The sequence below is a fragment of the Colius striatus genome, chromosome 7, assembly GCF_028858725.1.
Source record: "Colius striatus isolate bColStr4 chromosome 7, bColStr4.1.hap1, whole genome shotgun sequence".
NCBI lineage: Eukaryota > Metazoa > Chordata > Aves > Coliiformes > Coliidae > Colius > Colius striatus.
In genome coordinates, this window is record NC_084765.1 from 28392561 (window position 1) to 28511252 (window position 118692).

The 118692-nt window shown below is 38.5% G+C and overlaps 5 protein-coding genes across 10 annotated transcripts; 2 read left to right on the forward strand and 3 right to left on the reverse strand.

The window, feature by feature from the left end:
- Positions 1–478: 478 nt before the first annotated feature.
- On the reverse strand, positions 479–40702 carry CIB2 (calcium and integrin binding family member 2). The gene is made up of 6 exons (XM_010196290.2): positions 40622–40702; positions 31648–31682; positions 17331–17442; positions 7462–7609; positions 7170–7365; positions 479–568 (listed from the first exon to the last, which is right to left on the reverse strand). The coding sequence occupies exons 1-6, from the start codon at positions 40670–40672 to the stop codon at positions 547–549; spliced, it is 564 nt and encodes a 187-aa protein (XP_010194592.1). The 5' UTR covers positions 40673–40702; the 3' UTR covers positions 479–546.
- An 8165-nt stretch (positions 40703–48867) lies between these two features.
- IDH3A (isocitrate dehydrogenase (NAD(+)) 3 catalytic subunit alpha) lies at positions 48868–61522 on the forward strand. Of its 2 annotated transcripts, none has more exons than XM_061999416.1 (11): positions 48868–48974; positions 51170–51208; positions 53031–53114; positions 53374–53488; positions 54036–54223; positions 54463–54596; positions 55255–55357; positions 55436–55500; positions 57287–57371; positions 57853–58005; positions 59909–61522. In XM_061999416.1, exons 1-11 carry the CDS (start codon positions 48948–48950, stop codon positions 59990–59992), a joined length of 1077 nt encoding a protein of 358 aa, XP_061855400.1. In that variant the 5' UTR covers positions 48868–48947; the 3' UTR covers positions 59993–61522. The 2 variants fall into 2 exon arrangements, with proteins under 2 accessions (XP_061855400.1, XP_061855398.1); XM_061999414.1 differs by having other exon boundaries at positions 48869–48974; positions 51170–51232.
- A 953-nt stretch (positions 61523–62475) lies between these two features.
- Positions 62476–97808, reverse strand: ACSBG1 (acyl-CoA synthetase bubblegum family member 1). Its single transcript, XM_061999559.1, has 14 exons — positions 97729–97808; positions 89120–89199; positions 79286–79503; positions 78511–78599; positions 77561–77681; positions 75131–75211; positions 72281–72430; positions 69931–70107; positions 69230–69411; positions 67983–68216; positions 67191–67408; positions 64538–64677; positions 63293–63539; positions 62476–62636 (listed from the first exon to the last, which is right to left on the reverse strand). The coding sequence occupies exons 1-14, from the start codon at positions 97806–97808 to the stop codon at positions 62560–62562; spliced, it is 2094 nt and encodes a 697-aa protein (XP_061855543.1). The 3' UTR covers positions 62476–62559.
- A 5359-nt stretch (positions 97809–103167) lies between these two features.
- Positions 103168–108598, forward strand: DNAJA4 (DnaJ heat shock protein family (Hsp40) member A4). 4 transcript variants are annotated; one of them, XM_062000115.1, is made up of 8 exons: positions 103168–103273; positions 103412–103552; positions 104816–104996; positions 105909–106013; positions 106752–106979; positions 107060–107290; positions 107812–107912; positions 107994–108598. In XM_062000115.1, exons 2-8 carry the CDS (start codon positions 103421–103423, stop codon positions 108210–108212), a joined length of 1197 nt encoding a protein of 398 aa, XP_061856099.1. In that variant the 5' UTR covers positions 103168–103273; positions 103412–103420; the 3' UTR covers positions 108213–108598. The 4 variants fall into 4 exon arrangements, with proteins under 4 accessions (XP_061856099.1, XP_061856100.1, XP_061856101.1 ...); XM_062000116.1 differs by having other exon boundaries at positions 103171–103273; positions 103415–103552; XM_062000117.1 differs by lacking the exons at positions 103168–103273; positions 104816–104996 and having other exon boundaries at positions 103464–103552.
- An 809-nt stretch (positions 108599–109407) lies between these two features.
- SKIC8 (SKI8 subunit of superkiller complex) lies at positions 109408–118421 on the reverse strand. 2 transcript variants are annotated; one of them, XM_062000120.1, is made up of 11 exons: positions 118246–118421; positions 117998–118041; positions 117883–117910; positions 117441–117546; positions 114897–115069; positions 114051–114199; positions 113327–113420; positions 112524–112617; positions 111773–111865; positions 111059–111137; positions 109408–109649 (listed from the first exon to the last, which is right to left on the reverse strand). In XM_062000120.1, exons 2-11 carry the CDS (start codon positions 118007–118009, stop codon positions 109560–109562), a joined length of 918 nt encoding a protein of 305 aa, XP_061856104.1. In that variant the 5' UTR covers positions 118010–118041; positions 118246–118421; the 3' UTR covers positions 109408–109559. The 2 variants fall into 2 exon arrangements, with proteins under 2 accessions (XP_061856104.1, XP_061856105.1); XM_062000121.1 differs by lacking the exons at positions 117441–117546; positions 117883–117910; positions 117998–118041; positions 118246–118421 and adding an exon at positions 115170–115537.
- Between the last annotated feature and the right edge of the window lie 271 nt (positions 118422–118692).

A 118692-nucleotide genomic window follows, 5' to 3' on the forward strand; every position in this document is an offset into this window, starting at 1 on the left:
ATGTGGTTGTCTTCAACACTGGGAGCTTGATCTTGACTGCAGTTCTTTCACCTAAGATGATTTCCATACAAGATCCCAGCTGTACAACACAGTGATAGAGGCATCTCATTATTTAAGGCCCACGCTCTCTTTCAAACATTCTTGGCTAAGTCACCAAAGCTACCATTTCTGTCACTCTTCTCTTTTTGTTGGGTTTTTTTTTTGCACTTTTAAGAGCAGTATTAAATATCAATGAATATAAAAACTATGTGGAAATACTTTTACTAATATTCTGGTTCTGCCTGCTTAAAAACAGAAGAAAAGGAGAAAAAAAAGAGAGAAAAAAAGAAAAACCACAACCTAATAAAAACCATCTCTGCCAGAATGCTTGGCCAGCAGTGAAGATCACATGACGTTTCTGTTTCTTTGTTGATCAGAATTATTTCAGTACTTTCTGCTGAATTCTAAGGAGCCATAATTAGAAGACAAAAGCCCCCAAAGTGCCTGAGATACAGAAAGGCTGGACTGGCAAGTCATTTCTGATAACACTGGCTCACAGAAGCATCTTCATATTCTTATGTGGAAAGTACTGCAAAGGAAAAACAAAAAAAGATTAAGAGATATAAACACATTTGTTATTAAGGAAAATGTTGTGCATAAAGTACCAAAGGGAAGGTGCTGTGTAATGAATCTGAATCTCTTCTCTCATGCTCTAAGGAAAATTTAAATATCCTGGGAGAAATTTCCATCTTCTGAAAATGTTAACTGAAAGGGCCCAGCTCAGCACTAGATTACATCAAGTGCAAGCTGATGTATTTTTTGGATATACAGCAGGGATAGATGTTTCCCAATGGTACTTTCATTGTGGAACAGCACTTGGGCTTCTAGACAAGTAAAATTAGGCAGATACATTTGTTGTTTCTCTTGTTAGGAACAAGAAATCCTGATTGTTATCTTCTTTCTGTTTCCACTACGATACAGGTCAGCAGCATGCCCTATTACTGCCATCAGATTTCAGAACTCCTGAGCATCTTAGCAGGACAGTAGAAGACAATTTAAAGAAGGGATGCTGAAAGATCATTTTCTCCAGGTAGTAATCTCTGGTCAATGTTACACCAGTATAAAGGTATACGTTTCTTTCTCCACTGACTGAAATAAGAAGAGATTCTTACATATTTTTTTGTATGCAAATACTAAAGTTTTGATGCCCAAACCAAAAGACAACTGGAGTACTTGAGAGGCTGAAGAATTCTGATGTTCAGTTTTCAGATTTTTTTTTTTTTACAAAAAAATTGCTCTAACTTAATCACAGCTATTTTATTTGAATCAGGAATTCACAGAATGAAGCTCTATGGTTTGACTTCAGAGAATATAAAATTTTATATTCACAGTGGTCCCTAGGAACTTGGTATCTAAGAATTTATTCAATCTGGGTTACACTGAAAGATATGACGTATAGCAGTCTTGCATATTAGCCTAAGTATTGTTAAAGAAAGTGTACAGCAACACAAAGAGCTTATTAGAACTAAGGTTTTAGGGAAAAAATTGTTATAAACATCTTGTTCATCTCAAGAAATGTCTAGAGCTCCCTATTAATCCAAACTCTTCAAAATCTAAGTCTCAGAGAGGCAACATCCTGGAATTAAAAAATCCACAATATTAGAAGTGAAACATTTTAGTCACGACTCCTTAAAAAAAGAATTCCATCCAAATCCATTTCACTGGAAATCTATTTATTGGAAAAAAACTGTATTTCTATCAGAGTGTCCTTTTGGCCACGGGAAATAAAGCTTTTTACTAAAAAGCAGCTGAAATATCCTGTGAAAAACACTGACAAAAAATATTCCCTTCTACTGTTTTCTTGCTAGGCATATCTCCTGGCCATTTGTCACTAGGTCTGACTTTAGTCCTTAAGAGAATTTCTGTTACTTCAGCTTGAGGTAGGAGTGGAGTCAAGACATTGACTGTCATATGGCTCACAAAGGTTTCAAAACCACTGCATTTCCAATGCATCTTTTTGTTTAATCTGTTGTTTTTCTGTCTAGTTCTGGCAGGTCTCAAGTGTTACTAATGTGATATTCTTCTCAGTCTCTATTTCAAACTGTTAAACCACGTTTTACCCTTAGGCATTCAAATCAGCATAAACTTCCAGGATGATTTATAAAACAATTTTCTGTGGAAAATGTAACCAGTCTTGTAGAACAGAACACTTAGCTAGTGCCAATTCAGACTTCTAATGCTTCCATTAAACTACAAGTAGTTTCTTAATGATAGCAATTTTGAGTGAAATAAACCCAGTGGGATCAAATTTTTCTGAACTAGCAGCTGTCATAATCATTTACAGCTTACTCAAGCATCTGGGATAACAGCCAAAAACGCATGTACCTTCTTCACTAGTCAGAGATTAGAAGTGTTTTCTTATCATCTGAAAAAAATTCCTCAACCACAGCAGTGCAAGTCAAGCAACAGACTTGACTGCATCTTCATTTGCTTAACAGCAGTACAAAGGTTGCAAAGGCTGTCCATGGGAGATTAAACCTACACAGGGTCAGTGAGTAAAGGTTTGAGAAATGAGTGATGAGATGAGGAAAATAACTCAACATACAGTGGATGAAATTTAGCTCATACCAGGTCAAAGCCTGGATCCTGGTGCCAAAATAAATGCCTGCTGTGTGCATTAAGTATGCATGACATTATGACAGCTTAAAATGAAATGAGCATATTGAGCTGTGTGAAAAAGCTAATTCAAAAACAGAGTGCATATTGTTATAGGAATATGGCCTTCAAAGACTTTCCACAAAAAAATGGTAAAGGAGGTATACCTCCTCAGTAATTTCATATCTCATTTTAATGATGATGAGATTTTACAGTTGGATGACAAAGTTCTCAATATTTGTCAGAAATCTGGTAAGTACTGGTCTCATGTAACAGAGGGGAGAGAACAAAATGGTCTATGCCTTAGCAGAGATCACCTGTTCAAGCAGTGGCATAGTCAGGGATAAAACCTAACTGCCTTGCATCCTATATTTCCTACTCCTACAACATGAATATGTGGCTTTTGGTGAGGAGAAAAGGCCAAGAACAGAATAAAACATAATTCACTGCAAATAAAAATAATCTGGGGTCTGGTAAGTTAGTCAACATTTTCAAAAGGATCACATACCAAGTGTCAGCATGGTATCCTGAGATCACATATTTACAAATGTCAATTGCCCATAACTTCACAGCAAGGTGTCTGAAACCTGCAGTTACCCAGCATCTCCAATTGCTCACTGGCACTCATGTTCAAAAGTGGCTATTGCTTTTGTTCCTAGGAGTTTAATTTTCACAGCTGATGAGCAGTTGAAAGTATAAATCAATAGGCACTTAGGCTTCCTTGAATTTAAAGCCTGGAATGCATTCAACTGGGAAAAAAAAAGTGGAGATACGCAAAAGCAAATGACATTACCACTGTCTCTGAACACTGATGAGTTGGTATTTCTTCCATACACCTGATGAAGATTTCAAATTTTATTTAGATGAAAATGTGTTTTCATATCTTTTTACAATATTAAGAATATAGTTCAGGCATAAGTTTACCACTGGCATATAGAGTTCTTGATCCACTATTACGACGCTTGCTGTGCTTTGCTGAAACTACACAGCCCCGTCTCCAGTTTGGCTGCACATAGCCTGTGTTTACCACTGAAGAGGACCATGACAGTTGAAGACACAGAAGAGAGGAAAATGAGAGGCAGGAAGTGAGCTGGAGAGAAACTCCAAAACATAAAAGAAAGCATCACTTCATTAAATGAATAGGTAATGTGTCCGAGACCATTATGGTACAGTTCAACTCTATGAATAGGAATTGGGTTTTTTGTGGTGAGAGATCAGCTACAGGAATTGCACTCTTATCCCATGCCACATGTCCTGTCACATGCTACCGTGCTATTGGCTACTATCAGACAGCACTGGTTTAGTTACAGTTCTCAGACAGACCTTGGTATACTTATTGTGGCATTAAAATTCATTGAATCCTATTACAAAAGTAAAATCACTGTCTCCCTTTAGAATGCAACACTTAAACAGTAATTTAAAAATGAGATTAAGTGGCTCAAATCAGGAAGGTCAGTATAAAAAATGCCAGTCTATGATGCAGTGCCTACAGCAAAAGCAATACCAAGGATGTCCTCAAAAATAAAATACCTTTACAGGCAAAGTGAACAGTAAACCACAAAAAGGGAGATGTATCAAGTCTTCCATACAGGTTGGCTTGAAAAAAAGTGGTCTCCTGATCCTGTCATCTTCTTTTCCTACAGCTGTTAACTGGCTGAAACAGAAACAAAATCAGAGGAACTACACATTCACTTGCTTCTGAGACTTTTTCCATTTATACCCTCATTTTGCAGTACATCTTCAAAGGCCAAAACAAATGTTACTGAGTTAACAGTCAGAAGCTCTAAACCAGTGTTTCAGATAGAAGGTGGAAGGAAACCCTTCTTTAGGCCATGTCACATCAGGAGCTCTTAAATCTGAGAACTTCACAGCTGACTCCCGTAACTCAGCTAATTTCCTAGATCTGAAAGGACGGGGAAGTTACCATTTCCTTTGAAGCCAGGGATGGAAAAAAATCTGCCTTAAATATACACATCACCACAGAACCACAGAATCATATAATGGTAGGGTTGGAAGGAACTTTTAGAGATCATCTAGTCCAACCCCCCTGCAGAAGCAGGTTCACCTAGATCAAGTCACATAGGAACATGTCCAGGTGGGTCTTGAAGACCTCCAAGGAAGGAGACTCCACAACTCTCTCTGGGCAGCCTGTGCCAGGGCTCCCTCACCTGAATAGTGAAATAGTATTTTCTTATATTTAAGTGGAACTTTTTGTGTTCCAGCTTCATCCCATTACCCCTTGTCCTGTTGCTAGCTACTATAGAAAAAAGGGATGTTCCAACCTCCTGACACCCACCCTTTAGATATTTGTAAATGTTAATGTTTCCTCTTTTCTAGACTAAACAGCCCCAGTTCCCGCAGCCTTTCCTCGTATGAAAGATGTTCCAGTCCCCTGATCATCTTCGTGGCCCTGTGCTGGACTCTCTCCAGAAGTTCTCTGTCCCCTTTGAGCTGAATAAGCTCTGTACTTTTCACTTCATCCCTCTTTCTAGACATCTTAATGCCCTGTAGAGTATCCATCACTCAGGTCTTTCCACCCACTTCCTAAAATATCACAAACTTGTAAAAGAAAATTAATTATGACAGTCATCCCAATGTCTACAGTGGCAAATACTCCTCTCTGCTACTTTCTCAGGAAATGACTAGATTGCACAGTAGCCTCAGCTTGGAATTCTCAGTCAGCAGTTTATGAGCCTCTACAACAACTTCTGCTGAGTCTTCAGATTTGCCTTCATTTCTTCACATTTGATCTTTGTTCTTTACCAGATTTGTATGTACAGTACAGCTTTTTGATTGATTAAATGAAACTCTACCTCACCTCAGCAGCTACTATACAAATTACAGTATAAAGAAAACATTTTCTTGGTTGGAAATATATGTAAATAAAATATTGGAATAATTACTCATCTGAGCCTCACCATAATGATGATATGTATCTTGTTCTGAAAGAGTTTCCTTTGCTATACTTGCTTACTCAAGGAAGGCTTGATGTGTCTCTAACATACAAAAGACATTCACATCCTCATGCTTTATTGTAGAATCATTTTGTTATAACATCTTTCCCCAGAAATTTCATTTATGAAAGAAATAAATTGTTCCGAGTTCTGCAGTACACGTAAAAGTTCTTAAACACCACTAGAATTAAAATTATCAGTCCAAATTTTGATCTTTCTCACTTCTATCCTGACATTTAGTCTTCTTTCCTAGGAAAATACAGTTTATTCAATCAGTCTTCCTCCGGCACAATTCAGCAACATGTGACTGAAAGGCGATTATGTCTCTATCAATTTTCTGCAAATAGACATCTGTGTAAAGAGTCTCTTATGTGTTCCACTTCACAGAAAGATGCAAAATAATCCTGCACTTTTCCAGACATTAGAAAATCTACAGAGATGAACCAGACTTTGTGACTTAACTGCGGCAAAAATTGAAACTAAACTCCTTCTCAAATATCAGACAACTAATTAGGAGACACAAGTCTGCAGAAACTAGAGTTTACTAATTCCAACATTCCCAAAACAACTCACAATCATACTGTATATCTACTTGCAATCCAGATAATGGATGGATTATTTATCTTCCCAGACGTTAGAACTTGTGTGTTACTATTAATTGTCAACAGATTGAACACTAACACTGCCAACTTAACAATGTGCACAAACAGACTTTATGAAAAAGATTTCAGATTAACAAGATTATTACCCAGATCACAGAAATCTGGGGAGAAATTAGGCCTAGGTTTTGGCTTCAGCCTACTCTGCCAGTGAACATAAGATTCAAATATGAACTTCTCCCAGTCTGCAAAATAAAATCTTATTTTTCTGGCTGGTTCACCGTAATTTATCACAGAAGATTTATGCTAATTCTTAAGTAACAGTTTTAACTAAGTTTTGGTAGACTGTTTTACTAATATGTGAAAATAAAAAGTCATTGTCCTTTTCAAAAGGTCTCTTTAAATACAAAAGGTGCAACAAAAACTGTCTCAAGATAGCTGGGCTTTATCAACAGATTACTAGGAAGAAACTCAGCAACAAAAAATCAAATTCCCTGATTAATAGTGTATCGAAGAAAGACTGCAGTAAGTGATAATTTTAACTGATTTTCTGCTATCACCATGAACTGTGCCATTGTAACGATCTCTAGCTCTCACCTTCACAGCACAAAAGATCAATGGATTTTCAAGTATATTTGCAACATATATATCTATTTACACACGTTCCTATTCAGACAGCATGGATCCTTGCTATAGGCTTCAGAACAAGAAGAGCTTATAATAGATCAAAATATTTTCCCGAAGAAGCCACACAAACAAATGGGAAGGGAAAAAGAAGAGAAAATGAAAATGATTGAGCTCCTAGTGTTCAAATAAGGAGAGAACTGGAATATGCCCTAGAAAATTAAACTGAGAAGACATTCCTTGGTCAGCTCTCTGATAAAGTACTTATGCCTGACATTTCTTGTGTTACACTACACAGTGATAGTCTAAAAAAATGCCTGAAAATATGCAAGAGACTATCTTTTTCTTAAAACAATACCTGAGAAAGTCCGGTGCTTTGGAAATCATGTTTTCAAAATCTGCAAATCCTAGTTTCCCATCACCATCCATGTCAGCTTCTTCAATCACTTTCTCACAAACTAGAGTGATTTCTTCTGCTGTCAGCTCTTCTCGTGTCAGCTTATTGAGGGTTTTTTCCAAGTCTGATTTACAAATGAAGTTATCTGTGTTAAAATCTAAACAATAAGAGACCCAAAGAAAAGATCACCAACAACTGTCACACTCATTTACTTCAAATAGAACAGGCATACAAAAGCATCCCAACACAGTACCATAGATCTTAAAGGCATAGATCGCTTTAAGCTCTCTGGGAGCCATTTCACTGAGCACAGAGAACATATCCACAAAATCATTGAAGCTGAGGCTCCCCTCTCCATCTTCTGAGAAAGACTCCACAATCCTTTCCTTGAAGGGATTCTCCTGTGAAAAATGGATAGATATATTTTTTTAGTATTTGAAAGATCAAAAAAGCTGCAGACTCTGTTAATGAGTATTTCATTCCATGGTCGGCTCTTTGAAGAGAACTTTTTTCTTCCAAATTGCATCTAAGAATTTATATTTCCATGCTTTAGCAGAAAGTTTCAGCAGAGCATGCTGCTGCATAGTACTACTTCTCCCCTAGACTCTCTGAGATCCGTTATTATTCATTCTCTCTAAACTGGTGCTCATCTGGTTTCTCTTGTGTGGAACACACACTTTGTAAGTGTTAGGGTAAAGGTACTAAGAGTGTGAAGACTATTTACACATAAGAAGTTTCTGACAGGATCAGGAAGGTTACAGCTCCTACATTAAGAAGCTTGCAACAAGGTGGGTGCAGGAGGAGAAGGGAAAAATGAGACCAGGGTGGAACACCAACAAAACAGTCTTTATGCATCCTGTTGGCACCTGACTGAAGGCCAGAGGAAGAAATATTATTTATAAAACTGATTTTAAAAGTAAATATATGCATTCCGCACCTGACTGATGTGGAACCATCAATCAACCATCAACCAAACCATGTCTGTTCATTAAAGACGTAGTGTCATATCAAAGTAGAATCTTGTACATAAGTCTTTCATTTTCACTCTGACACACATCAATGCCCTATGTCTGGCTGAACTGAATTCCACAGTTTTAAATGACTTTTCATCTCTAGCAGAGACAATACTAAGATTCTTTTCTAGCACCCTACCAACCCAGCTGGTGTCAAGACTACTCTGAATAACACAATATTCTAAAACCACACAAGAAAGCATAAGAAAAGATGGTTTACTGAAGTCAAATCAAATATTTTTCTAATAAAAAAACATATAAAATCCAAGATGAATTTGTAGCTATTTCTATAAAACTGGAAAAATCAATTAAATTCAGTTGAATATTAAAAAACCCACACAAATATCATTTGGGCTTTGAGCAGCAGCTCATCAAAGCTATTCTATAGATTTTATCTGAAGCCAAGACACAGATTAATTTATTGATCTCTTAAAATTGTAAACTGCTTTGATGGTGACATGTTCATTATTTTTAATGTGCATGCAGCACCTAATTTGTCTTTAAAAGAAGTAGTATTTCAAAAGCTCAGAGCTCAATCCTCTATTCATTGAATTTCTTTTCTATAAGTTTAATAGCTAACAGCTATTCATACACCATCCAATTATTTTAAATAAAATTTCATACACCAGTTCTGAAACATAGAATCATAGAATCTCATATAGAATCATAGAATCATAGAATGGTAGGGGTTGGAAGGGACATTTAGAGATCTAGTCAAAAACCCTGCAGAAGCAGGTTCACCTAGATCAAGTCGCATAGGAACATGTCCATGCAGGTCTTGAAGATGTCCAAGGAAGAAGACTCCACACCCTCCCTGGGCAGCCTGTGCCAGGGCTCCCTCACTCTCACAGTGAAATAGTTTTTTCTTATATTTAAATGGAACTTTTTGTGTACCAGCTTCATCCCATTACGCCTTGTCCTGTTGCTAGATATAATAGAAAAAAAGGATGTCTCAACCTCCTCATACCCACCCTTTGGGTATTTGTAAGTATTAATAAGATCCCCCCTTGGTCTCCTCTTCTCCAGACTAAACAGCCCCAGTTCCCGCAGCCTTTCCTTGTATGAAAGATGTTCCAGTCCCCTGATAATCTTTGTGGCCCTGCACTGGACTCTCTCCAGAAGTTCTCTGTCCCTCTTGAGCTGAGGAGCCCAGAACTGGACACAGGACTCCAGATGAGGCCTCACCAGGGCAGAGTAGAGGGGGAGAACCTCCCTTGACTTGCTGGCCACACTCTTCTTGATGCACCCCAGGATGCCAAAGAAATGTCAGTGAGCATTCCAGCTGAAACCTTGAGATACTTTTTCAAAGAAGCAATAGTAGCCACTCACATCCTCAGAAACCATACTTGACTCTATCAGGAGGTTTCTATTTAACGATAACAAAGCACTTGAGATAAATTAACTATCTAATGAGATGTCTCTGGGTCTTGCAATTTACACTTTAGGACTGCTTCCACGGTAGAAGCTAGTTGGGAGTCTGCCAAAAAGCAAATATCCGTCTAACAACAAACCATACAAGTGTGCATGTCCATCTTCTGAGGAGGGATAAGAAACAGACATTGGAAGCATAATTCCCTGAGACAATCAAGATTCAAAATTCACCACTAAATGCCAAGATCTCTCCAGTCTTTCTGGCTGACAGCCAGAAACAAGGCTGTTGTAATGGATAAGTGAGGACCACAAAGCCATGGGCTCAAATGACAGCCCATTTAAGTAGTCAATACTAAATTCCAATTCTCCTCCAGGATTCGATGACTGAAGTCATTCCACAATAGGGAGCATGCCTATAGGTTTCAAAGTGTTATAAATTAATGAGCTCACTTTGCTCTGAGATGAATATGTAAGGCTGAGGTCACCATTCAAATGAAGACAAAACCAGACCAAATAAAAATAAAAAATAAATTAAATACAATTGGAGGGATTTCAGAACTCCTGAAAATAAAAGACAACAGTCTCAAAAAAGCAGTCAGGTCACATGTCTCTAAAGTCTCAGAATGAAAAATGACACCCTAGAATTAGCCAGATGGCTGAAAGTCATTGTAAAAGGATACATAATGATCACTCACATCATGTGCATGATGTATAGAGGAAGTCTAGCAGATGTGCATCTGTGGGTACTACTAAAGGTGAAGTATCTGACTTGAGTGCTTGGAAATATGCCTGTTTGTGGTATGAATACACATACAGACAGTTGGAAAACAATTGTTTCAAATTGTCAGTTTGTTATTACACCAAATAAAGATTCATTTGATCTGAAATGTATGAAAAAGAGAAACTTTATTCCTAAAAGTGCATTTAAAAATTGGTGTGTCTGTTAAATGTTAGAGAATGACAAATATCAGAGTGGACAAGGTAACATGATTAGAAATAAAAAAGACCATTTTTCAAAATGCTATATGCCTTCCTTTGGAACAAAATTCCTCAGACCTAAGTGTGATGGTAATAGTTGTAGAATGATATCTCAGAGAAAGCATTGAGTAACAAACAGAGTTCACAGATGCAAATTATCTTTATCAGCAGTGAATACGAAGCCAAGAAATTTCTGCAATAGAAATGCTTGACATGATCTCTGACTGAATAAGCATATTGTAATTGCATAATACAAATTATATATTTGGCATGTCAGAAATCTTGAAAACACACATGAATTAACAATTAATTAAGTAGACTCAAGCATACTTCTTAAGTGACTCTTTGCCAAATAGTTCTGTAAAACCTAAATGAAAAATAAAATCTTTCCTCTTATTGATTTCTTTCTTCAACTTTCTCATATTGTGTGTCTTCAGGCAGTATATCTGTGGCTTACACAATGGAAAGTATCAGTTTACCTTCACAGATACTTTTCACATCCTTTCTGTAATTTCATTACCACTCCTCTAAAGAGCACAGATTAGGGTTCCATCATATTTAAGGGAAGAGCCATGGGGGAGGGGAGTAAAGGGGAAAATTATACTGTTTCTTCTTAGATCATTTTCCCTTAAGTACTAATTGTTTAAGAAAGAATCCTTTTTACAGCTGGAAACTTACACTTGTCTTGTTAAAAAGCTTTTTCTGTCCTCTCAATAAAAATGGGAAAGATGACAGAAACAACAAAGAACTTTTGCAGCTAAAACTTTGCAGATTGATACTGCTACAGTGGCTTGAGATAATCCTTCCCACTGTGCCATCCATCTTTCTAACAATCTCTTTTTCTACTCAGATTATTGGTTTCTATACATGTGATGAGGCATCTGTCCATACATACAGACCTAGAACACCATAAAATAAAACCATTACATTTCTAAGAAACTATTATAGGATGTGTTTCTGAGACTACAGCTAAACCTTATGTCAGTTGTTATTTTTACCTTGTCTTTCTAGGTTCCATCACAAGCTCTAGGAAAGTACTGTGTTGTCCTTTTGCCCTGTACATTTTGCAACTTGATTAATTAATTTAAAGCTATTTTCACAGGCTGACTGCAGTTTAGAAATAAGAGGCTGCAAGTAAAGTTCTAAGATTGCTCAACATTACTAAGCTGGAGATGTTGCCAGTCATTACAAAATGGTCCCTGCTGACATCAGGAAAGGTATTTAAATGTACAAAGCAGTCCCAGAATCCCTTTCAATCCTTTAATTAGGACTTGTTCAGAACTGATCAGAAGCAAATCTTTCTGAAATTTCAGGAGTTATTTCTAAAAAAGATATAAATTAATTCTTATCAGACAAAAATTAATATAAAAATGGCTGAACTGTTCATTACCAGACCTCCATAGGAAATGCTGGTGCTTTGGAAGGCAAGCGTAAGTGCAACAGCAAATCATCCCTGGAGCAGATAAAAGTTCATTTCCTTGTGTCTTTTTCCCCTTTTCTTCTTCCTCAAAATGAATAATTTTTGCTTTCATGTGTAGTTGGTTATATTCATGTCATCAAGCTTCTCTGCTGTGCCTACAGGGTACTAATTAAGAAAACCTTGCACAAATCAAGGCTAAGATACAGCTATATTGATATGTTTGCATCCTAAAGAAAACCATAATGTCATTCTATGGTTCTGTCAGAGCACAGAAATGTAAGACAGTTCAGCAAGGAGCCTGCCTCTTTACTGAAGGTTGCACAACAGTCACAATAGCCAAATAAGCAAAGATTCTGGTTGCATATAGAATGGCTTACATATTAAAGAATATTACAGTATATCATGGGAGTATAAGGCATTGTAACAACAACAACAAATTTGCTAACTATAGCAGGAAACTGTACATAATACTGGTAAAGACTGTCAAGCAGGTACAGATTTGGAGTTTAATGGAGAGAAAATAGCCCTCATTTGTAAGGCATGCAGCTGAAAGACACAGCAGAAAAGAGGCTTTAAGGAAGAAGAGTGGTCTGAAAGGGGTAAAACATCCCATCATAACTAGAAACAATAGGATGCAGAGACAAGGAAGCTGGGATGAGCTGTAGGCAAAGAGGACTTAAAAAAAACTAAAGCAAATTTTGAGGCAAGTCACATGTATTCATGTTTAAACTTATCAAAAACAGAGTGATAATAATGGTTTTGAAATGTGTGATTGATTCACTGTTCCCTATGTGTCCTTTCTTCCTCCTGACTGATTCCTGTGCCTGCTGATCATTCAGTTTCAGTAGTATGTGAATTTATGAACTACCTTACCACTGTAGCTAAGGACAGGCCCTGTGAAAATCAATGAAGTTACTATGTGAGTCAAAGAAAGAATGCAATAGACTGTAAAATGAATGAAACAAAAACAGTTCCTCTCTAGGAAGTGCTTTTATGACCAACTCCAGACAGAATAATTGCTCTATAGTAAAATAACCAGAGAGAGGTCACATACCAATTTGAAGATTCTGACAATTAAGGACATGTGTCACAAGGATGGCCATTCACTCACTTCTACAGATCATACGTGATCTCTGTTACCAGGTTACATTCCCACATCTAGCTCTGTAGGATGTGAATGCACAATAGAATCACAGAATGGTAGGGGTTGGAAGGGACCTTTAGAGATCATCAGTCCAACCCCCCTGGAGAAGCAGGTCCCCCTAGACCAGGAACATGTCCAGGCAGGTCCTGAAGACCTCCAAGGAAGTAGACTATTTTAACTATTAATAAGATCCCCCCTTGGTCTCCTCTTCTCTAGACTAAACAGCCCCAGTTCCCGCAGCCTTTCCTCATAAGGAAGATGCTCCAGTCCCCTGATCATCTTTGTGGCCCTGTGCTGGACTCTCTCCAGAAGTTCCCTGTCCCTCTTGAGCTGGGGAGCCCAGAACTGGACACAGGACTCCAGATGAGGCCTCACCAGGACAGAGTAGAGGGGGAGCAGAACCTCCCTCCACCTGCTGGCCACACTCTTCTTGATGCATCCCAGGATGCCATTGGCTTTCTTGGCCATGAGGGCACATCACCAGCTCAGTGTCTAGATAGCTCTTCACCAGGACTCCCAGGTCTCTCTCTGCAGAGATGTTCTCCAGCAGGTCAATCCCCAGCCTGTACTGCTGCATGGGGTTGTTCCTTCCCAGATGCAGGACTCTGCACTTGTCCTTGTTGAACCTAACAAGGTTCCTCTCTACCCAACTCTCAAGTCAGTCAAGATCCCACTGAATGGCAGCACAGCCTTCTGGGGAATCAGCCAGTCCTCCCAGTTTGTCATCAACCAACTTGCTGAGGGTACACTTTGTCCCCTCATCCAGGTTGTTGATGAAGACGTTGAACAAGACTGGCCCGTGAACCAATCCCTGTGGAACTCCACTGACCACAGGCCTCCAACTCGATTCTAGGCTCTGTCATTCAGCCAGTTCTCAATCCACCTCATCATTCACTCATCCAAGCCACATTGCCTGAGCTTTCTGTTCAGTTTTGTTCTGAAATAAAATCACTTGTGCTTTCTACATGGTCTCATACTGAACAGTTCATATAATTTTGTAATAGTAATATTAATTGCTGCAAATCTCACAGGTGACCCTATGCCTTAAAGTAAATTTATAACACTGCTGCTTGTTTAACCAAGATTGTCAAAATTAGCAGAGACTGCAATGAAACAGATGGAGTAAACTATCTCTTAACTTCACTGTAACGGTAGACCTAATCAAATTAAAGTATCTGTCCCTTCTTTATTTATTTATTTCTTGTCCTGACTTTCAACTTTTAAGAACCATGAGCTAGTGAATAATTCATTACCAATTAAAGTGAGTGACCATCAGCATTTTTTTTCTTTGAAACACAACAATTCTGGCTCAAAACATAAACATTTGAGGTAAAGACTTTTCTTTATAGTAGCAGAATCTAATTTAGAAAAGTGCAGTATTGATTCTATCCATTTGTCAGAATCTGTAGCAGTACTGAGCTCTACATTGCCAGTAACTAGAAATGTAATGTGTATATGAAAAAAACCAGGTGCATTGAAATTATCACTAATTTTATTAGAATTCAATAGACATTTAGTTCATTTCTTTCTATTTTAAGATTTAAATGTTGGCTTTGTCTTCACCTTGATGAAAATTTATTGAAGGAAATAACGATTTATTTAGCGGTCTGGTCAAGTTGCAAAGGTTAAAGGTATTTTTTTCTTAGTCTATGAGCTGGAGTTACTACCCAGATTGCTTAGAAAATGAACTCTAGGGTGAAGACTCTCTCCCCTTCCCCCCTATCTGCACAGGAAATTGCAAAATGCTCCATGACCAAGATTGACCCCAGTTTATAACTGAGATCCTAGGTAGCATTTTAGTATCATTTACTATCAATGTTTTGGAAGAGTTATGGAGGAAGATCTAGTCTCCTCTAAATGATATGTTACTGGAAACAAGCTCACTAGCTGTTGAAAGCACTTTCTCTATGAACTGCTAGAACTCCTGAAATAAAATGAGTGGTTTGACAGTAGCAATATTTCTAAGGTTCTTCCACAGCCTTATGAGACTTAGGAGAGAATGAGTATAAAATTTGACTCTGAATTTTGTCCTGCTATTTTCCTAAATTCAAGTTCCCTTACCCTGGAGGCATCTTCTAAAGCAGGGTCAGAAAACCTCATAGATTTGATGCAGTAAAAGAAAGCAGAAGAACTCTATTAGGAAGTCTGTTATAATTACAACTTAAGTTTGCTAAGGTAGTGAGATGTGCTCCTGTATCTCAAAAACTAATCATGATCCAGTACAAAATTTCTGGTTTACATGTCAGGTTAAGTACTGGGCTGTCTTGTAAATACAGTAGTGTTCTATCGCTAAAGTTTTGATAGCATGAGTTGTTCCATGAGCTGTTCAATCCTGCATCACTGAAGCCAAAAGAATGTGTATCATTACCATTTCTCACTTTCTTTTTCAAAATTATCCTTTATTCATCACAAACACTTCTGAATCACACAGCTCAGAGTTTCATATTCACTATCAAGATACTAGAGATTTCAACACCAACTTAAGGAATACTGGTAGTCTACATCAGAAGTACTGGTAAAAGTACCTAAGAAAGCAGTGATGAATGAGTTACAGATATGTCAGAGAGATATGAAACCACTTACAGCAATGGATGAATTAATCAAAATCCCTTCAGGATGATATCTTTTAACACAAAGATAAGAAATCAGTGCTTATGCATAAGCAAAACCAGCAGATGGCCAAAACCAATCAGAATACTTCCAGATGTTTGCATATATTTAGATTTGTGAAGTCCATGTTATTTCATCCTGATAGCTACTAAAAAACCTGATTATTTCATATTCATGTAGGTAAGAGTGTTAATAATTTTTGCAGTATTGCATTGCATACAACAGTAATTTCAATTTTTATATACAGCTTTCCACCCAACATGACAGAACTTCAGTAAGTCAGGCAAATATCCCTATTTCAAGGTGAAGAATCCTCTTCCTTTTTCTTCCATTTTTTCCTTTTTCCTTTCCTTTTTCCATTTTTCCTTTCTTTCTTTCTTCTTCCATTTGAAGCTGCTAAGCTTCAAATGACTGGCTCCAGGTAACTGCTAAGAGCTGGTCCTTTGATTAAATCATCTCAGAAAAATCTCACTGGGACACTACAAACACATCCAACAGACTCAGGGATTGCTTTTAAGAGGGTAAAAAAAAAAATATGGGAACTGTCATAATTATCAGTCCATCCAGTCCACCAGCCTAACTAATTGGAACCAGTAGCAGATAAGGCAGGAATTTAAACAGAGAGATATACGCAGTGATCCTTCCTGTACTATATTCTGGGATTAGTGCAGTTTCAAGGACCTTCTGAGTTAGATTTTATATCCAGATCATAAAAATTAATAACAATCTGTGGAATTCTGCTCTGTAAAAGCACTTAATTTCTGAAGACTAATGCTGTCTTTGCCATGTCTTCATCTTGTGGTAAGGAGTTCCTTGATATTTTCACATTATGACAGCTGTCTGTAATTTCATGCAATAATTCCTTGTCCTTGTGAACAGTAGTACCTAATTGTTCTCTATTCACTTGTTGTTATAACTCATTTCATCCCATGATCTTGTAGGTAAGACAAAGACCAACGAGAGTGTTTCAATTCCCAGCTTTCAGCTCCACTGCATAATTTGACACTATACTTCAGAATACAGCCTAAGGGCCTAATTAGGTCTGTTTGTGCTAGCAGCTTCTCCCAGGCTACTGATTTTGATGCCTAATTATGTCTTAAATCTAATTTCAAATATTCCAGTCTGAAATTTCTGTTGCTATCTCCTAATTAGGCTAAATTTGACATAACTAAAACAAATTAAAAGAAAAAAAAAAAGAACGGAAAGTGTTACTTTTGATCAGCAATGTTCTGCAAACCTCTGGCAAATTTCCAATCAACACACTGAGACAGTAACTACTGATTTCTAACCAGGTCCTCACACAGAGATCCCACTGGGATTGAGTTATAGAAAGTGGAAAGACAGCTAGATTTCATTTTATTTCCTACTCATTTCTGGTAACATCTCTTCCAACTATCTGCAAGACTGATATCCACCTAAATATTTTCCAGTTTCTGAGGCTGGTTTTGCCCTTGAACAGTAACTGGAAGGGGGAAGACTTCAGTATGCCACATTCCTTCAGGATATCAAACTCACTTGGCAAAACCTCTGGCAGGTGAGCTATATAACTTAAGAAGATATAGTTTGTAAGCAGTCAGAAGTGATACCTTTAGCTCAGGCATGTTTATTATAAGCTGCATAGGTAGTTTAACATCTGGATCCTTTGTATAGTCCATGGGCACAACGTTTGGTGCCATTTCATGGTATCGGCCGTGCAACCTGTAAATAAGCAGAAAAAAACAGCCAATAACCAATTTTAAATAACTAATTCCATTCATACAGTAATCAGACACAAATTTGTCTTGCAGCTCTAGTTATTATTTTTAGTGCACAAGTCTGAGCCCACCAAATTCCCTTCTTTTTTTAAAAAAAGAGGGCTTTGATGAGGTATCCAGCAGAACTGCTATAAACACAAACGCATCACTTGAGGTGCGTAACGAAGCAGTGTTTCACACTACCTGTATGTAACCTTCAAGCGCCATATAGGTACAAGCACAGAAGAATTAGGCCCAGACCAGTGTACAATCCAGGGATCACAGTTCAGTGTAGATTATTGGTTTATCTGCACTATGGATGGAAAAAAACCTAACTGCTCAAAGAATTTAAAAGCCAAATAACATGCAACTATGATGTGACAGACAGCAGTATCCTTGGGAGACCTTACTTCTGAATCAAAAAAGCCCTTTTCCTATCTGTACCTCATTAACACAGCAGATTTAGTCTTACAATATTAGCACTGGCTATCACCAGAACACAGACACTTTGACTTCATTCCATCCCACAGACTTTTGTTTCATTCTTGGCACAGCTTATTCATCAAACCAGTATATTTTAAAGGTGATAAACAGGTGCTTTTTCCTGACAGATGCAAGTCAAACATTCTTAAACCTAGTTTCACTCTCCAAAGCTTGCTTAGTGTGTTAACAGTATTATGTTATAGTTCTAAGTGAGCTGAGAAAGGAGTGAAACAATTGATGTTTCTAAAGGTTTGAAAGCTGAACACCAGTAAATTATAAAAAGTCTAAGTCTCATGCAAAACCTGGGCAAAATCTGCACAAATGACTCTATGACATTAGACATTACATGCCATCATTAATTGAATTAACAAGTGTTAATCCCATCCTTTATTTGTTGTCTTCAAATACTCTGGCAAAAAAGTGAAAAGGATAGCCCAAAGGCCAACAGAAAACAGCCATATGTGAAGGAAACAGCAAATTAAGCAGGACGTAAATTTTAAAGCTATGGTAGCACATTTATTCTCACCAAGATGCTCACTCAAACTAGGAATAGAAATATTTCAAGTAAAATAGATGGTATCAGATACAGACTCACCAGAGGATTTCAAATTGTCTGGTGAGTAAAACATTACCTGTCTTGAAGTAATTCATATATTGGCGAGATTAATTCAAAGTTTACTGATTCTAGTGATGTCTATTTCTAGCAGACAAGTATCTAGAATCCAACACTGTCAAATAACAGCACAAAAAGTTTGGAGAGGGAACATCTGTATCTTAGTGCTCAAAAATATTCAGAGATCAATACATTTAGCATGAATGTATGACCTGACAGTCCTCTGTGAAACACCGTATGTATAAAAGAGATTAGCAAGGAAGGTTAAGTAGCGTTGCCGCTACTGGCAACATCACCAGGCCGCCCACACGGATCACTCAGCCCACCCCCGCTGAGGGGACAAGATCACTACATACACAGTATGGATGATGCTTTATTCCAACCAATTGTTTACACCATGTGCTTTTATCTGCTAACACAAACACCTCCTTTCACTCCACCCAGTGCCCACCTCTTCTGTACTCTCCACCTCTCGCATTACAACCCGAAATCTTCCGGACGCCTACAACAAAGTAGTTTCTGTTCACAGAAAACTTTGAAAATTACTGGTACTATAAAATGTAATTTTTGTTATAGGTGAAAGCTTTGTCTTCTATCAAATTCATAAACTGCTTAGGACAGAAAGGGTTCATCTTGCCACATCTTAGGTACACAGAATATTCTGGTCTCTCAATAGGTCACAAGTATTATTTATATGTATTAAAAAGCTATATTTATTATTTGCTGACTCATTTTCATTTTAAAAAAAGAGTCAAGCTTGTTCACTATGTGTGCTAACAATTTCAAATAAAGTTTAACAGGTTTTAAACAGCAGAACACAAACCAGTAATACAGGAAGTAAGGCCTCACCAACTTTCCATCTTTCCAGCTTTAGCTTCAACATCCTCTGTCAGTCCCACAAGCAACTGAGATATTTCAGACTAATGTGGATAATGAATTTTAAAAACTAGGAAAAATAATCTACAGGCATATCTCTTTTCTCAACATCTCTTCGGTAATGATTATGATGTGTCACTGTGACACCTTAAATGGAACACAGAAACATGTTTTTTGTCTGCTTCTTAGGAAACTAGTTTTTACACTGTGCAGCAATACGTTGTGCCATACAGGAAATTAAATAGCCACTGATCTAAGCATATTTCAGCTGTTTACCATACCTCACTCTGATATTTCATAAATACTGTGTAATTCAAGATGCAATTGCCATTTCCCACTCCAGCAACTGATTTGTGTTGTAAACAGCAGCTACTAAGATGACTCTAAATACAACAGGAAAAACAGTTTGAAAGCACTTAAAGGAAAGCAAACCTTTCAAATCAAATATCCATCTAAGGATTTTTGTATTTTATTTTAAAAAGCTAAAATGGTGTTCCAGCCTTCATGGAAATAAAGCAATCATGGGAACAGCTTAACCACTGTGGGCAACATTTCAAAACAGTGGCTGGCAAGGCCTGCATATTTTAACTGTCAAGATTTTCTTGTCTCTGCTCTTCTCCTCCAACAGAACTATGAATACAGGCACAGAGCTGGGCATCTTAGAGGAGTTCTCCATGTCTTTCAGAAGACAAGGGAGCAACTGGAATAAAATGACCTGTGTTTCATAGTCTACTAGGCTTGTTACGTCAGTGTAAAATGCAAGGCAACGTTCAATAAAAAGCTCCTAACAAATCTCTTTGCTGAAAAAAACGACAAAAAAGGAAAAATAGTTGAGTCAGTTTCTAATGGGAACAAGCATACAACAGAAGATGAAAACCTGTGTGGAAAAGTATTTGATACTGAAAGACAAGCTTATCACAAGAATAAACATCTGTTAATAGTAACAAAACAAACAGCCACAACAGTGTCAATTTAAAGTTAGTTTAGCACTAGGAATAACAGAGTGCTACAATAGAGATGGAATACTAATATGACAAATAAGAAGTACTTATTATGGGTACATAAACAAACATTTCATTGTCATCACTGTGACTCACAGTGATCTGGTACTCAGTACTGTTTTGATAGAAATACTAAAGCTTCTTATAATGCTCACTAAATCAAGAAACTTTAAACAGTATCTACAGAATAATCAACATTATTCTAACAAAAGAAATAATGCATAAGGCACATGACGTTGCAATGCTGCATCCCAGATGCCATTTGCTGTGAAGCAACAATCTTATTTCACTGATGGAGGCTTAGAAGGAGAGAGATCAAAGAGGGCATGGCCACAGCTCACTGACATTCCATCTCTTAGGACAAAGGTTTACTCTCTTTAGAACGTGCAATTTCAGTGCGAAGTAAATCCATCGTTTCTTGCTGACAGAATTCACCATCTCATCCACAAAAATGAAAACAACCCAGTAATACTTAAGTTAATTTAAACTCTCCAGTACCTGATAGAAGGACTTGATTTTTCAAATGGAGAGTACTGTATTGCTAATTCCAGGGCACTTAGCTGAGGAGTTAGGTTTTTTATTAGATCATAGAACTGCCTTTCTTGTCCCACAGATATCAACTAAGTTGTTATCTTCTAGTATAAGGCCAACTCCTGTGTAGACAATGCACTTACAGTCTGTCCACCTGATGGCACCAGTAAGCAAAATTACCCCAGACTAATGCATTCTCTCAGGTTGTGCTTTTCCTACCACTTTAGGCATCGAGTTTCTGCAATCCCTTCAAGAAAAAATCAAACTACCCTAGCTCATTTTTGCCTCCATACAATGTAAATACACTAATTTCAGACGTGGCTGTGTAGGTTAACAGTTAGACTCAATGATCTTAAAGGTCTTCTCCAAGCTCCAAATGATTCTATGAAAACATTCAACACATCTCTCAGAAGGGATTAGGTTTTGCTAAAAACATTGCCAAACGACACACTCCTTTAGTTTGCTGCCACAAATTTTAATTCCTCTTTCCTTTCTGCAAGGAGTTACAGACAGAAGGATTGAGTTGAACAACACATCTGCTGACAGAACTCAATTTTCAGACTCAGGAAACAAAATGCACACTCAGGTATGGGAGGTGGGGAAAAAAAATCAAAGCAAGAAAACAATTGCCCCTACCAAACATCCTTACTGTAAGACATATGTCCCTATCTATACATGTTAGTTTGTACAGTTTCAACACCTGTGTTTTACTCAGAAACATCCACAACGCAGACAATATTTACAGAAATCTGTTGAAATAGTATGTTCCCGGTCCATCCAGCTAAAGTCTTTCCTTTATTTCTGAAGACAAGCAGAAAGGAGTTACCAGGTGCTAGTAAACAGACAGCCCAGCATATTGCCTTAAACTCAATAGGACACTCTTAGAGTTGGAAGGCAGAGGCTGAATACAGAAATGTGCAAGTAATTAACAGCTGATTTGAAAACACCTCTGATATCCTGTTCTCCTCCCACTAACTCTTCCATTAATTCACTAAATCACTCAAAGATCTGTAGGAACAAGAGCTTTCCACCTGAGAGGATTTCACACTAAAGCAACCAAACGAGTCTGTAGGAAGTGGCTGTGATCCAAGTCCTGCAAACTAAATTACATCAATAAAATAGTCTTTCACATGGTTTTGTCTGCAAGGATCCTGCAACTCTATTTGTGATAGCCTTAATGCATGGCATGGTTAGGTAATATCACAATGAAAAAGGCCATAAGACCTCTCTAGCTTAGATTCCAAAACCAACATTAACTATGTTGCACAAGCTCCATTACTCTTTAAAATAAAAAAAACCCACCCAACTGAAAAACAAAAAAATAGTAATATATTTTTCCACTGAAAAGTTTATGCTGAAAAGTTCTCAGGGACACCATGCACAATTTCATGCCAAATTGGATTGCTACTCTCTCAAATTCCAGATTTTCTAGAATACAGGCTGAAAAAAATAAGAGCTCCCTCAGTCTTTCCCAGGATTCTGAGAAAGCTACATTTCATTATGAAACAGTCCTTTTTGCATGAGTTCTAGCAACACCTGTGACCTAGAGAGGAAAGGCTTTTTGTCCCACCCATCTACTCACCTCCCCTCCCTAAGCATTAACAATTATGAAACTGCAGTAAGGTTTAGGGAACTGATGTGTTTGAAAACACAGGAGTTTTCAGTCAGCTCTTTAAGGTAACTGATGCAGATGCAACAGCAGTACTGCCTGTGCAAGTAAATGACGGTATACTTTTACTATTGAATTAATCAATCAATCAAGGGCAGAAAAAGCTTCTCCACTTGAGAGTACATGGTAAAAAGGTGGGTCAGAGTCCATCTCCACTTCTCAAGGATGTAGCAACCCTGAGTCAACAAGGGTAACAATCTGTGGGTATTTGCTGGACAAGGCTTTACTAGGACTGAGCTTAAGAGAAAGTAAAATTTTGCCCAAGGTCATCAGTGGGAGTGTTACAACAAAAAGCAGTTCTTCCTTGGCTTGATATACATAAATCACCACTATTAAATGTAGTGACAACACATTACAGCTGGCTGAGCTGCCTTTGTAATAAGAACTCTACACTAAGAGAGTGTTGAAAACAAAAGACAAAAGCTTGTAATGGCTCATTGGTTAGAAGTAAGTAGAGGCTTTAAAGTGGCCTTTAGAACCTAATAAACATCTCATTGTGCTGGTTTTGGCTGGGATGGAGTTAATGTTCTTCACAGTATCCAGTGTGGGTCTGTGGTTTGGATTTGTGCTGGAAACACAGGGATGTTTTAGTTAACATAGAGCAGTGCTTACAGAGTCAAGGCCTTTTCTGCTCCTCACCCCACCAGCGAGTGGGCTGCAGGTGTACAGAAGGCTGGAAGGGAACACAGGTGGCCAGCTGACCCAAACTGACCCAAGGGATATCCCAGACCATGGGACATCATGCTCAGCATATAAAGCTAGAGGAGAACAAAGTGGAGGCCGTTAATAGTTACAGTGTTTGTATTCCCAAGTCACCGTTCTGGGTGACGGAGCTGCTGTCCTGGGACGGCTGAGCACCTGCCTGCCCAGGGGAAGAGGGGAATGAATCCCTTGGTTTGCTTTGCCTGTGCACATGGCTTTTGCTTTCCCTGTTCAACTGTCCTTATCTCAACTCATAAGTTACTCTTCCAATTCTCTCCCCCATCTCACTGGGTCTAGTAGGTGTGAGGGGGCAGAGTGGCAGGGGAGAAGTGAGGTGCTTAGTTGCCGGCTGGGGTTAAACCATGACACTCATTAACTCTGGTCCTGTCTTCATTCACTTGATTTACGTTGTAAACAGAAAACTTTTTTATTCAGTAATATATATGCTGTTTATTCCTACACATCAGAAATGCATTCAAAGATATTAACATTACAGTCAAGACTATCCCAAAGAGTAAATTCTAGGTTGATCAACATATTCACAGAAAATCAAGTAAAACAGCTCAACTTGAACAATGAAGCAAAACAGTGAGTGCTGATACACAGTCACAACTTGACCAGAGGCTGACCCTACAGAATGGAATAAACAATGTCAACAGCAGGTTCAGGGAAGTGCTCTCTGTTGCACTTTCAGATATGCACCACAATCAAAGATACAGGCTCTTGTCCAGATACCAGAGTGGAACAGAAGAGCCAGAGAAGGACTTCTTGCAATATGCAAAGAAAAATTCACCTTTCCAGAGATCAGTAGGGCAAGTCTATCCATAGCCCTGGAAACAGACTCATCTGAGCAATGAGCCCTTCTGAGTCCCTGGAGATGCAGATGGCTGGAAGCAAAAGAAGTAACAACATTCAACGTGGGATTACACAGACTTGCAGGAAAGAATGCATCACGTTGATGCAAAGACACTGATGGGAACTGACTCACATCTAATGCTACATAGGTTTTAGCCCCCTGCCAATGCAAACTGTTGAGGTGCACATACTCTCATCTCATAGTGATATTATTGCAGATGCACAAACCTGTGATTGAAGAGCTCTGGAACAAGCCCAGACACACCTATATCCATAAGACTGCCATATACCAAGAAAAAGTTGCCATAGTTCAAAGAGAAGGGTGTTCTTTAGCCTGGGACTAAGAAACTCTGGAACTGATAAGGAAAGAACTTTCAGGGTCTCAGATTTATGTCACTGAGTTACAAATTCCTTTTGCAACAAGTTAAATGTTAAACACGGTAACTGTGGCATAAATCTCTGTGCTGCAGCAACTTCTTAGTGAATTACTGCCTCAAGAGTGGCAAAAGTTTAAACAGCCTATTAGAGAAAGGGGTCTACCATATGAAGCTGAAACCAAAGTGATGGGAAACTTGATGCCTCATCTGAAGGCTCAGCTATCAGATAGAAACTGGAGACACGACTCACTAAATTGACACACTTTGACAAAAGGTTAAAAAAACAAAGAATAGTGAGAAATACAGCCAGGAAGAGCTGAATGGTGAAATAATTTTGTTGTATTTCTGTTACTTATATGCTTTGTCTCTTCTATGGTTTTCAGTTGAAATTATTTTCATTATAGCAACAAAATAAAATAACTGGACACAACCCCCCCCAGATTTGTAAAAAGGCAGCATAAGATGAAAAGTTGGACAGATGAGCCTTTTCCCAGCTTTCAGTTAACATGTCATGTGTTCTTTCACCTCTGTAACACAAAATGAAGCAGTACAAATTAATTCAAGACAATATGAAATTAATATCCTCCTAAGTAATCTGGAGTAAAATTTAAAAATTCTACACAATAAATGTTTTTGGCAGACAGTTTAAATCATGAACTTATTCTAAAAGACCTAGCCAAGAAGGCTTTGCCTTTCATTCAATACACGCAGCTGCTATTCACGAACTATGTGATGTTTAGTCAATATAGATAAAAGCAGTTCATAGTATTTTTTTTCTTTCTTGAAGTAGCACTAACAAACCTGCAAACAGGCCTCTTCTCCACTGGTGATCCAAAGAATCACAGAATGAGTGAGCTTGCAAAAGACCTCCAGAGATCATTTTGTCTAATCCCCTGCCAAGAAGAGGCACCTAGAGGAGGTTACCCAGAAGCACATCCAGACTACTTTTAAACATTGCCAAGAGTGGAGACTCCACAGCCTCTCTGGGCAGCCTGTTCCAGTACTCCAGCACTCTCAGAAAAAAAACAAAACAAAACCCAAAACAACACAAACAAACAAACAAAAGAAGTGCTTTATTTCAGAGAACTTTGTGTGTTTCAGCTTGTCCTTTCACTGAGCTCTGTCTTCATAAACACCCTCAGATCTCAGTTCTCTCAGCCTTTGCTCGTATATGAGAGTCTCAAGTTCCTTAACCATCTTTACTGCCCATTTGCCAGACTCTGTCCAGTAGCCATGTCTTTTATGCTGGGGATCCCAGAACTAGATACGCTGCACCAGTACTCCAGATACAATATGCATCAGGGAAAGATTTTGTCTTCACCTGAGCCTAGCAAAACAAATGCAGGCTGACAAAAACATAATATGGTATAAGGAGATTAAAAAATGTCTAGAAGCCTGTTTTTCATTTGTAAAGAATAACAGAAACATTATTAGCAACACGAATAGAAACAGTAACAAGATCCATAGCAGCTTTGGGACTTATATTGTTCCTGTATGTGGTTTCTTGCACATTCGGGAAATTTCCAGAACACAGAGTTCTCCAAAACTTTATTCTCTTGGCAGGCACATTTTTTTCCCAAAGCTGACAATATGGGAATTTCCCATTTCTGCATACAAATCCCAAACTTTTTGAAAGTCGAGATGTTAGAAAAACAGGAGTTGTGTTCTAACCCCTCCCTTCAGCTGCATAGCAACCTGATCCACAAGGAGATGCCACTGAAGCAGTTTGCTGCTTTTGCTCCCTTATAAGGAAGGCTTTCCAGTCTCTCGGAGGAAAGCACTGCTTATCTCCCTAAGGTAACTCTCAGGCAGGTTTTGGACTTGAAATGCAGCATATAGCTGGTCTGCCTAGAAGGGGTCCTCTGCACCTGACCTTTCACCCACTGAAAACATTCTAAGAAACAGGCAGAGAGGAGAATGCAAAGGAATTAGGAATTTTTGTATATGAAAGGTTCAAAAATTTGACAACTATCCAGATGGTGCCCAGCTTGGTAATTTAATGCCATAGTCTCCCAGCAGTTACCTAGCTAGGTTGTCAGTCTCAAGCTATACAACAGACTTTGTGCTTTTTGGCTAGGACAGACATCCAGGAACATCTATCTGTGCTTGAATGCCTGGGTATTTGCCAAATTGTACTAGTCTACAAGGGGAAACAGAAACAGATGGTCTAGCTGACAGATCAGCATTATAACTGGAATAAAAGCTTGTCTGCTATAAAATCAGGTTTACACAACTGAATAAGAGAAATGCTGCCTTATAAGAGACAACTTAACTGTTTGTTCTCACAATCACACGAGAGGCACATTGTACAAATAGATTCATTGCTATGAATATAGTTTTTTCCAACCTTTCTTCATATGTCATTTCTTCCTCTTCCTTTCTTTTGGACATTTTCCCATACAACAAATCTTTTTTTGAATAATAATGCCCAAAACTGGACAGTCTATTCCTACTGAGGTCCAACAATGCTGACTGGAATGGAATTCTCTCATTTTATATACAATGTAGAAGTTAATGCATCCTAGAACTATGTTTCTCATTTTTGCAAGAGCATCAACAGGTTTTGATTATGCTCCATTTGATTAGATCAACTAACCTTCTGCCCATATTGTTACACTGCATTCTGTACTTGCAAATTTTTCTCAGTTCTTAGTACCTGACTGTGAAAATCTTGTTGTTCATTTTTCATCTCTTATTTCTACAATATATTGTACATGGTCTAGAGAAGAGGAGACTGAGACGGAGCATGATCACCCTCTACAACTACCTGAAGAGGAGTTGTAGGGAGGTGGGGGTCAATCTCTTCCCTCCAGTAACAAATGACAAAACACTAGGAAATGGATTTAAGTTGTGTCAGGTGGGTTTAGATTGGACATTAAGAACTTTTTCATTGAGAGGATTATGAGGCATCGAAATGGGCAGCCCAGGGAGGTGGTGGAGTCACCATCCACAGAGATGTTCAGAAGATGCACAGATGAAGTCCTGAAGGATGTGGTCTAGTTTAGTGTTAGGTTAGTGGTTAGGCTTGATGATCCCAAAGGTCTTTTCCAACTGTAACAATTCTATGATTCTATGAAAAAGTTAATTCAATCTTTACAGTATCTGTAACTCTCTTCACCTCAAGGTTTCTTGTAATTCTTACAATTTTTCTGTGTTCAACAGTATCTTAGCCAAAAGCTTAGCACACTTATAGAGATAGTAAAAGACTACACATACAGTAATATATAAAAGTGTTCACCACAATAAAGATACATTGCATCTGTTTCTTCTCTCTTATCCACAAGAGCAGCCACTCAAAGGAAGATATTTGCTTTTAACAAATATGCAACGGCTTCCTCAGAGCATGTATTATGTCCTAGGCACTTAAAAACTGATTATCTACCAGAGTGTTCTGGCATCCTCTTGTACAACAAAGTTGTGTCCTGAAGTTATACACATTAATTCAACTTCAACATTCTCCTTAAGAAAAGTGGGGTGTATTTTCAAAGCCCTAACACACCTACCATTAAAATCAGCAACAGCTCTAAAAATTTGTCAGCTACACTTTAAGTGTTCCAGATAACATTTTCTGTTAGTGATAACCAACACATCTACATTACTCAACATTCTTTAATATGTTCTCACCCTGGGCCCACATGTAAAGCTTCTTAGTTGTGTTAATCAGTTCTCAAAATTATACTATCTTTATTAAAGACTTAAGAGTGTATTTAGTGATAAACAGCTATCAAAAACTGATAATGATCTGTGGCTTCTATTTTTCTCTTTTACCAGGCAGGCTTGCCTCTGCAGTAGTCTGTCTTTCTCTCTCCTTGATCCATTTTCAGTATTCTATGTCCCTTCTTCACATAAAATTCATAAATTGTACTATTTCCTGATAATTTGCACTTTATACACACCCAGATTACCCATCAAGAATTCTCAATCCCTTTGACTGCAGCCTGCTTTTATGTTGACTGAAGTTCACGCTGGTACCAAAGTCTTGCACACTAAAACTAAGCACCTTACTGGTACTGAAATGGCAAGTCTTGCTCATCTCACCTTTCCTTGTTTTCAGTTGCAGTTGCTTGGTCCAGCTCTTGTGCCAGCTTTAGTACTCATCTGATCCCTCAGAGAGCTGATTCAGTCCATTTCACCTAATTGCAATCTTGAGCTCGTTGACATCAGTTTAAATTGGAGCTGTCATATTCATGCCCTCATCCCCACCCACAAAACTGTGCCCCTTCCCTCGGGTCCTCACTAACATTCATGCAAATGAATGATGAGCCAAGCAGACTGACTGCCTTCTGTCAAAGAACTATTCACTTCATTTTTGGTAAAGCTACTCCTTGCTGAGTTTTTTCACTGAACTTGAGAGCTTCACAAGCAATTCAGTTGAGCCTAAACAGAAATGGACCTGCACTTCCTCCATATCACATGAGAGCATTCTGCAGCACATGAAGAAATGCACAACAGTACATACTTCCCTCTTACTGATATAGTATGTTCCCAACTCAGTTAAATGGTAATTGACCAGGGGATAACAGCATGCTTTTTTCTCTTCTCAGGAAATCGATTACTTCCTTACAACTTCACTTGTGAAACACAAACTGTCTTATTAGGCTTTCACAGTACTCGGGCTGAGGTCCATTAAATGTTTCTTATTGGAAGTTGCTACACTTCTATTACAGAACAAGTTATAACCATTTGGGGAGTTATCATTGGCATCATTCATGCCCTTTTATGTTAACAAAGAGAGAAAAGAAAACCAAGATAAAACTCTTAATTTACATATCTATGCTTTGAAGAGAAACAGCACTTCATAAAAATCTATCAGGCTTTTTTAAACTTAAATATTAGGTCACATCCAATGCTTCACTGTCCTTTAATTGTTCTATTTACATGACCAGGTCTAACAGGTGACAATAACACCAGAGATAGCATAAACCTAAACAAATATTCAGAACAGCTTTTGTAAAATGTACAAGCTACAACTAAGATCACTTACAGCATACTGTATGTAAAACTAGTTCAATGTAAAACTAGTTGCAATCTAAACAAACATGACAAAGGAAATATTAACCTCATACTTGGAAGGCACAAAAATACTAAGCGTAGGTAAACACAGACAAATTACAGTGTCAATTTGTCAAATGCACTCAATTGCTTACATAAACCACTGACAAAGCAGGAAAGTAAACAGGAGTTTCTAATTCTCCAGTGTCCATTCCACCCATAGTCCCCACGTCAAACTTACTTAGAGAAGCATCCACTTGTTTTTCAAAAGCAGGAGAATCTTTTCCACAATTCAATGCTGCTTCATTTATCATCATGTCCTATGACTGACAGTGACCTCCTCTACACCACACTTGCCATGTAATTGAAAAGATGTGACAAATCATCTGTCTGGAAACGTAGTTTCAAATGATAGTTTGGAAAGAGATACAGGTAGTGTTCTGTCCAGCACTGTGGAATTTGTAGCACTGCACAATCTGCCTCAATCAAAGGAGAAATCAAGATCCATACTCAGATATTCCTTTATGCTGCCAACAGTCCTGCAGGTCAAAGGAGTATTCTTACTTACTGAATCAACTGTGATCTGTTTTTAGCATTGCCAAAGGTCTTGTGTGCAATAAAGTCTTGGCATATAGCATATACCAGAATTGAACCCCAGAACACTGGTATACACAAAAATATTTGCAAACACATATCTCTCAATTGTTATTTTTAGAATGTTCTGAAACAGTCTTCAGTGTCCTCATTTCCAACCTCAGGTACGTTTTCTCTCAGTCTCATATGTCAAGAAAAGCTGAAGAATGCATGTGAAAATTTTGACAATTCCATACAGAAATACCAGTTCATTTCAGCCAGGTTTATCTCCCTTGTCAAAGCTGCCCATGACAAATTCATTTTCTGCAAATACTTTTTTAATCCACTGCAACCCAAAAGGAAAACAGAACTTGTCGATACTTTATTTCATAGACAGATTTCACAACACTGTAAAATCCTGTTTGCCTACCATACAATGGTATTTTATTATTTCATTACTGGCCTGGTTTATAGATGCTTTCTTACAGCTAACCATTATACACCATTCCTCAAGGTTCACAGCTGAGGAAAGCTATGCTAAAGAAGTTACATCTGTGCTATGGCAATACAATTTTGTGAAGCCTTGACTTGCTTTGAGGATACCAATATCTCTGTTGAAGCCAGCCTGTATCTCACTCAAAGTCACGCCATTAGCTTTTCCTTTGATAGTTATCAAACATCAGTCTTACTGATGTTTAACAGCAAGAGAGCAAGGGCAAAGAACATGTCTCAGAGACATGTTCTCAAAGCAGTGAGTCATGTTTATGAAAACAAAGGTTTCTTATGTCTGCAAAGCTATTCAAATTTGAGAATCCTGTAGCATTATGAGCTTCTAGGTCTAAATACGTATCACATATTTATTCCCACTCCATAATAGGGCAAAAATCCTCAGAAAAAAAACCACCAGGTATATTGACAGGACAAGATCTATGTCATACTTTTATGGATTCTTAATCAGAATGGTTAGAAGACCAAGAATCCATGACAAGATTCAGGATGAGAAGTCAGCATATACATAGATAGAGATTACTTAAGTTTGGCTCAGTCCATCAATACTGAAAATATCGAAGTCCTTTCCATGACAAACTGCGATCTTAATCTTTATTACTTTCTGTAAGGAAAGTTTGTACAGAAACAAACATTTTCAGCACTCTACTGTGTAAGTTCCACCAATTTTCCCCACACTTAAGTCCATACCAAAACCTGTACTGACTGAAGGATGTGCCCTCACTTAGTGTACCTGAGCAGAAAAGCAGCATCTTTCACAGAAGGCGACTGACTCTCATTAATTCAATTGCTTATCCCTAGAAAAGTCTATGATGTTGACATTAGTTAACTGCTATTTCCTTATACGTATTTATAGAAGTGTATCTTAATTTTAATCACTCCTTCATTCATGCAGAATAACTGGCTTTATTTGGTTTCCCCTCAAGTCATTAAAAGAATTTAGTCCTTTCCATATGAATCACTAAGGAAAAATTTAATACAACTAACTTACCGAAGAATTTCTTTCCGAGTGAAGAACGTGCAATCCTGTTAAAAAAACAAAATGTGTTACTGTACTACAGAAATATTGAAAACAATTGCAAAGAATTGTCTTTCAACCTTCAGGAAGAAAACTCAGGTCTGGCAGAAAAACATTCAAGATGCAATTTGTGTACCATCTATTTTTGGCTCAGAAAGCAATATGCACTATAAAATAACTAAAAAATATCCTAAGACAGGGCTGTCAGTAAAAAAACCCAAACACATTAATGTGAAACTTCAGGAGTAAAATCATTTGCTGAAATACTTCTTGTGTAGAATGACCAGAGCAGAAGCAAAGTTATAGCAAAAAAGTAAGGCCAAAAACACTCGATAACTGAATCTAGAAAGCTATAAATAGATGATCACAACTACCTTATAACTTGGAGTATTCCTCTATTATAGACAACTGATTTAATAATAAAATACATGTACTTACTTTTTACTTATTACTCACTTTTTGCTAGCAATTACTTTGCACTACGGTCATTTTGGCAAAGGCTGCCAATTCCTGTACATTAAGAACATGGATAAAAGGACAGTTCCTGCTTCAAACAGCAGGCAAACTATTCAGCTTTCCCTGTGGTATCACAGAATTTGAAGTAACTTACTAGAGCACAAAGTAGATCTCACTGAACTTTAAAGAGCTTACAAGCATTTGCTTGCATTCTGAACATCTCTGCGATGTGACTGCATTTATATGGGTTTTATTCGTTCTTTATGAACAACCGCTCTTTGCTAGAAGAATTGACACACCTCATCAAAGAATCGTAATATAAGCCATGAAGTAGTTGGTGTCTCATGTATTTCTACATCAGTCACAAAACAGGTTGTCTTTTCAGATGCTGTGAGAAACAATAATGATCAGTCCCATCCTATTAACAGCAATATCCCTTAATCCCCACTATCTTTTCTAATATATAGTTAGGGCAAAATCTGTCCTGCATGCAAAAATCACAAACAATGGTGGCAATCAAATATCAGACGATCAGTTTAGAACATCACTTAGGTCAAATTCAGAGAATATGCATCTTCTTGTCTTAAGAGTTAGTGGCTGATGAGGGCACATATAGGAGTAACAACAATCAAACCACAAAATTCTTCCTGATTATCCACCATTCAGGTCCAGATGTGGCAAGGTATTTGCCTAAAAATTCAGCTCTTAGTAGTTTTCTTCCTTTAATGTAAATGTATTTAAAATACATCCTATTTTTAAATTAGTGACAAGGTAACATCTGTCTTGCTAAGTCACAAGAGCACATACAACTACCAGGACTCTCCCAGTCCCACTCTTTAGTCAACCAGTGAAAAAGCATTTTTTTCCTAAGTTGAGACTCATTCTGGCTAAATGCCTGTTTCTTCCAAGGAGGGGAAAAGCAAATGATCACTGCTAGCTGAAGCAGTCAAACAGCTTGTCTCGGGTATCCAGGTACGCTATCAGTCCTGCATGGTATCAATTATTGAGTTTGTTTGCTCTCCTCCATATAAAGTGGTAGGAGAAGCTGCTCTTCTTTTAGTGTATTGTGTACCAGAATAGGAAGCACCTTGTGAGCTGCTGACACTGATGTCACATTGTCTGGAACTGCACAAAATGAAATAGGAGTCAACTGGTTAACTCTTCATTAATTCCAGCACATGCATCACTTAACGGTCAAACTGTCACCTAAGGATGCTTCCATCTCTCAAATAATTGTGATGCACTCAGCAGCAATCATCCTGTAATTACATAGGCTTGAGTAAATAGCAGACACTGTTACTTAACTAGAAAGATGACAGGGAACTGATATGCAAATGGAGATAACAGATGAAAAAGAAGAGATATCCTTTATCTTGTAGAAATCATGCAAAAATACCATTGAAAGAAATATTAAGAAGTCAGATCATAAACCTTTTTCACTGAAGGTCTGCACAGCAGGGTTTTTATTTTAACATCTGAGTCACCTCACAACTTTGACAAACACTACTGTATGCCTTTTTTTAAAATAAACCAACCTAATAAAATGTATAAAACACTGATATTTAAAACCTTTATAACAAAAGGCAAGTATCAGCCTTACCATTGTTACTGACTGCAGTATTCCAGTTATGCCTGCCCATTACATGGAACTGCATCAGGGATAAGGAGTATTAACAAAAACAAATCTCAACTTACAGTGGTTTCACAGAGCACTTGTAGAGATCTTCAAGCTACTCAGGGTCAGAGTACCACAAATTAATTGTGACTTTGCCTATATTTCTGACCCACAACAAGATCATACACACCACTTAAGAAATGCTTTACCATTAAGTCACCTAATGGCAAACGCATAAGCCATGGTCTCAAACTACCTCTGAAAAGGAAGTCCAGCCATCTCTTTTGCTTCTCAGCTTCTTTTTTCTACCTCTTTCTTCCTTTATGTGGACTTCACAATGATGAGCAGTATAACTGCAGCAAAGAACCCTGAGAGACGAAACTATTCTGTTTGGAAGCTAACATAGCAAAAATGGTTTCTTTTCCAACTTGGATCATTTCCTGTTCATGGCTTAGAATATAGTATCAGCAGTGCTAAAACAACTAAAACAAGCGTCTCTGGATGGTAGGAAAGAGGTGGAGGATTGCCTTTTTTTTTTTTTTTTTGAAAGCACAGGCCAAAGTTGGATTGAAGTCACAATGGAACAACAGTCTCAATAACATAATTACATTTTACAGTTGCTGGAACTCCTGAAATTTAATTTCAATTTAACTAAAGACCAAAGAAACACGGAGGTGAATCATCCAATTTTCTTCTGGCTACTTCATTCATACAAAAATACAGAGTGATAGACAATAAATAGCACGCTCGAGTTAAACTAAATCCCTCATAAGGAAAGGTGAAGCAGGTCCTGGAAAGCATTTGTCATTTATGCATATGATTATGTTGATCATCTTTCAAGCCAGAGATACCATGAAACATCTGCTATTATATGGACTGCATTTGAGCTTATTATGAACTTAAAAAGCAATTTGTTTAACCTGTCTAGACACTAAAGCCACTGGGAGCTCTGCTAGAAAAGCACAAACTAAATATTAAACAAATAAATGACACTGGAGTTTTTATAATCCTTATCAGTTCAAGACCTCTGGCAAGAATTTACCCTGAAATATGTTTTATTTCTAATGCTACGAAGTGGCCTGAAAACCTGTTAAAACTTGGAACTTTTGGGTTATTTAGCATAGAGCCTTTGCACTGAAAAGGTACTTACTCCAGCACCTGAGAAAATACATGAGCCATTTCTAAGATTAACTGTCTCACTTAGTCTGTTCTTGTGCCCTTAATAATGAAGTTAATTACATAACATAAAGATCATGACCGGTTTTTTGGAGGTGAGCTATCACTTAAATCCACAATTATCTACTTAACTTCCTCACGTATAGCAAAGTGAATATAATAAAGACAGAAGTTCCCTGTTATTTCAGTGAGATCACTAGCTTGTATAATGGGAATTAGTTCTCAAATCTGGCATTTAGGTAACTTAAGAGGTTCTTAAGATATCTCGCTGAGAAAAGAGTCAGATAGCTGATGTACTTAGATTCTATGGGTGGCTTTACTCTTGAAAGGTAGTGTGACTTTCTGCAAGTCACTCAACATTACTTGTAAAGTAGGGTCAATGCAAGCTCCTAGAGACATTCTGCTGGATATTTAGTTCTATGGGGATTTGAATAAAAAATAGAAACAGATATAATTGTGATAAGAATGATGATATTGAAGTGTACATACAGAGTATAACAATAAGCATGGCTCCCAAACCAGACCACAGATAATTTGTTCTATGGGATACAGTGCCAATATCAGAGCTGCTTATGAATAGCAGCAGAGTCCATTGAATGAAAGGTTATCACTTACCAGTTTTAGAAGCATCATTGTGCATAAAGCAGATATTAAATAAAACTAATTTCACATAGATAAGCAAAACACTTTGCTACAGAAAAGAACAGCAACAATGAAAGAACAGCAATGCTCAAGCATGTAAAGCTACTGTGAAACAATATTTCTTAAACCTGTTAAATGCATATTTTACCTCTAAAACAATACATATGAAATTACGTATATAAAAGGCAGAATTACATGATAGCAGGCTTATTCTGATCTCACAACAGCTCAAATTGAAAATTTGAAAGATAAAGAAATAATATAAAAGTCTTAGCAAGACAAAATACCCCCAAATTAGAAAAACACAGTCTCAAATAGAAGCCAGCAAGCCATAGATAAAGTAAGTCAACAACTAACAAGAACTTTGACAGTATCCTCAAATCAAGATAGATTATAGTCATATAGCTGAGCAAGGTGTGGATATATTTTCATCACTGTAAAAATATAAAAGAGTTACTGGAAGTCTATGAGACCAGCAGCAGTCTAAGTCACATAGCTGTGCCGGTACTTCAGTGAATTCAGATTTAAACATTAAAAATATGCTGTCGGAGTTAATAGCTGCATTAACAGCAGCATTAGTATATGGACTTATCTTTAAAAATGTTGGTTGCCTCAGAACATCAGAGATCTTTTCACATAGTCTTTATTTGCAACAATATATGTATTTTAGAACAACTAAAACAGTTGCAGGAGAAAAAAATCTGCAGCTACAAGAACCAGTTTATATAATTATATTGCAACATGAGTGTAAAAATGGTTACACATTAGTAAGGACTGAGGGAGAAAAACTCAACAAATCTAATTTTGTTCAGTCTATATATGCACAAATGGTAATTTTGAAACCAGAATCTGACTAAAGGATAATTTCAGAAAGATCTCATTCCAGTATGCTACCTAAATTTGCACATTAGTGGCAATACTTTTTACAGAAGATCCTAGAGAACCTGAGAAAAATATACCTTTTGTATTTTGGAATGGGTTCATTTTCATCAGCAATTCTGATTAAGCACAGCTTTTTAAATCAAAAGATAGTTTCATGACCTAGTTTCACCTTACAAATGATATTTCTTGACAGATCGTAACGTAACTTGTTTCATCTGGTTTTGCATAACTCATGAAACACAGTTGAACACCACTGAGTAGAATTTTAATGAAAGGAAAAAAGTTAGCTCTAAGAAGAAAATTCTTATGTAAAAGCACCAAGTCATCATCTCATATTACTATCTCTTATTGTAATATTACCTAGAAGATGGCCAGAATAAACATCAGTTTATTTTGAGGTTGCACTAAATAATGTCAATAATCCCGTTAATGAACTATTACAAAAAGAAATGGCTTGCAATAAACCCAGTCATATCCAATATAAATTATTTATGCTAAATATTCTCTAGCTTCTGTCTACTAAGAAAAAAAAAAATCAAAATCATATAAAATTCAGACCAGAAAAGGCAGTAGGGTTGACTGAACAGTATAGTAGTTTGCACATACTCCAAAGACAGCTTCTGTGCATTTCCTACTCAATATAACTGTTTATCAGTGAGAAATGCAGTGTGCTGATCCTTACTTATGGCTCTGATGACACTATATTGTACACTTGTATTTTCTATTGCTTCAAGCATCTTAATACAGCATAATTGAAAAAACCTCCAAAATTACCATTCATTTTCTTTACATGTTATGAGACTTGACCTCCAAAATCTACACACAATTTGTAAAAGATTAAAATTAAAAATATTAATTGACTGCAATGAAATACTTCTTTCTTGCTAAATCTTGGTTAGATGTTGCATTTTATGTAAAAAAAAAACTACAAACAAAAAAAAACCCCACAAAACCCCACATATAGTCAAGTATTCTAAGGGACTAAGAAGTAAGAAAGTGAATTCTACTGAGGATTTCTGCAAGTCTAACTTCTGAAACGAGGTGAATCTTAGTGAAGAAAGCAATGCTTGCAGAAGCCTTGACTTCCAAAACATTTCATTAAGCTTAAGAAAATTTCAGGAGCTGCCGACTAGAACACTATCTTAATAACAGGTGATATGACAACATGGGTGTTAGAAAATTTGCAGCTTTTCAGACTTTCTTTAATTTGCATCTACCTATTTCAAATTCAGAACAGCCATGAGAGATTTAATGCTATCAAGTCCAATTATCTAATTATACATATTTTAAATAGTTTCAACTGGCCACTCATCACTAGTCTTAATGAAGAATAGTTAAAACACTTGTCTATTAAAAACATTGAGGTCTCTCAATACTGAGTACTCTTCAATATGACAGAAAAAACCCCCAAACCTGCATTTTTAAAAGTTTAGATAAATCAAATAAGGTTATTTTATTTCATTAATATCATATTAATGATATGGGATTTATGTCCACTAGTTCTTCAAGCAGCTTTTGTGATTTTTCTGCAGCTTAATTTTTACTCCCGAAAACCAAAGTCACTTCAACATGGTTTTACCAGACTTTAAGCACATGGACTTCTCACTTTTTCATATTATTGTGTCTCCTGTGGAACAAGTGCTTAAATTGTAAGGCATTAAAACCCCCAAAATTCCACTGCTAAAGTAGTATTTAAATGCTATAAGCTCAGAGCAATTTGTGCTAAAGACAAAAGCAGTGGAACTTAAAACCACATAATGCAATAGCCAGAAATATAATCAAATAAAAAAATTAGAAGTCTAACCATGAGGGGAGTGAAGTTTTGAGCAGTCTTACATTAAGAACTGTGGGTAAGTAGAAAAAAAAAAAAAAGATTTTATGAAAAAAGATTAAGGTTCCTCTTTTGTTTCTGCCATACCAATGCCATGGACACTGTAACCCTGGGTATTATTGTAAAGAGCACGCTACCAACTCAAAGACACGCAAGAAGTTGTCTTGTTCACATTCAGGAAGAAAATTAATTAATGAACCATTGTAAAAGCAATTTACATATAGATGCCTGGCTGCATACTCAGTTACAAATGTGCAAAACAGACTGTTGCAAAGTGCACCCTGGTACACAGTGTTCAGAAGACCTGGCAATTCAACTGCCAGTTCAAGAAATTAAAAATCTGCATTTTAAAAGTTAAGAGAGCCATTACCTCATTCTGCCTTTTTCCGTTCTGGAGGAATTACACAAATAAGAAAAAGGCAGATAAGATAGGAAACTCCAAGTCAAACAGCTCAGACTGCATTACAGCAACTGGATACTCTCCCAGAATGCAGTGGAGAGGTAAGAGCTCTATTTGGACGGCTACAGCAGTAAGCCCAGGATTTTCATGCCTAAAAGATACAAGAGGTATGCAACTAATGGATCTGAGGGAAACCACCATCAAAAGACAGACTTCACCTGATTGTTCACAGCCATGAAGCTAATATTCCTGACACATTCTGGAGATTATTACTCTGAAACTTGTTAATTTACTGTACCAACCATATAAAACAGGTGCTACTACTACTAGAAAAACATCTAGCACTATACCAATGAACTACATACAAGTCCACTTGTAACAGAGAAATCCCTTAGGCTGACTCAGTGTACTGGGCCTAAGTACTGCCAGGCTCTGAGATCAATTACCCAGCATTATGAAAGGCAGGGGCTGCAAAAGCCATTAAAGCAAGGCAATTTCTGGATGACGAGCAGTGAATTAGGGATGACATTTCAGCTCTTGCATTTGCCAGTTTATGTCAAGAAGATAACATTAATTACATTTGGATTTTGTTTTGTTTCATTGCAGTTGGGCTCTGTTCTGTGTTCACTTTTATTGGTAGTAAGAACGCAGACATTGCTGTTTTACAGATCTTTAATTTCCCTCTTGCCTATCCAGCAGGGATGTAAAAAAACCTTTTTTGGCTCTTAGGCTAAGTCTAGGACAACTAACTTAGACTAATACATTACAGTGACAGACTACTTGTGAGAGTCAGATGTGTGATAAAGTGCAAGTTACAGAAGCTCAATTTTCACATTTTCTACAACAACAAGAAAAAGGCTAGGAATTTAGGAAGAGCATTTACTTTATTATGCCTTACTTTCAACACAGGACAACATGTTGAAGCATTTTAGCATATATCCCTAGCCTGGCTCTCTGGGGCTAAATATCTGCACCTGTGAAAAGTCCATGTTAGTCGTAATTGCAAAGAAAAATGCTATTTAAAAAAAAATCACAGATAAAAAAAACCCCACAAAAAACAAAAGAAAAAGGTTCGCTATGTGCACTGCATCTGTCCCTTTGCTTTCACAAAATAAACTACATGTTCATTTCCTATGCTGCTAATTCTATGTTTGTTACTTTGTGTAAGGGAACAGAGTAATGCAGACAGCCCTGCCTGCATCTCATAATGGGCAGTCAGATGCCTCCTTCCTCTGCACATTCCATATACTGCCTCACTGTGTTTTCCAAAGCTTTTTCAAGATAGCAGATAGCTTCCTGCAAGACATTTCAGTCACTTGCAGAGTGATGAAACATCACTGAAAAGTGGAATTTTATTTTTATCCTATTAAAAACTCAGCTGTATCCATGTGAAGTAAACAAAGAAGTACCAATAAACTATCCCTGGACATTAAGTGCATATTTCTATCAAGGTATGAAACTGTCATCCAGGAGTGGATGCAAGCATAATGAAACCTATTCTGGAATTACATTAAGCATATTTCTTATCCTTAGGAGAACTGAAAACAGACAAGTCCTTCCCCCCACCCCCTTTTCAGTGACTGAAAACGTGGTCACTGCTACACTTCCTTCTTTACAAAACACTCAATAGAAAGATTCTACAAAAAAATCCCCATCGTCAGGCTAGTCAGAGTCTTAACCCCTGCATCCTAGTCCACATCCTGAGGATTTCACTCCTTCCCCTGCATATAGAAAAGGGAATTAAATACAGTATATTTAACAACCTAGTCTTAGAATACAACTACAATTGCTGGAAGGAATAGAATACATGCATGCAGGCTACACGTGAAATTTTGATTTATATTTGGAAAAATACTCCCCAACCAACCAAACAAACAAAAAAATACCCCACAAACATATGAAGATTACTCTTTTCCTTCTCCTAATGCAAACTAAGATTTCTTACCTGGTAGGCATCTAGCTGTTCATCTGTAAATATCGTTTGCTTATTACCCATCTTAAATGAGGAATTCTTCCCTTATACAAATGCATCCCATTAGATGTAGCTGGATTCTTCTGTATTGTAGGCATTTAGAGCACGTACACTGCGTGAATGTGTTGAAAGAATCCTAAAGCCTGCATTGAACTGGTTTTGACTGTACCCGTCCAGTGAGGAAGGACGCAGTATTAGGAAATCTTTGCAAAGGCTGGACTCGAGGGTGCCGGAAAGGAAAGCGTTAAAATCACAGGCAGGTATGGCCCCAAACCAGTGATGCCGTTCTCCCACTTTTTTGTATGCTTTTTAAGAGGCTTATAGAGTAAAACCCCAGTAGCTAGTACCAGAAAAAAAAATCAGCTGTCTACTGGCTCGCTTTCTTGCTCACTCCGCGACCTCAGGGCTCTCCTGCTCGGCACCTTCATGCTTTACAGCAGCTCTGCGTCAGCCGGCTGCGCTCGGTAGCGCGGTTGTGTTAGACACACCCCCAGAGCCAATCCAGCTGAGCACAGTCGACGTTTCTGCAGCTGATCTCCCCACCGATAAGAGTGCCTCCTGGTTTGTGCTTGGTTCTCACCGGCACCATGCGGCCAACGCTAAATCCGGCTGCACGGAGGCGCAGCGGGTCCAGAGCGACCCCACGACGGCGGTGGGTGCCGCAGCAGCTCCACGGTAAACGCTTGTGCCCGCCTTGTGGCTATAACCAGCCCTGGCTATCAAGGATGTCAGTTCACTACCGGAGGTGTCAAACTTCCAGGTATACCAGTGAACGCAAGTATTCTTTCTCACATTAAATACATATATATAAAATAATCTGGAAGATGAAAGTAGTTTAAATAGACTCCTTAATTAGTAGTTTAAAATTACTCCTTCGCCTCAAGCAAGCGGAACAAAAAAAGTAGAGCTTGAAGCAACTGTAAACAAGTACCAGCAGGGGGCTCACGGGTTGGTTTATAAAGTAACACAACTCCCAACTCTGTATTTCGGGGAAAATTAAAAGAAAAGAAATAAAAGCATCTAAGAGATGCAGGCAGATAAAATGAACAGACCCAAACAGAAGTATATTATCTAACATTTGCAGAAGGATAAGCTCTTGTAACAGTTACAGGAAGTGACGAAGGATGGGAAGAGGGAGGAAAGACCTGGTACAATAGGTCTCTTTGGACTGCTCACTTCCATTTGTGCACACAGGAGCTGAAGTTGGTTTACAAACAGTTAATAAAAGTCCTGCCTTCGTTACCCACAGCTCTGCCAATGGTCATTATTACCTCAGCAAGAGGGCACGTTTAATAAAAATACCTGGAGAATTATCTTCTGCTTTTCCCCTACAGCTTCTAATGATCCTAACTTGATAACAGTATTGGATAATAGGAGTTCATTTTACCTTGGCATATAACAACATTTAACAATAATACTGAAAGTAAATGTACTGCACATGTTGTAAAAATATATGAATAAGTGTGCTGGATATGTAGTAAAAACCTTCTATGAAGTGCTGAATCACAGGCTGTTCTAAGAAACAACTTATTTAGACAACATTTAGAAATGCAGATTTCAGTAACTGGAAACCAGCACTTCACTGAATTACAAAACCACATGGTATCACCATACATACAAAATTAATGGCTTGGGATGAGAAGGTACTCAACAAGGCTCATTAGCAATAACCGAACATTGGAATTTAAACAAAGAAATAAATTTTGGTATTGATTCTAGCAATCGAATATATTGCAGCACGGTTTCAAAATAAGAAGTGACAGTAATAAGGACAAGACCAACTCTGAATGACCTACCATTACATTGTAAGGAGCGCAGAAAGAACCTATTCAAGTATCAGACAGGTGAATCAACTGTTATATGGACAATCTGACCTCTGTTTTTCTAGCCACTAGTGTTCCTCAAAGTACAGTGGCATTGCATTCTCTTTAAGTTCCAAAAGATTCTAAGTCAGAAAGTAAAGAAAAAACCCAAATCTACTAACCATAGATTTTCTGTTTATTAAAAGTGTTCTTTTAATAAAACAACAATCCATAAGGGGCCCTTGAGATCAAGAACTTGCACAGAACATTAAAGTTACTACACATCCTCAACCCTAAATGAGTTTCACTATGGCCCTCAGTTGTGATCATAGAATCATAGAATGGTAGGGTTGGAAGGGACATTTAGAGATCATCTAGTCCAACCCCCCTGCAGAAGCAGGGTCACCTAGATCAGGTCACAGAGGAACATGTCCAGGTGAGTCCTGAAGACCTCCAAGGAAGGAGACTCCACAACCACTCTGGCAGCCTGTGCCAGGGCTCCCTCACCTGAACAGTGAAATAGTTTTCTCTTATATTTAAGTGGAACTTTTTGTGTTCCAGCTTCATCCCATTACCCCTTGTCCTGTTGCTAGCTACTATAGAAAAAAGGGATGTTCCAACCTCCTGACACCCACCCTTTAGAGATTTATAAATGTTAATAAGATCTCCCCTCAATCTCCTCTTCTCCAGACTAAACAGCCCCAGTTCCCACAGCCTTTCCTCATACAAAAGATGTTCCATTCCCCTGATCATCTTGGTGGCCCTGTGCTGAATGAGCCCAGAACTGGACACAGGACTCCAGATGAGGCCTCATCAGGGCAGAGTAGAGGGGGAGAAGAACCTCCCTTGACCTGCTGGCCACACTGTTCTTGATGCATCCCAGGATGCCATTGGCCTTCTAGGCCATGAGGGCACATTGCTGACTCATATTTGGTTTATTATCAATATAATTAAGCCACAGCTAGTAGTTGGTCTCTCAGGGTGGACCAATTGTTAGTTAAATGTTTTGCATGAAATAGCGCTCTGTTGACAGCCCCCTAATTCAGACTGCCTGTCTATGCAAATCAGACCAAATATAACTGGCCAAGTTATCTTTGATACCATTATATAGCAGTAAACTGACAGAAGTGGTGGACTGGGCTCCGTATCATTTAATCTTGATACTTAATAATATTCTCACATTTCATTTCTACATTTTTTACCTATGTTTATATTCCTGACTGTCTGGTCCCACTGTATTCTTGATGATACACATATCAGCTAGTCTCTATCCTCAGAATCAAAATAACAATAAAAAGCAAAAGGGCTAAATGGTAAATACCAACTTGTAGTGGCAAAATAGGGCAGAGGTAGAGATCCTGAGGTTCACAGATGTATTCCTGTTGATTCATTTGGGCCTAGCTTTCCACTCTGCCCCTTCCATTCTTGTCTTGCATATTAGCAATGCTGCAGGTTTATTCCCATGTAGAGAAATTATACAAGGAAACCGATACAGCTTAAAGAGTTGATCCCTTTAAAAGACTTAGAAGTTCTTACTTTAAAAAGAAAGACTCAGCTTGCTAAGGAAATAACACCCACTGAGTATATGGACAGAGAAATGAACTCTTTCTTCAATTCTTCTTTCCATACTCTGAAGGGTATTTTTTTATTATTAGATTAAAAAAACCCCGTTAAAATTTGAAGTATTCAAATATGATTGTTGAGGTTCCACTATACTAGCCAGCTGTTCTCCAGCATGCTATAGTGGTATCTCTATTTCACTGCATAATTATCATGCTATACTAACTAGGTAAAATTTTAAGATGGTATAATGCACAAACTCTTTCACTCCTGTTCGTATGTATCAAAGATCAGATCATTTTCCAGTTTGTTCTTTTTCACTTCCTTTATCTGTTTGTTTTTACCAAAGATTAGTTTATTTGCCAGTTGGGTGCTAAGCAATACTCATTCCCAGCGTAAGTTCAACAAATCAATACTTTCCTATGTGCACAGCAAGCACTGACCTCAGTGATATCAGTACCAGCCTTTCACTACACTTGACTGTGTTTAAATTTCTCTAAACTGTTTGCCAAAGCAAATGATTTTAAGCTATTTAGCAACACATATTATGTACCTTGCTGTCAGTTGCACATAAAAGTTTACTGAGGATAACACAGTATATATTCAGTAGTCTTGCCATTACACTGTCCATTATGCCAGAGAACATAGTTAAGTAGCTCCTGGTCATCTGCTTTAAAAGTTTAATCCATGGAGCTTAAATCATACTATCAATGATGTACACCAGATCTAATATTTTATAGCAAGATAGCTGTCAGCTGCAATAGTTTAACATCCACCAAAGGCAGCAATCTGTCTCCAGCTGTAGAAACTTGTTTCCCCCATCACAGATCAGAGTGGGACAAATCATACTAGCACTCCTGATTCCTTTCATTGCAAAGCCTCCTGCTCTGAACTGTTGCTAGCCATGGCTGCCACATCAGGTGATTTATTGGTAAAGGTGTAAGTTTAATAACATCCAACAGACAGATCATACTACCTTAAATTTCCTCTGTAAATTATGCAGTGAGAAGTTGACTTTGGTCTAAGTAGGAAAGCACAATAAGTGCTTTTTTTGAGGAATAACCTCAAAGGAAGATCAAGCTTCTATGACCAGAGATCACTTGACCTGTTACTGAGATGATCCATGTAGTTTTAACAATCAAGTTGCACATCTCAACTTCACTGCTTGAGCTGGTTCGCTACATCTTTTAACGGGGGAAAAAAACCCCTACAAGAGTTCATGCCCATTACACCAAATAGTCCAAAAAAAACTGTATCCCACACAGATGTTTCATTGTAGATTAGGTCTTCTTAAAGATTCACTCTGTTAGCAAAAAGAACATTTTTTAATCTAAAAGGGCTGCCTGTACATTTATTCTCTTGCTACTTCCTGCAAGTTATTAGGGCCTCATTCTACTGCAAAGGTAACAACAATCACTGCTTTCAACAATTAAAAGGGAAAAGCTCTATCCTCCTCTAACGCTGTGGAAATTCCCCAAGTCTTTGGGGCTTGTTTTATTTCATTGAACACTATTCACAATACTCTTTGTTCACAAGTAAATAAGGTCCAATGATGTTCACCTACAACAGGTGCTGTGGAACTGAAGTAATATAAATGCCTCTGAGTCTCTTAAATAAAGATGCTACAGAGCTACAAAACATTAACATCGTAACATGCCTCACTATCAGAACTTGCCTCTTAATTGTTATTGCAAACCGTAAATAAAAATGAACTGTAAGTACACAGTTACAAAAGAGTAACCATAAAGTAAGTGAAAACAACCATTTGATTGAAAAATTTCTTTTTCAACACATGACCACGGGAAGATGCTTAGAGCCCACTGAATTTCTTTCTGGAAATGCTAACTAAGAGAATGCTTTATGGGACTAAGCCCATGTACAGAACATGTAAAGATGCAAAACTCACAGCACTCAAACCAATGAAAGATGCTGATTATATGATGAGTGGAAGCTTTTTGTAGAGAAATTTTCACAGAATGGTAAGAGTTGTAAGGGACCTTTATAGATGATCTCATGCAACCCCCCTGCTAAAGTAGGTCCACCTAGATCAGGTCACAAAGGAACACATCCAGGCAGGTTTTGAAAACCTCCAGAGGAGATTTTAATGCTATTTTTAATGTAATTGAAAAGAAAACCTCATGCCACATTTGTTGAGTTTATGATCTTACCTATCTAGCCTAATAAAGTACACTATCTTAGAAAAAGGAGGCTTCTGACTGCATTTTATTCAGCCTAATTTATCCATAATCAAGTAAAAATGACTTAAAAAAAAGATACTTTACACAGAACAATGCTTTGTTTCTGAAACAAAGAAAAAATAAAAGTAATGGTTTCCCTAAGCAGACTAAATTTCACGTAATTTCCTTATTGAGTCCCAAGACTATGATCAGCAGGGGAAAAAAGATATTGCTATCTCTATATAGGTGTCTTGTTTCTGGGCAAAATAACTACTGTCAAAAAAACCTAATGGTTTTCTTACTGTGTTGTTTAGCCCTTCTCAGAACTAATACAAGCCTGCCATTGTTAGTGGCTTATTGTAGTATTATTATGGCAGTGTAAGACATAGATGAGAAACCTGTTGCAATAGCTGTTGGAAATGTATGTAAAAAATAGTTTCTCCTGTTTCTCCCCTCCCCTCAATTTACAAGCAAAGTGTAAACCCAGAAAGTATATGCAGATAGACAAAAGAAAACAATGTGAATATTTAGTGTAGTAGGTAATCAACATTTATGGAGTCCTTTGGTAAGCACCAAGGCTAAAGAAACAACACATACAAAGAAAGGAGAATAGATGTATACATCTCATAAGAAGCAGTACAGTAAAAACATTACAAATTCAGATAGTCTATCCTAGAAAAGAGAGATAGGAGCAACTTTCAATTTACAAAAGGGGAGGAAAAGTTCACACTTATTGTGCACTTTTGCAGAATAAGTGCAAAGTATGGTCAAACTTTGAGCCAAAAAAATATTTCACAAAAGAATTTAAAACAGATGGCTGCAAGACCTATTTGGATTTTTAAGACTAAAATGAAAAGACAGCAGCAGTTACCAGAAGAAAATCATTATCAAGAGAATTCTTCATATTTGCCATTACAGACAACATCTCAGAGGTTATTCTCAATTCAAAGCATTATCAAAAATAAAATAGAGCATGCACACAGTTGCCTGTTTCAACAGAGGAAAAATTGTCAGTAAGCTCTGGTGGCCTCTTATGGAAAAAGAAGTGATCAGCAGAAAATAAGGCCTACTAATGCTATACATTGCAAAACGTCAATAGTGGGAATTTCTATTCACACTTTCAAGACAAAAGCAAACTGAACACAGTCTTAGTCCTTAGCTTTCAAGCACATATAGCACAGAAGTAAGCAAATGGAAAGGCTACAAGTAACCTGATAACCCTTACCACCAAAAACTAACACTGAATTATACTGAAACAGAACTAAAATCTTTATGTTGCCCAAAAAGTGTAAAAAACCAAAGTAGTTCTGGTTTTCTTCTAAATTGTATTTTGAGTTTAAACTTTCAGGATACATTAAGACTCGTATTTCATCTCGCTCTTTGCAAATACTGAGTTTCAAATTCATATTGATTTTGTGTTAAAGCTGAGAGTCTAATTTATTCCTACAATTGTTTGAGTTGACAACAAAACAGTTGACATAAATTGACTGAACAAAATTGCAAGCACTAGCAACACTGTTACAACAAAGCCTATCCTAGCATGAGAGCCTCTGCACCACTGTCTTGTCTAAGCAGATCATACAGCAGGTGGAAGTATTATCACTACTCCCCAGGCAGGAAAAACTTCTTCCAATCAGATGAAATCATTATTTTTAAGAGGTTGAGCTCTAGCTGCCTTTGTTTTAGTTTTGTGCTTTACTCTCAACAACATCCCAAGCTACCTCGCATCCCTTAAGCACAGAGAATAATTATTTCTTAACTGCTTTAGGTGGGTCAAGACAGCTGTCTCAATACTTATTTATCATTATAAAGGCAGACTCCCTTGTTGTATGTGCTCAGCGACATGCCACAGCTTAGGGCCTGCCATAGCAGACTCCTGTTATCTGACACAAAGGATCATAAATATATTTTTTAAATGAGACTAGTACCTCAAAAAATAAGGCAAACACAAATTATGAAGTGCCCTTAGAACAATAGCTTTGGGTTTTGACAATTAATAGTGCATGCTTTTTTCTCTGCTGCAACAAATACTTGACACTCTTATTTGGCAACAATTATGTTTTTCCCTGTAAACTACTCAACTCTAGAAACTAAGAGCTCATAAAGTATGAAATGGTTCGAAAGAGAAGGCCGCTTGCAATGCTGTTTTTCTTTGCCCCTACACAGATGCCATACCGGTACCTCCTCCACCACCACCCCCGTGGCTCCCTGCGGCTCTCCACCGGACTCCGTCCTCCGGCGGTACCGGGCGTAATCAGCCTAGCACCTCAGGCACCGCCAAGAGCGATGGGCTCTCCGGCGGCACCTCCGCCGCGCGGGCCGTAGCTGGGCCGGTAACGCGCTGCTGCCGGGCGCTGCCCGCCGCTCCTCAGCGGGGCACGGGCACACGACCCTCAGGAGACCGCCGGCTACAGCGGACTGGAGGAAGACAACGGGTCCTGCTCCCCGCCGCACAGGGCCAGGGCGGCGCCGCTGGGGCGCCGCCGGAGAGGGGCATCCCCGCTACCGGGACACGATGAGGAGGGAAGCTCAACCCGCCCGTGCCGCCGAGAGCTCGGCCGAGTCACAACGGGCGGAAGCCACGGGACGACAACGCCAGCGGCGGCAGCCCCCTCCCCTGCGGTGCCGCAGCCGCTGTCTCGCTGGGGCGGGGCCTCGCGGCCGCGGGGCGGGGCGTGCTGCGCTCCGCGCGCCGGTTCCGGTCTCGAGGCGGCTGCGGGTGTGCTGTGGCCTCAGCGCGCCGTGGTGGTCGGGAGCGTCATGGCTGCTGCCGCGTGGATGCCTGCGGTAAGCGAGCGGAGACAAGCCCCTTCCCCGCGCAGCGCTGGGGCGGGCGGCTGCCCGGGGCGCGCCGGTGACCTTGGCCTTGGCGGCGGCTCGGTGGTGCCTCAGACGGTGCTGCCGCGTGAGGCCGCCCGCCCGCCCTCCCGCAAGGTCGCGTTGCCGCTGGGCCCTGGCAGCGCTGCCGCGGGGCAAAGGGCCGCAGGGCTGGCAGCTGGTGGCCCTGCGATGGCGAGTTCCTTCCCTCTCTCCCTCCCCGGGCCGGGCCGTCTTTCTTCCCCGGGGCAGCGGCGGGAAGCGTCTGTGGCGGGCCGGTACTCTGCTGCTGCCCGGGGACCAAGCCAGGCCATCTCGGCGCGGCCCCGCGGCGGCCTGTCGGGGATGTCACGCCGTAGAGGTCACCGCATGGGCAGGACGGCCCCGCAGTCGGGCCGCAGGGGAGATCAGTCGGGATGCGTCCGGGGCTGCCCGCTGCTGGCAGCTCCCCCTGTGCGCTGCCTACCGGCAGCGGCGGCTAAAAGCACTGCTGCAAAATAGCCACCGATACCTGTCGTTACGGAGCCGTCCTGGGTTTTGTCCAGTTGCTTTCTAGCCCACTACCGATCCTTGTAGATTTACAGGATCTAAACGCAGCCGTTATTCCCGGGGCTGTTGTGGAGATACTGCTACCTTTTGCTTTTAGTAAATTAAATTCTGCATCATTAGTAAATGGAGGCTAATTCACTGGTGAAGCACTGCTTCACACGTCTGCTAATATGGAAGAACTGTCAAGAGTTAGTCACGACTCAGACTAGATTAATTTTGTTTAGCTTTATTTCCTGTTAGTGTTACAGGTAACAAAGCCAGGTCCGTGATTTCTGTCAGTACAGGCCATTCCATTCCCAGGGCTGCTCTGTGATGTGAATCCTGACTATATGCAGGAACTGTACCACAAGGGCACTTAAGTTATGTAGTCAATGGCACGTTTTCATTGATTTGCCCCAGCTACTGGCTCAAATGTATGGCTTGCTATAGTAAACATTGCTTGCCTGTTACAATGACCTTGTACATCTCACGTTGGTTTACAGGTACAAATAAATTCTAGCTGAAATTACTTCTCCCATAGCATTCATTACAACATGAGAACTGTATTTTTTGTAGTGCTTTCTATTACTGCCATCATAGTTTGCTCCTGTTATCATACAACTACATTTAGGCATATGCATCATCCAAGATAAGAGATAATGAATACAAATTGGATAGGTAAGGAATACAGATTGTCAAATGCATTCCTGTCAAGCCTGGTAGCTGCAGACAGACTACGTATGTGAGTGGGGTAGAACTGGTGTCTGTTTACACTTAGAAATCTTCTGGGGTTTAAGTCACAGGGGCATGAAAAATGCTAGAGAAGAAGGTAAGACTGGGAGGCTGAGGTTTTCCTGCAGTTAAGTACTGACAGTAATACCTTTGGGGATCTTGTCCATGGTGCTCAACCAGGCAAGAGCTCAAGATGAGATATCATCCTAGTTTTGAAGCTTAATGCTGGTTCAGAATACTGAGATGTTAGAAAGCATAATTCTTTGACTGTGTTGTATAGACTCGTTGCTATGGTGAATCTTGCCTTTAATGTACATTTCAATTATGCTTTCAAAAAACTGTCAGGCATGCAGAAGGCAACAGTACAAAACTACAGATGCAAAAGGTGGAAGAATAAAATTCACCACAGTTTGTATAGAAGAAGCAATATCAATGCAAAGTAGTCTTGTAAACATTACCTAAAGTGTGTAAAGATACTGTCCACTCAACTGATAGTGAAATTGTTTGATTTAAATTTCCATGAATCCAAATTTTTAGCATATCTTCTATTCAGAGTTACTGCAACCTCATTTCAACAATGTAGTATGTAAGGAGTCAAGTTACTGTGCAGTAACTTCCTTCACCCTCAGGCAAGATAGGAGAGTGTAGCATGCTGCAAAACACAGCTGTCCCAAGTTTATCTTGTGCTAAGAATACCCACATGAGGTGTAGGTGCACAGAACGTTGGACAACAGCAATTTGTCAAAGTGTTAGTTACTCTTGTTTCATTTGGATTTTTATATGAGTTTGAGGTAAGAAATATAAAGCACTATAATTTCAAAATGCAGATTTGCTTCAGTGTTGTTAACTTTTAAAAATAACACTTGTGTAGTGAAGTAGCATCATTTTGTTTTATATTCCTGCAGGTTTCTCGACTGCTAGGTGCTTTCAAAAACCAAAAACAGGTGACCAGAAGTTTTGGTAATGCTGTGAGTATAATAGTACCATTTTTTCTTTATGAAGTTTCTCAAGAAAGGGGTTCCGAAATTTACTTTTATAAGATTGCTGTTATAGTCCCAGAAATAAGGCCTAAGTGAACATATGCTTTTAATGCTGTACTGGCCTTGTATTGGTTAATTAACGTCTTTGGCAATTGCATACTAAAGCATAAGCGGTAATACAAAAGGCTTGAGCAAAAGATATGTGTCATGAAAACTTTTCACAAAATATGGATATAAGCCAGTCTTCTGAAAGTTACTTTGAAATGGGCAAATGTTGAGCAAAGTAGAAAAATTGTTGAGAAGCTTCTCATTTTATTTATTTTGCAGACTTTCTCCAAGCATTAGGTTTACTTTACTGCTGCTTTTAGAGTACCATGCATCTAAAGTTCTGCCTTTTCAAGGCCCTTTATTTCAGATTGTGTATTTCCTTGTAGATGTTTTACCTTCTTTATGCATATGTGTTTGACATGCCCACAAGCCTTTTTTTTTCTTAAAGTGAAGAGGGCCTTGAAAACTGCTCAGGCAGAAGCAGGGCTCAGCACCTCTGCATGCAGCCTTATGCAAGATAATTAAGAGGAACTGTCGCTTTTCATTTAAGTTTTGCATAACAGCAGGTAGAAGAGCTAGAAAAGAGACTAAAGGGTTGCTCATATCTTATACAGTATAAAAAGATTTAGAAGGTGAGGCATCTCCAGTTCTCTAGGCTACATTACTGTTTCAGGTGAAAATATTCTCTGGCTCAGGTGGAGTTCTGCTGTGCTGTGAAGCAACAAGCGAAGATAGCACAAAATTAACATTATTTATTAACATTAGTCTATGATTCTGTGTGGTGGATGTGGCAGAGCTGGGTTAATAGTTGGACTCAATAATTTTGAAGGTCTTTCCCAACCTAAATGATTCTATGATTCTAATCTGGAGGCATCTCATCAGTTATGTACTTGCTCAACCAGAACTATTCTTCTGTCTGAAGCTGTGCTGCTTTTGTTGTGGCAGTAAATTTCTTTGGCTCCTATTAGCTAAAAAATAGGTCAATATATATATATTGAAATTTGGACTATTTTGTATGGAGAAGGATGGAAACCTTTCTTGTGAGTTGATTCCAATTGAGGTTTTGCAAATAATGCTGTATCTGAGCTGCCTTTCTTGTAGGCATTGGCAGTAATGAGCTCTTACAAAACTGTTGGAAATCTTTATATAAAACAAAAAGAGATGGGGCATGTAATGATTAATGCACAATTTATTTAATCTCTTTGATGATGGTAAGAGAAACAAGACTGGGAATGTTATAGAAGAAAAATAACTTGGTGTTGTTTAAAATGGGTCTGAGATTTTTAGGAAGTCACTTGAGAAGTTTAGATATGCATTAAGGGGATTTTTTAAGATGAATGTAGTTTTTCATAAATGTACTGTTTTCTAGCATGTGCCAGTATTATGCAGCATGTTAACATTGTTAACATTGTTAACATTGCTGTGCTAACAGCCGTGCCTAGGTAATACTGTCTCCTATCCAAATTTCAAGAAGAAAGCATGCTGAGATCATTCATTTCAAGGACTACTGAGCAGGAACCAGCCTTTCAGGTTATACCTCTGTTTTGAAATAGGAATACATATAGATAATAAGCAGATTTTTAAACAATTCTCTGAAAAATATTTGCACACTGCCTTTGAAAGCAACCTGGCTTTCTTTTCTTTTCTAGTAGTTCCTTGGTTTCTACAACACATGAAAATGTTTTCTCTGCAGAAAAAAAGCATTCATTTCTTACACTGCTGACATTTCTTTACCTAGGTACAAACAGTAACTTTAATCCCAGGAGATGGCATAGGACCCGAAATTTCAGCCGCTGTCATGAAGATCTTTGATGCTGCAAAAGTAAGTCATCTGTGTCTTTCCGTAAGCACTGTAAGCTTAACTACCACAAGTATAACTTGGCATTTTCACTTACTTCATCACATTTCTTAAAAATTGTTTATTTGTGAGTTCAAACATTTAATGCTTACTCTACTTCACTAGAAAAAGAATGTTCAGGAAGGCCTGGACAAAATTCCTTAAGCATATTTTTGTAAAAGGGAAGTTGAAACTTGAAGCAAAAGTCATGGCATTTAAGTTAACATAGAGTAAATGTGTTTAGGCTCCTATTCAGTGGGAAGAAAGGAATGTTACAGCTATCCAAGGACCAGGAGGGAAGTGGATGATACCTCCAGATGCCAAAGAATCCATGGATAAAAACAAAATGGGATTAAAAGGTACTTTAAGGGTTAATGAAAACATATGAATACATTTTTTTTTAATTGGGAATCTGACTTCAAAGCCAAAGTCCTTCATCTGTAAAACAATAAAATGGTTAATGATAGGGGACAGCCTATCAAGTAGTCTTCTGTAATCTTAAAACAATTTATCATTTCAAAGTTATAAGTTTCACAGATCTAGGAAACAGGTTCAAGGCAAGTATTGCTACATACTAACCTTAAGACTCTCACAGGATGCATTTCCTAAAGCAAGTGATATACAGTAGTATGCAATAACTATATTTCTAATGAATGTTATCTATTTTAATGCTGTTTTCAGCGAAAAAACTTTTATAAAAGCTCCTGTTCCATGTAAGGGTCGCAATTTCGCCTTTAAGCAGCTGATTAATATCACTCAACACAGAAAATTCCTGAGGTGTTTCAGCATAAGGGTTAAACAAGGACTTGGAGATCCTCTCTAAGATTACCATTTTACCTAGACTTTTAACTCTAAAATTCATGGGAGGCTTATCTTCTCATTCATTCCTGTATTTATTTTTTTTAGGGCCTTTAAAGACCCCGATTGCTGCAGGGCACCCATCAATGAACCTGCTTCTGCGTAAAACCTTTGACCTTTATGCAAATGTACGTCCCTGTGTCTCAATTGAAGGGTACAAAACCCCATATACAGACGTGAACATTGTCACAATTCGAGAGAACACGGAAGGCGAATACAGTGGAATTGAGCATGTGGTATGTTGCTGGAAGCGAGGTGTTTCTGACCAGTTTTCTGTGTTTCATGAATGACTTGCCTGTCTCAGTGGCCCAGTACTAAGACTTTGGGTGGTATTTTATAAGTTTGCTACCCATAGAAAAGTTATTTTATCGTGAAGTGCATTGTTGAGACTGCCTCACTCAGAATTCTTCTACTTTCTTCCAAACAGTCACACTAGTGACTTGAAAAATGAGCTTACACTTTTACTGTCTTTCAGATTGTTGAAGGTGTTGTGCAAAGTATCAAGCTGATCACAGAAGAAGCTAGCAAGCGTATTGCAGAATTTGCTTTTGAGTATGCCAGAAATAATCAGAGAAGCCATGTTACTGCTGTGCACAAGGCAAATATTATGTATGCTGACACTTCTTTTTGAGAAGACTAACAAGTAGTAATGTGTATTTTAATTATAAGTATTTTTTTTTATCCTCCTCAAATGGGTAACTTCTGTTGATGCTACTGGGAGTAAGTAAAATGGGAAGTAAGTCAAGCAAAGAAAGGCCTCCTAAGTAAAATGAGCAATGCTGACCCAATATTAGTAGTCCTGTAATAATTACATCCTGTTTTTTCAGTAAGTTTACTGTAATCCTGTGATTTTCCTTGCAAAGCTGTTATTAGGAAAAGTAATTTAAAGACCGAGGATGAAAATGGCTGGTGTCTTTTACAGTTTCCAAGCCACTTCATTCTGAACTGAGTCATAACATGTGATATTATGTGACACTATCTTTACAAACTCAGTAAGTCTTTCATAAACTAATCCAAGTAATTCCAAGAATTAATATATGCCTGTTAAACTACTGATACACAAGTATTTTAGGAGGAAATTTAAAAGGCATAACTTTCCTAATACATTTTAAATCAATTTTATATTTAACATAAGGAATAATTAATCACAAATTAAATTTCTGCACTCTGTATATTTTATTTAATCCTTTGTTGCATCCAGTTTTCTTTCCCTTCAGTATTGTTTGCTTACAATAACTGCAATATTCTTTTGCTTATTTAATTGCAGGAGAATGTCTGATGGACTTTTCTTGAGAAAATGCAGGGAGGCAGCAGAAAACTGTAAAGATATTAAATTTAATGAAATGTATCTGGATACTGTGTGTCTGAATGTGAGTATTCACATATTTTAATTGTTGTTATTTTTTTAGTTTCAATTCTTAACCTTAATGAAATACACTTCTTTCTAGATGGTTCAAGATCCATCACAATTTGATGTGCTTGTTATGCCAAACTTGTACGGTGACATCCTCAGGTATGGATATTTTCATTTTAACTCACTCAACATGTAAAATACTGTTACTTTCCAGACAGTTATTCAGATTATATGCTAGCCAGGTGGCTGATGATTTCATGCATTCAGAGTTTAAAACTTTATAAATCAGATTTTAAAGAGGAAGAAAGGATGGTATTCTTACACTTAAAGTAACATATTGTTTGGAGAGCCTATGTGATGACCATGTGCTACTTATTAAAAAATAAATCTGCTTATGGAGGCAAAGAGTATTGTTCAGTAGGGCAGAAGTTTCTCCAAGTGTGTAATAAAGAACACCTGCTTAGATATGGGGGGAAAACTTTCTAATCTTAAGCACTAAAATAGATTGTACAAGGTGAGTGCAGGGACCATGATGTTTACAGCAAGCTAGCCATACAGTTACATGATTCTGCATAGTTACTGAAGAATTAAATGTGCAGCCTCTTAATATCCTACCAATTCTTGTTTTATGTAGTGTTTTTTTCCTTATCTTCAAATTAAGTTTCTTATTTGAACAACATGAATATTAGAGGTATGTCATGAGGGCAAAATCCATCAGCACACATTTTCCATTCTGTAAAACGTTCAGGTAGAGTGTGAATGTAATTAAATACTGCATGCAAAATTAAGTATCTTGATCTGAACTTTTCAGTAAAAACTGAGAAAACAGCCTGAATCAAAATTTGTTTACAAGTTCAATGACAATTTACATCTTAGAATGCATCTCCTGGTTTTGTACAGGTAATAAATGTAAAGGTAACACGTACAAGATGAAACAGTTGCGAGTTTCTCTTAAAATTGCACTCTCTCTGTGACAAGGCTGTTTGCTAGATTTTAAGAAAAATCAAAACTCCAACTAATGGTTCTTGCTCTAAGAATTGGTAGAGGAGTCCACAGGGCCCTCACAGCAGTTGTTATGTTGTGAACTAGAAGAGGTCAAATCAGATGAGTCCCATCATCCATACTATTTTAATTCATTGTCACTTATTTTCAAATTCTGATAGAAATTCTGTAAAGAACTTCATAGTTCTAAAAAGTTACAATAAATCTGAGTCTGTTTTTGAAGAAGGGCGCTTTTTTCACCGGGGAGAGTCTTACCTGTAGTGCTTTTTTAAAGCGTGAACACAATGCCAGACAGGTTTCTTGGGACTGAATAGCTATAGAAGGAAGTATCTTATCTTGAAGCATTAAATACCTACAGTGATAAATGTAGGCTGTATCCATTTTTTTTCCCTGAGGATACTTGGTTTATTTCAGCTTAAACTAATCTAAATTTAAAAAATACTGTTCTGCAAGGTCATCCAAACTTTTCTGCATGTTAGTTCTGGGTTAGCTCAGTTGTAGGCAATAAAACAGTGCATTAAAATATCAGTTTTAAGGGCCTTATTTGTCAGTATGTTCAGCTTTGAGGGTACAGTATGATGACTGTTGGCACAGTTGATTTGTCCTTCCCCGTGTTAATTTTGGAGGAAACCAAATGCAAATTGCTTATGTCTGATGATCTGCTAATGTCAGCCTTGTGACTTCTTCCACATTTTTTTGAAGGACTTTACGTATGAAAAATAGTTCTGTGGCCTCTTCAGCGGAAATAAGACTTCTGGTTAGTTACAAGGAACTGTACTTTACAATTTTTGCTAGTATTATACTTGGACAGTGTGGGTATCAAAACTAAGTTGTCATTGCAATAAAATGAGAAACAATATTTAATGCTTTGCAGGGAGGCAACTGTATATGAAAGAACTTGTGGGATTTTCCGATAGGTTTAATTATCTGGTTTGTTTTTCAGTGACTTATGTGCTGGACTGATCGGTGGTCTTGGAGTAACACCTAGTGGAAATATTGGTGCTAATGGAGTTGCAATTTTTGAATCGGTAAGGCTTCCTGTGCAAGACAGAGTAGGAATAACTACTTTGTCTCAACTTGAGAATCTAAAACTCTTCCATGACATACCATGTGGCTTACGGTTAACTAAGTTATCGTCAAACTATTTATTACTCTGAAGATGCTGAAGCTTTACCCAGAGAGAGTAGTTAAAGTATGTATTATGCGTAACATTTTCCATGTCCTTTTACTGACAATTTGTTTTCTCTCTTTTTCATAAAATAAATACCCTTAGTTGAGGGCCACAATTAAGAGATAATAGGTGACCTAGTTACTCCTTTCTAATGCCTTTAAACTGAATTGTTCTGGTCTTTTCTATCTCCACTAACTGTATCACAGTGGAGAAAGTCCTATTTTAACGTGCTTACGCATGAGGACTATGTTTCAAGTTGCCTGCATACACCTGAATTGCCTAGGACATTTTAATCAGCATGTTGATATCATAACAGAAGGATTCACTTTTATTTCTAGGTTCACGGAACAGCACCAGACATTGCAGGAAAAGACTTGGCAAATCCAACTGCCCTTCTTCTGAGTGCTGTAATGATGTTGCGTCACATGGGACTACACAAACATGCTACAAAAATTGAGACAGCTTGCTTTGATACAATTAAAGATGGAAAGGTAATATGAGGCTATGCAAATAAATCCAGTGAATTAAAATAATATTCTATCACAGCAGAAGTTAACTTAGAACATTAACACCAGAAGAGCAGATTATGTGGTGTGCTGGCTTGACACAAGTAGTGCCACTGTCCTCTGATAATTATCTTTGGTGGTGTTAAATCTGCCTAGCTCAGCAATAAGGATGGGGTGTAGCATTCCTTAGCTCTAAATAACGCTTGTTTTACGTTTCCACAGCTTTGTTAACTCTAAAAGCTAGGACTTGATGTCTGGTTTTCATTAAGGGGATTAGAAGTTTAAGTAACTAGTGGTATGTACTGATGAAGTTTAAAATGCATACAAAGCATATGTATTTAAATCTGGATACTGAAGTGAAAGACACTAATTTGTCTTTCACAGGCTTAATCATCCACTTTGTTTATGGTGTTTCAGTCTTGACTATAATACTAAGGTTCCAAATTTTTAGGTCATTTATCTTCAGTTTTTCTCCTAATTGCTTTCACTTCTATTTAGACTACAAAAGAAGAGGCTTTATCTTATTTTCCTTTGGCAGTAAATGTCTCCAGATTTGGGACTCAAATGGGATATTCTAGGGAGGGGCTCATGCTCCAAAACCTGACTTGAATTTGTGCTCTTAATGTATTGGATGACTCACCTACTTTGATTTCCAGCTTTTAAAAACATAGTTGGAAAGATCCTCAAGGTTGCAGTTAAAGAGGTTTATCAGCCATGCTGGTTCAGTTATATTGGGCAGGAGCATAAGAAGCTGCTTTGTAATTAAAAGTAACAAGCATGCTTAAACAAAAAACCTGTCATCATTTCATAAGTGGTCTGTTTGCAGCTATCTTATTATGTGTAGAAGCCAGTTAAAAAAAAATATCTAAACTTACAAGTGAATACAGAGGTGCTCCTCTAAGGTTCCCATTTACTGCTCTGGAAATTAAATCCTCCATCTGCCAGGTCAGTATTCTACGGAAGATAACATAGTGCAAGTTTTGTGACATGGCTACTTGTTTACTAGTTACTTAAAATGTTATAATTACATGCTCACAATGGACAGAATCCTTTGGAAAAAAGCATAATGCAGTTAAAATGACGAGACCCTAAAATAATAACCTCCATTGCTTCTCATGCTTGTTCTTTCTCCTTTTCTTCCTTCCCTCTATCTCTGTGTGTTAAGTGTGTTAATTATCTCTTAGACTGCTTTCACGTGTCTAGTTTGGATGAGCAATGTTGCACACTTGTGTTTTTTATTTCCCTATCTCCATGCTGCCAGACAGGAATTGTAATTGATGAAAAAGTTTTAACTCATCATTTTTCAATTTTTTAACTAAACTAAGCAAACCTAAAGAATTGTTTAACATAGAGCATGAAGAACTATGTGTGCTTTTTCTGTGTGGGTCTCCTTTAAAAAAGCAAACAAAATAAACAAACAAAAAACCCACAACCAAAAAAACCCAAAACAAAACTCAAAAACCTTACTGAGTTACTCTCATCTGGTTGCTTTCATACTGAGTCTTCATATATAATTTTTTCTTCCAAAGGACAAAATTTATATTGAAAGCTTAAATATGTATCAAGTGATTACACTATTAAGTGGCCAAGGGACTTTGGAGAGCCTTGGCCAAAGGCACTTTCTTCCCATAATTAAGGCAAAATCATATTGAAATCTGGTAACGTAATACTTGAGGTTCATACTCAAGTTTTCTCTGCTTGCTTCAACCTGCATAGTCCTTATTGATGAAGTCTGCATGGGAAGAAGAAAAAGTCAAACTTGATGTATTCCTTCTCACTCCTACTTAGTATCCAGAACACAACATAAAAGAACAACATCTAGAACTGTTCTGAGACAAGACTAGTCCCATAAAACATTTTAGTAACCTTATTTTTTTCTTTCTTTCAGGTCTTGACAAAAGACTTGGGAGGCAGCGCCAAGTGTTCAGAATTCACAGAGGAGATCTGCCGCAGAGTACGGGACACAGACTAAACTTTTCTCCTCCTCCTAATAATAACTCCAAAAGGACACATCACAAAATACATTACATGTAACCTGATATCCATATGCATATAGTTTGCTTGTCTCTTAAGAGAGCAAACTTTTTAGTTAAGGCCTCTCCATTAATAAATTTAGTCCAGATGGCTACAAATGATGCTTGTGCCTGCTTTCAGTGGACTTTTCTAAGTGCTTTGTCTTATTTATTCCTTTTTTCTATCTGGTGAACATTTTTATGTAAGCAAATTCTTTTATTGCCATTGTAACTGTCTATCATTTTCCATTTCAACTGAAGGTTTTACTTTCCACAAATTAAAAATACACAAATAAGTCAGTACAGAATTAGTGAAATGTAAAAGCACCTTAATGGTTAAAACCTACTTTATTGATCTTACTGAAATTTAAAAGATAGGTTTTCAGCTTAACAGCACAAGATGACCTTCATAAACAGAAACGGGTATAAAATAACTTAAAATAGCAATTTCATGCTAAAAGCAGTGAAAAAACTACTTCAGATAATGTGTTGATTCATGAAATACAGCTTTGCCCTTCAAAAGTGTGAATAAAGAAATACAAAATTCTAGAGATGTAATCTATTTTTCAAAAGCTCACAACAATTTACCAGCAAGGAGTGAGAATTAATGTTGAAATGAAATTATTTTTCAAATCTATATACCAACCTAATCCTTACAAGTCTTATTCTCTGAAACACACTCTACAACGGAGTTCTAATGAGCGTAAATGGTACAAAATTACTTCTCCCATATATCGTGAGGGGAAAGTATTAACTTCGCAAATCTATACAAAATATTTCATGACTTCTGCTAGAATGCTTTTTGTGTTGTACTTCTATGCATAGTCTGTTCAGTGTGTTTACTGTATTGACTAGTAATTTTATTCTAGAAATTCTGAATGTAAGGGACTAGTCCTAAAGGGATTAAGACATTGTAGGTTTGGCTCTGGTGCCTATGTTCCAGAAATACATTTCATCCCTATTCAAGGGGATCTGAGACAATTTTTTTCCCTGCTTACTAAGCTTAATGGGCAGAAAAGCAACCCTTTTCTCTCCCTTTTTCCTCATATACAAGCTTTTCTGATCTGCGTGTTTTAAGGTGTGCTTCCATTAGTACACCATACAAGAAAATATGTATTTTATGACTATAGCACAGATTTATCCCTACTGCCAGAATCAGGCTTCTTAAAGCTTAATTCTATTAATAGATATTACTCCACTTAGTTAATTTCTATTAAGACTCTTTAAGCTGGTTGTTTCAGAAATTAAATTGATTTTGAGTAACAACCTCAGTAAGTAAGCATCCCAGCTTGCTTTGTACAGTCTTAACAACACGGTGGAGGAGGGACAATGAGCTTTATTCCTTGTGCATTCTGCTTTTGGTGACAGGAAACATTTCTTCTGGTGTTTTACAAACTGCTGCTTTCTTGTTTCCTTTAGATTAATATTGTTAAAGAAGTTCTGAATTACCATTGCGCACAAAATGGGGAAAAATAAACTTTTCCAAGTTCTGTTGCTTGTTTTGTTTTTATAATCCTAGCTTGCTATCTTGTCTTATGTGTTGAGCTGATTATTGGTACTTGCAACAAACTTTAAGTCTTTCATGGAAATAATATCCTATTCTGCATTTTTAAATCAAGAACAGTGGCTGTAGCCTGCCTGCTTGTGTTAGCTCTGCCAAAGATCACTTACTAACAGTAACTTAGTCAAGTATGTCCCTCACATAGTAGGGTTTAATTTTTATATAGAGAAGAAGAAACCCAGCTCACATTTGTCAAAATTTAGTTGCTTCTAAATGTCTACTTTAAAAATAATTTAAAAAAAAAAATTAAGTTTGTGTTCTAAATAGCTCTTTAATGGGAGAGCTTCCTCTATTTACTACTTTATGTCTTTCAGTCTTAGGGAGCTATTCTCCAAACTTTTTTGATTATTTGTTTTTAGGAGAAATAGTAACTCTTATTTCAACATGAATTTAAGAAATTATGAGCTGCTGTTTGCACAAAAGTCCAAATTCTAGTGACTGTAAAAATGGAAGAGGAATGGCTTTAGGTTCTGAAATGTGTCAGTGAACAAAAAGAAACTCTTCAATAGGAGGGGAAACCCCAGCCCTTTTAGTTTCTTTTAAAATAATTAACACTGAAGTGGTACAACGATTTCGCTAAATTACTCATCTACCAAAAGATATCAGAAGCTACAGGCAACATCCTGTGGAACAAAAAAACCCAAAAGGAAGATCACGGCATTAAAAAAATGGTTCTATTTCAGTCTAGAGCAATTAACAAGTTAGAGTCACTTTATACTACACCAGGGGATGTTTTTAATCATTTAGGTCATAAAGTAAAAACGATGTTAGAAAATGGATACACTGTGTACATGCTGCTGTAAAAAGAGGACAAACAATCAGGTGAGTATCAGAAACAACTAAACACTGTGGTCTTCTAGTGGTTCAGATCAATAGACTACAAAACCAAAACAAGCATAAAACTTTGTTACTGCTTTTCATTAGGAAATTCTTTAGCTCACAGATCTTTCTTAATGCTTGGATTTCTTATTCTTCATAGAAGGAGTTTATTTCATGTCTGTATTTCTCAAGCACAGCAAGACGTTTTAACTTCATTGTCGGACCTTAAAAGAGAAGGTTAGTCACAATAGCAGAAATGGAAACAAAAACTCCTACTCAGTTTGAGCTTTGGTTTGTAAAATTTTCTATTGAAGAGCCTGTTGGGAAGAATATCTCCCACTCTTCAGTGTAGATACCTGTTAAAAGTGAGAAGCAAGCATGGTATCTAAGTTTGCCTCCACATAAACTTGAAAGGGAGTTACAAATATGAGGGTGATGACTGACCACTACTACTCTCATTAAAAATAATTTAAAGCATGATGTTTCTGAAAGCTTTTCAACAATTCCGAGTTTAATGTGCTTAGGGTTCTGCTTTCAGGCTTTCACTATCTTCTCCTTTTCAATGATAAATTTTCAGTATTATTTCTGGAAGTTATTAATACTATAATGCACAAGGAATTAACCCAAATTGATTGTTTAATTGCCCCAAGTAATCTGAAATGTAACTGTAGAGCTGTACTTGTAAACGAGCACAGATTGATAAATAAGTACACAGCAAAACCTCTCAGGTTTTGCATTGTTTAACACATTCTGGATAACCATTTTTTTCTTTCCCTCTAGTGGATGTACTCAACATTTGGCATACAAAGCTATTTGAATACTTTTCAATCATCAGCCTCTTTACTGTGTGTATACCTCAGTAATAATCAGTAAATCTTACCTAGTTCTCCCCCAGAAATGGAAAAATCTCTTGGCAAGACTATCCATTTTTTAATACAATGAACCCTATTAGTAGCATTCATGTTGACTTTGTTGATTCCCTCTTGAACGGCTTCATAGATAGCTGGGTCTCCTGTAGCTACAATCTCTGATACTTTAGTGGCTTTACTACCAGCCTTCTGGCAGAAGTCTATAGCTTGCTCAGTGAGAATGTCAGTAGGATCAGATGTATCTGGGTCCAGCACACTCTAAAATATCAAATAAACTGAATCATCAAATGTTCACTTTTAGAAGCTAGTAAAGGTTTCTCTGATCAGGTACCCCTGAACTAGTAGGAATCAAGAAGGCTCAGTGTCAACACCCAAACATTCTATAAGCCCTAAAAAGCAGAAACACCTACAGATAATAGTGCTTTTTTTTGCACTTGGCTACCAAATGTAAATATTTTTGATATCCAGATGACATGAACAGATTTAAAACATACCAATGAATTAGGCAATAAAGCTCATCTATAGACCTTTAATTTCTACCATATTTTCCAAATTACTCTGTTGTCACAGGGGAACATTTAATGAATTGTTAAATTGAATTACTGTAGTATAATGTAAACAGCTTGAGACAGAAGCAATCCTTGACATTGGACTAATTAAATTACTATTTCTGTTGTACCTGTAGATAAGGGAGTATCAGTAGAGGTTAACAACTTGGGAAGACTGGTTGTTCACTATGTGTATAAATGCAACAGAAAGTGCAAATGTTTTAGAAGTCACTTCTTAATTGAAGAGTATACCACAGCAAAGGTATTACTATGTTCTACGGTCATCCTTGTGTTATATGAAAAGAATCAAGTGTGGAGAAATGTTACTGTTGGAAAGTCTCTGATAGAAAGTGGTTTTGGCCATAACAGAAACATCTGTTGGCTTTGCTTGTCTGTAAGAATAAAAACTATTATTGTGCTCCATTCTCATTTTTTCAGTATTTCTTAATTACAAATTTGCATGTAAATTAAAAATAGGTCTTATTGTATGTACAGAAGAAACAGCAGTAAACAGGAAGATGGTTAGCTAGATCATCTAGCCATAAGAAGCCAAACTCATCAGGATTTGGTTGGTAGTTACAATACTCCTTTTTTCCATTAACATCCTCCTATCTCATTTTTGACTCTTCATAAAAAGAGTTCAACATTCTCCTTTTGTTAGGTTGCAGGTGTATAATTTCATTGAAATCAAAATTAGAACTGGTTTACCTTTAGGGTCAGTAACACTGACAAAAACTTCTTCTTATCTCCAATCACCATAGCATTACTAACAATTGGGAGTTCTTTTTTAACAGCATCTTCAATTGGAATTGGAGGCACATTTTCACCTCCAGCTGTAATAATCAAATCTAGGCCAAAAAGAAAAACTATTAGTTGAATTCAAATGAGTTCCAAAGATCAGGTTAATATCTGGGTCAACCCACTTTTCTTGTTCTGACATAAAGAATACTAGAGATTTTTTCAAAGATGGTATTTTCAAAGAGAACAAAACCTATTAATTATCTTCAAAATAATAGGCTACTATTTTTCAAAGAGGTGCTCAAGTTCTCAGTTCTCCCTCCATACAATGTATTTGCTCCAGATAATTTTTCCATCATCTTGTAACAGGCTAGTTTTTCTCAAGGCACTGTTGCATAGTCTGGAATTTTCCTGTGAGCAATCATCACTTCCAAATTAGCATAAGATTCATTCTGCATTTTACTGTTGCAGTCTCACCAAAAAGCAGGTTCATTATTATCGTGATTAAAACTAATTCTTAAAGCCACCAAGAGGGGTCAGACAAAAGTAAGTTACTACTGCAGGAGGGCTCCATTGAAAGTAACATAGCAACAAGAGAGAGAGGAGTGTGAGGGAGAAGTCAAGAGAGGAAGTTTGCAGTGGAAGTTGCGGTTCCTGCCCTACTTCTGACAGAACCGGAATGCAATGACAGACTGAAATCTTTGTAATTTTAAGGTCTGTAAACAATGGCAGTGATATCTAGTGCTAAAGGAATGTGCATTTTTATTTTGTTGCATTCATTCTGAAGTATAACACACACATTCATTGGAATTATTACCATTTTGAGTTATTATCTATGTAAATTTCATCTCTTGGCTTTTGTTACACTGGTGACTTCTCCTATCCTCAAATAATAGTCTTTGCAGGATTTCTGAACTTGCTTCAACAAACAATGCAGAGAAATGGCATACCAGTCCTTTGTGTGATAAAGCAGCTGATGGTATTAAAGAACGGGTTGGTATCTGTTCCCTGTCAGCAATAAACTTGAAGAATTTAGATGCAATGAAGGGAATATAGCACCCTCTCAGCATTACCGGTTTGGGCCCTACCACCTCTACCATTCTATGAGAACTATGACGAGAAATAACTTCCAGTCTATACTCATCTTTCCAGTATGGAATAGGCATTGATTTCATAAGTATAAAAGTTATTTCTTTCCCAAGTCAACACACTGCACACATTTGAGGAAACACAAGTAGTGTTTATAGAACAAGAGACTTCTGTCAAACCACAAATACCAAAGTTGTGTATCCAAACTTGTCTAGGTTGGGGTTTTTTTCCCCCCTATCATTCCATTTTTATTTTGCCTTAGTCCTCTCTTTGTCTCACCTCTCTGGCACTAAGTGTTTTCTTGCCTGAGCTATCAGCTTTTTACCATCTGATCCAGACAACTGTAGTAATTGTAACATTTCTTCCACATCTCTGCAAATACTTCCCTTATATGGACTTCTCTAGCTACATCTCTGCGCCTTGCAGCTAATGAGTCCTAGGATTTGTAAGACCCACAGAACCAAAGGAAGAAGTCCTGTTTCAATCACTAGAAGAAAAGCTTCTTCTACTAGATTGTACCTTATCTGAACTTTGATTTAAGACCTTAACAAAACTGGACAGACAGTTATTTTATCCCAGATGTTCCATCTATCATCAAATTTAGAGTAATTGGTATTAGTACAGTAATCAAGGAAGATGTGTGAACCACAAATGTTTTGACAGAATGAGGCTAGAGGTTGCTAAGTGTTATACTAAAAGAAAATGAATCAGACAAGAAATCAAGTTAACATTTGGTGCAGTTATTGACGGTATCTACTTAAGTCCTGAATCCTAACAGGACACAACATCATCCTACGACAAATTAACTCATCCTTAGTGATGAATCATAAGTTCTAAGATGATAGTTACTCAATTTTTAAATCTTCTTCAGTTACATTTTGACTGTGACCAATCTCACTGTGTGAATGTGTATCATGAAAAAAAAGCTTCCAAATAGGCAACTGACCAGTCTTAATTCTCATGAGACTTCAAGATACGTACTGTAATAATACCTAGGTTTATTCCTTTAGCTTTAACTTTCCTTTCTGCTCACATGATTTCATACTAGTCTCTGCAAACACATCACCTAAGGCATCAGAAGAATCTAGCTCTGACATACAGCAACAACCTGTATATAACAGAGAGCTGTCTCTCTTTACTCTTTGACTATTCTAGTGTGCAATTAAGACAATTTAGCAAGATTTAGAGGGAGACTGGACAGCTTAATGGATTATTAGAACTGAAGAAAACACATTAAAGCTGCATTATTATTTTATATTATTAATTGTATTTAATACTGAATAAAGGTCTAGGAGATAAAAAGCCTTGCTGTAGAAACTGAACCATCTCAACCTATTACAGACTAGAGGGAAACCATTCCTGAACAGGGCACACGATGGTTTCCTCATACAAAAATTTATTTTACCTTCCTATTATGTCAATGCTGCTGGCATTAGAGAAAAACACTTAATTAGATGGACTGGACTACACCTGATGTGTAACTGAACAGTGATGAACAGTTACCATAAACATGGAGCAAGATTTTGCTCATTACCTTTAATCCTTCCAGTGACGTACAGAAAACCATCCTTGTCTAGTTTTCCCAAATCTCCAGAATGCAGCCAGCCATCCTCATCAAAGGCTTCTTTTGTTTTGTCTTCCATATTTAAATAACCCATGAAAACAGTCCTTCCCCAGAAACAGATTTCTCCATTGCCTTCTATATCTTCATCCACTAATTTCACTCTGCAGCCAGGTACTGGTTTACCACAGCTACCAGAGAAGAGAAGAAAAACCCATAAGGAGCATAAAAATATTACACATAATACAGATACAATGTCTAACATGTCAAATCCCTGACCTAACAAAATATCTGTAATGGTAAATAACACCCTGCTGTAATTATTTGAAAAGTATTGGATGTTAATACACTAGGGCAGATGTTAGAGTATCTAACCACTTCTTGCCTGTCTATTGTGCCCTATGCTTCCTTGGTTTTTTCTCCTCTGTATCTTCAGTCATATGACCACTTTTGTATTTGAGGTTTTGAATTTAAAAGTTATTCTACCCTGAGCCAAGGTTACGATATATGTCAGATTTAGGAATTCTGTTTTGAATATAATGCTGTAGGTCACTTTCAGTGCCCTTGATGTGGCATGTTGTGGAGGCAATGCGTTCAGCTTCTGACCTGGAAGTTATTTTGCCTCTCAAAGTCACAGTAGAGTGGCCATGCATTGAGAGAATATTAAAAAAGCAATAAGATATTTGCTGAACTTAGTAAATACTCCTTTCCTAGACATAACAAAACATACTGTATTTAAAAAATAATAATAAGATATAAAATTACCTGTGCTGCCTATGAATGTATGGCCCAGAAAGGCAATGCGGGCCTGTTGTCTCACTCATCCCATAGGCCTCATAGAGGGTGATGTTCAGACCCAAGAAGAAATACAGTGTTTCTGTATTGAGAGGAGCAGCGCCGCAAAAGTGCTTCTGACAGGAAGAGAAACCCAGTGCATTGCGTATTCTTGCAAGCACTAAGTAGTCTGCTAACCTTGTCCAAAACTGTTTTAAATCACTGCTGAGTACGAAACATGTAAGAGAAGAAGACAAGGAGTCAGAGCAACCTACGAAAATTTTGTGTAGAGATATCTTTGCCATTTGGTTTTGGGTGTTTCAGAAATTACTTTAGTAAGAACAGACTATGTATTTGCCCTTTTTTTCATTTATTCAGTGTCTTTCATTACTAGCAGAATCCAGCTCTGAGGTGTCTCAGTACTGAAAATACACAAAGAATCTATAAAAATGTATTTTATAAAACAAAGCTCTTGTATTCTTGTTTTGTATCTGTTGAGAATCTATACTGCTAAAATCTGACATGTGCAGGACCTATCTGAGAAAGAGAATCATCAGACAAACAAAGCAGTATCATTTAACAATCTTTTAGAGCATCGGTTTCTGTAAGCAGTTTCATACTTCATTTTGTGTCATGCTTCAAAGAACTTTGAAACAAGAAGGAATTGTGAAGCTAATATTTGAATTTATACAACATTCTTTATGTGGGCAATCTTATGGATCAAAACACCAAATTTATTTGGAACAGAGATAATGTACTTAGAGCTCAGAGAATTTGTGAGGGGTGTCTCTGAGTTTCTGTGTGGAGATGAGATGTTCTTACTCACATGGTGCTTAGCCCAAACAGTCATGAGCCAGTCTGTCTGGGCCGTCCCCCAAAATTCCCCCCCACTTTCATAAACCTCCTCCAAATTGATGCTGTCTCCTCACATCAGTAATTGTCATCATTTCTGCATCAGAAAATTCCCAGCTGAAAACCAACCTGCTCAACATAAGATAGAGAGTTGTGGGTCATGTTAGTGGGAATATGTTCCCAGGGAGGATGGAGAGACGCAATAACCTGTGGTGAAGATCAGCATACTGTAATGGATAACGGCACTGTCCATCCTGCATTATGTTTGCTGTGTTGCCAGGCCAGGTTTTACCTATCTAAATTTAGTCTCACTGATGCTTTATAGTTGTTGAAAGGCAGACAGATACTTCCAGGGTGACAAAAATCTCCCTCATTATAATACATACCTGCTTGAGCAGTTCAGGTTTCTCTCTAAGCTAAGTGACATAGCCCATGACAGCACCTTCTTCTTAATAAATCCTGACTGAGCAGAAGCATCCTTTAATTTCTCCATTATTTTCTCCCATACTCGGGGAACTCCCATGTGAGACGTTGGCTGCACTTCTTTTAGTGTGTTGATCAAACTCCCCTGTTAAAATCATTAAGTCATTTCAAAATATTGCAAAAGGTTAATAGCAGTGACAAAGAGGTGTGGTGATGCAGCCTGCATCATGCAATACTAACGTGTTGAACATCATCACTAAACACGTAGGACATAAAGAAGGACTGATGAACCTACTGAGTCAGATACTGGCACTATCATGTGTCAGCTCTGACACATTGGAGGAGGTGTGTATACAAGAAACAATATGCATGGGTTGTTTAGTTCCTTTTGTCTCCTTTTCTTCAAAAAATTGCTTTTACTTCTTTTGCTTTAGATGCATACTCATCTGCCTTTAAAGAACCTTATGGGTCTAGATTCTGTATTTTAACTGGAGTCCAGAGCACCGGATCACAAGTCTAATGGATTTTATTTTTCCTTAATTCTTACAATAATGGACTCTCAATCTTTATCCTCTGCACCTCGTCAAAGATCTTATTCTCTCCTTGAGATGTTTTCTAAGAAGAAGTGGTGCAAGCTTAATTACGTGCAGTACAAGACAGATACCTTCAGAGCATCTGGTTCAGCAAAGTAAACTTGCTCTCCCCATTTGATTCCAGTCCACAGGTCATATATCTGCGCAGCTATGTGGCTGAGTGGGAGATAACTGACTATAGACTCCTGTTGGACCTCTGCAGGCTGCATATCTCCTGCTCTGCTGCAATGTGCTGATGTCCAAGTTATCTGTTTAAATAATAATAAAACACATTAGGTATGGTAAAAGGGTTTTTTTTCTGTTTTCCTTTTAACACAAACAATCCTCATGCTATGCTAAAGTAACTATGAAGAATCTGTGCTCACAGAAATTGCTGAAGACATTGCAATCTTTGACAATATATCAGCCTCTCAAATCCCTGGGGGAAACTCAGTTAAAACCAAGATGAACTTAGCAGCAACACAGACTTGGAGATAAGTAAATGCAGTCTCTCTGCTGACTGACTGGGCTATGAATGCTATCAACTCCCCATGCCCTAGCAACACACTGAGCAGGGCAACCATGGGCTGGATGGATAAGAAGTAAGTTGACCTGCCCTTTCTCCTGCAACTCTCCTACTGTGCACACTTTCTATTAAGCTGGCACTTGTCACCAGTGCTGTCTTTCTGTTTACCTGAAAAAGCACAACAAATACTCATCAATCAGTAAGCTCAAAAGACAATTTACTATCAGCAACAAGCTCATTGTCAACACACACACAAACGCACATACACCACCATCACCTCCAAAAAAAAAATCCAGAAAGAAACAGCTCTTTCTCAGAGGAGCCTGTAATTTAAAATGAGTAGGGCGGGACATAGAAATTAGATTACTCAAGGTGGCAGGGAAGAATAAATCACATGCAATACCTGTTATAATGCTATGTTCTTGCCAACTCCTTTTCTTTGTAATAAATTAGATGTTATGAGTGTATGTTTGGTCTATAGGAAATACAGATTCTCAAGAGAGTTTTTCAAAGGAGCAGCTTGCTGTCAGGCCAGGCCAGGCCACTCCAAGTTTAGATGGCAGCACCAGACAAGTGACTACAGGAGACTTTCACAGTAGGCAAAATGGGACGTCTTTGAGATGTGGCTATATTGATTGCTTATACTCGTTACACTCCAAGCCTCACAGCATACAGGTACACTCACAGCAAATCTGTATGGGGGAATATATGACTGACTCAGCACTGGTTTTGAACATGGACAGTGGCAAACATCCTTTGACTAAAGAAGGCAGCAGCACAGCTACAGGCAGGGCATGTTTGCTACTGTTCGTCAACACAAAAATAGCCTGTTTATGATCAGCAGCCAGGAATAGTTTGGCAGCTAACATGGAAATGACACCAGACTCCTTTGAGATGAAAGAGTATAGACGTCAGATCAGTCTTTTTGTCTACCAGGTCCACTGTGTTCTGCTTCCAGATACTAATGCACTAATTCCCTACATTTGGGTAATTGCTCCTCACAGTGTGCATGACTGCAAGCTTCTGCTTTAAGAGAAGAGATCACAATTTAGACTGGCCATTTCACAAACTTTCTGTGTTCTGAAAAGCTCCCTACCACTTTTTACTCCCCCTCAGCCACCTTATCAAAAAAGCTTCAAACAAACAAAACCCAAAAAAACCCAAAACCCCCAAAACACTTCAGATCTTTGTTAGCAGAGTTCTGTGGAAAATCTCTTTTGCAAATGATTGTTTATCACTGGAAAATTTTCTGTTTGCAGCAATGCAGGTGGGGCTATTCTAAGTATCAGCACTAGGCACTAGAGCTATATTATCCTCCAATGATAGATGTAGAAACCCAAGTCTAGGAATACAATAATCTCACAGTAAGAAAAAAACAAAGCCACTCATCCACTTTCATTTTTAATAAAGAAATTTGCAAAAGCAGTCTATTGAGCTGTTTTCACAGAGTTAGAAGGGACCTCTAAAGATCATCTAGTCCAACCCCCTTGCTAAAGCAGGTCCACTTAGTTCAGGTTATGATAGTGTCTGGCTGATGTATATGATTTATTTGGTTTCAAGATTTTTTTTAATATAATTTGAGAGACTTTATGGCAATCTGTGAATTACATTTATGAACATAAGATTTATGTGCATAAATTTATACGCACAACATTGCACAAGAAAGCCAGTGAATTAAAAATTTGCATTCATAACAAACTGTTCAGTCTTGTGAAATACTAGTTTGAGTGGAGTTTCATTCTTGACCTTATTTTACCAAAAACAGCTGATTGCATTTTGAATATTGCTCTGCAGTACTTTGTCCATCCTGGAAAAGCAAAGGTATTCCAAGGCTCTATCAGTCGTTTCAAAACAAAGGAATAAAAATCCTCATATTTGGTTATTTTTATGCTAAAGGAAAAGCCTAAAGTACATACATTGTCATGACTCAGCATGGCTCCTTTGGGTTTCCCAGTTGTTCCAGATGTGTATATAAGTACACAGCACTCATTTGGCTTTTGAGAGTTAATAATGTCATCCAAAGTAGCATCCGATATGTCATCTCCCAACTCCAGAAACTCTTCCATCTGGAACATGTAACAGAAAACACATGACATGAAATGGCTTCTCACAAGTGGGAAAGATGTAGTACCTGATGAGTCTCAAAAAACGGCAGAAACCCTTTGCTCTGAAAATGTTTGCAAGGCAAGTGTCTCCAGGTCTTACCTATACATGAAATACAAGGCTAGCTTAGAACTTTATGTGCTAATTGCAAATAGACTACCTAAAATTGTGCTGCCATGAGTTTTTTCAGTGTCTAAGAAGGGAATTGTAATACTATTCCTCCTCTGTGACAGACACTATGGACAAGTAACAGAGACTAAAAATCTGTTACTATCTCACAGTGTTAGGATGACATTGACTCTTATTTAAAGGAATCTGGATGTATGCTTTTAAAATTAGAGCACACTTGTGATGCTCCATCTATAATTCCTTGTCCTTTATATAAATACAAATATAAAGCACTTGGATGAAACCTTCTTTGCAAAAGCGCCATTATCTAGATGCATGAATGTTTGCCCAAATTATCTGCTATTTTATAACAAACAGAGCATATGATGCTGGTCACAACTTACATGGAAATTTGGCTCAATCTAGAAGGAGGCAAACCTTTTATAATGCCAGACTTCTGTGCCACACAAATTGGCCCAGAAGAATGCTGAACCTGATCCCTCATATGACAGTGGCTGCACCCAGATACTTCTGTTGCATGCACCCAACATGCTGCTAAGCACACTGTTGATTTCAGTGCTATTCAAAAACTGTGCTGTAGTAAGATTTTTTTTAAGTCAGTAACCGAACTGTCAGTTTCCCATTGGAATTAGATGATTGATATTGTACTACAGAACTGTGTTGCTCAAATGCAAGATGCAGCACCTCAATTCTTTAATGATTTCTTGAAGATCTATCTAGGACCACACAGTAAAGGGGATAATGCAAGGGACAGCAAACTTAGAAAATGAGAGTTTGTGCTTCAGGTAGAGTTGTTTCCTTGACAAGGTGCTACTAAGGTTACAAGAGTTAGCCTCTGTGGAAAATAGATTTGGATAGCAAGGCTGTCCTCAAAATTATTGATCAGTTTTACATTTTCTTCCAAAAAACATCTCTGAACAGAGAGGTAGTACAATGCACAGCTCTGTCACATTCTATACCATCCTACAGAATGTGACTGCATCAATTTCACTAGCTCCTGGAAAATCTGGATGTGTTAAGGATATAATTGTTTCTATGACACTTAGCACTTTTTCCTTTCTTTTCCTGACCTTACTGCCTTCTCAGACTAGACTGTGTTAATCACTGTGAATTTGTTGCCTAGGTTTTGTTTACTGAACAGTACCTGCAACAGACAGTGTTCCCATTCCACAATCTGAAAGGTACAGTCACACACACTACTGACTGTGTCTGCCTTCTGGAAACATCCACGGATCAGTGACCTAGGGCTCTGCTCTTACTGCAGCAATTGCTAATTGCTGCCAACTTGCAACTCAAATCTCTTTTTTCAAATGCCATGCTGTTCCTGTGGTTTACTTTACATCAAAATAAACAATAATCTCTGCCTTCGTCGATTTTTCTTTTAGATGACAAACTGTCAGACACTCTTACAGCTACACTTCTCCATGGAGAAAATGTGTCCAACATGACATCTAAACAGGGATGTTCTCAGATATATCAGGCATTTAGGTTTCAGCAACTGAATGTTGTTCTAGGATCAGCTGCTAGCACTTATTCTTTTTATTAATATAAATGGAGAGACTGTCTCTCTATTTTTTTAATTGTACTGAGATTCAAGGCATACTCTATACCAGCACATACAGTTTTGTGACAGTAACTGTTTATTATTAAGTTATATGCCATTCAACATAGCAAAAGAATACAATTAAAACAAGTGCAAAAGGCTTTTCTTGTGTCTCTAGTAACAACACAGATTATCAAGAGCAAATATTGTAGAATATTTCTACACTGATCACTCTTCATTAATACCTTTTTTCCCTCCAGTTGAATTTTTCAGCCTAAAATCTGATAATCTGTAGTCCACCTAAAATGCTGATTTTCACATTCTTATTGCTTAACAATTTTCAATAATATTTTCAAAATTTACTTGAATAAACATTTACAAAAAACTGTTCTGCTTCATGTCCTCATATTTCTTAAATTAAGAGCTGACTCGTACCACTCAGAAATTTCTGATCCTGGCTTTGTCCTTTTTTCTGCTTTATTTTTACCACATGATACAAAGATTCTACATATTGTAAGAAAATGTGCTCTGCAGTGACTGTGTATTTCAGAGTTATTTCTCTTCACTTGTTGCCTATCACCAGAAATATTTGTTGCAAACTATCACCTGTAAAAGCCCATCCATTTTCACATTCTTGGAACAAGTATAACTAATCAGAAATAATTTTTCAGTAGAACCAGTGGACAACTTTTATTTTTAATGGTTTGAGAGTACAAATGCCCACCTGAAGCTATAGGCATTTTCTTAATCCAGTCAAGTAAAAAGCCAGGAAGACACAAGACAGACAGTAAAGTGAGGTAAATGTAAATGTTGAGTATCAAACATGAAGTTACAGGTAAATTAAAGAGAAAAAGCTGATGAAGCTTTTGAATGTGCTTGCTGGGACACAGCAATGAGTTCTAAACAGTAGACATTCCACAGATTAAACACCATAGAAGTTAATCAAATAAATAATACCCTATGAATTATAACTGTTCTAGTATTCACATACCATATACAAATTTGGATGTCTCTCAGGAATGGAGTCCTTGTATAGCACAACAGCTTTCAAGTGTGGCAAGTGATTCCAGATCTGTTGGATTTTTAAAAACATATTTATTTGTATCTTGTGTGGTTTGGGTTTTCTTTCACTAACATACTACAGAAATTGTTGGCTTGACAGTATGCAGAGAGCACTCATTACACCAAACTTTGTGGGACTCAGTGTGTCACAGATGCATTTGAGTGAAACATGCCTTGAACTGACTTGATCAATCTGCACCAATACAAAAGCAGTGGCTTAAGACTAATCATTATATACATATTAGGAGGATAAAAAATTGACATGTTATGTTATTATTTTAGTCTCAGGTTCCAGGAAAAAAAAAAATTCAAAAAACCCTCATTTGGATAAAGCAGTGTGGGGCAGAGCTGCCTTTTTTTATTTTTTCTAGATAGAAATATGCATGAGTTCTTCAGTTTATATTCTTCTCTCCACATCCATGACAGTATAGCCTGGTGTTTATAGTAACACTGCAAAAAGACTTGCCTGTTTGTTTTTCCAGAGTACTTTAAAAAAATCTGTATTCCTCCAAATCATATCTAAAACAAAACTACAAGATACAAAGTAATTCATGTACGACTTACATTAAATATATTTGAAAAAATCCACAAATATTTTCTCTCTGGCAGATATAGGTTTTTGGCAGAAAACTCCATCACAGAAGGTCCCTCTGCTCAGCAAACACTGCAATTTGGTGCAAGTTTGACACAGCAGCCACTGGCCTCCCTCAACACCTTACTGACAGCCAAGCCCTTCCCAGGCAGCTGTCCTATGCTACACTCCCAAGTGATGGAACAGGGATCTTTCTGTCAAGTTGGTCTTTCAATGTGCACCCTTCCAGAAATCCACTACAAGCTGCCAAAGAGTTTTGTCTAAATCATGACCATTCACTTCAAGAGCCTCCTCTTGACTCACTGAAGTCTACCTCATGTCAACTATCATACTATCAAAGTGTAGTAAACTGTCATGATTTAGCAAGGAGCAGCTTTTGCTTGGTAACAGGGGGAGGGGGTTGCAGTGAAGACCTGGTGAAGAGTTTTTAGACTGTCCTCGGCTCCTGGGTTCAGACCCACCTCCAGCCCAGCTGGGCCAATCTGGCGCCTCTGCAATCACTATTTAGGAATGGGAATTTGAAGTGCTGGCAGGAGGTGTGAGAGTGATACAAGATGGAGGCGACCACACGGATCCCACAGTCAGAGCAGGAGGAAGGAAGGAGGAGCATCAGACCAGAGGCACCTCTGCAACCCATGGTGAGAACGCAGCTGTACCCCTGCAACCCATGCAGGGCCATGGCAGGACTGAGAGCCACCAGCAGCTCCGAGTGAGGTACCCGGACAGGTGAGGGACTGTGTGAGGAGGCGGCCATGGCGCAGGCCGTGCTGGAGAGCCTGCGGGCCCCAGAGCAGCCCCACACGAGAGGCACAGAGGAGCTGCAGCCTTTGGGATAAATGCATGTTGTAGCAGCCCGTGCAGGGCTGCCGTGTGTGTGAGGTACACCACGGCCTTGCAGGGAGGACTGGTGCGGAGCCACCTGCCCTGAGGAAGGACAAATGGCAGAAGCTATCAGGAATAGACTGACTGAAACCCCCACTCCCTGCCCCCTGGGCTGTTCAGCGGGGGAGGAGGTAAAAACACCAGGATCAGGACTTTGAGCCTGGGAAGAGGGGAGGAGTGGGGAGAAGGTGGTCTTAAAGGGCTGGTCCGACTCTTCATTATTGTACTACTCTGTGTTGTTTTGTTTTGGTTATGTTTTGGGGTTTTGTGGTTATGCTTTAGTTGGTATTGCATTAAATTATTTTCTGTTTTCTTCCCCAAGCCAAGTAGCCTGGTCTGTTTTGTCCTGGACCTTAAGCAGCGATTAAGCTCTCCCTGCCCTTTGGCAATCCTCAGGTCTTTGGTACTTGAGGCTAACCGTGGTCTTTTGTTCCCTGATGGGCCTAAACCAGGACAAGTAAGCTTATTTTGGAAAGCAGAAATTAGAAACATTAACATCCTTAATATTTAGATGGCAGGCCTTTCCAAACTTACATCATCCTAATCTCTTCCATTCAAGTGGTCTATCCTTCTCCAAACAGAATCACGTGGTGACATTATAAACATGGAATCAAATTGTGGGATTTTTTTCCAGGTAAGTTTGCAGTGAACTAGCCAGTGAACTCTGTGGTGGAGAGAATCAGAATTGCTTAGATGTGAACCACAGATACCAGAAGACAGGGCTGCAAGCTACCCATGAGCTCAAACATCAGATAGCAGATTTCCAAATAAGAACACTCCCATCACAGTTTCCAGGATGCAAATGGTAAATATGGTATTCAGGACCAATACAGGATCAAGAAAGGGGAAAATTGTCTTTTAAGTAACGATTCAGCCACTTTGTACCTGCATTATCTTGTCAAGTTGTTTCTGGTTTTCCACAACCATGACATTGGTTCTGCTGTCATGAGCAATGTAGTGGCAGGCCTCCGGAGAACTGGTTGTATATATTCCCGTGACAATCCCTCTGTATAAAAAATACATGTATATATTTACATACATACTCCCTCAGATACCTGCACCTAGTATCAAAAAGAGAAAATAATCAACAAAGATTAAACAAAAGTTGAAAGAGTATGAAGATGTGGAAGTAAACAGCAGCACTGCTGTCATCAGTATCTCTGATATATGCACACTGCAACAACTCTATTCAAGAGAAGATGCTGTAGGCTAAGATTCAGCATATTTACCCATTTGAGTCTTCATAAGAGTTAGTTCAGGGAGTGGTAAAAAAAACCACTGATATCCTCTTTCTGGTCAAGCTGCACACAGATACCAATTTGAATTTCATTGGCACAGAAACAGCCTAAGAGGTAAATACAAATTCACAGAATCATAGAATGGTAGGGACCTCTAAAGATCACCTAGTCCAACCCCCCTGCTCTAGTAGGTCCACCTAGATCAGGCCACACAGGATTCTATAAACAGCTATGAGGACAGAAGGAATCAGGCTGGTTAGTATTTATCTGTGACTTCATCTATTTGGCTGTATCTTCCTGCAGATGTCTCAGAGTGTCATCTGTTTCCCACACCTTCCATTGCTAAGATACTGTACAATAGTTTCTGTGTGACTGTCACAGTTATGCCCATAGCTAAGAAGACAAATTCATAAGTGTCTGGACTATTTCACATATTCTGAAAGCTATGAGACTCCAGTAGACTGTTGAACATGCTAATCAGCTGCAGCACAACTTCCAAGATACAACATCAAATACTAATTTGATATATTTCCAGATCTAGCAAAACAGAAATCCCCAAATCCTTCCCCAAATCAAATTCTTTTTAAAAAATCTTACCCAGCAAAAACAGCTCCAACAGCTGAGATGAACCATTCTGGAGAATTAAATCCAAGGATTGCCACACTGTGGAATCGTTCCAGACCAAGCTTAAAAATAATAAGTATAAAGTTATATAATATAGGTACACTGGAGAGAAACACAAATCATGAAACATACACACAAATCATGGAAAGTTCTTGTTTATTATTTTAGTATTAACAGGATATGTCCACACATGTGTGTCTGCTGATATTCAGAGCAAACCCATTATTTATCAGCAATTCACGTAATATAAAGTGTCCCCTACCTTCTCTTGTCTGGGTGAGCTCTGCTGTCCAGAAAGGACCAAAATCCAGAATTTTTCAATATGCACAAGAGTATAATGAGTACTAACCTTACCCTATGTTTAGAATGTTTTAAAATTTGTCTTCATCTTACCAAATCCACATCAGTGTTGTTTTAACTTATTTTCCTTTTTTTAACCTTAAGGTCTTATGCTGCACTTTGTACCCACGTCCCCGTAAAACAATGTAGAACAGCAGCTCTTCACTTGCAGTCAAGTTCCCTTGACAGCAGTTATGTCTTCGACCAAAACCAATTGTCACAATTTTTATCTTAATAAAAAACATGACTGTTGATCTTCAATTAACGGGAAAAGCCTTTTACTTTGTGCATCTGGTGTTGCTGTTTTATTTGGTTTGAGGCATGAGGGTTGGGGTTTGTTTAGTTGATTTTTGTTTCTTTTTAAGGAGACAAAGCAAAAAAAGGAATTGGTTTTGTTTCCTGTACCTACCTTCAAGAAGCTCTTGGCTGCTTTCCTGGAGAGACGATAATATTCTGAAAAAGTTATTTTCTCCCATTTTCCATTCTTCTTGCTGGCCAAAGCATTAAGGGTTCCATATTTTTCTAGGCTCTCCTTGAACATTTCATGAACTGTTATGGGAGTCTGTGGACATGAGTTATCTATTCTCAGCCTGACTCTTCCATCAGCAAAAGAAGTCCACAGAGACTCTGGAAAGTAAAGCATAACGATCAACGTATTCTAGCATTGAAAAATACCATGTAACCATGTACCAAAAGACAAGAGGATTGAATACACACTGCACGACAAAGTGCAACTCTGACCCTTCTCATCTTTTGAGAGAAGGGCTTTCCAATTTTATAACTATCAAACATGCCATGTAGAAAGAGGAATCTTGATTTCTGACATTTTGCCCTGCATCTTGAATAACAATGGCACCATACAGACTTATGCTGGTCTTCTGTGAGTTACAGGCTGTTTGCCCATTCTCAGCCCTAACAACCCACTATCCTTTGACCTAATAAAGTAGCTGGTCAATCAGAAGGCTACCAGCTACAGAGACCTGAAACTCTGTCCCTGTTCAGCATACCAGCTCCTTTTGCTTATTACAGCTCTTTCCTCCCTCCTTCCCCTCCAGCTATTCTCCTTTACCCTACCTCTGTTCCCCACTGCTTCTCACATTTTTTTTTTCCCCTTGGTCATCTGCCCTGTGTTCTAGGATGTGTATTCACTGCACTCATTCCTGTCTTCCCCTATTTCAAAGTCATTGTTCACCTTGCCCTCCTCACCCTGTCTCTTACCATTCACTTTTTTCGCCCCCTGTATTTTTCCTCCCATTCCTTGACAGAACACAAACACAGAGCACCAACTAATGTCACTTGGCTCTCACCACTGGTGCCAAGGACATAGGCAGTCCCTGGCATTCACAAGAAATGACTTTTTCAAAGATTCTACTTGGCTTTTGCAAACCCAGCAAGAAGCAGGCTGAGTATAAATACACTCCTTAGAAAATCTAGGAGTTAGTAAGTTGGCAAAATTTAGTTGAATTCTCACAAAGAGGACAGAAAACTCACTCATGACTCCTCTATTAGACAGTTAGTTCCCAAACTTCTGATCAGAATATTACAAGAACATTTTAGGAACAGTATTTTGTTCCTTAGATTTACTTCCTAAGAAATATTTTTAGCATAAAGATTAAAAAAAAAGAAAATTCTACAGAGAGCTGGTAGAAAATTTCAGACTAAAGAGCTTGCCAGAACTATAAGTAACAGAAAACATAACTTTTTGAAGTTTCTGAGTTAATAAGCACAATTGCCTTTTACAACATGTGTGGAAAGCAAAAGCTGTGAAGCAGGCTCAGCTAGTATCTGTACTGTTTCCTGTATCTCAGTGGCTGGAAAAAAAAATAGAGAAAAAAAAAAGTTCTGTAGCTTCACATCCCTCTCAAATGCTATTCTACTTTCTTCACAGAAGGCCTGGAAACTACCTCTCTGGAGGTGGTTGATCATAGCTGGATGCACATGAGCACTTTAAAACACACTTGCAGCCTCTCACAAGTGAGGCTTGCAATCTGCACAGATAACCAGAGGCACAGTAAGGTATTGTAAGCTCACAAATGTACATAAAACCAACAAAAATTAACTTTTTCTTGCTTCAAAAGAAGTTCCATTACTTACTCATCAATAATCAGCTGATTATTGTATTATTAATACAACTATTAAACTGAAAAATAATGAAACCAGTCTAGTCTGCCATCAGTCTTCTGTGAAACTATTTCTGAAGATTTCACTGCCACATACTAGCATGTACAAAGCATTTTGAAACAAAATTTTGCTCAAAATAACAAATTTGCCTCTGCACTCTCTCCCAGGTAAGGAGAGAAAACCCTGATGGAGAAAGTGAACTGAGCAGTCAAAGCTGTGATGTGTTTCAATTCAGAATTAATGCTCCTGACAATATCTCTGTCCTGCATTTCTTCTCTTGACAAACAAAGTAATAATGACTGCAATAAATATAAATAAAACTGCTTCATCTCCATGTGCCTTCATTCTTATCATGTGAATTGCATATATTGATTTCCAAAATATAGGTGCAGAGCTTTGTCAGTAGAGGAAGGACATCATAAATCCAGACAGTTTAGAAGACATGCAGCTATGTAGGATTTTAAGTAATAGATAGACTTTATCAAAGTGTAAATAGTGGCATCCAACAAAGACTTTATGAGTAGTGAAGGTATGGCAGATGTTTCAGCACTAAACTCCAAACCTGGTGTGAAAATGACGATAGTCAGACAGAGGCATAGTCAGGATGAGTCTGTCAGGGACAGAAGCTAGTGTTAGTCCAAGTGCATCTTTTCTGCAGTGACACACCAAAGCCCAAAGTAGGAACTCGATCATGTTTTGGCTTCTAAACCAACAAAGGTGGGAGTAATTACAGGTGTGGTTGGGCACAGCTGGGCAATGGCTCTGTTGAAAAAAAAACATCTTACCATACAGAACTAAAACACAACATTCTAATCCATGTTTAATAAAAAATGCTCTTGAACAAAGAGCATGTCTCTTCAAAGGAACTGAAAATACTAGCAACATTCCTACAATAACATTCCCAAAGTTGTGTAATTGCCACCTTTTCACTGTAGATGAACAACACAGGACAGAATTGTTTTCACTGAGTAAAAAAAAAAAAAAAAAACACCTCATTGCAATATCTGTGCACAGGAAAACAAAAGCCAAACAAACTTCAGAACTAGGACTCCTTTTGGCCTTCCTTATGTATTTTTTTCTGGTGCCAAAAAGGCATCATTGACTCACATTGAAGATGATCAGAATGACTTTCAGAAACTCAGTGAATCACCTTAAGAATACATAACATATATTTCAATGGACTATAAACTGAACACTCATTCAGTGTCTGTTTTTGCATGTATTTGCAGGTAGAACTTATGATTGAGACTTAAGAGCTGTTTTTAGATTTAGGCCAAGTAACTGTAAAGATCTAACTATTCTGTCTCATTGAATTTCTAAAAGCAGCAAAACTTGAACAATCCATTCTCCTGTTAGTCTGCAGAGGGATTTTGAGCAGAGGGCTCATTCTTTTAAGAAAAAAGCCTGGGAAAGAATGCCCAGCTAAACAGTGAATGAAGCTATTATAACCTTTGGGAAAAGTAAAATCAGTGCTCGCCTCGCTAGCATCTGAAAAGTTAAAACTGTAACGGCCAGGCTGGAAATGAACTCAGTACCACCTGAAATCAAATGGAAATCAGAATAAAGATCCTTGAAATATACTATTAGAGTTGGTACATTCTATTATTGTAGGTTTACAAAGAGCTTAAAAAATAAACCAGCAGTCCAGCTCTAAGTACTTAATGTTCCCTATATGTAAGCAAAAAGGAATACTTGTTCTTTTACTCTCTGAGTAACTTCTGCTATGTGCATTATACTTGTACCTAAAATGCTCTTTCATTCACTAATATGTGACCTTGACACACGTCCTTCAAATGAATTCACAGGGGTCAGAGATGGTGTGAAAATGGTTAGCTCCTAAAGAAGACTATTTTCTCAGACTGAACAAAAACCAGCAGAGACTTCATTCAGATAGGTAGCTTTGACTAACGCTCCTTAAGCCTCTTCAAGTGGTGTTTTCCCCATGTGTGTCTCCTCTAAGGCCAATTCCACAATCAGACTAACTTTTCCATGATTCGCTGTCTTCATTGTGGAAGGAAGAGATGGCTCAAAATCATCTCATACATATAGTGAATAAAAGGATAACTGTAGTGCACCTTGTCTTATTAATTGCTCTAAGGACAGCTGACCTAAATATTTTGGATTTTAGGTGTGCAGTTTTCCTGTTAAAGTGTAAATTTTCAACAAGAAATTTGACAGGAGAAAAAAAGTCATTAAAACCTTTGGTTACTACTTACAAAATTTCAAAAGCTTTCAACTGATCTTTTACAATATAATCCTAGGCTTGTGAACCATTTACACGTGAAAACTAATTTGTAAATATTAAATATTTGTATTCAAATATTTTCTACCAGGCCTGAAATAATACACAACATAAATACATCACAATTTTTGCATTTTTGGCAGTCAATTGTTAATCCTTTTCACTATGTATGACTGAGAAGTTGTGACATGGTACAGCCTGTCTCTCCCAGCACAGATACTAAAAATTATTTTGAATCTACAAGCAAATACCAAGTCCATGTCTTTTTTTGCATGAATAATCAGTCTAGCTGAAAGTGCTGGACCTCTGGGATGTATAAAGGAGACTCTGTACTAAAAAAAAAAAAAAAATGAAAGAAAAAAAATAAAAGAAAGGAAAAGGAATACCCTAATCCTACAGATTAAAGTTAATATAGGAGCGAAACGTCCTCTCTATTTACCACCTGACTTAAAAGTACTCTGGTGACCAGCAAAATAGATTTGGGAACTTAAATGAATTCTGATGTTTATGAAAGTGCAACTCAGAGCCATATAAATGCAAAACAACCAAGGTCACTTTTCAGACACGTAAACAAGACAGGCTGATTGTGGAATGGTCCTGCTTTGTGACCTGACTAACTCCAAGAGATATTCATGCACCCTGAGAAGGAGGAACTCAAAGAGTAGTTTAACTTCTAATGAAACTGATTTAGATTTAACACATAAACCAGTATCTTGATTATATGCCAGTTCCTGCAAAACATCACTCTGCTGATGAGGGAAGGTACTCAGCTCTTTGCTGGAGGCGTTTCATCAGAGATTCCACAGCTGTGATGCCATCACATTCTGCTGACAACACAAACAGATCATTCCTCCTCTTGCCCATCATTTTTTTGTTTTCTTCAAGATGTTTGTGATCTCTGAAAGCTTAACTTCTTTTTAGTAAAAACTGGAGCTCAATACACATAAGTTGCAGCCTGAAAGCTTAGCATCTGTGTTGAACTTCCCTTTGTGCCAATGCACAGACTAAACAGAAGCACAGAACTTCTGAATCTGAAGTGAACCTGAATGTTATGAGCCTCAATATATACACAGCAATTCTTGAAAAAAATACAATACAGAAACCAGCTTACTGTTGCCACAGCTGGGGGAGAAAGGTCTTCTGCTATAGTATCAATTTTCCAAAATAAACATGTAACTCTTAAAAAAGACAGAATAAAGAGTGGAAATCTTTTCAAGTTAACCAAAACACGGACAAAAATTTCAGCTCATGGTAACTTGTATCTCTTCCATTGGAGGAAAAGGGAACATTTATGAATTGCAATAAAATATACTGCTCTTCACATGAGTAAACTATTACCAATAGTGATCAGAGAAACAAGATATCCTCCAAAGAATGCCTCTCCAAACTGACATGGAAGGAGTAATAAGCTTAATAACAACACTGACGCTTCTAAAACTGATTACAACACACCAAAATGGAAGCGTGTGGCGGGTGTAATCAGGAGGAAACATCACTACAGAAACATTGTCCAGGCATGCAGGAATGGAAAGTCAAAACTCAGTTGGAATTGAAACTGGTGAGTGACGTGAAAAGCCACGAGTAGGGCTTCTACAGGTACACTGGCAGCCACAATAACCAAGGATATCACGTGCAACTTACTGACACAGGACACGGAAAGGGCTCATGTACTCAGTGCTTACTTCATCTTGGTCTCTATCAGCAAGGACAGGCTTTCAGGATTTCTGTGCCTAGTGGCAGGTGAGAAGTTTCACCTACAACAGCAGTGGAAGATCAAAGCAGGGGCCACTTACATAAACTGGACATATAGAAAAATGCCAGTAGGCTCAGAGAGGATGCTTCAGAGTGTACAATGGGAGACCAGGCCACAGTCTTGACAAGGCTACTCTCCACTATCCTTTAAAAAGCTTGACAATCTGGTAAGGCTCCCATGACAGGAAAAAGGCAAACATCACATCTCTCTTCAAAGAGAAGAAGTAAGAGGATTTAAATAACTAAAAGTCAATCAGACTCACCTCAGTCCATGGAAAGGCTATAGAACAAACTCTCCTAGAAACCATTTTGAGCCACAAAATGGTGACTGAAACCAGCCAGAATGGACAGACTTGATTTGGACTTGGTAAATCCAACCCAACTGCCTTCCATAATGACATGATTGGCTCCAAGACGGAGAGCAGTGGCATGTTGCATATCTTCAACGAGACCCTTAGCAAGGTCTCCCTCAGCATGCTTGGAATGCTGAGTTGAAGTAGAAGTTGGACAGAAAATTACCAGGACAATTAGACTTCAATAACAGTGGTCAACATCTCTAAGTCTAGCTAGCAGTGGCATTCTTCAGGTATTACTCCTTAGAATGATACTGTTCAATGATTGCATTATTGTCTTGGATAACAGAATGCACCCTCACCAGCTTCAAAGACGACACCAAACTTGGCGAACTGGCCAATATGCCAAAAGGCAGGGCTGTCAGTCAGACGGACCTCAGCAAACTGGAAGAACGGTCCAACATAAACCTCAAAGCTCAAGAGTGTGTGTAAATTTTGTGCTTGGAATAGGATAACCCCATGCAACAGCACAGACTGGATGCCAGCTGGCTCAGCAGAAAAACTCCTGTGGCTCGTCAGGGACAAGCTTAAGGTGAGTCAGTAGTGAAGATAAAGGCTAACTAGATCCCGGGTTCCATTAGCAAGACTGTAGCCAGTACATCAAGGAAAGTGACTATTTCCCCCTGCTCAGTACTCATGAGGGTGCACCTGAAGCAGTGTACAGCTTTGAAAGCACCAGTGCAAGAGAGAGGTCCTGATGAATTGAAATAAGCCCAGAAGAGGGACACTCAGCTGGTCAGGGGCCTGAAGTTTATCATGTATGAGAAGCCCCTAAAGGAGCCATGTCTCTTCAGTTTGGAGAAGATAAAGAATGAATCTAACTGAAGTCTGTTACAGATTGAAGGGGAGTGCTAGAAAGAAGACAGATTCTTCTCAGAGGCACAGCAGAAGAACAAGAGGCAATGGACATGAGCTGCAGCAAGGAAAATTCTTGCTGGTTAAAGAAAAATAATTTCACAATGCAGGTGACTCAGCCGAAGAACAGGGACTGAGAGGCTGTGGAATCTCCATCCTTGGAGGTTTTCAAAACTCAGCTGAACAAAGCCATAAGCTCTCCTATGAGACGAAAGCTAGACTAGCTGCCCTGCACAGGTCTTTGACCACTGTGGTCCAAGTGTAAATCATTTTTCAATTCCATCAGTACAAAACCAGCATGAATGGGTTCTCTTTTAACTTTACATTGGTTTTAAGACAATATAATACTTGTTGTCAACAGTAAAATTACTCTGGATTTACATATGCATTAGAAAACCCAAAATCTGTCCTGGTTCCACGGGAATGAGCTTCTATACACTGGTGGAAAATAATGAGGAAAAGAATCTGGAACAATTTGTCGCCCTTATTAGACAAACTTATTCCTGAGGTTGCGGAAAACCAATTAATAAACAAGACAGAGAGTTCTGCACAAGTAGATTTTTTGGCAGAAATTTTTTACGTTCAGTCCTTACTTTACCACTCAGTATCTGCATAGTTATGTGAAGTTTCTCATTTAAATGGGTAACAAGTAGTGCCACAGATTCTCAAAGTCAAATAAAAGACAAAGGCTAACTTAAATTGTAAGCTCCTGATTCATCAAGTTCAAGACACATCAAAACACAAATAAAGCAACTGCTTAATTAAAATGGATGGGGTGTGACCTGTGTTTGCAGGAAAATTATGATGGAACAGCTTCTACCCTCAGTTGCTCACCTCGCCTTTCTTCCAGAGGCTCTGGTCACCTCTACAGGAGTGGCTGAATAGCACATGCATTCCTTTCTGAACACTGTGGTTTGCAGCAGCCCAGCATATTACTCTAAACTGCAGCCAGCAGCAATCTCTGGGACAGAAGCGGGGTAGATAGCTGACAGCAGTAACCAGTGTCTCAGACAAATTGTTAGAAAATTACCCTCACAAGCACACAAATCCAAAGCATAGCCCTGTACCAACTACTGGGAAGAAAATTAAACTCCGTCCCAGAAGAAACCAGGACATGGTTCAAGTCTTAGGAGAAACCTACTGTGTATCAAATAATTGCGTGTGCAAAAATAAATATAAACAAATATTTTTACTATTTATTTTATTAAATGTTTTAAGTATCTATAAAATAGATGTAATATCTAAACATATATATAATGTTATCTATATATTTATAGATATATCTATGTATGAAATCTGCATGTGAGACTGATACATAGATCTGTTATTTCCTCAAAATCCACTTGTCGTCATGTCTCCAATTGTCTCATAGAACAAACATTCTCAGTTTATATCAGGAAATTTAGACGCCAGTAGCAGCCTCACCAAGGACACAGGGAGCTCGCTCAGGGTGGTAAACCTTCCAAAGAACTTTGGAATGTTCTACTAAGAAACCTCTTTTAAGCCACATGGTAGCACAACTAGCTTAATTTACCACTACAATTGGTTTAGGATTACAGTAGTATCCACATGCTATGATTTATCATAGAAATAACCTGTCCTGGTTTAGCCAGGAGCAGCTTTTGGCTTGGTAACAGGGGGAGCGGGTTGCAGTGAAGACCCTCCCCCGGCTCCTGGGTTCAGACCCACCTCCGGCCCGGCTGGGCCAATCTGGCGCCTCTGCGATCACTATTTAGGAGACGGGAATTTGAAATGCGAGTCGGGAGGTGGAGAGTGATACAAGATGGAGGTCACCACGCGGACCCTTCAGCCAGAGAAGGAGGAAGGAACGAGAAGCAGTAGACCGGAGACCCTTCTGCAAGCCGTGGCGAGAATACAAGCTGTGCCCCTGAAACCTATGGAGATTCGTGGCAAGACTGAGAGCCACCAAGAGCTCCGTGTGGGTGAGCCCGGACGGGCGGGGGACTGTGTGGGGAGATGGCCATGGCCCAGGCCGTGCTGGAGAGCCTGTGTGCCGCAGAGCAGCCCCACACGAGAGGCAGAGAGGAGCTGCAGCCTTTGGAATAAGTGGGCATCGGAGCAGCCCGTGCAAGTCTGCCATGCTTGTGAGTTACCCCACGGACTTCCAGGGAGGACTGGTGTGGAGTTCACCCGCCCTGAGGAGGGACAAACGGCAGAAGCTCTCGGAAACCGACTGACTGAACCCCCCACTGCCTGCCCCCCCGAACCGTTCAGGGGGGGGCAAGGTAAAAACACCGGGATCAGGGCTCTGAACCCGGGAAGAGGGGAGGGGTGGCAAGAAGGTGTTCTTAAAAAGGCTGGTTGGACTCTTCATTGATGTATTACTCTGGGTTGTTTCATTTTGGTTATGTTTTGGTTGATTTTGCATTAAATTATTTTCTGTTTTCTTCCCCAAAACCGAGTAGCCTGGTCTGTTTTGTCCTGAACCTTAAGCGGCAATTAAGCCCTCCCTGCCCTCGAGCAATCCTCAGCCTCTTCGGTACTCGAGGCTAATCGTGGCCTTTGTTCCCTGATGGGCCTAAACCACGACATAACCAAAGTATAGATTTTCCTTCACAGCCTCCAATTACTACACAAGATGCTAAAACCCCATTAGTTGACAGCTGGTAAGCAGACAAAGGTAAGAACTGGTATGATTTTCCACAGGATCAAGCTATTTTTCACTTTTAACTCGTAATCATCTCAAATAGATACAAACTGGGAAAAACTAGAACATTCATGCCAGTTTACAGAAAACTCCTGAAAATTTTTCAGTTTATGCTCTTCAGTTTAACTTTAGTTCTGGCTGTCTCTCCTTACCCCAGCCTTGAAAAATTATCAGTTATAACTTGCTAGAAAAGACACAAATTACAGGAAAAAATTATAAAAAGTTTCCAACTGCCACCTTTTCCACGCTTACCTGTTGGCTCTATGACTTCTTGTGTGTTTGCCAAATGAGGCAGCAAATCTCTGCAGACAGTCTGGGCATCTGTAAAAGTTCTAAAAGAAAATACACCTGTTAAAAAAATTATCCAGGAGCAGCAGAAGGATCCACTATAAACCAAGAGAAAAAACCCCACAGCTTGCAAGCACTTAGGAGAAAAGAGAAAGCTCAGAGGAACAAAGAACATTTTGCCTCTTTCTGCAAACTCCACTATAATCATTTTATACAGGGAAATGCTTTCACTGTAAGGATGACATTCTGATTTTATACAGTGGACTTCTCATTTCAACATCATGGAATATACCAGATGGAGACATTGATTTTGCAAGTACAAAGAATGAATTATGAATCTTTACCTTGATCATACTGCCACAGTACTAATATCACAATACCTTGTCAATTGTTACTGTTGATACATATTGAAGCTGTGAGGTTAGGGGTTTTGGCTGTTTTGGGGTTTTTTTTAAGGCTAAGAAAAGGAGATGTAGCTCCTAGCAATACTAAAGTTTATCACCATCTTCACCAAAACAACAAATTACCATTATCACAGAGACAAAAATCAACCTTTTTTGGTTTAAATTAACGAGACAAAGTTTAAAGTACAGATAATGCAAACTCAAAACCAGAAAGTTTTTAAGGTAACAGACTGCAAAGGATTATATGAGCAAAACACTTTAAACAATAATGAAGCGTTTAGAAATTACTGATTGCATAAAGCAACGCACTGCAGATTATTCATGAATAGCAGCATCAGGATTTTCTCATTTAGCTGACTTTATTTAATAGAACAAGAGGTGGGAATCAGCAGTCTTCAGAGACCAAGAACAAGTTAGAATTACCAGGTACAACAAAAGAGTTGTGAGTGAAGCTCAGAAAGTCCTGGCCCTCCACAGTGTAGTAAATTAGCTCAAAAAGTAGAAAAAGAAAGTCCAAACAGTACCCTTTCCAACTTTCAAATAAATAACATGCAACTTCAGAAGCAGTTTTTCACACAGCAGTGTTATCAGACAGTAGGACAAAACACTATGTCAGACATTATTTCCTATCTCATATTAGTAACTATATTTTGAAGAAAACTTACATGCAAGACACCTCTAGAATTTATTATAGTTATTGACAATGAAATAATACTTTAAGAAAGCATTAACCAAGCTGGATCCCCTTTTAAAAGTATTTAGCAGATTTTGTTATTCTTCATCCATCTGAAGTGTCAGAGTTCATTTCTTCCCTTGTTACTTTTTACTATCATGCTGCAGGCACAGGTCACAAAAGCAGGTGAAGGAAAATGAGGAGTCATCACTAATCTTGCCTGAAAACATATTTCCTCTCTTGTTAATGGCATAGTGGGACAAAACATGAAAGGACTTGTCTGATAAGCAGAGCTTGTCTCTGAAAATATCAGTGGCTTGGTGAAGGCTGATGTTGATGAGGAACCGAGTAACTTAAAAATAGAGGAAGATTATACTGCACTTTGAAAGGTAAGCCTGTATTTGATATATGGGAAAATAGTGACCTCATCGAGTGGGATTGCAAGGACAGAATGATGGACTAGGAAGACATATTTGGAAATAAAACATCTGAAATAATTTTAAAATAAGAGTTTGCCTCCATCTCAAAACATGGAATTCTTTCAATTTTTCTATTTTAAAGAAAACTTACATTTGATGTTTAGAGATCTAGCACAATCTTTTCCTTTAAGTATCTCTGAAATACTAAATTATCAGAAGAAATTATCAGAAGAGCTTTCTGTGAGGCTACTCAAAATTTTTAATAATCATCATTAATGACTTTCCCCACATGAAAATCTCTTTAGTTTGCTTTATTCTTATTTCATTGTTACAGGATACTGGTTCAGTTTACATTACTCTCCCTTACATCAACAATTTACATGCATATTCAGAACCATCCCTTCTGAGTGAAAGAATATGTTTTAATAGAACCATTCCTTCTAAGTAAAAAAAAAAACCATTTATAATATTGTTACTTTTAGTTTTGTTAGGTATTCCTTTAAAAATTAAGTAGAAATCCAAGAATTCTTATGTTATTTGGAATTGTTCAAGTAAGACTGAATAGAGCAGTATTTGGTGGGACTATTTCGTCAAGAATATACTAAGGATACTGCAGCAAGGAGAAAATGCATTGCAGAATTACAGTTTGGTGGTGAGATACTCCCATCAAACCCAAAATGCCTTGGAAATCTGGACTTCAACTGCTAAATTTGTTAAGGCTGAGGTTCTGAATAAATAACGTTATTAGTACAGGGTCGGCATATTCCAAAATCTAACTACCAGTTTAAAAGTGTATTTTCTATATCCGATTTTTGTGTTAAAAGTTTATTATTTCAAAGGTAACATAAAAGCCTTCTACAAAACACACCCAGAGGATTTAACAATAGAGGTCACTTTAGCAAGCCAACTGAGTTCATGTTACACAACGTTGATCAACTAGAACTAAACAAAGCATAGTTCTGTATAACTTCATTAGCAGGAGTGATTTCTGAATGACAGTACTTCCTGATGTAATTTGGGATTTAACTTCAAGGTACCATTCTATCAAACATGACCTCATCTGCTGCCTGAATTCAATGCACACACGCACACAGCTTCACCCGAGATGGAGGCATGGCACGCTCAGGCTAGCAGGCTTATGCAGAGGTTTGGGGCAAATCCAAACATAGCACAACTCACTCACAGCTCCTGCCACTACTCTGTGCCAGTTACATGTTCTGTCATAGTGAAGCTGCTCTCATACATCAGGCTAGTCTAAAAAGCAAGAATGTGAGTATTCTCCATATTGGATTAACAAAGTGATAATTTTCTTTCCTTCTTTGTTTCCAAGACTCTAAGAGGTCTAGCAAGACTTATCTCTGCAAACCAGTTGAAGCAATGCAAGGGTGACTGACATTATAGTGGTAAATTAAAGACTGATGTAACTGACAGTACTTATTGCTGGTGATAATTCACCAGAAGCAAAGCATCCAATCTGAATTTTCTGGAAAGCAAAACAGTACCATTTCGTATTGTAACTACAGAAACTAAATGTAACAGTGAGATCAGGTTTATCATTATAAAATGCCAGTGCTCTTTGGCTGAACCATTAGCAGAACTGGTTCTTCTGTTACCACAATAACACCAAGTGTTGGATTAACGGCACTACTTACTGTGATACTAATTTCCATCATTCTTTAGTTTCAAAGGCCTTCAGAATTGGCCTTTTCCATCCACAGGCTCTCTGTTTCTATATTTCTGCTTACATCTCATATTCCAAATACAGTCAGGTATTTGCTGTCCTCTAAATTCTCTCCTCATAGTAAAATCTTGTGAAAATAGTAAGAACAGAACTGAAAAGAATCTATAAAGTCAGTCTTTTACTATTATAATGAGAAAATTATTTCTATGGAAAATGTTTTACAGAATTTCTCACTTGAATAAGCCTCAAAATATGCCGGTTGTCTTGTATAATTAGGTTCTAACCTTCTCTCTCAAGTTAAAAAACTATGAGCTTTATGTTGTAGGGCTCAATATATTTTGGCCTTAATTCTGCAAAGTAATTTCTAAGATCACAAATTCCATCTAGAGAATATGAAGACATTTAGGGGGAAGCTGTTCATTAAACAGACTATGTATAGTACTAAATAAAAGAGATCTCATATTCTTTTTGTATTACTATTCCTTATCCTATTGTTCAACTCTAGTATCTTTGTCAATGTTAATTTTTTACCAATTTGGCTCTCTACAGGAGTTACCAGAATTTTTAAAAATAAACCAGCTTTCTATACATTGGAAAAATAAACAGTTGATCCAATAACTACATACATAAATGTTAATACATTATTCAGTACAAGGCATTCCTTTAGACTTCAGAATATTTACTCATAATCATTTACATACATATAGCAAGTCAAAGTACTGAAAGCCTAGAAATCACATCACCAACTGCTCACAGAAAAGACTTGCAATTAAAGCAGTCAGTAGTTCAGGCTACACACTCATACAGTCCACTATCTTATCTTCCAAATCTATGATGTCTGGATTCACAAGGAAGCTACACGCCCTTGTCTCTTTCCTGGTATTTCTAACATGGAGGCTTCTCCCATGACACAGCTTTTCCAGGATAATGTTGTACCATATGTATGGGCTCACCATATAGTGAAAATATTTTTATTAATTAATTTTATTCTGATTTAATGTATGGGAAATGTACAGTGTTGAAGATACTGCATTCATAATCTATAGTATCAGATAAATTGAGATCAATGTGGTTAATAGGTGCAAAGCTACGTCTTCCGTCAACCTGCTACTATGGCTCCGCTCTGCTTTATTGCATGATTTTTGTTTTGTTCCGTCAAAATCAACTATAATAAGCCAATAATGAAGGAATGCTTAGTTCCAATGTCTGGTGACTTACATGCTTTTTCTGAAAAGCAATCCATCTATCCCCTCCTGGGAACACCTTCATATCACTGCTTCCAAACTCAACAGCTCTCAGGAACACTGACTTGATTTTTGCTCACACAGCTCCTTCAACTGCTTTGATGCTCCTCTGAGCATATAATTTGCAAGCCCACCAGGCTACTTTCAAGTGGCAGTAAGCACATTATTACCTATTCCTTATGACAGTCTCCACCTTATTAATTAAACTCCTTTCTCTCCTCGCCCAGAGAAATACTTTGCAGGTGTTTATCTTAGCGAGCATGGTGTGTAAAACCCAGTTTGCACAGGTACTTTTTTCTCAAACATGTTTATGGAACTGGCTTTCCTAACTATGACACATGAACCTTATCTAATACACAAAAAAATATGCTGAACTGGAAAATATGTATTTTTTACAAGACAGAACTTCATAAATTTTAGTTTAAGCTTTCAGTGCTTGCTTCTCCTGAGGATGACTTTGTGAATTTAATCTCTACAGCTTGGTTGTTTGATATTTAAGTAATCATTAAAAAGTAGATTAAATCCTTCTTCCAATTGGTGTGCATCTTTTGCTGCTTCATTCTTTGTGCAAGCATCCGAAATATTTACCTCTGCTGTAACAACAGGATTTTTTTTTCCTCCACAAAGTTTTTGTTAGACCTTCCCCATGAGAACCCAGCTATATACATTCTATCAGCTTCAGCCTACATTAGAGCTGCTTTTGGTAGTGTGTTTTGGGTCTACATCTGCATATTCCAAACCACTTTTCATTGGGTGTCAGGCATTTTCAACAGCTCATTGAAGCATTTGAATTCAGGATGAAATCATTAAGTAATCATCTGACAATTCTTCTGGCAGTAAAAAGCATTGGCTTAAATTACCTATGGGTACCTCAGAAAACTTTAATGGTTCTGGCACTTTGCCTAGAAACTTCTGAAACTAAATACTTTCATATGGATTCCATTCATGAGTAATCTTTTCCTGAATTCTCATCCTGCAAGTGCTGCATCCAATATTTTAAAACAAAGCTCTGGGGAGAGGTTGCAGGAAGGAGTGCAAAAGAATAAATTTAGATTTATGGATCTAGAAAAAAGACAATAAAGTCACCCTGACTCACATCAACATAGCAACCAGCTACATAGATATCTGTGACCAGTACGTGAATAGCTAGTTAGCAAATACTGCATCTCCAGACTTTAAGGAGCTGTGAATTGTTACCAAGACATTTTGAAGATGTTTTCTTATTTTCTACAGCGAATGAAAAACACAGTAAGGACTCATAAAATGAGCTCTTTAAATGCTAATTTTGTATTACATGTAAAATTCTTTCTATATTAACAAGTAAAGAGTCACAAGAGGTCCTCATGGTCCTTTACAGGGATGTTGCTGTCTATTATGACTGGTCATCTTATTTACTAATTGCTCATCTATTCAAATTAGGGCAATACAATGCATTTCTTATTTGTTCAATTTAAATTTTCCCTTTGTCCTCAAATAACAGGTTAGATTTAGGTTTTAATTAGTTTCTATGCTCTCATGAGACTTAAAAAGGGGGCCACAAATCAGCCCAGATACATCTTCTCTTGCAAAAAGGGTCAGCTGATTCGACAATCAGTTTGTTTTTCATAGTGCATGAGAAACCAATCTCTCTCAAATTATTCATGTAAATTTCTTCCACACAAAAGTACATTTAAAAGCAACATAAATACTTAATAAAAAACAAAGTACTAAAGAGTAAGTTAACATGCTAGTATAGTGAGCACATACCTTCTAGTAAAATCTATCTCTCCACTTGAAAACAAAAACCAAAACCCCCTGAAGTGTATTTTTCTTTTGTTAAGACTAAACATTCTTAAAAATCAGGTCATTTATTTTGGTGAGCATATTAGTTTTACAGAAAGCTTAGAACTATTGTGAGAATGGGGAGCAATGAGAAACGTATCCAGCCTTTTTCTATTCACTCCCCCTCCCTCAGGCTCTATGCAGCAGTTGGGAGTGTACTACAACCCTTCACTGACCTTGGTACAGATTTTCTGGCTTTGTTCTTCCCTGCACAGCAAAAATCCAGACCTGAAGCTGAAATCTTCCAGTAGCTGCCTCTGTATGGCTATTTACAGAGAGTGCAGCACAGTTAGGTCACACAGTACTCATTATTTCATCTCTTCTTCATTTTTTAGGTCACACTGATTCAATTTCAGACCCATAAAACTTTTTTTCCCCCCTGTAATTTTATTTTCTTTGTCTAGTCCTTTCTACCTGGGACCCTACTTGCAGCATACAAAAATGGATGCTACCTAACTTCAAACCACACCAGGCAAACAACACCGTGGCAACATGCATTAACTTTTTCAAAAAACTATGAAAGAGGTATTTATACCAAGGACTTTGAATGCATCAAAAGTATTTGCAGTTCTACTCTCTATATACTGTCACTAGAAATTCAGAAACAAACCAAATGCTAAGTATCCTTCTAATATAGGAAACGAATTTCCTACTTGCAGTGGGCACAAACCACTATCTATTTTTTAATTCTTTTAGGATTTTTTTTCTTTTTAAATAAAGAAAACATATTTGGGGTTTTTTTTCCCCTTAACCATGTCACAAATAGAAGCATGCAAGGACTAAAATAGAGGCATTATTACTAATTTAGCAAAATCCTAATCTTTATGAGTCAGTGTGTATGCATACCTGTACTGATCACATGTCAAAACCTGGTATATGATCTTTGGACGGATAAAACAAAACAAATGACATTTCTAGTATTAACTGCATTAGAACCCCAGAAGCATCAACAAAACATTCAAAAGCTTTCAAATGTTTCTTAATCTTCTTTTCTAAAACCACTGTCTACAGTTTGCACCTAATGGTGCTTATCCAGGATTACAAAGCCCAGAACAGAACAAACCATTATAATAAAAATGATCCTCACCAATCATTTACCTGAGAGAGTCAAGCAAATCTTCCAAGTGACATACAAATCACATACAAGTTTTTACCTAAACAAGTGTTAAGTTAGATTTAACTTAGCAGAAAAAAATAGTTCAGTCCCTAGGAGCAGATAATTAGTACTCAACTGTACTGATACAATAATCAGAAACTAAAATACTTCCTGTGAAATGTGTTGTTAAATAGGTATTTCCAACAGCTCAAGAGATGGGGAACTTTCTCTAACAGACAACACCATTCCAGTGACAGAACACCAGGAAAGTATTTTTCCCTTTTATGCTGCCTAGGCAAGAAACATGACAGCAGCCAATAGGGTTATCTTACAGGTCAAAAGGTAATATGAATCCTGAAACAAACTCTTCTAAATTTCAGTCCTTCACAGCTGTCTCTAAGATATGGGTTACTTGGTTAAGTTTTGATACCTTTGATGGGAAAAAGATGCTCAACTACAAAGGCTAATTATCATCTAAGGATTGTTCCTAAAAATTCAGAAGGGAAGAGAGTTATTGCCATAGCTGCAGCTAGGGTGTTTTTCCAAGTCAATTACACGCATTGGAATAGGTGTAGAGCAATCACAACTGAACTTCTAGAGTCTTTAATGTTGCTCTTACCAAGAGAAACACATGAAAGAATCATGGACTATGGGGTTTTTTGTTGTTTGGGTTTTTTTTTAACTTGACTATCTGAACTTTGCTATTTTCTGGTAATTGAGAATACCCATAATCTTACCACATGGTTGAAATAACATTAAACATTTAACATACTGAAGCACAAGAGACAGTTTACCAGTATTTTCAGCTAGCTTCAATATTTTGCTAACCTGTGAACAGCTGAGCCACAGGAGATAAATGTACCTCTCAACAGAACTGCTACACACTAACATCTGCCGACCTCACCTCTGAGGTTGAGAGCCACTGTGCTATAAAATGAATGTTACACAACTAGATATATGCAAACAGGATACAAACAACATAGTCCATACTGAGTGACGCTATTAGGTTTAGTGCCAAACTACAAGTTAGCATAGGTTAATAAATCCATTTAGACTCTTCATTATAATTTTTTCTCATTCTAGCCTCCAAAGACATATATCGCATTCTGCATTAGATAGCTGAGATGCTATGAGATAGAAAAGTTGTTGTTGATCTGCATAGTAGTAGAAGACAAACTTAGGCAGTGAAAAATTGGTAAATCAGTTTGCTAAATTAAATATTCAAGCTACTTTACCCATTTTCATAGTTTTCTGAAATATTCATTGCATTTTCATCTTGTAACTTTTTCGTAAGAGTCTCTCCACTCTTAGGCATGCTGACAAACAGTCCAAAGCTGGTCATAAATATGCTGAAGAACTGTGTGGGTCGGGCATAAATAAGCTACTTGGACAACTGAAGAAACCAATGGTAACTGGTTATTTGTTAAAAAAAATCAACACGTAATACGAGAGGAGGAGACTACAGCTACAAAAGCTATTTCTTTCTGATTTTAACATGCTTGAAATGTCGCAGTGCCTGTGAGCTGCTTACTGTTAAACTTTCCTTTTAATTCAGTTTTCTTTAATTATCCATGAGAAGAATTTTAATGAGTGTACAATGCTTTAAAATGCAAATCTTTTCATTTGCCAAGATTTCGAACAAATTAGTTCACAGAAGTTGAAGCAATTCTAATTTTATTAACTCTAGTTTCAAAAAAAGAACATTCAATGAAGTTATTTTCTTAAAGAAAATGTGGATTAATTACATTAGGAAATGCCTTCAAGTCAATTATACCTACAAAACCCAGTACTTCAACAGCCAAGCGCCTCCTCCAGCATCACGACTACACTAGCATTTCATCAACTTCACCAAACCAAGCCTATCATCTACTGCTGAACTTTCTACACATGACTAAACAAATTACTTCCCAGGATGTAAGAAAGTCTAGTTTAGCTACTTCTGCTACTTATACACTGGTAAACAAAAAAGACCAGAGAACAGCTCAAGCTACCCATTGTGAGCACTTTCCTGGGATGGTTTTGGTCTGTGCAATCTGGCTTTTCTCTAAGCCAGGGGATAACTCAGGCCAGAGGTTGTTACTAGGAGATGACGTTAATGACTACCCTGTCTGGAGGATAAAGAGAGAGATGCGGGCTGTGTCGTGCCATTTGCCTTCAGAGCCAGAGAACACAACCTAGAATGTTTCATATAGTGGTACAAAGATAGCCATAGTGATTAGGAAAATATAAGAGCAGTAAACATGTAACTTGATAGCAAGATGTGAATTTCATTCCAGAGTATCTTTCACCATATCCAAATGCCTAATTGTAGATAATGCAACTTGAAATAAAAGGAAAGGAAAACAAACATTGTAAATGAGGTTACCAACTTATGTAGACTTCAGCAACAAATTATCTTCATCTTACATGGTTTTTATACGCTACAGTTCACATGATGCTGTGGTCCTTTTTGCACCTGCATCTATCTGCATGCAACTTCTACAAGACTGCAGTAGACTCAGGTGGAATTTTTGCAATGGGATGAGACGCTTTTTCCAGCTAGAGGTTAAAATTTCTGGGCATTGACAGGCTCACAAAGCTACAAAGGGAATTAAGAGGCAATGTACTGTTCAGATCCTTTGCTCTATAATAATGACTGGTATATTTCAGGAATTTGTCACTGATACTTGAAGTTACTATAAACTTCCAGTGTCCTAACACTAATAGAAACATTACAGAAGCAAAACAAAGCAATGTTGTTACTAAGGTCAGTAACCAACAGAACCTCAGCATGCAGATCAGCCTCAGCGTGGGTGGAGTGTATGGCACCTCTTCTGGTCTGGGACAGGATATTTCAGGTTTCATTCACAATGCTGCTATGGCAACATGAAACTACCCCTAGCTGTGTACTCCGTCATTTCTTCACTTGTAAGGCAAGAGTGTTTTGCCATATAATGTTTACTTCTTTAAAACAAATAGAGGAGTATACTAATTCTGGATGCTCCTTCCTGATTATCCCTGTTAGTTTAAGCAGGTTGATGATCGATGTAACAAAACAACTCTGTGGGACTGGCACTTTAAAAAAAAAAAATCATGTAACTGGTAACAAACATCTTGGTGTAAACCAATGCTTTCTGGTACAAGCATGATACTCCTATAGTTACTCTGAACTTCCAGCACTGAGTCTAAAAACAATAACAAACCACCCAACAACAACCAGCAAAACATCTAATACCCTTACAGCTTTGTTACATTTATTTATAAATATAGCCCTATTTCTACTCTTTTTCCATTATTTCAAAACAGTCATCTTAAGGCCTAGAACTTTTTCAACTTGCTACTAATTGTAGCCCTTTGCCTTCTATGTCACTGAACGGCTGATAACTGCATTTACTGTAATTATATACAGCCTTCATGGACAATACATTCATACATGTTTGGGGTTTTTTTCCAGTGTCTTGTAAAATCAAAGTTTTGATTTTGGCCTCTAAAACATCTTAGCTAAAATAAAAACATAATCAGCTCCACATTTACTCTTAAATGAGCGCAGTTCACAGGGTTTACGCAAAATTCTAAACCTTCAAATATTACTGTGGCTAAGCCTCCATTAAGTCTTGGTAAACATGTGCGTGTCAAGCCACACCTTAACAACCAACAAATTCATACTAGCTTGGGCCAAGGAGTTGATGCTGAGGACAGATTCCATTACAAAACGCCACAGGCAAGCAACATCTTTAAACTCACATACACTTCTTACACTATCTATCCTTAGCTATGTCTCACCATACTGCAGAATTGAAGAGCATTTATCCATCCTCAAATCAGCATCTCTACGCAAAACCAACAAGGTTACTACTATTGCAGTCTCCATGTGATGCAGTCCATCGCACAAAACTCTTAGCTGTCCACAAGTATAATTAGCTGCAGGTATTATATTTTACAAAGTTTCCAGTAGTAATCTTTCTGTAAAAAAAGTTTTCTCTTATTGACACATGCCACAGCAGCAGGAATTTAATTTTGCTTACCTAAACAATGCCTCCTGATTTCTAGGTAATTGTTCCACAACAATGTAAAGAAAACTATAGTTTAGTTTGTGCAACGATTCTGCAATCTGAGTACCAATAACAAAAGCATGTTAGATTTTCCTGTAACTACCAGTTTGCACTCATTAAGGAAGAGAATGCTAATGAAAAAAAAAAAAAGTAGCTGTAGACACACATCTAGAGAAAGAGGCAGCTGTTTCTGGGCAACTGAGAGGCAAAACATGATGTCAGATCAAAACAACAGTTAGTTTGAGGACAAGCACATCTAGAAACAATTTTGCTGCTTCCTACTGAGGAAAACATTGGTTTAGTCTCAAAGTAAGTAGCTTGCTTTTTCATGTTTACCTACAAGTGTTCATTTATGTTGCTGTATTTGCAGTCATTTTCCACAGGCCTTAAGCAGTTTGAGATGCCCAGCCTTGAACCCATCAAAATCATACTATGAAAACGGGTTCATCTTTCTCCTGTATTACAACAAATTAAAATTACTACAGATCGTTGCATTTGAATTAAAACAAGGCCTCAGAAAACCTAAAGATGCTAGTCACTCACTACACCATGCCATCATAGATATACCTTTTCTCACAGATACAGATCTTCTACTTTCCATCAGAGGCAAAACAGATTTCCTAAGAGTATGTTTCTATACTAAACATCCTTTTCAGATATTAGGTATGGTGAAAATAACCTAGTACCATTACACCATTACACTGTTATACTTAAAATAGCCTTTTTAAAGTAAATTTTCAATAAATCTAAAAATCACAGGTTAAAAAAATTATTTAAAGGGTGTTCTCTTAACAGCTTTGTAGAAATTGTGATACCTGTTCAGGTTTTGATGCTGAAAGTATCCAGTTCAATACCAAGGAAAATCTGTTGTGATTCTATTTTCTTTCACCTTCCAGAGGTCCAACTAAAGCAAATTTAGTGTGACTGAAAACTGACAAAAGTTTCAAACCCCCATATTATTTTTTTTTCCCTGAGTGTTTGTAATGAAAGTTATTCTTGGAACTTATTTATAAAGAAAAATCAAGGCTACTGCAAGACACTGCAGCTGCAGTTTAGCAGACTGCACTCTATCTCTGTCTCCAAGATGCTGCTTCCAACAATAGCTTTGCAGTTTAGAAAGCAGGATTAATGAAAAATGGTAATATGGCCAGATAAAAGTCAGAAATGCAAACGAGTATGTCATACAGCAAAGATTAAAAGGTAAGTGTACAGTTCTTCAGCATATAAAGATACTGTGTGCTCCAAAGGCCAGGTGGAAGGCAGTGTTTTGATTCTTGTGCTATTTAGTAGGAATACCTACTTCAGAGGTATAGGCAGAGTCCTTTGGCGGCTAAATGAAATGGGCAGTAGGATCTAATTATTCCCCACTCCCAGTCCAGTCCTGCCTAATTGCAGAAAATGAAAATTCTCTGCTTGTTTCCCTGTTTACACCTGCAAATTTCATACTGTGCAAGTAAAAAGTGACAAGGTGATTCATATTACATGCAGAGCTAGGGAAACAAAGGGAAAGAATAGCACAATAGATCAGCTATCCACTTGAGAAATGGGTAAGTAACTGCTAGTTAGGAGTGCTCATAGACTTAAGGAGGCAAGATGTGTAGCAAAAGAAATAGAACTGAGCATATAAACACTTATCACCAGGTTGGTTGAATAAAGGAGCCACTTCTGTAATTGCTGAGAAATGTCTACGTGTCTGAAGGCTGTCATCACATTTATTACTAATTCAGACAAATTAGATGAGTAAAATTAGCTGCTGAGGATTCCAACTCTGTTCCATAAATAGAGGATTGATAAATAGGAAATGTGTTGCTTCAGGCAGCTACAGGACTACTGTATTCCCCCCAAGTACCAGGATAACTGCAGTTCTCACATGAGATTAATGCAGTAGATGCAGATAATACAGATGGTTTGATCTCCTTCCTCTTTTTCTGATCTAAAACACTAGCCTTTACTACTTTTCTCACTAATTCTTTGGATAAATTCAAGAGTCTGGTTGTACCAGCTGGAACCAAAGATAGCTCCAACTGGAACCTGACAGCTCCCTCTAATAAAATTAAGCAGGAGGCTGAATCCTCTTCAACAAAGAGCCATACTAGAAAAGTTTCTGGCTACTACTAACAACTGTTATTAGCAAAAAAACCCACGAGTCTGAGTTGACATTATATTTATCAATACCTACATCTACCTACATGAGGGTTTTACTCACAGAAATTAGATACTGTCCACATACATACTATAATTGATCTTTGAAACTCAATTCTCAGTGAAAACTTTAAAAGCCTGTCATCTGTTGAGGCATTCAGCTACTACAAGCCTACTAACAGGTTTATAACGTCTTCTTAATTAGGAATATTAATTCCAGGACTATAAGATTACAGCTAACTTATCTTTAAGGTGAAGACCAGTCCTATTTTTTCCCTTAAAAACTGATACTGATATCGTACAAGTTTACAGAGTAATTTACTCCTCCCCCAGGCGCGGCGCGGCCCGGCCCGGCCTAGCCGGCTCCCGCCGCCTCACAGCGTGTCCCCGCCCTACGCACCCGCCCGCGCGCCGGCGGCTGGGCAGAGGCTCCACCCGCTGCACGTCCCGCCGGTGGCGTCAGGCGCGGGAATTCTAGACCGTTCCAAGGCCGTGACGTAGGGCGGCGTCATTCCAGAAGATTCGGCCGGTGGCCATATAAAACCCGCGGAAGAGGCGGGGCAGCGCTGAGCGGCGAGCGGACGTAGGGACCGGGCTGGTGGCGGCGGTGAGCGCGGCTCCGTGGGTCTTTGCGGGGTGGGGTGGGCCGCTGCCGGGCGCGGCGGAAGGAGGGGAGGGTCCGCTCTGGGGCGCGCGCCGCGGGCAGCAGCGTGACGGGAGCTGAGTAACGCGGAGCGTCCTTTAGCAGGGCACCATGGTGAAGGAGACGGAGTACTACGATATTCTGCAGGTGAAACCCAATGCTTCCTCCGAGGAGATCAAGCGCGCCTACCGCAAGTTGGCCCTGAAGTATCACCCTGATAAGAACCCGAGCGAGGGCGAGCGGGTACGCGGGAGCTGGGCTGGGATGGGCCGGGCCGGGGCCGGTGGGCCGCCCGCGCTGAGGCGGCAGCGCTCTCGGCGCTGGGCAGGCCCTGCTGGCGGGGGGGGCGCGGGGCCGCGGCGGGCCGGGCTGTGCCTGCGCCGGCCGGGCTTACTGCAGGCGCCTCGGGGCCTTAAGATGGGCGGCTGTGTCAGAAGCTGCAAAGGCCTGTAGTGGATCCATCTGCCAGCACTGCTCTGCATGCTTGGGCTATACTGGATGGATTTGTGAAAAGGATGAGTTTTCGTCAGAGAAAATGCTAATGCAGATGTGCAAGGTAATTACCAGAGGAAATAGTGTGGCTACACGTGAGGGGACTCTACAAGAAAACCATTGGATGTGTTGAGACCCCCTCAGCTCCCTGTGATGCCCAGGAGGATAAATGAGCACTACAATCGAAGAAGTAGAAAAATAGGATTATTTATCTAAAAGCTGGTCTGGCCATTACATGGAAATGAAAGTTCCTTTTTTGTTTTTTTCCATGTAGTACACTAATTGAGAAGACTCAAGTTAGTTAAGTACTAACAGTCAAATGTAACCTTTCCTGCTGTTATTTTTGGCCTGCTTTTTTACTTTTGCTGGTTCACTTGGTCATAAGTCATGTTTAAAATGTAAGTAGTCATTTCAATAATAGTAAATGATGTTTTAAAACTGACTTAATCATCTTAATAGTAGGAGGCTCTTGATAGCTATTCTTAAAAAAACCCTTTTTGATTGAAGAAGTGAATGCTTTGATTTGCATCTAAGTCCTTCTGTTGGCAATGAGTAAGCAGGACCAGTGTCCTGTCACTTGTGTCTCTGGTTTAGTTCTAGCTGGATATAGCAGCTCAGCAGGCATGAAGGATCACTGTATAGCTCTGGAACGGCTAACACTGCTGTGGCCATTGGGTGCCTGTGGACCTCCAAGACTTGGAGATAACATCAGATCCCTTTCAAAATGGCTATTAGAGGTGTAGTGTTGCAACTATGACAGTCATAAAAAATGCAGTTTGTGAATGTGTGTAAATTGGATGTGACTTTCAAATAAGCACACTTTTACCATGGGAGGAGGGAGGAGGGAGAAAAGAGTTGGTTTTCCTGAACAAAAGTGCACTGGTCTAATACACATTTTATATAGAGAGCTTCCCTCTGAAAAAAGTAGTGGCTCAATCTGAAGATAGAGTTGCATATAAGAGAGTTACTTTTCCTCCTGGTTGTAGTTGTTCAGAGCTTCTTTTTTCTTTTTAGTTTAAACTCATATCCCAGGCATATGAAGTTCTGTCGGACCCAAAGAAAAGGGACCTCTATGACCAGGGTGGGGAGCAGGCTATTAAAGAAGGAGGCCTGAGTGGCGGCAGCTTCTCTTCACCCATGGACATCTTTGACATGTTCTTTGGTGGTGGAGGCCGAATGAATAGAGAGAGAAGAGGTACACAGTTCTAAACAAGTTCTAGTAACTCTGAACCATGCACTTAAAATAAAACACCTGTGCTATGGTACTGCTGTTTTGATAAGTGCACATAGTGCAGATATTAATAGCAACAGTAGAGCAAGTAAACTATGATTATTTATTTTAGTTATTCTAGCATTAAGATTCTAATAAGTAGATGACCTGATGTAGCTATAGCATCTTTCTGATGAGTTGTGTGTATTTTTTTTGTTGATGTGGGTGATCTGTAGGGGAGGGGGTAACATCAGTGAGTTAGAGTAGTTGAATTAAGTAAGACCTGTTCCAAGTTAACTTTTTTTGAGATCTATACCTCACTTGCTCATATTTTGGGCAACTTGCTTCAAAGGACACCATCAACTTAAACTCTTAATTAAATCTCGTGAAAATAGTTGTGAGAAATTACCTGAAACCAAGTGTATAGTGCTGCCAAAACCACAGTACCATTGTCTTTTTCCATGCCCAATGTCTGTTCAGGGTGCAAGTAGTATCTTGCTGTAAATAAAGTCTTTGAAATTATGCTAAGAAATGTCACCAAAATTTACAGATAGGCGTAATAGCAACTTTTAAATTGACTAGATCTGAAGCTGGTAGTGTCCTTGCATCTTGCTGTTTCAGTTAGGCTTGTAAAAATCAGGGTAGAACCAGGAATAGGAAGGCTTTGATGATGCTTAATTACAGCTAAACTTCTATGTTCTGACATAAGTGGGTGCACCTTAGTGGAAGCTGATGGAACTGCACACGCTTTTAACGGGGCTGAACTGTGTTCAATGTTTGGAATGAACTTTACATTTCTTCAGTGAGACTATGCATGTGTGAACAAGTATAGAAGCCTTTATTAAAATTCTTGTCTGTACAACAGCTGATCCATAGTTTATCTTTCTCTTTTTAAAGGCAAGAATGTTGTGCACCAGTTAGGTGTATCTCTTGAAGACTTATATAATGGTATTACAAGGAAACTGGCACTGCAAAAGAATGTTATTTGTGGGAAGTGTGAAGGTAAAAAAAGTAGTGGCTTCAAACCTCTCATTTCTTAAGGGTTTGGTTTTGTTTTGTTTTTCTAAGAACAGGGGAAGGGGAGGCTGGAAATAAAGTTTGTGGGTTAATTATTTTTGTTTTTCTTTCTCCCTCCCCCCAAGTGTTTCAGGGTATTCAGTTCTTATTTATGCTTGTCCCAGAATAAACCTCTCAAACGTAATGAGGTAAAGTTTTTGTTCGAATGGCAGACTTAAGGATACCCAAATCAAAAACACCTTAATCTGGAACCTTAATGAACTTTTTTTAATTGCTGTGGGTAGAAGTCTGCCTGGTGTTACCCAACTTGTTTTGTGGCCATTGAGTATCCATAATGACTAGTCTTCTTTGAGGTAAATCTTAATGAGGTCTTGTATCTTAGTCTTCTATTAAGTACTTAAGAAGCAGATTCTTTCCAAAAGTATTAATGGAATGTCCATGTCTTGAGGTCACAATTCTCATTCCTTGAAAAACAAAATGTGTTGGAAGGTGGGGCAGAAGTTAATAAAATAAGCTGTGCATAGAAAGCAACTGGCTTCTGCTTGTAAAAACTTTAAAACTTATGGGGCATGTTTTGTAGTGGAAACTAAATTCCAATTGGAAATGCATGACTGAACTACTCTTAAGTTGCCCTAAAAGAAACCAATGAGTTCCAGCCTGATTACTGTAAAGGAACTTTACTTTTTTTTGAGACTGAGATCAGATTTAACTTTTTTGTCAAAGGTTATGGCGGAAAGAGAGGGGCAATAGAAAAATGCCCTGTGTGTAAAGGAAGAGGCATGCAAGTTCTGGTTCAGCAGATTGGACCTGGTATGGTCCAACAAATACAAACCATGTGTCCAGAATGCAAAGGCCAAGGTGAAAGAATAAATCCGAAGGACAGGTGTGACAACTGCAATGGCTGTAAGGTCGTAAGAGAGAAAAAGATCATAGAAGTTCATGTTGATAAAGGTAAGAACTGTCAATTTGTTATGTGTCCCTAATCATAGTCTATGGTTCTGCAGAGAATAAATGGATGTCTTTTTTTCTAGGTATGAAAGATGGTCAGAAGATAGTATTTCATGGAGAAGGTGACCAGGATCCCGATCTGGAGCCTGGTGATGTTATCATTGTGCTGGATCAAAAGGATCACAACGTCTTTCAGAGACGAGGGCATGATTTAATCACAAAAATGAGAATTCAACTGTCGGAGGCTTTATGTGGTTTCAGAAAGACTATTGAAACTCTGGATAACAGGGTTCTTGTTATAACATCTAGGCCAGGTAGGTCTTTTGAGTAGTGATGCTGCATGAACTGCTTGCCTCTTTCATTGTACATGGACTTGGGTGTTTTGGTGGGTTTGGTTGTTTTTGTTTTTTGTTTTTTTTTCTTTAACCAGTTGCTGCCACAGATGCAAACTACACTCACAGACATTTAATTTACTTGGTCTTTTTCTTTCTTGTTCCTCCTTCCAAATATTAAGTGCAGAATTAAAGCTTTCAAATGCTTCTTAATGAGCTTCAGCCTCAGTTGGTGGATAGTCACCCAGAGGCCAGGAACTTTACCAGATTATCTGCTAATTCAGCCTGAAGGCTGTCCTAAGAGAAACTGATCTCTTACTGTAGAGGAAATAGCCTAAATGGCCTTCTGTATAGCTTGATTTTAGTACTTTTCAGCCTGCAGCCTTTCTTGAGCTGCTGTCTCACTTAGATGCTGTTAGAACACTGCTTGTGTGTAGCCCTGCTTTTCATGGTTATGAAATTTCTGCCACATATGCTTATGTACAGCTCTTGCCTCCATGTAGGTGAAGTCATAAAACATGGTGACCTAAAGTGTGTCTACAATGAAGGGATGCCTGTTTACAAGTCTCCAATGGACAAAGGCAGCTTAATTATACAATTTTTGGTAAGTTGACTTCTTTCCTGGAGCAAATACCTGTGTTGGCGTCAGGAATAACTATTCATTAAAGATACTATGACATTGTAGGTCCAGTTCCCAGAGCACTACTGGCTCCCAAGGGAGAAACTGTGTCTGCTGGAGGCTCTGCTTCCTCCACGAGAAAGTGTTGTGGTTTCAGATGAGATGGATCAGGTAGACCTTGAAGATTTTGATCCAAGTGAGCAAACCTACCGTAATAGTGGAGGAGAGGCTTATGAAGAAGACGAAGAGGGTCCAAGAACAGGAGTACAATGTCAGACATCTTAAAGCAAGGTGGAATGGATGTCATCTAAATGTAAGTTTTCACAATGAAAACTGCATGGCTGTAATAGCCACTGCTTGTGGTTTTTGTGTTCAGCAAATTGAGTTGCTGCGCTGTCAGTTATCACCTTTTGTAACTAATTTATATTGTGTTCTGGTAGTCTTTACATAAAGCAAGTGTCACACAGCTGAGAACCAACTGAGTTGGTATATGTTTTCCTTTGCTGGGAAGGTTCTCTATGTATTTCATGTATGCTATTTATAGATGACTTTGGCAATATTGCTAGAGGCTAAGTGGAGTGTCTTATGTAAATACTTTCATACTGGAGAACTACTTTCATAGAATAAAACATAGCAGAAATAACTTCTAATAAATGCAACTCTTAACATTTTACTGTGTTTATCTTTGTTCTTCCTCTGATACTCTAGAACCCCCTTCATTTAAGTAAGTTACTCTAAGCTCAGATTCCTTTCTAGATAGTCTATTCTAGGTATTTGAGTCTAGACAGTTCTATTCAGCTGTTAACTTCAGCACTAGTACTTGTCTCATTTTGTGTTTCAAAAGCATTTTCTGCATACTAGCACTCTACCATGTGCTCTTTTTGTTTGTAGCATTCCTGTAGTGTAATTTAGGGTTAGAAGATAGCCACCTACTGTGTAATTTGCTTCCAACTAAAATTACAATCTTTCAGAAGCTCAAGCTCTAGCTTTCAGCCTTCTAGGCATTATGTACTTGAGCCTTTACTAAGCCAAATACACCAAACTCACAGGTGTTCGTATACGGCTGTTGGTTTACAGCATGACCAGCTACTGCTGTAGAATGATCACATAAAAGCTTTTTCTAGTACAGTTTGTATTAAGTCCAGATTGGAAACAACTAGCTCCCTCTTCAGTGAAACTAAACATGATAAATGAGCTCCCTGTCACCAAACAATTGCTGGAACAGGTGTTCAACTTAAATGACCCTATTGCACTGCCTGGGACACCACCCTGATGAGTGCAGGCTCTGATTTCCCTTGCTGACAACATGTAGCAGCAGTCACTTTTCCTTTTGCTAAAATAAGCTGCTGTGAGCCTCAGTTGATGCTTTCCAGCTCCAGTCTATTTATTTATAAAGGCAGAGGAGATTAAGTGAGCAGTTACTTCTCTTCTGAGTACATTTTTCCAAAATACACTTTTCCAAGGATTAAGTACAAGTTACTTACAGCTGGAGCTTTTATTTTTAAAAAAGTAAAGCTTTCTCTCATGCTAAACAAAATCAAAATTACATATAAACATAGATGATTTTACATAGGACAGTAGTATTCCTAAAAACTGGTAGAAGAGTTAACCAAAGGGTCTCAGCCAAGATACTTAAACTGGACAGTCGTAAATATGAATTTCTTGGTCATCTCCAACAGATACAATTTTTGATCCACTTTCATTGTATTTCACTCCCCAGACCTGCAAATAAAATGTACACAATATCAACAGGAGACAGGAAAAAACCAAAACCCTCATTGTCAGACCTGTCATATTTACTGACTACAACAAGCAGAAGAAGGAGGATTACTCAGGATCACCTTCTTGGAGCTGGTCCAATTCTGACTTGCTTTAATAGCAGATGAGGCTGATGAACCAGAGTAAGACACTGCCATCTAGTAGCCTCACAGTTCCTTTGTATTGCCCTCTTGCTGCTAATTGATTACACAATCTAAAAATACTGGAAAAAGGCTGACAAGTACTTGTCCCAGTCTACATAAATCTAATGTTTTCACTCTTGCCCATCCTGTCTGACCTTCCTGAAAAGAGTATTTTACAGTGCTTTCAGGAAGAGAAGTATTTTTCATGCAGACTGATACATGATGACATGTGAAAGAATGATCCAGTTTATGCTTCTGTTAATTAAAGAGAACCCTACACTTAGCCAAGTGCAAAACTTCTCAACACTCTGGTCATTCCTCTGAGTTGACTTAAAACAGTTACATAAATTCTTTAATAACTCACATCTCCATCAGGGTGACAGCAGGAAAAAGGATACTCGGCAGATTCACATAGGATTGTAGAATGGGTGTATTAACAACAGCGTGTTCTGGGGAACCTTGTACACTGTTTTGCAATAATACCTAAAAACCAGTCTTCCCAAGAGCTGACAGATATCTGCCTTCCACAAATTTAGATTACATACAACTAAATATTGGAAATCCAATCCTGCTTATACTTCAATACTAAAAAAACCCATAGCTGTATGTAACTGAAAAGGTTAGCAGCAAAAAAGTACTATGGAAAGAGTCCACCAAGAAAAATCTCTATTTCCTTTGCCAAGTCTTCCTCTATAATCCATTAAAAAAACCCCACCTTGTTCTATTTAACACCTAACATTTGAAAATGAAGAGTAACTTAGTAGATACCTAACTTCATCTTCCCTCACAGGTAGCTATCACTGATTAAAAAAAAAGACAAGAACACAGGGTATTACAGACATTTGAGGATGAAAAAGTCCTAGGTTTCAATGGTGTGTTCAGGCACCATGTTGGGTAATTCCATCCTTTTAGATAAATATTTCTCCTCCCTTACACGTGCATATGCTGTGTATGTGACAGGAAAAAGACCAGACAAAACCACAATCTGTTAAGAATCCCTTTGCTCACTCAGGATTGGCCTTATTTGGACACAAAAAATGTAATTACTTGGAAGTGATCAATCTACATGCTTGGAGTATTAGTTCAATATTAATTGCCATATAATCATGAACAAGCAAGCTGAAGTCCTACCCTGAAGCTACAGCACCAAACTGAAGCATAAATGTGCACAACAACACAACTGAAGTTGTGTGAAGACAGTGACCTAGATAAGAGTGATAGTGGACATACCTGATCTTGGTGGTCAAAGAAAGTGTGAACACAAGTTCTTGTTCCAGCATCCCAGACTTTAACACTTTTATCAGATGAACTGAAAAAAAATAGTATGGACCAATGTTTAAATTAATAGATTAACGATAGTTTAGTACGAAGCTTCAAAGATATAATACAAGACATAAGAATCCTTCCTTCACCATACAGGGAGGAAGTAGGGAAGGAGTGCATCTTCCACCAGGTTCCAGTTACTTTCAAAATACTTTTACTGCCCCAGTATCTGAAACATGAAAATGAAGACTCCCATTTTAGCCCGAAAATTCTTTGAAGCAAGTTCTTTGTTTAAAGAAACTCCTGTTAAATATACTTGGTCCTCAAACTGCCTGAGCTGTTTTAAGAGTTAACATTAAAGTTCAACTAGATTAATCTTATATATATTAGGTTGTACTTTTTAATTCAACAGCAATTTTTTCAGCTATCTAGAGTCAAATTACCCTTCAGATTACATGTTCCTCACTTGTAAGGAACTACACTGCAGTGGGGTGACTTACATGATGAAGTACTATTCACTACAATGGGTACCACATCACGGATTGTCTCTAGAGTCTTTAATTGTAATTACATTATTCCATTATAGATTCTGTTGCCATTTGTACACATTTACTTTTGATGATCCTTTATAACTATACATTGTTTTTCAGTGAGCATAAACAAGTTAAAAATCTGCAATACCTGGAAACAAAGTGAGTATCGTCAGGACAAAATGCTACATTTAATACCCAGGATCCATGACCACTTAAGGTGCCTGCCAGGTTTGCATGCTGCCTGTGGAAAGAACAAATTTTAACATTTGGGTTGTTAATTCCAGTGAAAAAGGAACAGGAATATAGTTAGTGCAGTCAGGAATGGTTCAACAAGGTCATGGAAGGTGACTACTGTATATTTTATTCCTCCAAGCTGAAGTGGTGTTACAACAGACTGTTCTTCCATTTCAAGTGGTTAACATAAAAAAAGAAGTCACTAAGAAGACACGTCACATTGGTGGATCAAAGTCTTCACCATGAAGACATCAATATAATGCAGGTTTAGGGGAGTGAAGATCACCGAAGCACTATGCCCTCCTCCCTACAGTCTTGTAAGTTTTTGCATAGTGTAACGGAAGCAGGTCATAAATATAATTTCTTAGGTACAGAGTTTAAGATGAGCAAACACACACGACAGATAATACAAAACAATTAGCTTGTCCCATACAGTGAAAGTATATTTTTTTTCAAGTTAAGGCTGTCATCCACCTTCAAAAACCATCTTTTAAAAACATCCATCTTTAAAAAACTACCTAAGGGTGTAATACTTTACTATTTATTACAAGAAACCACCAAAAGCTAAAGGGAATAATAAAAAGCAGAGGATTTGATATTTTTACAGTACCAGCCTCTGTGAATAGTTATTTTTCTGTTAGCATGTCTTGCAAGTAACAACTTACACATCATAGATTTTGATGTAGCCATCATCTGAAGCAGTTACAAGTAACTGAGAATCTGGAGAAAACGTCAGTGAACGAATTGGCATTGCATGACCTGAAATTCAAAGTTATATATGGCTTAGAATGTAGCTATTCCTCTTAAAACAACAGTGCTTAAGAAGCTACACCAGAACAGTATTCCTCATTAAAGTATCCTCCAATGAGCCTTTCTCTTTATACCCCTACAGGCTTCTTCACATAACATAAAACAGACACACAGGAATTCTAAACTTTGAATATTAAAAGCATATCCACTGCCACACAAAAGTAGTCTACTTTTTCAGATGCAGATCTTTATTAGCCATCAACTAGACAGAAAAAAATGAACATTAGAAGCCCATTTATCTGTCAGAAAAATGCACATTTACAGCATAAAACTGTAGGTTACTTTTTAAACCAGGTATAAATTGCTATAAAACCAACAGCATAGCAAAAAAAAAAAAAATCATAGGTATGGCAGCACACATTTGGCTTAGTTTTCAGTCCCTTGTACTGCACAGCAATACAAGGAGGAACTGGAACTTAAGTCAGCATTACTGACTACATCTGAGACAGGCAGTTACGATGCAATCCTGAGTTTACAGTTTGCCTCTAATATTTTAAGTGGATTAATTTACAGCACAATAAAGAACTAAATATTGTCTAATGGACAGAAACGTCAACTCATTTATGCCATAGCTGTTGTATCTTGTTCTGAGTTCTGCTATATCCGTCAGTTTTGTTGAGGGATGAAGCTAGAACTTGGGAACTGCAAATACACAAACCTTCTAGCGTATGCAGAAGTTTTCCAGTTGCAATATCAAAAATATTGATAATGCCATCTATTGCTCCACTGGCTAAGTATTTTCCATCTGGACTCTGTAATAAAACACAAACAATATGCATCTAACAACTGTATGCATTTATGCTATGTAACTCGGACATTTTTTCTATAGTAGCTAGCAACAGGACAAGGGGTAATGGGATGAAGCTGGAACACAAAAAGTTCCACTTAAACATAAGAAAAAACTATTTCCCTGTGAGGGTGAGGGAGCAGTGGAACAGGCTGCCCAGAGGGGTTGTGTTGTCTCCTTCCTTGGATGTCTTCAAGACCTGCCTGGACATGTTCCTATGCGACCTCATCTAGGTGACCGTGCTTCTGCAGGGGGTTGGACTAGATGATCTCTAAAGGTCCCTTCCAACCCCTACTATTCTATGATTCTTTGATTCTCTTCACAACTTTTCACAAATACCATCTATGCAAGATACCTGGGCTCCAAAAATCCTGAGGACTTCAGCTGACTTATTCACAATATGCATATAAGGAAGATCAAAAGTATATTTTTCATATGTGCAAGGGGGGGAATGTCACTATCAAATGGAACTATCAAAGTATGGCTCTCAGTATTATTGAGAGATAAACTGATAGATGGAAACAAAAAGATCTGGTTTACAACATATTACAACAAGAGCAATTTCACATAAGAAATTACCAACTGAGCTTCTTACATATGCAATGCTAAGGATGAACTTCCCTCTTGTGTCCAGAGAATATTCTTTCTTTCCAGTTTCAACACCAAAAATATTTACTTTTCCCACATGACTTCCTGTTGCAAGGTACTGGGAATCGGGTGAAAAAGCCAGGGACCATGCATCAACTGTATTAAAAAGAAAAAAAATTAGCTGAATACTGTTTCTAGTTCGTATTCAACTATGTCAGCCCTGTACGCATCTGTTTAGATATTTAACCCCCTAGCTATTCTTTAAACTCTACTACATAATCTTGAGAAATGCATTCAAGCTCATGGAAGTTAACTTCCTTCTATGTAATGAATGGAGCATAGCTTGAGCTGCTTATTTCTGTTTAGTGAAAGGTTACATTTTCAAATAAGACCTTGAGCTTATTACATCCTGCTGTAACATTAAATTTAGAATTTAAGACTTATGAGTTAAGTCTAAATCCTTATTTTTCTCCTGATACCAAAAAATATTAAATCAGTAAAAGAATGGAACACAATCTAGCAAAACACAAAAGATATAGGAGAAATGCAGATAGACAAATGGAACATTGATCAACATTCCTTGCAATAGAATTTTTAAAACCATACCTTTTTATAGCAATACAAGATTAATATTAGTTCCCTAAAACACTGTAAGATTGTTCTTATGTAAAAAAACAGATGTAAAATTATCTGACACTCCTTTGAGGTCATGAAATCACTACCATTTTTGCAAACAAAGATTTTAAAACAAAATCCTAGTCATCTCATATACCCTAATTATACACTGTACAGTATTTACTATCTAGAGTCAGTATACTTCTTTAGCAGAGACTGTTTAACACTGCTATCTTACCAGGACCAGCATCTATTGACTTGATTTGTTTGCCAGTTTCTAAATCCCAAAGGCGAATGTGGGCATCGAGGGAGCTGGATGCTGCAATGGAGCCTGTGTGGCTGATATCCACAGATACCACGCCCAGCTGGTGACCCTCCAAAGTCCATTGTAGATCCAATTTTTCATCATTCCTTTTGTTCACAGGAAAGAAAAGTCTAGTTATGAATAGCTGAGGGTACATAATGGAGTTGCTCTCTACGTGAGGGAGCAATTAATTGTATCAAACCATGCCTGTGGGGATGAGGGGCAGACTGAGTGCTGAGGGAGCTGGCTGATGTGATTGCTAAGCCTCTCTCCATCATTTTTGAACAACCATGGAAGACAGGTGAGGTGCCTGAGGACTGGAGAAAGGCCAATGTCACTCCAGTCTTCAAAAAAGGCAGGAAGGACGACCCAGGAAACTACAGGCCGGTCAGCCTCACCTCCATCCCTGGAAAAGTGATAGAACAACTCATCCTGAATGCCATCACTAAACACGTGAAGGTTATCGGGGGAAGACAACATGGATTCACCAAGGGGAAATCCTGTTTGACAGCCTTCTATGAGCGCATAACTGGCTGGCAAGATGAGGTGAGAGCAGCAGATGTCATCTACCTTGACTTCAGCAAGGTTTTTGACACTGTCTCCCATAACATCCTCATCAGAAAGCTCAGGCAGTGTGGCTTGGATGAGTGGACAGTGAAGTGGATCGAGAGCTGGTTGAATGACAGGGCCCAGAGGGTGGTGATCAATGGCACAGCATCGAGTTGGAGGCCTGTGGCCAGGTAAGTTCCACAGGGATCGATTCTGGGGCCAGTCTTGTTCAACATCTTCATCAACAACCTGGATGAGGGGACAAAGTGTACCCTCAGCAAGTTGGCTGATGACACCAAACTGGGAGGATGCTGTGCTGCCATTCAGCAGGATCTTGACCGGCTTGGGAGGTGGGCAGGGAGGAACCTCATGAGGTTCAACAAGGACAAGTGCAGAGTCCTGCACCTGGGGAGGAACAATCCCACGCACCAGTACAGGCTGGGGATTGACCTGCTGGAGAACAGCTCTGCAGAGAGAGACCTGAGAGTCCTGGTTGATGATAAGCTAACCATGAGCCGGTAATGTGCCCTTGTGGCCAAGGCCAACGGCATCCTGGGACCCATCAAGAAGAGTCTAGCCAGCAGGTAGAGGGAGGTTCTGCTCCCCCTCTACTCTGCCCTGGTGAGGCCTCATCTGGAGTCCTGTGTCCAGTTCTGGGCTCCTCGGCTCAAAAGGGACGGAGAACTTCTGGAGAGAGTCCAGTACAGGGACACCAAGATGATCTGGGACTGGAACATCTTTCTTATGAGGAAATGGGGCTGTTTAGTCTACAGAAGAGGAGACTGAAGGGAGATCTTATTACCATGTACAAATCTCTAAATGGTGGGTGTCAGGAGGTTGGGACATCCCTTTTTTCTATCATAGCTAGTAACAGGTCAAGGGGTGATGGGATGAAGCTGGAACACAAAGAGTTCCACTTAAATATAAGAAAAGACTATTTTACTGTTCAGGTGAGGGAGCCCTGGCACAGGCTGCCCAGAGGGATTGTGGAGTCTCCTTCCTTGGAGGTCTTCAGGACCTGCCTGGACATGTTCCTATGCGACCTGATCTAGGTGAACCTGCTTCTGCAGGGGGGTTGGACTAGATGATCTCTAAAGGTCCCTTCCAACCCTACCATTCTATGATTCTATAACCCATCTCCAACCTCAAGCAAAACAGACAAAGAAGGCAACCCACATTCTTCCATTTTGTTCAGCAAAAGGGGAATTCAGCTTCACTCATGAAATGTGTAAATTGCTTTCTGTACTTAAGCGAAAGAACTGACAAATCATTTGCCATATTTCTGCAAAGCATGTACTTCACCTTAAATTTATAAGTATTCCCATTGAAATGTCCATTACACATCCACATAGCTGACTTCATCTGTCAGCACAGCATGAAACACAATGACTGACATTTCTGTAATCACCACAACAGAGCTACTAATGTCATTAAAGTGAAGCACAGACTTAAACACTGTTTTGGCTAAGAGACAGAACAATTTCTTTGCAAAAGCACACTTCAGTGTCACTTGTATGAAGATTAGAAAAAGAGAGGGAGGTGTAATTTCTTCTTACTCTATTTACATGTCCTTTTTATAGTATATGTGCTTCCAATGCATTGTCTCATTAAAAGTTGCCCTTCTGACTCTTTGACTTAGAAGTTAATCAAGTTGTACTATTCTCTGGCAGATGACATGTAAAACTTGATGTGCATTTTCAAAAGGGTTCACATTCCTCAAAAATTATAGCACATCAGAATGCAACCACTCCAACACAAAGCATGCACCAATGAAGATCAGCTTCTTCAAGAGCTGTTCTGCGTGCCTGGCTACTGCTTCCCTGATGTAACTTCTAACATCCCTGCAGATTATAGAAATTCAGGCTGCTCTATCTCCATAATAACAACCTCCCAAGCTTAAAGCTGGTTAATACAGAGCATTTCACTTACCACTTCCAGACTTTCACTAGATCATCCAAAGAACCAGAGATCACTGTTTCAGAACCATCTTTTTTATTTTTTCCCCAGGCAACTGACCAAATGGCATCATCATGAGCTAAATGGAAATATAAGCATAGTAATTAAAAATTAAGTGGTTTCCTTTGATGGAAGACAACTCAGTTTTAGTAATACTAAAACTGCTGATTGTAATGTTGTCAACAGACTCCTTGCTCCTCAGGTCTATCAGTACTCTGAGAGACTTATCACTGTTTTCACTGTTTCAAAACACGTCACCAAGGTCACCGTTGACAAAACATTGCTCTTTTCGAATTATTCAGACTTATATTTATTTTATAAACATAATTCATCTCATCTCACAAGTGTATCTGCCATTATCGGTTTTATATCATCCAACACCAATATTATTTAATACACGTTAGTGTTTTCTCACCTTGCTCTTGCTTGAAGAGAATACCGTACTAGAAAGAAAAAATATTATGTATGAGCAGCTAAAAAAAAAATACCAAGCTAGCAATTAGTTTAATTAATGCTGTGTTTTTATTTACCTGTGTGGTCATGTCTTTACGGAAGCAATCTTAACAGGAATGCACTGGAAAGAGATAACACGTTAAGTTCAGCAATAAGGCTGCCTCAGAAACACTGTTCCGGAAGACAGCCCGGCAGCCACCAGAGTAAGGCCCGAGGGAAACGCCGCCTTTTCGCCACCGTCCGCTCACAGGCCGACAACCGCCCGCCGCGCACTGGCCCAGCACCCCCGTCGTGGCCTGGCCTGGCCTCCCCTCGGCAGCCTTACCTCTCCCTCGCGGTACCGTGCCGTGCTGGACCCAGAGCTCCCTGCCCACAGAGCGCTCTGCCCAGCGCCACCGCCGCCGTCGCACCGTGATGACGCGCCGCTCCCCGCAGCGCTTCGGCCCGCCACAGCGGCAGGGAGGGGCTCGGCCTCGCGCTCTCCTGCCGCCGTGTGGCAGACGCGGCTTCTCGCCAACAGCCGCGGCACGCAGCTCGTACCCAGCTCGCCGCGTCCCACCGCCCTGCGCCGGCACCGTCCTTACTGCCGCCGGCTTCAGCCCTTCCGGCCTTCACGGGTTACCCTCACGAGCCCATCTGGCAGCAGCGCGCCCCATTCCAGGGCTGGGCAACTCGCAGCACAGTTCCCTATAGCATTCTTCCTCAGGGCCTGCCGGCTGACATTATCAACACTTATAAATACCTTAAGGGTGGGCGCCGAGAGGATGGGGGT

Excerpts from the sequence above, each read along its gene's own strand:
- SKIC8 (XM_062000120.1), bottom strand. Across the intron at positions 113,421-114,050 it reads TCATCCTTAGCATTGCATAT|AGTCCAGATGGAAAATACTT; the intron begins GTAAGAAGCTCA and ends GTTTTATTACAG. Across the intron at positions 111,138-111,772 it reads GATACTCACTTTGTTTCCAG|TTCATCTGATAAAAGTGTTA; the intron begins GTATTGCAGATT and ends ATTTTTTTTCAG.
- CIB2 (XM_010196290.2), bottom strand. The coding sequence starts at position 40,672 with ATGGGTAATAAGCAAACGATATTTACAGATGAACAGCTAGATGCCTAC. Across the intron at positions 17,443-31,647 it reads ACTCGGAAAGAAATTCTTCG|GTTGCACGGCCGATACCATG; the intron begins GTAAGTTAGTTG and ends GCTTATTTACAG. Across the intron at positions 7,366-7,461 it reads CTATGCCTTTAAGATCTATG|ATTTTAACACAGATAACTTC; the intron begins GTACTGTGTTGG and ends CTTATTGTTTAG.
- IDH3A (XM_061999414.1), top strand. The coding sequence starts at position 48,948 with ATGGCTGCTGCCGCGTGGATGCCTGCG. Across the intron at positions 51,233-53,030 it reads CCAGAAGTTTTGGTAATGCT|GTACAAACAGTAACTTTAAT; the intron begins GTGAGTATAATA and ends TTCTTTACCTAG. Across the intron at positions 54,597-55,254 it reads GTGCACAAGGCAAATATTAT|GAGAATGTCTGATGGACTTT; the intron begins GTATGCTGACAC and ends ATTTAATTGCAG.
- DNAJA4 (XM_062000115.1), top strand. The coding sequence starts at position 103,421 with ATGGTGAAGGAGACGGAGTACTACGATATTCTGCAGGTGAAACCCAAT. Across the intron at positions 103,553-104,815 it reads ACCCGAGCGAGGGCGAGCGG|TTTAAACTCATATCCCAGGC; the intron begins GTACGCGGGAGC and ends TTTTCTTTTTAG. Across the intron at positions 106,980-107,059 it reads AGAAGTTCATGTTGATAAAG|GTATGAAAGATGGTCAGAAG; the intron begins GTAAGAACTGTC and ends CTTTTTTTCTAG.
- ACSBG1 (XM_061999559.1), bottom strand. The coding sequence starts at position 97,808 with ATGCCTAAGAGTGGAGAGACTCTTACGAAAAAGTTACAAGATGAAAAT. Across the intron at positions 79,504-89,119 it reads AGAAGTCATAGAGCCAACAG|AGTCTCTGTGGACTTCTTTT; the intron begins GTAAGCGTGGAA and ends TTTACTTTCCAG. Across the intron at positions 72,431-75,130 it reads GACATCCAAATTTGTATATG|ATGGAAGAGTTTCTGGAGTT; the intron begins GTATGTGAATAC and ends TACATGTTCCAG.